Source organism: Notolepis coatsorum (assembly GCF_963971535.1).
Source record: "Notolepis coatsorum genome assembly, chromosome: 6".
NCBI lineage: Eukaryota > Metazoa > Chordata > Actinopteri > Aulopiformes > Paralepididae > Notolepis > Notolepis coatsorum.
Window position 1 is genome coordinate 127,533,217 of NC_140170.1, and position 128,139 is coordinate 127,661,355.

Here is a 128,139-nt window from a genome sequence, read left to right on the forward strand (position 1 = left end):
CATTTAGCTTTGGCAAAAGCTAAAGGCCTCTCCTCTGTCCTTATTCTCCTAGATCTATCTGCAGCCTTCGACACAGTCAACCATCAGATCCTCCTCGCGGCCCTCGCAGGAATGGAAGTGGCTGGATCTGCGCTGACATGGCTGACATCATACCTCAATGACGCTCCTACCAAGTGTCATGGAGAGGGACTCTGTCGGCCACCCGCTCCCTGCGGACGGGTGTCCCCCAGGGCTCGGTCCTAGGACCCCTTCTCTTCTCCCTCTACACTAGATCACTGGGTAACATTATCACGTCTCATGGCTTCTCATATCATTGTTATGCCGATGATACTCAACTCTTCCTCTCCTTCCCTCCCTCAGATATCCAAGTCTCTGAGCGGATCTCGGCCTGTCTGTCCGACATCTCCGCCTAGATGACAACCAACCACCTCAAACTGAACCTAAGCAAAACAGAATTGCTCCACCTGCCGGCCAAATCCTCCCCCCTGACCGACCTCTCCATCACAGTCGAGAATGCAGCTGTGGCCGCGTCCCCGACCGCCAAGAACCTTGGTGTTGTCCTCGACGACCAGTTGAACTTCTCTGCTCACATCGCAGCGACAACCAGAACCTGCAGATTCCTCCTGAGCAACGTCAGAAGGATCCGCCCCTTCCTAACAAAAGAAGCCACCCAACTCCTTGTCCAATCAACAGTCATCTCCCGCCTCGACTACTGTCTGCAACGCACTTCTAGCTGGCGTCCCGGCCACTGCCACCAAGCCTCTTCAACTCATTCAAAACGCAGCGGCCCGCCTGATCTCAAACCTACCGAAGTCGGCCCATGTCACCCCACTTCTTAGGGACCTGCACTGGCTCCCCATTGCTGCACGTATCCGCTTCAAGGCCCTCGACCTAGCATACCGTGCGGCAAAGGGAACCGCTCCCGCCTACCTCTGGTCAATGGTCTCTAACTACACACCCTCAAGACCCCTACGCTCTGCATCTTCTGGCCGCCTCAGACCTACTCCTATCCAAGCTCCGGGAGGGTCATCAAAGAGAAGCCGCCTATTCTCAGTCCTTGCCCCAAAATGGTGGAATGAACTACCCACCCCAGTTAGGACAGCCGAATCCCGTCCAATCTTTCGCCGTCGACTAAAGACGCACTTCTTCAACCATTATCTGAAATAATAAAAAGAATTATAATAATTAGCCCTAACTAACCTTACTGTCATGCACCTGTCCTAATAAACTAACCTACACTGTAACACGCAACACTTTGATGAATATTGTTACTCAGCTGATAGAGTTGTACCCTTCATGATGACCTGTCGTACAGAACTTGTAAGTCGCTTTGGATAAAAGCGTCAGCTAAATTACTAAATGTAAATGTAAATGTAAACCATACGTGTGTGTGTGTGTGTGTGTGTGTGTGTGTGTGTGTGTGTGTGTGTGTGTGTGTGTGTGTGTGTGTGTGTGTGTGTGTGTGTGCGTGCGTGCGTGCGTGCATGCCTGCAAGTGTGTGTGTGTGTGTGTGTGTGTGTGTGTGTGTGTGTGTGTGTGTGTGTGTGTGTGTGTGTGTGTGTGTGTGTGTGTGTGTGAGTGTGTGTTGTTGACATTCATACAGAGCCCGTGGACAAGCTGCTACCCGTCTTTCTATGCTGCTGGAAAGAAACACACTCACAGGTGATGACGAATACTACAGTCATTCTGGGAGTGGCACGCACACACACACACACACACACACACACCTACACACACACACACACACACACACACACACACACACACACACACACACACACACACACACACACACACACACACACACACACACACACACACACACACACACACAACACACCCCAATAAATCCTAGCACCTGGATGAGTACTGAAAGTTGGAAAATTGGACAGAGATCTCAGTGTGACTTTGAAGTCACTCAGAACAATGTAAGATACTCATACTCATAACCAGAGGGCCTGAAATTTACATTGGCCAAATACATTTACATTTAATAATTAGTTGACGCGTATATCCAAAGCGACTTAAAATTGGGAGAGCAAAACAAACTGCAAATAAATACACTCCGGCAGTCACAGTTTCAATAAGTATGTTTTAGTCTGCAGTGGAAGACTGAGTGGGTTTCAGCTGTCCTGACTCCTGAGTGACTGTGGTGGAAAGTGGGAAGTTCATTCAACCACCACGAAGGACAGGCCAGGAGGACAGAGAATAGCCTGCTTCATTCCACCACTGTGGGTCTCAGGCGCCCGGAGGAGGCAGAGCATAGGAATACAGTGTGTAGTTAGAGACCGTTGACTGATTGATATGGAATATCAGGTCTAAATCCTTAAAGCGGATTCCAGATGCCAGTGCAGCTCTCAGTGGGGTTACATGGACTGAATTCGGTAGGTTGGAAATAAGGTGGCCGCTGTTGGAGGGGCTTGGTAGACCAGCTAGCAGAGCATCGCAGTAGTCAAGGTGTGACATAACCGTCAATTACACAAGAAGTTGGGTGGCTTCTTTCATCACAAAAGGGTGCATTGTTCTTACATTTCTCACAAGGAACCTGCAGGTTCTGATTGTTGAGACAATGTGAGCAGAGAAGTCCAACCGGTCACCAAGGGCCACACTGAGGTTCCTGGGGTTCTGGGTCCAACCGGTCATCAAGGGCCACACTGAGGTTCCTTGGGTTCTGGGTCCAACCGGTCATCAAGGGCCACACTGAGGTTCCTGGGGTTCTGGGTCCAACCGGCCATCAAGGGCCACACTGAGGTTCCTGGGGTTCTGGGTCCAACCGGTCATCAAGGGCCACACTGAGGTTCCTGGGGTTCTGGGTCCAACCGGTCATCAAGGGCCACACTGAGGTTCCTGGGGTTCTGGGTCCAACCGGCCATCAAGGGCCACACTGAGGTTCCTGGGGTTCTGGGTTCAACCGGTCATCAAGGGCCACACTGAGGTTCCTGGGGTTCTGGGTCCAACCGGCCATCAAGGGCCACACTGAGGTTCCTGGGGTTCTGGGTCCAACCGGCCATCAAGGGCCACACTGAGGTTCCTGGGGTTCTGGGTCCAACCGGTCATCAAGGGCCACACTGAGGTTCCTGGGGTTCTGGGTCCAACCGGCCATCAAGGGCCACACTGAGGTTCCTGGGGTTCTGGGTCCAACCGGTCATCAAGGGCCACACTGAGGTTCCTGGGGTTCTGGGTCCAACCGGTCATCAAGGGCCACACTGAGGTTCCTGGGGTTCTGGGACGCACACACAGCTATGCTATTCTACTTGATTGAGGGGGCTTTCACACTAGCCATTCGGGGTCGAATCAGAGTGCGATCGCACCAAAAAAGGGTGTGATCGTCCCTGATGAGAACGCTCCCCTGCGTCACCGGGGACGCTGATTTGCTCCAAACCTGGACCACTGGAATAGGTGGTCTCGGGTGCGAACCAGCGTCCCCGACGACGGAGCGGGGGGCGTGGTGTACAAGCTTGTACCAAAACACGAAAGAGGCTTGCTGTATCAACTTGCTGACACACACAATGTCATTACATGCTTGCTTGAATTTTGGGCAGATACAGCAACAACTGGACAATACCCACAAAAACGATATTTATGGGCAATTTGGCGAGTTCAGACCTCAACCAAACAAGCATGTTGAGCCTCACGGCTCAGTGGATGAAAACATGAAGCCACGTTACAAGCCCAAGACCTGGCTCGCATTCAGTGGTGCAGTCCTAATATGGGAACTGGTAACACGCCACGCCACGTGCACGCGCACGCGCGGGTACGTGCATGCGCACAGAACTGATTTATACACACACACACGCACGCACACACACACGCACACACACACACAAGCGCATATACGCAAGTGCAATCTTTCTATCATACAAGCTCTTCTTGCTCTCTATTTGTGTGAATGTGCGCGTGGAAAGCTGGCGCGCAGCACAGACGCTTGATTCAATATCATAAGCAGGTAGACCCCCATCACGAATTCCGAGCCATTAGTATTCACATTAGTATTCACCTCCACTGCCTGTGTTGGGTCTCAATAATTAATATTAATTAATAATTAATAATCTGATAATTGAGTGGTGACATTTTCCCAGAAAGTTTTGACAGGAGGGCATTCCCAATACATATGCATATATGTACCACTAGCATCGCTTGAACACAAGGAGCATAGAGAGTCCGGTCTGAGACCCATTAAGTGCAATCGTCTAGGGGTCAGGTAAGTCCTATGAACAAAGTTAAGATTAATCTGTTGGTGATCTGGGTTGCGTGATGAAAGCCGAACATTTTCCCAGACTACATCCCAATCAAAATCTGCTTCCAGGTTTGGGATATCCTTCCTGCGTGTATCCTTTCCGCAACGGAATTCGGTTTCCGGGTTCCTCTGATTGGCCGCGACCCCCACGTGACCTGCCCCCCTATCCACCGCTCTGCTCTGCCGCTGCCGCGCGCGGCAGAGCGAGCGGCCGCGGACTCGCTCGCTTCCTCAATTTATACGCATGGAAGTATTGACTGAATGAATGAAAACTTTATTTAACAGATTGCAGAATGGGTACAATACAGTACGGCTCAATACACACAATTGTTAAGGGGATGCAGACCTGAGAAAGGCGTTTGTCTTGTTTACATCAGGGTCCCCCATTTTCAATTCATATAGAACGACTACGCCGTAACAAATCATTAAAAAAATATACCGTTAACTGGAATATGTTGTGCCTTTACACATATGTTGGATTATGTAATTGGTTTGTCATGACAAACAAATAAAAAAATCGCGATTTACCCGCTGGCTACAACAACACTCAGTGACTGCATGTAGTCAGAGCCAGAGCTCAGCGGAGGTGGCTACAACATGCAGTCACTGTGTGTTGTTGTAGCCAGCGGGTAAATCGCGATTTTTTAATTTTTTTGTCATGACAAACCAATTACATAATCCAACATATGTGTAAAGGCACAACATATTCCAGTTAACGGTATCTTTTTTTAATGATTTGTTATGGCGTAGTCGTTCTATATGAATTGAAAATGGGGGACCCTGATGTAAACAAGACAAGCGTCTTTCTCAGGTCTGCATCCCCTTAACAATTGTGTGTATTGAGCCGTACTGTATTGTACCCATTCTGCAATCTGTTAAATAAAGTTTTCATTCATTCATTCATTCATTCATTCAGTCAATACTTCCATGCGTATAAATTGAGGAAGCGCCGCTCGCTCTGCCGCGCGGCAGAGCAGAGCGGTGGATAGGGGGGCGGGTCACGTGGGGTGATACCCGATAAAACCAATCTCTTTAGCTGTGGATTTACTGCAAACTCAAAAACATCATTCAATAGTAATACAGAGGGGTGTACAGGTATATTCCAAGATACGAGTTTTGATATTTGTTGGGTCACATCTTTCCAGAATGTCTTAACTGGTGGGCAGTCCCAATACATGTGCATAAATGTCCCTTCGTCCCCGTTTGTACATTGGGAGCATTTGGAGTCTTGTTTAAGACCCATTCTGTTCAGTCTTATAGGAGTCAAGTATGTCCTGTGAATATAGTTAAGATTGATTTGTTGATGGTCCGGGTTCCTTGATGTAAGTCGGACATTTGCCCAGGCTCCTTGCCAATCAAAGTCACTTTCCAGGTCTGGTATATCCCTCCTCCAGACAGAGTCTAGTTGGAGGGTTTCATACGAGGACGTTAGTAATTGATGATAAAAATCTGAAACAAAACCTCTCGATGTCTCTCTTTCATACAAGAATTTGTGGTATCTGTGGTGTTCAATTGGTATGTCTAATGGAACACCGTGAGACTTCAAACATAGCCGTAACTGTATGTAAAAAAGCCATGTGGACATGGTGAGATGAAATTTTTTGCATATTTCTCCATAACTACAAAAACCCTGTTTGTTAAAAACATCCCCTAATGAGTGTATGCCTTGCTCTTCCCATATAGGGAATCTTATAGGTCGTTTTTCAATTAAGAGTGCATTGTTATTGAATAAGGGAGTATGATTGTGCCATTTTTGTGGGTTAGGATATTTTTTTTGTGTTTCACGTCATATCCGGATCGCATGGCTAATTATGGGGCCAAATTTCCGTTCACAGTGCTTGATTGGTAGTTTAGTGTATGCTATGTCCTTCAGTCTATGTTGGGCTACTATGTTTTCTTCTCATTTTCTCCAGGATACTAATGCTTGGGGGTCAAACCATGTTGTCAATGGTCTTAATGTGTACGCCTTAAAATAGTGGAAAAAATCTGGAAATGCCATGCCACCGTCTGCTTTATTTCTCTGTGCGGTGGATCTTTTTATACGTGGTGGTTTGTTATTCCAAATAAATTTGTATGTGGAGGAGTGTAATCTTTTCCAGTAACCCTCTGGAGGGGGTAACGGTACACTGTAAGAAAAAAAGCTGCAAGAAAACGGTAAATGTCTGGCATCAATGGTTGCCAAATACTTACTGTCAAATTACAGTAAAAGCAAATACATTTACAGATTACAACCTTCATTTAATGGTTAATATTTTGATAAAAGGTAATTTACTGTATTTGTATGGCATTTACACTTAAAGTAGAAAAACAAACGTAATCTGTAAAATAATACAGTGAATTTCCTCTGAAAAAACTTAAATTTTTTACAGTGTAGCATTGAACTGAAGAAGTTGATTCTAGGTAGTACATCCATCTTAACTATTGATATCCGTGCCTGTACTGAGTTTTTAAGTTTTGCCCACCTATCAAGGTCGTCTTTGATTTTGTTTTGGATTTTTGTGTAATTGTGCTTCACCGTTTGTCTTATGGTGGGGAATATTTCCACTCCCAAGCATCTAAAATGTTTTACCATAGGTATCTCACCTGGGAGGGTTATATCTTTTTTTGCAGGGGTGTTAAGTGGAAGGAAAGCCGACTTCGGCCAATTTATCTTAAATCCCGATAAATCACCAAAGTTCTCAATCAACTTGAGCAGATGAGGCAATGTGGTGTTGGGGTTTTGCATGAACAATATTACGTCGTCCGCATATAAAAAAATGTATGTTGTGTGCCCTTGATTACGATTGGTTCTATGGATTGGGATTGTCTTATATATTGTGCTAAAGGCTCTAATGATAGATCGAATAGTCCGGGACTAAGAGGGCAACCCTGTCTGGCTGAGCGTGATACCGGAAAGATTTTGGAGATGATTGTACCTGTTGTAATCATGGCCGATGGGTCTTTGTATAGTACTTTAATCATATCAATGAATCCTTTTCCTAATCCCATCCTTTCTAGTACTGCCCATAAATAAGACCATTCCAGCCTATCAAAGGCTTTCATCGCATCCAGGGACAACATCGCTATAGGTGGGGTGTCATCCTTGCTGGCATCTAACACGTGTAATAACCGTCTTATATTATCTGTGATCAAGCGGCCTCTTATGAAGCCAGTCTGATCAGGATGAACTAAAGACGTCATATGCTTTTGAAGTCTGATGGCTAATACCTTGGAATACAGCTTGATATCGGTTCCGAGGAGGCTCAAGGGTCTATAACTACCGCAGTCGGTGGGGTCTTTGTCTTTTTTAAGGAGGACTGTTATGAGTGCAATATTGTCGATCTTATGGAAATTCCCCTCCTTAATTGAGTATAAAATCATATTAAGTAATAGGGGTCCTATTACATCCCAGCATGAGAGGTACATTTCTGGTGGGATACCGTCCCTTCCAGGAGCCTTACCACTTTGCATTTCAGATATGGCCTCCCTAAGTTCATGAGTTGAATGAATGAATGAAAACTTTATTTAACAGATTGCAGAATGGGTACAATACAGTACGGCTCAATACACACAATTGTTAAGGGGATGCAGACCTGAGAAAGACGTTTGTCTTGTTTACATCAGGGTCCCCCATTTTCAATTCATATAGACATTTATGACATACACAACATACATGACATTTATGGCATAGGGACATGTAGGTATTTAGTACTGATACATTTGTGACATAAACGGTATTCAAATATACAGTACTGTTACCCCTAGATCCTGACAGAGTATATACATATGAGGGGTACTGTACATTAGGAAGGGGTGGGTGGGTGGGAGAGAAATATACATACGGCGGGGAGGGAATATATACATGCATCTAGTGTGATGGGTGTTTCTAACTGTTTAGCGTCATCCTCTGATAGTTTGGGAAGGTTAATTTGATTAAGATATATGTCCATTTTGTTTTGATCGAAGGCCATTTCTGATTTGTACAAGTTGAGTAAAATCTTTTGAATGTCTCGTTGATTTTTTTAGGGTCTGTAACAAGTCCTTGCTGTGCCTTAATAGTAGGGATATCTGCACATTTTGCGTTGGCTCGTATCTGCATAGCTAGTAGGTGACTTGGTTTAGAACCATGAAAGTAATACTGTTGTCTTGTGCTACGTATTTGAACTTCAGATTGTTGTTTTAAAATGGCATTAATCTCTTTTTTTAACACAGTAATTTGGGATTCCAATCGAACCGAGTAGTTGTATTGTAAAGAGGAAAATAACGTAGAGTAAAGCGTTTCCAGCTCTGCCAGTTTTGAACAACGATTCTTGCGTATTTTGGAGGAAAAGACCCCGGTAAAATCCTTGATAAATCCCTTTACCGACATCCATAATATTCTGGGGTCCTGTACCGATTGCGCATTCTCCAGCAGGAATACAACAAGAGCTTCTTTGAATTGTGTAATGAATTCCTTGTTTTTCAGCAATATCGAATTAAATCGCCATCTTAGGGCTCGGGATGACAATATACCAAATGATCCTTTTAAGAGTAAATAGCAGTGATCTGATTGGGTACCATTTCCACGTCATAGTTATCAAATAGTCTAGGGGATGCAAAAACATAATCTATTCTGGAAAATGTGTTGTGTCTTGCAGATCGACAAGAGTACTTTCGGGTCGTAGGGTTGAGTGATCGCCATAGGTCATTTACACCTATATTCTTAGACCAATCCTTTAATGCATTAGATGAATTTTTCTGATAATTGGAAAAGGTGGGATAAGATTTATCCATACCGGGATCCCAAATGGCATTAAAATCCACGCCAATTATAAATGAGTATTCACAAAAGTTTAACATTGTTCTGGTAAGTGTAGCGTAGAAATTAGCCTCGTAAAGATTTGGGGCATATGCCGCTTCCAGCGCTATTTTCCTGTTCCTGTATACAATTTTAGCTATGGTTATCCAACCATCTGTATCAGACCATACTTCCTGCAATTCAATATTCAACTTCCGTTTCACGACTATAGCAACTCCACAGGATCTCGTTCCAAAGGAAGAGTGACTAATGTTATGATATATTTGTCCGCTAGCGTTGCTTTGTCTTCCACTAAAAGGTGCGTTTTGCTTAGAAGAGCCACATCAACCTGTTTGTTTTTCATCAGTGTGAGCACACTTTTGCGTTTGTGTTGTTTATTTATTCCCCCAGTATTCCAGATCATTATATTTAAACTAGCCATAATCTATACATGTTGTTGTGTGCTTGTTAGTAATGCGTCTGGAGTACGAATTCACAATGGATATATATCCAATTATTGAGGTCCTGTTGAGAGCCGAGCTTAAAAACATACATATATACAAATAATCCCCTAAACCCCCCTCCCTCAAAGAGCTGTACAAGGCTGTGTTCCTTTGACACCACCTTCACGTACAACTCCCTCCCTTACACCACCGGTTAGCCCAGAGTGAGCCATTTATCCTTAACTTTCCTATGCCAATTGCCATAGGATCTAAAACTTTAATTCTAATTTAATAGAATGTCACTCGTGGCCTAGCCACTCTCCCTTTAATGTAATAAAAAATAAAATGTAAAATGAAAAATATGCCTCAATTAGTATACTCATTTGAGCCTTCTACTAACATGTATATATTGGAACCTTTCAGGAAACAGAGAAAAAGAAAGAAAGATGTTTAGAACTAAATTATAGAAATCCCTAAAGTTAGGGAACAATTGCTTAAATTTTTTTTAAAATAACTTTGCCAAGCTTACACCTTTAGATGAAAATGAGGTATGCAGTAAGGGTGGGCATTAAACCGTTATGAAGGTTTATTGATCTTCCATATCTGGTTCATGTGCAGGTACAGTACATACCGAATGTTATTGTTCCCAGGCCTTCATTGTAAAAGTCCAGTATATTCCAGAAAGTTAGCCACCGATCATGACTTGTATAAAACTGATGTTATGTTCCAGGGTATTCTTGCTGCCATAGAGTTATGTCATTCCAGTGTATTCCAATATGACACAAAGCGATCGAAAAAGAATCCAGAATGTTCCAGAATGTTCCAAAATGTCGACGTCAGATCCTTACCTGCACAAAACCATAAATCTATAAATATAGTGTCTAGCGTTTCGTATTAAACTATTTGTACCTCAATGTTGTCAAAAAGCTTGTTTGATGCCGTTTTTGATGTCCAAGCCATAGCAAATTTATGCAACATAGATAAAAAAATAAATAAAAAAATTTATAAACTTGTCATCCACGATGCGTTTCCTTCATGTACTCTTCGGCCGCTTCAGGCGAACGTAGCCTGATCCTTATTCCATTTCCCCCCACAATGGAAAGAATCGCTGGATAACGTAGGCTAGGATAGAGATTTTTCCCATAGAGCTGCTGCATCACTTCCTTGTAAGGGGCTCGTAGGTTTATAGCCTCCCTGCTCCTTGTAATTCAGTTTTCCCCATTGCTTACGTGCATCCCTGATGATCGTGTCTCTTATTGCAGTTTTACGCAGGGTAGCAATGATCACCCTCACTTTGTTACCGCTGTGATCTCGGGTGCCGATTCTGTTACAATGGTCCACTATCTGTGTACCTAGAATTTCAACGAACACTGACGGAATGAATGAATGAATGAATGAATGAATGAATGAATGAATGAATGAATGAATGAATGAATGAAAACTTTATTAACAGATTGCAGAATGGGTACAGTACAGTACAGCTCAATACATACAATTGTTAAGGGGATGCAGACCAGAGAAAGACTTTCGTCTTGTTTACATCAGGGTCCCCCATTTTCAATTCATCGTAACATATATGACATACATGACATACAGATAGACAGTACTGCTACATCTATACATTTATGACATACCAGATTTGCAATTACAGTACTGTTTGTGATACAAAAAGAGTCCAGAAAGAAAAGAGTATATACATTAGGCGTAGAAACTGTACATTGGATTGGGTAGGTGGGGGTGGGGGGGGACTGTACATTGGAGGTGGTTGGGTGGGTGGGGGGGGGGGGGGGGGGGGTAGGAGTGTGGGGGGGGGGGGGGGGGGGGGGTTGGGTAGGAGGGGTGGGTGGGGGACACTGTACAACTGTACAAACAACACTGTACATTGGATTATTGACAAGACCATACTTGGTAATTTACTGTACATTGGAGGGGGTTGTGTTCGGACATTTACAGGGGCCAGTTTCGAGTTGCAGTCTCCCTTAGGTGTTTTTTGAGAGTGTTTTTGAAAGTGGGTAGTGATTCACATTCCTTTACAGCTTTGGGTAGGGCGTTCCACATTGATGTGGCATAATTGCGAAACGTGTTTAGTCCCTTGTTTGAGCCGAATCTGGGTTTAACATGATTTGTGGAGCTCCCTCTGGTGTTGTGATCGTGGTATTCACTGACCTTTGGGAAGTATTTTGTCATGTACATGGGTACCTTGGTCGTGTAGTGTATCTTGTAGACCAGGCCCATTGCAAGTTGCTGTACTCTGTCGTCTACTCTAAGCCATCCTAGGTTGTCAAAGTGGGCAGGGGTGAGGTGGGTTCTAGGAGTAAGGTCAAGCAGTAGTCTGACCAGTTTGTTTTGAGATGTTTGTAATTTTGTTTTTAGCGCCTTTGAGGTGCTTTGGTACCATGAGGTGCAAGCATAGTCGTAGTACCCTTGAATGAGTGCTCCTGCTAGAGTCTTCAGGGTATTCTTGTTTACCAGTGAGGAGATCCGGTACAAGAATCGTGTTCGTTGGTTGACTTTTTTTATTACATTGGATGCCATTTTGTCACAGGAAAGATTTGCCTCTAGGATGGAACCCAGGTAGGTAATATCTTCTTTCCTTGTGACAATATTGTCACCCACTGTAACTGAGAAGCCGTCGGTCTTGCTGAGTTTGTTATTTGAACCGAAGAGAATGGACTCTGTTTTGCCCATGTGTAATGATAGTTTGTTATCAGCGAGCCATATGCAGATTTTGCCTAGTTCTGAGCTGAGGGTTTTTTCAACCTGTAACTTGTTCTTGTCAGAGACCAGCAGGGCTGAGTCGTCCGCAAACAGGAACAAGTTGCAGTCACAAGCTGACGACATGTCATTTGCATAAATTAGGAACAGTAGCGGACCTAGTATGCTTCCTTGTGGAACACCACAGTTTACTGTGAGGGGGGGGGATAGGGTACCGTTTACCTCCACCATCTGCTCTCTCCCCTCCAGGTAGGATTGCATCCAGCTCACTGATAGACTATCAAAACCAATTGCTTTTAGCTTGTCAATCAGAATGGTGTGATTGACAGTGTCGAAGGCCTTTTGTAGGTCCAGCATGACCATGCCGCAGTATTTGCCCGCGTCCACCTCTTGTTTGATGTGGTCGTTTAAATAGAGAAGGCATGTGTCAGTGGAGTGGGATTTTCTGAAGCCAGATTGGAATTCGTAGATTAGATTTTTTTCCGCAAGGTATTTTTCGACCTGTTCGTATACAATTTTTTCCATGACTTTCGAGATGGAGGTAAGGATAGAAAACGAGTCGTCTGTGCATTTGACTGATTCATCCAATCCCACTATACGGATATTAAATCTACGAGTAACGTTCGAAATCGAGCAACCTATCCATTGTTTTCTCATTGTTGTCATGTATCTTCTGCAAAAGCTCCTTGTCACCCTGTTGCATCTCCACCGCTAGCTCCACGATTTCATCCTGAAGAGCCTTATTGCCCTCATCGACTTTCAGTGTATATTCGCCCACGGTGTTTTCAACTGCAGTAATACGCTTGGTTTGTTTTGCAGCCGCTGTTTTAAAATCTTCGAATTTAGCCTCGATATATAACTTAAAAGCGTTAGCATTAGCTTCAGCCCTATCAGCAATATTACCAGCCTTGACGTCAGCTTTATCCACCTTGTCGGTCAAGTCCTTTATCAAGTCCTTTATCAGATTAGTCACCGCCTGGTCCGTTAGATTGTCTACTCCGCGTCTCTTTCCAGGTTCTTTCTTTGATCCCATGTTGATTCTTTCTGTTGATATAGTTAGTAGAAGGTCTTAGTTATTATATATGTCGAGGTTTAAACACATTAGTGTTGTACAAAGAGGGTTTTGAAGCGAAATTAACATTAACAGGAGCGGAAGTCATTGTTTGCGTGTTTATAGCACAAGTGCTGTTTTCAACACCAGTCCATTGAGGCTTTTCTAAAAGATAGAATAAAATGAACAGTATAATACAGAATTAAAATAAATCAGAACAAATAGTTACCAGAACAAGAGTCCATGATCAAAACAACAAAACCAGTCTGTGTCTACACATGTGAGCACTGCTGCTTTAATTTCAGCCATACTTTGAGTCCTCTGTTGAAGACGTTGACATTGGATTCCAGTTTTAAGCCTGTAGGCAGAGAGTTCCATAAGTTTGCCCCTTTAACGGAGAAGGCAGACTGTCCAAATGAACTCTTGCACATGGGAACAGTAGCCTATAGTCACCATTATTGGAAGCTTGTGTGTTTGCTCTGCTAGAGCTCCAACGTCTAACCACCAGTCCAGAAAATAAAGATGAGACATGATTGTGCAAACATTTAAAAAACGAGTCTAATATTACAGAAAATTACAAAATGTTCAAACGTGAAAAGATTGTGCTTACTCAAAACACTGCAGTGATGACGCAGACATTCTCTCTACAATAGAAATGGACCTCCAATTAATGGTCAATGACAGCAGACACATTTTAGCAGTGTTTGGCTGATGGCTTGGCTGTACAACTCCCCTACACTGTAATCATAGTCATCTTAACTACCTACCTCATACTAGTCTATATGCAAATCCAGAGCCTGCAGAATAATGAAAGACCCTCACCACCCCAACAACAGCCTGTTCAAGCTGCTGCAGTCGGGCAAGCACCTCCGTATATACGCAGCAAGAACAGAGAGACTAAGGCTCAGCTTCTTCCCTCAGACCATCAGAACATTGAACACTGATCTCTCCACACACAAACACAACATTCTGCACTCGCTCACACACAAACGCACCATAGGTCACTTTAAACACACAAGAAAAGGACACTTGAAAGGAAGGGGAAAAAGGACACTTTAAGAAAATAACTTGTTGTGATTATTGCATAGTATAGTAGTAACATCAAGTATAGCATATGGACATAGAAGTAAAACTGTATATTGTATAGGAGTGTACATAGGACGCAGTGCCTTGAAGTGATTTATTAACATGTCTATTTTATGTCTATTCTACTTATTTGTATTACTATTTACTATTGTATTCTTGCACAATCGAAGCGGGCATGGCCAACCGCATTTCACTGTATGCCCTTGCATGTATGTGATAAATAAACTCTTGAATCTATAACCCATATAACTCTGTATGATAGCATGTACAATAGTGCTGTATATAATATACATATTTATTCTTACCGTATATATAAATGTATCTATCCACATCTGTGTGTATATACCTGCAAATAATCCTTTTTACATATCTGTAGATACTATATCTATATCTGTATATATCCCTTACCTACTCTTACTACACAGTAAAATTCGCAGTGTCAAATATGCAGTGTCAAAGTACATTGACTCTTTCAGAGTTATTACAACAACAGTTTGAGTAAAATGCAGACAGTGTTGGTGAAATATTTCGTAGTTAATTGGCTGGTGTCATCACTACTCTGGGAAGCTCCGCCCATCTCCTTCTCTTGAAGAACGTCCAAGACACGCCATTTTCTTCACGTCGCGGCAGAGGTAACTCGGCAGGTAAGTTTCTCCTAATCACATATTAATTAATTAATTCGGTAGCTATTGGCTTCCAGCAACTTGCAAGAGGTAATGTTAATGTTGTTAAATACAATGTGGAGGGGTGATTGTGAATTGTATCGTTTGGAAAAAAAGATCGATAAAAACACATGGCGATACATTGGCTTATAGTAACAAACATTTGCACGCCATGTTCTGAGGTAAATGTGTGTACAGTATGAAATCAATTAACAGTTATTTGGCATTTGACCAACATTATTATTTTGTTAAGTCCACAGATTTCGGCGACAGCCAAGAAGAGTGCACGCACGTGCGCCATTTCACATTGAGTGAGGCCTTGAACGTGAGCCAGCCCTTAGTGAGTTTTTTCAAATGTGTCTTGCTAGCTAATGTTAATGCGGGGAAATACCCTTGAATGATATAAGTAATCTGTACTATGAAATGGTGTGTTATGAGAGTGAGTGCATTAGAATGCATACAATATGGTTGATTGAGTTTATTGGAAGAAACACAGGGCGATACATTGGCTTAACAAACATTTGCACGCCATGTTCTGAGGTAAATGTGTGTACAGTATGAAATCAATTAACAGTTATTTGGCATTTGACCAACATTATTATTTTGTTAAGTCCACAGATTTCGGCGACAGCCAAGAAGAGTGCACGCACGTGCGCCATTTCACATTGAGTGAGGCCTTGAACGTGAGCCAGCCCTTCGTGAGTTTTTTCAAATGTGTCTTGCTAGCTAATGTTAATGCGGGGAAATACCCTTGAATGATATAAGTAATCTGTACTATGAAATGGTGTGTTATGAGAGTGAGTGCATTAGAATGCATACAATATGGTTGATTGAGTTTATTGGAAGAAACACAGGGCGATACATTGGCTTAACAAACATTTGCACGCCATGTTCTGAGGTAAATGTGTGTACAGTATGAAATCAATTAACAGTTATTTGGCATTTGACCAACATTATTATTTTGTTAAGTCCACAGATTTCGGCGACAGCCAAGAAGAGTGCACGCACGTGCGCCATTTCACATTGAGTGAGGCCTTGAACGTGAGCCAGCCCTTCGTGAGTTTTTTCAAATGTGTCTTGCTAGCTAATGTTAATGCGGGGAAATACCCTTGAATGATATAAGTAATCTGTACTATGAAATGGTGTGTTATGAGAGTGAGTGCATTAGAATGCATACAATATGGTTGATTGAGTTTATTGGAAGAAACACAGGGCGATACATTGGCTTAACAAACATTTGCACGCCATGTTCTGAGGTAAATGTGTGTACAGTATGAAATCAATTAACAGTTATTTGGCATTTGACCAACATTATTATTTTGTTAAGTCCACAGATTTCGGCGACAGCCAAGAAGAGTGCACGCACGTGCGCCATTTCACATTGAGTGAGGCCTTGAACGTGAGCCAGCCCTTCGTGAGTTTTTTCAAATGTGTCTTGCTAGCTAATGTTAATGCGGGGAAATACCCTTGAATGATATAAGTAATCTGTACTATGAAATGGTGTGTTATGAGAGTGAGTGCATTAGAATGCATACAATATGGTTGATTGAGTTTAATGGAAGAAACACAGGGAAAATGCAAGGAAGGCCCTGTTACCAAGCTGCTAACATTGGCTTAGTAACAAACATTTGCATGCCATGTTCTGAGGTAAATGTGTCCTACAGTATGAAATCAAGTAACAGTTATTTGGCATTTGACCAATGTTATTATTTTGTTAAGTCCACAGATTTCGGCGACAGCCAAGAAGACTGCACGTGCGCCATTTCACGTTGAGGGAGGCCTTGAACGTGAGCCAGCCTATACCCTTCGTGAGTTTTTTCAAATGTGTCTTGCTAATGTTAATGCGGGGAAATACCCTTGAATGATATAAGTAATCTGTACTGTGAAATGGTGTGTTATGAGAGTGAGTGCATTAGAATGCATACAATATGGTTGATTGAGTTTAATGGAAGAAACACAGGGAAAATGCAAGGAAAAAACCCTGGGTTATATAGCTCTCCTTTTTTTGTCTGTTTGCATCTGTGGGAAATTAGTGTCAGGCTTGAATATTCAGTGACTTTGTACTTATTATTTACCTTATTGGGGACATTGATCTAAGTAAAACATTTAATAATAACTTAACTTAGATCAATGTCCCCAATAAGGTAAATAATAAGTACAAAGTCACTGAATATTCCAGCCTGACACTAATTTCCCACACTTCCCTGTGTTCAAGTTGCCCACTCGTTGGTAACTCTCTTGCAGGCTTGCTGCAAGCATGCTGTTGAAAGTCCAACTGGGAGATGTCCAAAAGTTTGTTCGGATTACAGAAATAAATCTGATCGAGTTTCTGAGTGCAGGTAAGAAATTGGGATCATTGGGAAATTGTCCTCAATGTGATACTCAATGGTTATCCACTGGGTGGATCTGTGGCTTCATCTATTGTATTGCAGACAGCAATTATTCAAGATTAAGTGAATATTTAGTGAGTAGATTTAGAAATCACTGGATACATCCAATGACATTTCTGTTTATGCTTTTGTGCCCGTTTCTAGCATTTGCAAAGTTTGGTGTCCCAGCTGTAACGGAAGGTGTGAAAGTTTTTGACAGTTCGGGGACCGAATTGGATGACGATGTTTTTGAGGAGGTAGCAAGAGATGCATCCACTGGGGTGCTAATCATCAAATATGACACAGGTTTGATTACATTTGTAATATATATTTAATGAATAAGTTATTTGTCATGTGAAGCTTACATTCGATTAGATAAGGGACATCTTTATGAGGAAACTGTGTATAATCTTTTTATTTATTTATCCTGTCTCCACGCTAGCCTCATCTGAGCAGTCTGTCTCCACGCTAGCCTCATCTGAGTGGTCCCAACCATCATCCCTGGATTCGTCAGGGTCACAGCCATCATCCCTGGATTCGTCAGGATCACAGGATACTGTCATCATTTCAGAGGACCCTTCACGAAAACGCCATAGGCTGGATACAGAGGCCAAGCAAGTAAGAGTTGACACACATGTAATATGTATGCATCACCCTGTGATTCACAACTCAGAAATGCATGTTTTTTACTGTCAATGTTATGCCCCCATCTTTTCCATTGTACTGGTCGCGTGCCTGTAAGAATATTGTAGCTCACTTGAGATTGGATGGATCTCTCAAATTATCATCTCCACGAGTCAGAAGCATGCTAGACAGACCTCAGATAGGGTTAAAACTGATATTAAGGATACTTATCCTTTACCTTAACTTTGAATTGCAGTCTACAGTATATTCCTAACACTGAATTGTTTTTTGTGCATGTGCTTTTGTGCTTCAAGTTGGTGGAATCCATTCTTCGTGAGAAATCTGGTGGAGAACGCATAATAAATGAATACAATCGAACCAAGTCCTTGCACGATGACAACAGAAGGAAAATGGTGAACCTATTGGCAGCTGACTTGACAGAGAAGAATGGGTAATTAGCTCCTTGTTTTTAGTTTGTTCTCAATCTAGCTTTCCGATTAATTTGAAATCTAAATGAAATCCAGGGAATATGACTGAGAAATACATTCTTCTTTAATCTTAATCTTCCAGTACTTCACCACCCAGACATCTGAAGGAAAAGTATGCCAGAGGGATCGTGACCTTATTCCCCTACCTCAGTGACCCACACTCTAAGAATGGCTATGTGAGTTGCACACAGTAATGGTTGTGGCAATATTGATACATTTTTAATCCTACCAGAGCATGCTGTTTTTCACTTTTAAATGTGAAGTGTCTGTTTTTATTCCACCCTCCAAGGAGCATTATTATGATGGCCAGAGTGGCAGTGGATACTTGGCCTGGAGGATTAAAACTATTCAGAGAACCGCTGCTAAAGACAAACGATCATCATTTGGAGGTAACACTAATAATGCATATCTTGAGTACAACGAGTTGATTAACAAAACAAGCAGCATTATTGATTACTGTATACAGGGCCGTAGCCAGGGTTTAGAAAGTAGGGAGGTAATTTTTTTTTTATACAAACTTTATTATCTAGAGATCAACTTAAGGTCAGTCACTCACAAAGTAATTTACAGGACGTGGGGGCACTTACAGGTGAGTGGCCTAAAGAGTGCACCAAAGCCCTGTGGTCTCTTATGCATTTATAATTTGGTGAATGGGCTAAATGCATACCAAAATGAGTTATACAACCCAACCTATTCATTCAAAATGCATTATCTATAATAAAGTCACCTGTTGTTGGTAAAAAAAATAATTTTACTGAAGTATTAATATATTTCTCCACTTCTTGGCTCACTGAAAGTACACAAAATAAGGACAGACAAAGACAGAGACACAAAAAGCTGTACAATTTAAACAATACCATACTGGTAATGAGCAAATATGCGCAATTAATGCATGGAGCTGTTCCATCTTATTTCATTTGATACTAACTACTCAGTTCATACAGATTTCAAGTATCCAAATATCCATGATGAATATTGCATAAGGTTTACACAGTAAATAGATCACCTGTTTTATATTCATGCTCAGAGAGGAGTAATAGTTAGATCTTTATGTGTGATTTATATGTCAATTAAATCAATGGTGTGCTTGTTTGGTTGGGGAGTTTGACCTCGGTGGCCTCATAGCTGGCTACGGCCATGACTGTGTACCTGCAGAACTCCATCAATCAGGCCTTTGGTAGATTCTTTTTTTTTGTGTTTTTCCCCATATTCTGTAGAATCCTGTGGAGAACCATCTTGTGGAGGAGGACCAACTGCCAGACGAGATTCCCATGTTGTTGCAGAGACTGCCCTGAGCGAAGAGGAGTGCAAGGAAGCGATCTCACTAATGAAACATTCAGCTGATGAGGACACAGTGAAGAACAAGATGAAACTGACATTTGACTATAGGCACAACAAGGTCCTCGACCCCCAGCAGTCAAGCAACATACTGTCTGACTTTCCACGTTTCCAAGACGTCAAGGGCTTGGTAATTATCTATAGTTAGTAGAAAAGACTCACGCACATCCCAAGTGTATAGTCACGGGTGCTAGACTCAAAATAGATCTGTAATGTTGTGGAAAAAAAGTCTGCACACCGTCTGTAGTGTTCCCAAGTTTTAATATACTTGAACACAACGTTTCGGCCTGTGGTAATTATCTGCCATTATTTTGACCATTTTGTGACACTTGAATGATAGACTGTAGATGTATTGTACCTCAACTAGCACCCACTAACTTTGGTTGGCTGTGAAATCCTGAAATTGTCCCCCAATCACCCCTCTACAGGTTGAACAGGATTTCGTTCTGATGTTTGGAGAAGGTGTATCGGGCAAGCTTCTGGAAAAGTGGCCGACCACATACAAGAAAAAGATCATCCAACAATGCAGACGGCTTCCATCCACCAGTGAGCTTCAAGAGCTCCTGCTGATAGCTGATCCTCCTGAGGATGACACTGAAGTGGATGCTGACGTTGGTAAGCTGCTTTTGAGCAAACCATTCTTGTTGTTTTTCACTGAACTTCTGTGAAAAATGTACGAGGCATTTTGTATTATCAACCAGTCAAAAGTGTCTTCCCATTCACTTGAATGAGTGCATCCAAGCTTTTTACTGGTACTGTATATTCATATTTTGAGTGGCAGAGCTTCTTGTGATGAACTGCTGTCTTTTATCTTATTTTGTAAAAATACTGCTAACATTGCAGATGGACTGAATTTTGTTTATGGTCTACATAATTCAAGTGTCTTAACATCCAACTTGTATCGTTACAGGTTGGGACAGTGACCTCTCATCGATTCTACTGCTGTTGCACTTGATCCCACCCTCTGCTCAGGGGCGGAAGAGACCAGGGAAGGTGTCGGCGTCCAACGCGGAGCAGCATCTTGTGATCTTCAAGAAGGTTGGTATTTTCTCCTAATGTACAAATTTATAATTATAATGCTACAATCATGTAATTATTATTATTATTATTTTTTATATTCCCCCCCTCCTTTTTCTCTGTTTTTCTCCCATTCCAATGTTAGTCGTTATGCCAATTCTTAGCCCCTTTCGTGACTGCTGCGCCACCCAGCCGCCACAATCATGTAATTCTAATTGTTTCTCCATGTGTGTTTGTCTTCTCAGACTGGAACAAGCATCCAAGAGCATCTTGATGCCATCACTACCAGCAATCAACCCTATCTCCTGGCTGTTGGAGTGAAGAAGAATGCGATCCACCGGTTCTACATCATTCTTGACAAGAAGGCCATACCTTGCAAGTCAATCTCTTCTCTTGGTGCTTTAGATGAACTCTTTAAGGCACATTATGTGTTTGGCACAGCATACAACACCATGCTGCGCAACATGTACACGTTCCTCCAGACCACTGTGTATAGTATTGATGTTGGGAAAGTCAAGGAGAGTCCTCGTGTTGCTGAAGTTAGGGCGAGGTTGCTTCATTAGTGCATGAGGCTTCTCCTCCGCCATGAAGTGTTTTGATTGTCGGAAGGAGTTAGGTTGTACAAATAGGCTTGTTAGGCATTTGCGAATAGTTCACGGTTACGTTCAAGGAAAAAAGCTTCGCCTTAAATGTGCTCAGACTGGATGTGGCTATAGGTTTGGTACGTTTTCAGGTTTTAGGAAACATTTAGACAACAAACACACTGAGTATATTGACCAAGAGGTTGACACTGATGTTAATGTAAACAGTGTAGGAGAGGCGGTGATCGCTAATGTAGATGAGACCGCCACAACATCTGATGTCGATGCGACGGCCACATGTGGACTGTTCAGAAACTCTAATAGGAGCACTCTCGATATGTGTGCAACTGCTGTTGCACAACTCAAGGCTGCTGGAACCAGTCAGTCTACTGTAAAAAGTTTTGTCTCAACCATGGAAGAAGTGATTTCTGAGATTCATAGTCACGCTAAAGATGCAGCTCTACAGTGCTTATCTCCACAGGACACAGAAAATAAGAACAGCTTAGAACAGTCATTCCAAAAGTTGGAAAACCCATTCACACACTTAAATTCTGAGGCAAAAATAAACAAACACTTCAAAGAGAAATGGGGAAAAGTTGAACCCGTTGAAAAGGTGCTTGGCACAAGATTTGACAGCAGAAGAAACAAAACTACTGGGACATATGACCAGGTCATTGTAACTGATAAGTTTGCATATGTTCCCATTTTGGAAACGCTGAAGAGCATTTTTAAAAACCCAGAACTTGCAGACATGTTAAAGCCCAGGCACATGACTAAGGAAGGTGTGTATGCAGACTTGAGAGATGCCACCTATTTGAAAGAAAGTCCCCTGTTTTCAGTAGAAAAAGATTCCTTTCAAATTCAACTTTTTTATGATGACTTTGAAACTGCAAATCCATTGGGCTCTAAAAAGGGTATACATAAATTAGGTGGTGTATACTTTACATTAAGAAATTTCCCCCCAATCTATAATTCCTCTTTGATTAATATTCATTTGTGTGCTCTTTTCCATGCACAGGACATTAAGCGTTATGATTTCAATTTGATACTTGAGCCACTTGTCAATGATCTGAAAGTACTGGAGACAGAGGGACTTAAAATTCCCATGTTTAGACACGTAATTTGTGGTACCATAGTTCAGGTCACTGGGGATAACCTTGGCTTGCATGGTCTGTTTGGGTTTGTGGAGTCATTTGGGGCTCGGTATTGCTGTCGTTTCTGTCTCCTTGAGAAAGCTCGTTTTCAGACTGTATTCTGTGAAGATGATCCGGCTGTTGTACTAAGAACTGTTGAGATGCACGCACAACACTGTCAAACTATACAGACAGATCCAACGCTACCTCATATATATGGCGTGAAACGCAGTTGTCTGTTGAATTCACTTGAGTATTTCAACACAGCCACAAACTTCTCTGTAGATATCATGCATGATATTTTAGAGGGGGTTGCTCAGTTTGAGGTGAAACTTATTCTCAAGTACATTCTTCAGGAGAAACTTCTAAATGCTGAACAACTGGCTGGCAGAATACATGCTTTTGACTATGGTTACAATCAGCAGCGAAACCGTCCGCCAAGAGTCAAGTTGTTGGATGAAAGTAAGGATTTGGGGTTGAATGCCACACAGTCTTGGTGCTTGTTGCGCAATATGCCTCTGATATTTGGTGATTTAATACAGACTGATGATAAGTACTGGCATCTTCTGCTTTTGCTTCTACAGATTGTTAACATTGTATTTTCACCAGTCCTGTCATATGGCATGACCATTTATCTCAAACATGTAATCACTGATCATCATCGGCTCTTCAAGCAGTTATTTCCTAGAAGCAACCTATTGCCAAAGCATCACTTCATGATACATTACCCTCGTAATATAAGGAACATTGGCCCAATTCTGCACATGTGGTGCATGCGTTATGAAGCTAAACATAACTTCTTTAAGAGACAATTAAAAAGCTTTAAAAACATTACAAAGACATTAGCCCAAAAGCACCAAAGTTGTATGGCAATGTATCGGGAGTCCTTTACCAAAGAAAGATTAACCATAGGTCCAGGAAAGATGGTGGCACTTGTTGAGCTCAAAGAAGGTCCAGAGATTGCTTCCTTATTTGGAGATGTAACCAGTGTTTTTTCTGCCAAGTGGATAAAACATCATGGTACAGAGTACCGCTGTGACTTGATTATCTGTACTGAGGTAGCATTTGAGATGCCTGTGTTTTGTAAGATCAAGACTATTGCTGTGAAAGATGACAGTGTATTGCTCTGTGGAAAACTGATGGAAACCATGTGTTTTGATGACCATTACCATGCCTTTAAGGTCAGACTGCATCCAGACGGAGTTGTAAAGGTCTTGGATATAAATCAGCTGTGTTACTTTAAACCATTTGATATTCAAATGAATTATCGAACGACAGATTGCTCAAAGTATATTGTTCCATATTGCCACTTTATGCAGACCTGCTAATGTGATTGTTTTATTACTGCATCCAGACGGAGTTGTAAATAGGGTTGGGTACCGAAAACCGGTTCTAATAGCAACCGGTTCCTAACATCCGGTTCTGGAACCGGAAGTAACATATTTGCATTTCGATTCTTAATTTTTTATTTTTTTTTACTTTGTTAATTAATACCATAGTTGCAGTACAGCAACCAAATTAAACTGTATCAAGTCAACTGAAAATGTGAATAGTATGAAAAAATGTACACATTTTCAAAAAAAATCTGAACCGGAATCGTTCAAATCCAAACGATGCCCAACCCTATATAGTTGTAAAGGTGTTGTATAAATCAGCTGTGAAGTATATTGTTCCATATTGCACTTTATGCAGACCTGCTGAGGTCAATGTATATTTATGTTTTATTTTTTTATAAGCCTGCCTGACCCTGCCTGACCTGACCAACAATAAAATTGTTGAAATCATTTTGTGGTAACTTGTGATTTTTTAATGTATATTGTATGTAAATGCAATTTCACAAGAGTAAATTAAGTGTAAAATTAACACCAGTGAGGTTTATTTTCACCAATATAGTGTCCGGTTTCATTGACACTGTGCAGTGTTAATGGGTGTTATTTGCAGAGCTGTTTTTTCACTACTAGTGAGTAAATTATCAACACAGTACTGTGTAATGGCAACACTTCAGCAGAGTTATTTGACCTCAGTGTTAACTTTTAATAACTCAATGCAGTGTTAATGAGCATTGGAATTCAACTCAATCAGAGTTAATTTGTTATCACATAAGAGTAAATTATCAACACTTCTGAGAATAATAATTACACTCTCAAGTGTTATTAAACCTATAGTGTTAAGTTTAAATAACACCATACAGTGTAAGCGAGTGTTAAATTTGTACTCTATTAGAGTTAATTTAACTCAAAAAATTTAACACAGGAGCAAGAGTCGATTTAAATAACACCATACAGTGTAAGCGAGTGTTAAATTTGTACTCTATTTAGAGTTAATTTAACTCAAAAAATGTAACACAGGAGCAAGAGTCGATTTAACACTATTCGTAGTTGGAGTCATATACACTCTGGAATAGTGTTAAATTCGACTCTTTAAGTGTTAATTTGACACTGCGAATTTTACTGTGTAGTTACGCTGCTGGCCAGTATGACTTACTAGTGTCTTAGTATATACCTACCATAGTGTATACCTGTATCACTGTACATATTAATACTACAACTCTGTACATACATCTGATTAGCACTATTATTCAGTAGTAGGAATTCAGATCATTTCTACCCAGTTTGATCACCTGTACATTACTATTGCACTTTACTGTTACATTTGCACTCTTTTCGTTGTACTACTTGCTGTATAATGACAATACATTTGAATGTAATCTAATCTTGTATTAATTTTATGTGTTTATTTCCCACCATTACTAAACCCAACCCTCCTTATAGAATATCTCATGCTCTACCTTTGTACCTGCAACAATGGACAGCGGAAAACAGCCACAGGTGAATGCCCTGCCTGAGCCACAATAGAGGAAACATGACACCCAGGCTGAAGGAGTCGTGGCCTCTCATGCACCAAACCAAGGCTTTTTATTTAGAGAAAGATTTTATGATCGTTTACTCTTAGAAATGTGCATAGGTAGAGATGTGCATCAATGCCAACATTGTCAATTTATAAATTTGATGCAAAATAAGGTCCAAGCACTACACCAGCAGTACACCCATCTCACATGTGTGACACATGCATGGAATAAAACTAGAATGGGTAATACATATTTCCCCCCCAATGAATGAAGGACGGATGTGAAGAATGTACACATACATTTCAGGTCATCCTTCTGTTGTGGCCAAGTTGTACACAAGTTGTTTCCAATAGAAGACGCTATGTCCCTGGATGGTCCACCTCTTTAAGAACCACTGGTTTTCCGATTATTCAAATGCAACATGTAGACTGTAGAGTCATGAGTGGAGCATACCAGCCTGCTATCTGTTGCGGGTAAGTGGAGCAGTGGAACAACATGTTCCGTTGCCTTCATCCTACAGAGCTTCAGTATTTGTTTTTGCCTTTGTGTGTGTGATGGCGACACGACGGACATACCTTCACTTCAACTATGAAAACATTCATCCACCATATTCAGAAAACAAGCAGCAGCATTCCATTCATGTCAAGCTCATAACTGAAATAATCCCACAATGAAACAGTTTAAAATGTTAATGTGCATAAAAATAGCTTTATTTCCAATAATAAAATCAGAACCTGCATGCAGAAACCAATGATTCATTGGCTTCTCCACTCCATTGGTGATTCACATGTGGTGTTTGTGACACATTAAGCAGCAGATCATATCATATCTCCCCATGCTAATTGACCAGACCTGGCTCCAATTACTATTTGAGATGCATTCAATTGGTCTTCTGGGATCGAATTATCTTGGCTGACGCATCAAAGCCAATCAGATTTCCCCCCCAAAGCGACAAGTGGATGAATGGATTCAATTACCATTCTGGGGTCGACTGATCTCGTCTTGTGCATCAGAACCACAAGCCATGACATCTTGCACTCCAGACGGATCAAAGCAATCGCTGAACATAATCGAAAGGATTTGAAATGATATTTGACAAGGATTAAATTACTATTCAGTGATCGATTGATGTTGTCTGGCACATCAGAATCATGGCCTGCTCCCATTTTCACTCTGGGCAATCACTGAAAATATGTTTTATTTTTTTGAGAATTGTTTCTTGGAAAGGCATCTGGAAACACATTTAGACCATCAGGGAAATGGTCAATCAAGACTTAAAGGTACAATCTGTAATGACATCAAACAGAGACCTCAAGGCAAAAGAGCACTGCTTGGTATTGTGCTCAGTTAACTTTTTGTTTTGGCCCAATGTGTGAGTTAGGTTTTAGTAACTTATTATACTGTGAATTTCTCCAGACCTCTCTTGGCAGAGCCTGATGTGTGGCCAACAGTAGCAACCCCTTCCCATATACCCACTGAAACCCAATCCACACATTAGACAAAAACGGTAAACAAAGTGCAGTACCATGTTGTCATCTTACCCTCAAGGCCGCTGTTTCACAATGTTACAGAATCTACCTTAAAGAAATTAAATTGTTTTAGGCTAGGTGACCACTCATCTAGGTGCAGTCACTTTAGGTTTATTTAATGGTAGGGAAACCAGAATTTTAAATGGACGCCAGCCAACAAGAAGATTCTGGTAAATTTTAGCTGTGGCTGGTTATTCAGTCCTGCCAATCTGCGTTTGATCAATATTATGTTGGAAAATCTACATGTTACAGCTACAAAACTAATCTTGCTTACATGGCTGTGTAGAGTCCTGTCAATATACTTGCGTAAGCCAGAGTAAAGAAACTGGCCAATTGACAAATAAAAGTAACTTTCCTGCATTAAGGCAAACACTGCAACTTCAGTAATGGAAAGGATTTCAATTAGTAATGGGCCGTGGTCTGCTACTGAAAACATGGCTCATCTTCACAACGTCCCCTGAACGATGAACAAACGATTAACACCGACCACATAAGCAATCCTTCTACAAAAAAACACATAAATACATACAGCTTCAAAAGAAAGTCTAAAAGATAATAGAAACTCTTACAAAAAAAAGAAAAACCTGTTTCAAAACTATTTGCTTCTGAAAATCTTGAACTAGTGTATATAAAACTTTTAAAATCACATATACAACAGCTTAAAATGGGGAAAACACCCCGACCTGAAAGAAGGCAATAAAATATTTTGACAGTTAAATTAATTTAAAAAAAAATGGAACAAGTTGATCTACTAAACAAAAAAAACCAAAAAAAAACACTGGAGATCAGTGACCAAGGAAGAGTTAGTATTAGCATTGGTAGTTTGAACATGTGGCTTGCACCAGTCTGAAGAAACCCCACTTTCATTCCAAGCATTTACAGTAAATCACATTAAGAATGAAACGTATCGGTGGCGAGGGAGGGGGTGATAAAAAAGAAAAAACTCAAACAAAAGAATAAGAAAACAATTTGGCATTTAAATATTTGGTAGATACAAAGATTTGCCAGGAAACGGCTAAGTACCAAGTTTAATGTTACTCATTCCGATGGCTATGTATTGATCCCTGGCAGAGTGAATATAGCAATCAAATACATTTATAGTGGATTGGGTGAGCATTGAACACATGACCTGCTGGTTAAGAGTATGCTCACAAAACCCATGATAAAAACGGGTAAAAAAAACAAATAACCTGTTGGTCTAGCTTATTAGACAAGCACTGAACCCATAAGTCTTGATAAAGACATACCGGAACCTACACTTGTACCGTGAAAAGATCCTAAAGCCTGTCTTTTTCTCATCAGGCATCGAGCCAATGTCTTGTTCATTGACGAGCACTAAGATGATGACATACAGCTGAACTCATTACTTGTTTTTCAAGAAGAGACTAGAACCTATATATATTGAAAAGCCTGAAACCAATGACTTGCTCATGTAGCTCAACAGTCAGGCATGGAATCAAAAACCTTACTGATATAGTAGGCCTGGCTGAGAGCACAAACTGCACTCTGAAAGAGGGTCGCAAGCTAAACATCTACCATGTTGTTGACATATCACTCCTTTCACATGATTGAGGAGCCTGTGTGTGTTTGTGTACGTGTGGGGAATGCGGGTGGTGTCATCCTGCAACAGCATGCTGGTTTGAGTCCAGTCCAAATCGCTGTGATAATAAAAACAAACCCAGAAGAAACGGTAATAATTTTGAATATGTGTGACACACGTACAAGGCTTTAAAAGTACCATGAACTGAAAACCAGAGACAATCCTTTGCTATTGAGTGTGAGTGTGTGTATTTGTGTGCGAGTGTGTATTTGTGTGTGCTTGAAATTAAGTTCTGTCGGATGAAGCGTGCCCTTAATAGTTTCACTACGATGACATAAATGTGATATTCTCCAAATCTATGTGGAAGCTCACTTCAACAGCACGCAACTTTCGTCCCCCCCCCCCCGCGAACATAAAAGAAGCTTTAATAGAAAAACTGTACTTTTTAAGATCTCACTTAACAAGGGTCTTTCTTTTTTCAAACAAAACACAAAAATAAGTTTTAACTAAAGAAGTAATTTGCTACAGTAATCTGGGGGTCTGTAGCGCCAGAGTTGAGTCCAAAAAAACAAGGTTCAGAGAAAAAAAACAAAAGAGGGAGGAGGAAACGGAGGAGAAAAAAAAGGACAAAAATAAATAACTGGACCGTTAATGTGTACCATGTTGAGAGAATGTCATTGCACAGTGTTAGTGTTACAAAATGGAGGCTAGAGGGCAGGGAAAGAGAGGAGGAGAGAGAGAGGTACAGCTCTCTTTTGCAAAGTCCACAATTGTCCTTTCAGTTGCCGTTTTCTTTGTAAATGGAGAAAGAGAAAAATAAAATAATCAAAAAGGTCATCTTGTACCGCACTGTTTCGGCAGTTGAAATACTCCTCTTTCCCGCCAATTGTCTTCCTTTAAAAAAAATTAAAACTAAGAAAATAAAAACAAAAAATAGGGAAATTAAAGGGACAGTCCAACGAAGCCTGTGATTGGATAGAAGAGCACCAATAGCGTGTACTGGATGTCGGTGGGAAGAGGGGAGAGGAATAGTCAAAAGTCATTGATTGGCTGGGAATCTCTCCTGGGTTCGCTTGTTGTGGAACATCATTTGTCGTCGACTGTCTGGCCAGACGAAAAAGAGGAGGAGAGGGGGAGGAAGAGGGTGAGGCACTGTCGGGGCCAGTGGCGGCCGCTGAGCAGAGGGGGGGGGGTTAATGGTGAGGTGAGCATCTACGCGTAGATCTCTGTGGTTGGGGCCTTCTTGTAGATGGGCTTCTTGCCCAGGTCATAGCTTCCCTCATCCTTCTTCTTCATGCGGTAGATGAGGAGAAGGATGAGGAGCACAGCGAACATGAGCCCCACCGCGCTGCCCGCAATCAGAGCTGGAACAGAAAGAAAAAACAAAACATAGATCATCATCATGTCATACGTTGGCTTTAAGAGACACATTAACTCTTAAGACGGACAAAAAAAAATCAACGAACGTAGTGACTGAGTAGCTTCGGCCCTATTGAAGGTGCTCTTTAACCTCTTAAGCCCTAGCCATATTTAAAAAGAAATTGCCTAAAAGTACATACCCAAGTAAATGGAAGATTGCTCCACTTCTACAAGGTCTATTTGCATGTTCTTGGTATCTAGAGACATCTATGGACCTCAGGGAATGTATTCCCAGTGTCAGAAATATTGTGTCTGTTACTATACTTGAGTAAATTGTAATGAACCAAAAAGGAGAATATCAATTATTATTAATTTATTTTCATCTTTGAAGGTGAAAACACCATGCTAACATTGACCAGACATGAAAAAGGGCAGATGATTTACAGGGTTTTTTGTAGATACAGTACTGAATTTTGCTATCCGGATACATGCCATTTGAAATATGAATATTGAATATCAGGCTAGGGCTGGGCGATAATCGATTTTATAGATTAATTCGAATGAATGGTTTAGGACGAAAAATTGTAATCGATTTTTCAAAAAAGAGTCACCTTTTATTTTACAAAAAGTGATGTTTGGTGAAAGTTAGATTTGCACTTTATTAATCCCAATAGGGAAATTCATTCTTGTTTGATCAAGAGTAACCTATATATATATTATTATTATACAAGTGAAGATTGGTGAAAGTTAGGTTTGCACTTCAATCCCAATAGGGAAATTCATCTTGGTTTGATTTTTTTTGTGTCAAATAAAAACAAAGGTTATTTGAATGATTTCTAGTTTTCAAGAGAAAAAAATCGATTAAAATCGAAAATCGGATTTAAAAAAATAGAATGAGATTTTATTTTTAGGCCATATCGCCCAGCCCTATATCAGGCCTATAAATAACCTTATTAAGTCATACATCTATGGATCGGGCCAAATCTCCTCTTTCCAATGGCAGAGTTCAATCTGGATTTAGTACCACCAGGCGTTCCTGACAGGGCAGCAAAGACCTTGCATGAAATCTACTGCAAGTAGAGTAACTTTTTTATAATGTCCATAGCTCCGCCATTTTCAATCAGGTTGGAGATGCAGTTTTTTTCCTAGACGTTCACAGAAAGGTAAAGAAACAATCTATGCTCTATTTTATGGCAATAACCTTCAGGTTTGTTCGACCCGTGAGATATAATCCCGAAAATAACATCTGCAGTTTTAGCAAAGAATATTTTCAGCAGCTTTCACAGAGGCTGGTGTGAGGTGGGTAGTGTAGTTTTATGAAATTACGATGTCCATCGAAAGCCCTGGGTCTCTGTTTTAGGACTACAATGGTTTCATGACACGTTATTTCCTCACGTCCAATTCATCCGGTTTCGGCAGAGATATTTATAAACTGATATTTCGCTAATAACACTTAAAATCATTGGTAAACAAACGTAGTGCTGAAAATATACACTTTGACTGCTGTTTAGGGTTAGGGTCTTTACTCTTGGCTACATTAATTAATACGAACTGAATTGATCCATTTATGGCATGAAATGTATCTCGTACCGGTACTGGAGCGCTCTGGCGTAAGGGGTTAACCTTCCACTTTTCAAAAACAAGATATTTGCATAAGTGGCCAAAACTATTCCGAGTTCTGGTCTCTTGGCGACTTAGGTACTGACCTGCGAGGACCTCGGTTTTGTTGAAGATGCTCTCGTCGCTGGCATGAGCCATGAGCACGTTGAACGGCTGCTCCTCATCAGGCTGAGCCTCGTTCCTCAGGTGGGGGATCTCGTTGCTGTTCTGGACGATCTCTACCTCGTTGACGGTGGGTCGCACTGGACTGTCCATCTCTGGGATCTTATTGTTGTTCACGTCAGGCTGAGGAGGAGAGGCACAAGGGGGAAATATATGAAATACTAATTTAAATCAATGGAGCAATTTAAAATACATATATACTGTGTCTCTACTGGCTTATAGCACTAGGTGGGTATATACTAGGGGTGGACGGTATAAACGGTATGAATTTGCTCTACGGTATGGATTTTGACTATACCTTGTAACCGGTAGAGCAGCTCTAAAATAGCAATGACGTCATGTAACCACAGTGCAACTATTTCACTCGCATTTGCCCCTAAAAATAGATAGAATTAGTCATAGATAATAGATATGTGCAAACTGGAAACATTTATTTAGGAGGATTCGCGCAGTGGGCATGTCAACACGCAATTGTCATTTCATAATAAACACATATCACCGCGGCGCACAGCAAGTTTCAATTTCAGTTCCTGGCATTTTTAACCAGTGGAGAAAGGTAAGATATTTCCCTATCGTTTTTCTTATATGAATTATTCTACGTTAATACCTGGTGATCAACTACAGTTTGCTGTGAACATTATGATGTGTAGTGTTCTGACGGCTGGGCAGCGCGAGCTGGATGTTGGATTTTGCGCGAAGCATATGCAGCTGCAGAGCCGCAGAATCCACCATAACCCACCCATCTGTACCAGCACCGTGCAGTACTCCAATTCAGCCATTGGCAATTCAGCTGTTGGGTGGGGGGCGCTGTTGAGCGGTCCCCAGATTAAAACAGCTGAATCTGCTGCTCTGCAGCGACACTCTTTGCAAATAAGTCGTTGCGAGGTGGAGAGAGTCATCACGCAAACCCACGATAATGTTGCCGTCTCTCTCTGCCAAATTTCTCAGTTCTTCGCTTGATATAATTAATACAAATGTCCAATATAACGGAATTCGTTAGCTCATAAAAATGTGATTATAACAGACTGCTGTTTATTAATGTTGGGCGACTGCCCACAGACACCCATTTGATTTAAAGTCGGCAGCAGCACGGAGTCTCGGGACTTATTTTATTTGGAATATAATATACTATACGCAAAAGTAGCCTAGTTTTAAGTTAAAATATTACAAATCTACATGCCTTGAGGATGTCATTATTTATATAGCCTGCCTATCAGGCAAAAAAAATTATTCTAACGGAAACACTGATACCGTGATATATACCGTTACCGTCTATGCTTCAAATTATACCGTGATATAAATTCTAGACCATACCGTCCACCCCTATTATACATATTGTGGCCCTACTGGCTTATAGCACTAGGTGGGTATATACTGTGGCCCTACTGGCTTATAGCACTAGGTGGGTATATACTGTGGCCCTACTGGCTTATAGCACTAGGTGGTAGGCTTGGGCGGTATGACGGTATTAAGGTATACCAGGGTATTTAGAAATACCTACGGTATTGATTTTCAATACTGTCCGTCACCGTCAAAATCACAGATGCGCTTCAGTTTCTATAACAGTGAAACGGAGTTTTGAGTGTAGTGCACACACTGAGTGTAGTGCACACACGCGCCAGCAGAGGGCGAGACCGCTCTAGTGGAGCGAGTGGGTCACAGCGGTGTTCACGTTTTACGGTAATGTTACGACAGTGCTGTGAAAATACCGTAAAGCGTTGTGACGAGAGCAGTGTTGTTGTGGGGCAATCCGTCTCTTATTATAATTATGTGAACTAAAGAGTACAAGGTTTACACAACAGCCCCCACCCGCCTTTTTATTGTATTTGTACCGTCCTGTACTATCCGCTGTCAGCTGTTTATCTCTCTCTGTGAGCTACTGAGCTTGAATAACTAGCGTTAGCTCACGTTTAAGTAGCGTTAGCTCTGCGGCTAATCTTAGATTACCCTGAACTAAATCAATGACTAGGTTATAAAGCATTCGAGTAGTTTTCACTGCACATAGAAGTAGCCAAACAACGGGAGCATTTCGGGAGCATATCACCAAAACCCAGGCAATTTCTAGCCCTTAAGGAATCAAATAGTCTGCCATGGCTATAGGCTAGATGCTAACGCTAAAACGGTGCAGGCTTCTACCGGTGCGGGACGGGACTACCATTCTGAGAGCTGACGATGATTTGTTTACTTGGTAACACGTAAACCCCCCCCCCCCCCCCCCCCCCCGCTGATGAAAATGAAAGTCATACCGTCAAATACCGTGCACCGGGGTATTATAACATAAAGGTTTGCCGGTTTGAAAATAAGGATACCGCCCAAGCCTACTAGGTGGATATATACTGTGGCCCTACTGGCTTATAGCACTAGGTGGGTATATACTGTGGCCCTACTGGCTTATAGCACTAGGTGGGTATATACTGTGGCCCTACTGGCTTATAGCACACTAGGTGGATATATATATATATATAGTGTGTGTGTGTGTGTGTGTGTGTGTGTGTGTGTGTGTGTGTGTGTGTGTGTGTGTGTGTGTGTGGTTGGGGGGGGTGTAATAGGCCATGTTAAGAGATCTTACCTTAGATGAAGGCTTGGTGTACTCCTTCCTGGTTGGGACAGCAGCTGTTGCTGTGTAGAGGGGGAGAGATAAGAAAAGTTAGTCTACTGCTGTTAATGCAAACACTGAAGAGACAGGGTGCTTAGTAAAGAACTGAAAGCTTAATAACGCCATCTCAATAGAATCCAAGACATCATGTGAGAACTTTATTGAGGTTAGAAAAAATTTAAAAGTTAGGACATAGGCAGCTGAAAGACATTTTGAGAATGAAATGTAGTTTGGTTTACAATCTGAAAACCAACCTCCGTCTCCGGAACCGGAGAAGTCCTCTTCGTCATCGTAGTCATCCTCATCATCACCGTAGGTGTCATAATTGTCCTCGTCGTCGTCGCCCTCGGTAAAGCCGAAGTCCTCGTTCTGGGAGTCGCCCGACGAGACCAGGTCACTGTGCGTCGACATGGCAACCACTTGTGTGGTCTTCATGGGCATCCATGTCTCAGTCTCCCTCACCTGCGGACACAGAGAGAAGGGTGGGGGTCAGGCAGGGTTCGAAATTAACGGGGGCTTGGGGCAAAATGCCCTCGAAAATTTACCAAATGCCCTCGAAAATCAGTTAAGGGGGGCAATAAAAGCCCCAGACAGTTTACTAATTATATATATAATTATATATATGCTCTACAGTGCGAGCATTTCCCCCGTATTTGCCCCTAATAATATGTGTGTGTGCGCGAACCGGAAAAATCATTTACTTGCAGAGTGAAGATTACAAAACAGCTCCGCTGTTAATAGTTAAGAAACTGGACTGAAATTCAGTTTTTGGGTGGAATGCAAAGAGGGAGGGAGGCGGGGCCCGCTGCGTGTTGGGTGCTTGAGAGGTGCTGCGAACACAGACAGACAGACAGACAGAGAGCTCTGCTCTGCTTTCACCAAGCATGCATAGTGCTGTGTAACATTAAGTTACACTGCTATCTTAACGTTAGCAAGCTAAGCATCTGCATAGCGCGACCTGTGTAACGTTAAGTAACTTGTGTTCGGCGGGGAAAGACCGTTCCATTTGTAACACAACTCCAAAGAATAACATCCAAATGATCCCGATGCGCATTTCCTTCATTCTACAGCGCTGAGCGCGCAACGTATTTCATTGATCGATCTGACGACAACACAACTTGCCCTCAGTGACAATCATATTTAATCTATTTAGATAGAGTATGTATGTATTATTTACAGATAATTGAAGGTACCTCAAAACATGAAACCAAGCCATGTCACACATCTTGTGTGTGTGTGTGTGTGTGTGTGTGTGTTACTTGAACAATTGTCACTCTGCTCCTAAATTTCTGTGTGCTCCTAAATTTGTGTTTAGATTTTATTTATTAACATTTTATTTAGGAGCACATGTGCTCCTTGGGAAAAAGGTTAGCGTAGAGCCCTATATATGGAGACATTAACATTACGTTATCAAACATAGGGATGAAGACTGTAAAAAAAAGTGTCAACAATGTTTTATAATCTTTATGTTAATTTTCATTCTAAAAATGTTGTGCCCCCGAAATACAAAAAAAAGCCCCTGAAAAAAAGTTAATTTCTAACCCTGGGGTCAGGGAAATACACGCACAGACCTCGGCTCAGGAAAGCGCCATAGGGAACTAGGGTGGGGAATATATTATATGTACAGTGGCAATACTGATGTCAAATGCACTGGTGTTGTATTATCCCCATCCCTGGCAAGGAAACAAGAAGGAAGAGTCATCAAGTCAGAACACCAGCGATATGGCCAAAAACGTTATTGCGATAAAATTATTTTCATATAACTCGATATCGATAATTATCGTCGATATAATGTCTGTCAAGTTTAATTAACTTCTTATGCCCGGCGCCGATGGACGGGCTATTAATAGAGTTGTTTTGCTGCTGGGAATGTCTTGAGTTGATGTCGTCATCAGTCCGCGCACGTTAGCAGTTAGCCAGAGCAAGCAGTGTATCCCATGACAATGTACTAAATATCCCTAAAATACTCCGTTCCGCCCCAATACATTGCAACGACGTCCACCGTATACCCCACACTACTATAACCGTGGCGTCAGAATTCACGGCACACACACACGGCACGTAAACTATAAAATAGCGCCGTGCAAGCTAATTATCCTAGCCAGCCAAACTATAAAATTGCGCCGTGCAAGCTAATTATCCTAGCCAGCCATGTTTCCAATGTATTAAATATCCCTAAAATACTCTGTTCCGCCCCAATACATTGCAACGACGTCCACCGTATACCCCACACTACTATAACCGTGAATTCACGCCACACACACACTCGGCACGTAAACTATAAAATAGCGCCGTGCAAGCTAATGATCCTAGCCAGCCTTGTTTACTACCCAGAGGTGCAGCGCGGGTCTCCTTCGCTCTCGGCCATCTCCTTCACCGATTGGTTGTTAGTGCGTGTGCTCATATCCAAGCTTGGAAAATCGATATATCGAAACTTTGCAACCACGTTTCATGTTTATTTCGAGGAAATAATTTATCGCGATAGTTATCGTTATCGGTTTTATCGCCCAGCCCTACGTTCTACACTCTTGCTTGGTTCCAGTTCTATTGAAGCCTATGGGAGCTGCATGGATAAGAAACATATACAAGCTATTTGAGGAAAAATACATCAACCAATATATCAAATGTAAATTAGTATGCAACAAATTGCAGATGATTCAGACATCCGAGGAAATAACCTGTTTAAATGAGGTCATAAACGAGGAGATGGCGATCCCATTCAACTCAATGTTGGCAGAACTGAACGCTTTCACAATTGGCACCAATGTGCGTTCACAGGCTACACCCTTCCTTCTTTTATAGTTTCCTTGATCCCTGGCTCCCCGTGATGACTCCATGTTCCCTCTTCCAGGTTTTCACAGCTTCTCCTCAGAAACCAGCCCTTGAAGGCATGACTCAAACGTACAGCCATTTCACACACACCGTTTCATACCTGGGGGCAGGGCTCTACGCTAACCTTTTTCCCAAGGAGCACATGTGCTCCTAAATGAAAAAATTTAGGAGCACACAAAGAAATTTAGGAGCACACAAAAATATATACTAGTTATCACCATACATAACGCTTATATTGAAACACGTTGAGATTAGGGCCGTTCTTTCAACCTGAAAGGGCACTTTCTTCAACCTCGAAGTAAACAAATCACAGAACGGTAGCCAGTTAGTAGGTATCAACGTGAGCTCCCGGGACGGTAGCTAGTTAGTTAGCACCATCCAGGTATCAACCTGAGCTCCCGGGACGGTAACTAGTTAGTTAGCACCATCCAGGTATCAACGTGAGCTCCCGGGACGGTAGCTAGTTAGTTAGCACCATCCAGGTATCAACGTTAGCTCCCGGGACGGTAGCTAGTTACCCCGCACCATCCAGGTATCAACGTGAGCTCCCGGAACGGTAGCCAGTTACCCCGCACCATCCAGGTACTACTATAACGTTAGCTCCCAGTCCCAGAATGGTAGCCAGTTACCCCGCACCATCCAGGTACTACTATGACGTTAGCTCCCAGTCCCAGAATGATAGCCACGTAACTAGGGATGGGTACCTTTCACATTTGAACCGATACCGGTACCTGTGAATCGATACCGGTACCCAACGGTACCTTTTTTCGGTACTTTAGTCTCAAGGAATTAAATTTACCTACCTCAGTCGTAAAAAAAAAATCCAAACTTCAAATAACTACAATTTCGACAGTTTTCGGCTTGTCATTGCTCCGACTGCTTTGTTGTTGAATGAAGTCAAATCCTAGGTAAGCATATATTGTGCGTGTGAACGTTGACATGAAAAGAAAAAAGTTAGTAAAACATTAGTATTTACAGAGCATATAGGACATGCTAGGTAGCTTTAGTAGTGCAACACACTGTTCCTGATGTTATACTACTCCAAGTGGCTAGTATTATGGATATTAAACATGCTGGCAGAGTACATGCATCCATGTTGTCGTGAACATTTTAATTAAAGAAATAAAGAAATTCCCTATCCATAGTCGCCGTGGGAAGAGATTAAATAAAAATAAAAAATAAAATAAATTTATTTTTTTGAAAGAGTTTTGCTGTCTCCTGGTGTAAATTAGCTCTTGCTACAACCCTGCATGTTTACATTTTGTATTTTGTACTATCAAATCAAACTACTGCTACAAAAGTAACAGTCACTTAACTTTAGCTTTTGCCCCTTTTATGCATACAATGCCAGGCTATGTTTTGGCTAGTGTTGCTCTTCTAGAAAAATAATCCTTTCAGGGTTGCCTATTGAAATACTGTACACCTCCAGTACAGAAACATTGTTGTTTATGAGTTTGACGGTCGATTACAGCCAACACAACGACATACGCTACTGCATCAACGTTATGATTAACAAAGCAAGGCATTCGTTTTGTTGCATTAACGTTATATTACTATTGCTATCGATAAATCTAGGTGTTCTAAAATCTATTGCTATTGGTAAGACTAGAATAAGTTAATTTAATGTTACTGTCTCGGGTAACTCTCGCATATCGCAATGGCAGACTTTCAGGAAGTAAACAAGCAAATGAGAGATTCCAATTGATAATTTCCTTTCTTTCCCTTGAAACCAGTCACATCACTCTACTGTGATTGGACCGTTGGCTTGAGTGCAATGTGGGACTTGTATTTTAACGATTTATGAGCGGAGAAAAAAAAAAGCACGACTGAGGCTGTAATCTTCACTCGCGAGTAATTGATTTTTACGATTCGCACACATATTTCTAGGGGCATATGCGAGCAATATGGTCGCACTGTAGAGCCCTGCCTGGGGGCAAGGCATGATGTACGTGACTCTCATCAACATATCACTGTTAAGTATTGTGGCATTCAAGGCCTATTTGTAGCATAGGATCAAGATGACAGCCAGCTTTGTGCTGCATTCATGCATTCAGAACAATTTGGATGTTTTCTGACTCAATTGGCCACAAAGTCTCTGAATTGGGCTACTTCCTAATGCATTAATAAACGATGCATGAACAGAAGCAAAGTGAAATCTGCTATAGCTTGTAGCATTGATACTGGCTATCATCTAACACATTAAAGCTAGTGAGAACCCATCACTTAGTTAGCTACCTAAGAGCCATGCCACTAGTGTTGTCAAAAAACTGTCTATATATTGTTACTGTACTTTGTTATTTATGCTGGAAATTAAGAGGGTTTTCAGATTTTTTTATACATTATTTTACTAGCTACTAAAATGTCTCAGCTTAGTTGTCACTAGGCAAATTTGAAGAGAGGGTAGCCTATCCCATATGAAGACAGAAGCCAAATAATCCCACAGAGTTAGCAGCACCCAGAATCCTTAAAGTCCATCCCTGGCAAGAGTCCAATATAGCATCTTATGGACAAAGAAGATGGTTCTTCTTGAAACCCCAATCTCCTCTCATAGTCCAACTAATCAGTCCTGGCGAGATGAGACACAAGATTGACAATTTCCCGTGTAGGGCTGCAACGATTAGTCGACATAATCGACGACGTCGATCATAAAAACTCGTCGACGCCGAATTTTTTCGTTGATGCGTCGTATTAAAATTTAATTTTATCTATTTTTTTTGCACTACCCATCTTTGTGAAAGTGGCTTCTCAGCTCTGGTCCAGCTGAAGACAAAGCAGAGGAACAGATTGGACATTGAGCATGACCTCAGTCCTCAGAGTTGCTTCGTCTACCATCACGCCAGACTTTGAGACTCTTGTCAGGAGCAAACAACATCCCCAGTTATCCCATTAGTTCCCTGGGATGTTAACACATTAACTGCCACGCAGTTTGCCCCTCTCATACCACTCTAAGCCTATGGAGATGTTCACCTTCTTTGCAGGGCTATAACTTTTTAAATTGTATTGCTAAATTGACATTACTATGGCCCATTCAACATCGATTAGCTATCGTTCAGGATGTAGGAACGTTATACTTTTTCATTCATATATTCATACGAAAATACAGTCTAGAATATAAGTGTTTTTATCATTTTCTGCAGTAATTCCTAGAACGCTAGTTATAGGCCTAAACGCATATAGATTATCGATTGCAGTTTATTCGAGATACACGCTATATAAAAAAATCCTAAACGTTATGACTCATCATGCGCGGATGAAAGGGGGGGGGGGGGGTCGTTTATAATTCCGTGATAGTCAGTAAATGCTTTATGTAGTATGGGTGATATATTGATCAGAGCGGTTTGCATTAATAATAATAAACAATCACGCTGAAAGTAACGTTACTGTCCTCTTACCGTTCGCCGATGAGACTGGAGGAAAAATATCCCACTTATTTGACGTCGATCGACTAGATCCATTTCCGGTTTGTATGGCGCAATAAACGGCCAAATGATATCGATTATTGAGTTATGGCAGCGATCCATATACACGGATGTGTGTCTAGAGTCCAGCAACAATATGCGACTGCCGGACGCATTTCCCAGATGCACGGAGATCACCAGAGATCAATTTCCGGTTGTAACTCGCCCGATCATCCACCAGGTGGCGGTATTGAAGCGTTGCACGGTTGTGCCGAGTCCCACTGTCTCAGCCGAGGCTGGGTGAGGGAATTATGAATACCATGGCTAAAAAATGAAATATGATCTCAATAACGTCGTACGCCGTGGAATGCCGGAATTCACATGACCTTGAAACCCGGCATAAGCCATTTTGGCGGTGGATGTGTTAAGCTAAGAAGTCTGAAGGATATTATTTATTATTATTTTATTTCATTGCGTTTTTAGCCCTAGTTGCACTTTTGTTGCAACCCCAGTTATCCCATTAGTTCCCCCCCAAACGTACTGTCGGTCTGTTATGTTAAGCTAAGAAGTCTGCTAAGAGCCCAGAAAAGGAGCCACGCCCACAGGAAGCAGAGATGGAGGGTGTGACAGAAATAATCGTTAGATTAGTCGTAGGGCTGGGCGATAAAACGCTAACGATAACTATCGCGATAAATTATTTTCTCGAAATAAACATGAAACGTGGTCGCAAAGTTTCGATATCGATTTTTCCAAGCTTGGCTCCGTTCAGCCTCGGCTCAGCACGCTCACTAACAACAACCAACCTTACGTGATGACGTGCTACGCACAACAGCGAACAGCTAACAACCAATCAGTGAAGGAGATGGCCGAGATCGACGGAGACCTGGAAGGAGACCCAGAGCGGTAGGACTCACTCAACAACAAGGCTTGCTAGGCTAATTAGCTTGCACGGCGTTGTTTTATATATTTACGTGCCGAGTATGTGTGTGTGGTGAATTCTGAGCCCACGTTTATAGTAGTGGGGGTATACAGTGGTAGTCGTTTCAATATATTGTGGCGGAAGAGAGTATTTTAGTGTGATATTTAGCACATTGTCATGGAATACACCGCGTAGAAGCAACAGGCTGGCTAGGTTAACTAGCTTGCACGGCACTGTTTTATATATTTACGTGCCGAGTATGTGTGTGTTTTGAATTCTGAGGCCACGTTTATAATAGTGTGGGAGTGGACGTCGTTTCAATATATTGTGGCGGAAGAGAGTATTTTAGTGTCATATTTATTGTCATGAGATACTCCGCTTGTCGGCTAACTGCTAACGTGCGAGGACTGATGACGACATCGACTTGAGACATTCGCAGCAGCATATTAGAAGTTAATTAAATTTGACAGACATTATATCGACGATAATTATCGATATCGAATTATATGAAAATAATTTTATAATTTTATCGCGATAACGTTTTTGGTCATATCGCCCAGCCCTAATTAGTCGACTACCAAAATAATCGTTAGTTGCAGCCCTAGTCCTGTGTAAAAACAGTTTGACCTCCTATCTAACTACCAACCAATCACTTTCACTTTCATGTAACCCAACAGATCAAGAACATTTAATTAAAAGTAAACAGCATATTACAGTAGGCTAATGATGGGGACCTTCAGTAGGCTAGTAGTAGGTTATTATAGGTTCTTAAAAGCAGCACTAGCCCAAGCAATACTTAGACAATAACATGTAGTGATAAACTCTGAAAGCAGCCAGGTAAGATGCTTAATACAGTAGTCATTGTGGAAATCCTCCATCGTGGGCACATCTATGGGTTAATTACCCAGAAAGGTTGCCAACATACCACTATTACGCAATTTTGAAAAGTACAATCACACAGCAGGACACCATTAATAGCTGTATCCATACCTACCAGCATATGGGCCTCACCGGGCCCCAAAGCTATCCTTGCCCCCATTGGTCCACTAATGACTAGGAAGCTTAACATAATAGAGGGACATCAACCTCTCTTAATCACATTAGCACACTTAAATTTCATTGACCATTTGCCCAGTAAGCAGCGTGAATGGGATTAAAGCACAGGGCTATAGAATAACGAGTTCTCCCTCACACACATGCATGCTCACACACACCCCTAGCAATCTAATTAGCATTACAGCTGAGTGTGCACACACACACACCTCTAATTAGAACTATAAGGCTACATCAAACAGAAGGATAGTAGTGAGGTAAAGGGTACAAAGTCAAGGAGTTTGACGGTTGAAATCACAGGATCCATGGAGGCTGCATACCCAAATTAGATACGATTTTGTCTCTGGGCAGTGGGACCACTGTCTAGGATTGGGCGATATGGCCAAAATAGATAATTTTTACAACATGTAGGCTAGGCTATCATGATCTTTTTAACTTGGCTTTTCTGTGGCTATATTTAGGGTTTGGCATAATTTCAAAATATACTATTTTTTCTCTCCAATTTTTGTTTTACCTTAGAGCTGTATGTTTTCATAATAATAAACAATATGTTATTAATAGGCTAATAACGTGACTGTTCTGATGGAGGGTATTGGCTTGAATCTTCGCATTTGACAGTAATAGCATAAAGGTTTAGTATGCAGATTCTGCTTTTCCAAAGTAGGCACAAAATTTGTAACATATTGGCCAACATCTTTATTTACTAGGTTATCTGGTGAATTTCCTTCCAGTTCCTGACGGCTACCATAGAAGTAGGAAGGAGTTGGGTACTTGTACAGACAAACACACCTGGCTGGTCAAATACTGTATGTGCCCCGTCTGTGACTCAAGAGACCGTCATGTAGGGGTGGACGGTATAAACGGTATACGGTATAAACGGTATGAATTTGCTCTACGGTATGGATTTTGACTATACCGTGTAACCGGTAGTGCAGCTCTAAAATAGCAATGACGTCATGTAACCACAGCGCGACTATTTCACTCGCATTTGCCCCTAAAAATAGATAGAATTAGTCATAGATAATAGATATGTGCTTACTGGAAAAAGTTATTTAGGAGGCTTCGCGCAGTGGGCGTGCCAGCCCCTACCGCACGCATGTAAACACGGGTCTAGTAGTCTAGTGGGACGGGACACGGGAGCTGTCGGGAGGACGGCGGCGTCTCCCTGAGCTAACGTTAGCTTAGCTACCGTTACAAAATGACCCAGTCAACTATTCACTTTTAGTTTAATACATGATGGGGCATTGTCTAACCGAACGGTATCTAGTCGGCCAGCTACCGATAGCTCCTGACATCAACAAACGCTCCACAAAGTCTAGTACTAGAGACGTGTGTGCTACCTGTTAGCTCACGTTAACGCAAGTTAGTTCACCGTTCAAAACGAAATGTCCCATTGAACTAAATAATTCACTGAGGCGTTGTATTAACGTTATATATCCGGCTACAGATAGCTCCTGATATCAATGTCTTATAACACTGATTCGATGCGTATTCGAGCTGAGGGCTTGCTAACGTTATACCAATACAATAGGGTCCAGGTGCAGCGCCGGAGAATCCTGGCCGTAGCTCTGCTCGAGGCTACTCGAGTCGAGTATAGGTCCAGGTGCAGCTCCGGAGAATCCTGGCCGTAGCTGGAGGCTACTAGAGTACACACAGACAGTGGAGCTTGTTGCGTGGTGGCGATGTCTCGCAGATAATACAAGTACAAGTCTAATTACATAATATATATATTTTATAAAAAAAATAAAATAAAAAATTATATAAAATAAAAAAAAAATTTATCAAAAACGATGATACCGTGATATATACCGTTACCGTCTATGCTTCAAATTATACCGTGATATAAATTTTAGACCATACCGTCCACCCCTACCGTCATGCATTATGCATTGAACAGCAGCCAAGGAAGAGTGGAGTGGGGAGAGAGACACTGCATCAAGTAGCCTAAGTAGAGCAAAGACAGAGAGAGACACTGCATCAAGTAGCCCAAGTAGAGCAAAGACAGAGAGACACTGCATCAAGTAGCCTAAGTAGAGCAAAGACGGAGAGAGAAAGAGAGACACAGCATCAAGTAGCCTAAGGAGATCAAAGAGATCATTCTGTGTTTCAAATCAGACCCCCCACCACCACCTGGATAGGGTACCACACTACATTCCGACACACTAACTTTCAGTGTGACATCATGAGCACCCCCCCCCCCCCACAATGACTTCCATCTGAGTCTTTTAAGGGATCTTAATTTTATGAGTTTGCTACTACTACTAAGGTAACCAAGCCTGCAGGGCCCCCAGTGATGTGTGCTTGAGAGAGAGCTTGTGTGTGTGTGTTTAAAAAAAAAAGTTAATCCTCTCTTTAAAAACAGCCTGTATGACCAGAGGGAGGGGAGGGAAGGCCCATTGTTTTCCAACATAGAGGCTTCAAACAACGGCAGCCATTTTAGAAGTCACTCCTGGTGGCTACGAGGTGGGTCCCTCCCTCGCTGAGCCCTCTTCTCTTTCTGACCCAGTCTTGCCCTCATCTTTGCAGCTATCCCTCCATAATTTTCTCTCCCTTTCTGGCCCTCTCATTGTACCCCAGTATTTTCTTCTGGTGCCGTCTGTCCGAGTGTCTGTCTGTCTCTCGCTTGTCTTTTATCTCTGATTATGATAATGTCTTTATTTATTGTTCCCCTTTTCCTGTGTGTGTGTGTGTGTTTCTGTCCTGCTCTCCCATTCTCAGTGCTCAAGGCTGACAAAGAAACACTGTTTCAGAAATAAATCCAACGACCCAAAGTAGCCTTCAGACCTCTGCTCTGTCCTCATGTAAACCAGGGGGGCTGTGTGTGTCTAATCCTAAGCTGTAAAATGGTGACTACCACTTCCTCCCCTGCCATTCAGGTCTCTGCAGCATGCTGGGACAGGCCCGCTGAGTCATAATATAGGAATCATCCCGCTTTACAACTATTTTGGATACGTATGAGTCAAACTCACTCAACCAAGTAAGGCTCTGTAGCACTGATCCATCCCATGGTGATTCATACAAGGCAGAGCCCAACATGTTAAAAAACAAAACAAAAAAAAGGTTACTCATTTACAACTCAAAGATTTGTCGTACAACTCCATGGAAGTGACTGTCTCCGGGCCCATCCTTCTCCCATGTATCACTTTAGTGTCTCCGGGCCATCCTTCTCCCATGTGTCACATTTAGGTCTGCATTGTAGAGAAAGGCTGGGATCCAAGTGTATTTCCTGTCAGCTATCGATATTAGCAAACACTGCAATAGGAAATATTGCATGTTGAAACCATCTATAGGCAGAGTCAACTGGACATACAGTATGTCAGTTTGACTATTATTTATAAGCTAGGCTACACAGTGTAAAAAAAGTAATTTCGGCTACCCTGCAGACAATGATTTCAAACCAGTTTTGGTGAGGTTTCTCAGTGTTGCATCATGGTCATGCTGTAGAAGGAGTGGTTCAACTCTGCCTTAGAGTTCATTGCTGGGGGAAAAACACTGCCTGCAGTTAGGCCTACCTCCTACTGACAAAACACAGGCCTATGCAGACTATTCTAGCAGTAACACACTATGCTTAGGGCTACCTGGTTCAACAACAACACACTGTAGCCTGACTGAATAACTGAGACGTGTCCCTACAGGATGACTCTTTAAAAAAAAAAAAAAAAAAAAAAAAAAGATGAAAGATGAGATTCTAGGCGTTATAATGATGTCAGGGTTTATTATCAGATCTGGGGGATATTCTAAACCTACTGTACATTTCCAGGAAGGCAAAAGCCAACTGTAATGTCTGGCAAAAACCAGGTCTTTCTGGATGAAAATATTCTCGACTTAGGCCATGTTTAGACGGAGAGTCTGAACAGAAACCGCAAAAGTCGTCTTGCTGTCTCACTTTTAATGTTGCATTTAGACTAGTGTTTTGGGATGGAATTCTGTGTGCAGACGAGGCTGTAAAGACTCGAGACGACGGAGCCCCGCTGTCACACGATTGGCGCAGATGTCACATGACCAGAAACGTCAGTGGCCAATCAGATTGCGCAAACCGAACGCGGAAGTGCAACTCAGTTAGGGCGGTAGCCTGCACAAATGAGGACTCCGTTAGGGAAAATATTCACGCAACCCATACGCTACACTGCCTCAGGTTGTTGAGACAACCAGACGTGCTGTGAAGACCCGCCCTACTCTGCCTCTGATTCGCAGACTGTGGGTGGGGGAATGTGATTGGACCAAAGCAGAGTCACTCACAGACAGTGGCTCCAGTCACTAATAGTTGCGATAGCCGCGGGACTGATTCTTGTGTATTTAAAAGTACTGCCAATGTAGCCTTCAGGTGATCGCCATGGATAGAATCAGACATGCTTTGTTTACGCTTCTAGGCTACTGGCGCATGCCTGTGATGTAAGCAGTACGCGACGAAAGCCTTGAGAACCCTTTCGTCATAGTTTTATGCGGTTTGACTGTTCAGATGATAGCGCGAAGGTTTATCGTTTCTAGCATTTCCACCCAGGAAGGTGGTCTCACTTTTTTGCGGATTCTCCCCGCAAAAACGCTGTTGCCGTATAAACAAAAGGCACATTCGAAGAAATATTTTGCCGGTTTCACCCGCGAGCGTTCCCGTCTAAACATGGCCTCAGTCGCCATCAGCGCAACATGAAGGCAACAAAAAGGAATATCCTACAAAGAAAGATAATTCACGTCACGTAACAAGGCATAGCCTAACTCACTTTAGAATTAGGGATGCAACAATCAGACTTTTTCAATCCCGATACCTGGCTTTGGGTATGGGCGGATACAGAGTATCCCATTATCTGAAATGAAAAAATCAAAATCAAAATAAATCTAACACTAACTAACCTTACTGTCATGCATATATATAGAGCCATATGAAATCAGTTTTATTATTTTCCAAATTCCATTAAATGTTTTCCCAAATTCCATTTTTTCCGTTTTAATATTTCAGAATTCTGTATTTTGCCTTTTATGCTCATTTTACCATCAGAAATAGTGTCTAATAAGTGGGAATGAATAAATGTCCACAATTGAATAAGATATAACAGTCCATTTAATGTTTTTAAGTGCTGCAACTCAGAAATACAGTTCAATTTTACACAATATTTTTCAATTAATATTGTGACAAAATAAAAACACATATTTCAAGTGTAAACAATAGATACAGCTAGCTACTACTGACATTATCACAATGACAATGTCAGTAACCTAGCTATATCTATTATATTGTGATGAAATATAGTAATGCATAATTTAGGCACCTTTAGTTTAGTTTATTTCGTTTATAAAGGACAGTGTATAATGGCAATCGTTTGCATTAAACAAATGGATGGGTGCACTAGATTTAGCAAGAAGCTATCATTTCCATCTATAGTCCTATGTACTGTAACGTTTCATAGCTATTTAAGTTTATTTAGATTATAAAGGGCAGTGTATAATGACAATCGTTTGCATTAAACAAATGGATGGGTGCACCAGATTTAGCTAGAACTTCTAGAAGCTATCATTTCCATAGATAGTCCTATAACGTTACATAGCTATTTAAGTGTATTTAGTTTATAAAGGGCAGTGTATAATGACAATCGTTTGCATTAAACAAATGGATGGGTGCACTAGATTTAGCTAGAAGCTAAACGTCCTAACGTTATAGCTATTTAATCACAATAGTGTCGCAAGTGTTTTTGCGGGTCCAGTCCACGGAACGTTGACAGAATTAGCAAAACACCTTATCACCGGAGGCATAAAAGTCATTAGGATACTGTTCTGCTCTGAATTGAGGGCTTATTGTGGAATTGTTTAGCTTCTTGACAATGTTAACGCTGAAGCAGCCAGACGCTTGAGCACCGCGGCTGTGTTGTGTGTAACACGCTGTAGAGTCCCCGCCTCCCCGGTCGTGTGTGCACCAAACGTTCCACCCAAAAACGAAATTTCAGTCCAGATTAGGCCAAATTCTGCAATATTCCACGTTTTGCAGTTGATTCCATTTTTATTGGTTAATTCCGCGATTCCGTCCGCGATTCCGTGAACGCGGATTTCATATGGCTCTACATATATATACTAACCTACACTGTAGCACTCAACACTTGAACATTGTTACTCAGCTGATTTGATCCTTCAGCTGAGTTGTGCCCTTCCTGATGACTTGTCATACAGAACTTGTAAGTTGCTTTGGATAAAAGCGTCAGCTAAATGTAAATACCCATTGTTCACTTAATAAACTGTATGCCTCACTGTGTGGAAGAGACTGGGATCATTCTTTTGTGCAAGAAAACATCAGGCTCGACTTAAAACATTACTTTCCTAACTTAGTGAAACTAAATGTAACAAATTAATACAGATATAAATGTTCTGAATTGTTATTTATTATAATATATATAAAAAAAAATAAGATATATACCTATATATATTTATTTTTTACAGATACCTGATCCAGCTATTTTAGTGATATCGGGCCGATATCCGATATCAATATCGGTGCATCCCTAATTAGAATGCAGATAAACTACGCTAAGTATCAAGACCCTTTAGGCAACGGTCTTGTATGTATGAGGTAATGCAAAGTTCACACTACACAATTTTAGCCCAGATTTGCACTCGCCAACAGCTTTTTGGAGATCACCGACAAAATGCACATCAGCGCTCAAATGCCATGTGTGATTGTTCCTAGACACGACCCGAGTAACTCGCAGATGTGTCGCAGATGGGACAAGCAATTAGCTGCAGCTAATAAGAGCGCAAGACATGAGAGAGAGAGAGACCATTCTGCTGTGGTCGAGTTACATCGACTTTGAACTAGTGAAGGACCACAAACCGAATGAAGAAACTCTTGAAAAGCTGTCCATTTAAAAGCAGTCTTGTCTGAATCAGAACAAGAAAATGATTAAACTGTTCCACCTATTGCAATGTTCGATGACCATGCAGTGTTATTATTAGTGTTATTAGTTGTCAATTCATTCATGATTTTTAGGGACATTTTAAAAATGGGGGGGATGGGCGGAGATCTGGGAAATAACCAGCGCATTAACCAGTGAGGTTGACAAGGTTGCCTTGTGCTTTTCTCCAGGGTATTCCTGACAAAAACAAATACCTCCATGACCAAAACCTGTGTCACCTCTCTCGCGTGTTTATGCCAAAACGTAGCTTGGACACCAGACACGTGTCTGGGATTCCTCCTGGTGAAAGGTCATGTAGTGTGAAACCACAAGGACAAGATCGCTGATTGAATTGTGTAGTGTGAACAGCACAGTGCACTGACGATTTGTAAAGTCGTGTGTGTAGGCTGATGTAGACGTAGCCATCCCCGCTTAGAACCAACTTAAAAATTGTATTTCCAAAATACACTACTAATTAGGGCTGTCCCCGACTAAGGATTTGGATGGTCGACTATGATTGGCCAAAATTTGTCGTTGGTCCACAAAAAAAAAAAAAACAGTCTTAATATATATATATATATTTTTTAAATTTGTATCATTCCATTTGGGCTGTGGGGGGTGCTTAATGTCTGAAGGAGTCGACTGAAGGCTTCTTGTCCTCTGCAAAAGCATGCAAATGGTCCACTGGTGATGGATACATCTTGATATTAGTCTAGTCTAGTGTGTTCATTAGATGGGTGAAATCCTCTTTCAGTGCCTCTGTGCCTGTTTTCGTAGGCAGTTAGCCGCTGGTATGCGTGCCATTTAGGGATGGGTACCTTTCACATTTGAACCGATACGGTACCGGTACCTGTGAATCGATACCGGTACCCAACGGTACCTTTTTTCGGTACTTTAGTCTCAAGAAATTTAATTTACCTACATCAGTCGTGAAAAAAATAATCCAAACTTCAAATAACTACAATTGACAGTTTTCGGCTTGCCATTGCTCAAGTCAAATCAAGTCAAATCCTAGGTAAGCATTATTGTGCATGTGAACGTTGACATGAAAAGAAAAAAAAAGGTAAAAAAAAGAAAAAAAGGTAAAAAAAAATAAAAAAAAAATAAACGGTATCTCACTTGAATCGATACTCGGTAGTACCAACGTGTTTCGGTTCGGTACCTCAAAAGTACCGAATTCGGTACCTCAAAAGTAACGAATTCGGTACCCATCCCTAGTGCCATTAGCGTTAGCCACGCTTCTAGGCCTCTTTTCTTTTGGAAAGAATAATAAAAATGTAATTATAAATATTTTTTTTAATATTAGACTTAAGAGGTTGGCCAGTCGACTACGGCTCCTTTCGACCGATTAGTCGACTAATAGGGGTCAGCCCTACTACTAATCAATCATAATCCAGAGCCTAAAATTTAATTTGATCAACCAGGTGCTTCAATCATTTTAAAGCCATGCGACAGTCGAACACGAACACCATGTTGCTACATCCCCTCAGTGACACTGCCTAATGTTCAGCAGCTGATAGGGGGTAGGCTGGTAGACTGGTAGAGACTACAGCCAAAACAGTCTGTCAAAACAGTTCTTTTACACAGAGGTGAAAAACAACATGCTTTGTTGTTGGTGGTTGTCACTAAAGTTGAAGTTTGAACGCATTCTATTGAATCTGAAAATCTGCTTATGGAATCCAAAATCGTTCAAATCCCCTTTCGTAGGGCCCTACTAAACATTGCTTACATTTTTTAAATGTTCAATTACGGTTTTCATATAAATCAATCTTCACTACAACTTTAAACGGTGATGCGGCACGGTCTTATGGAGACGTGCGGAAATCTACCAAATCCATTCCGAGGCAACGGACCCAGTGGGGTACTTTGTTGGCGGTGTGAAAATATGACGAGAAACCTCTCGATCTCGTAGCAAACGTTACACTAGGGCTGGGCGATATGACGATATTATATAAATATCGGGTACAGTTCATTAACGATACACTTTTTAAACGTATCGTGGATATCGTGATGTTTTGACCAAGAGGATTGTGTCGCGTCAATCTGGTCCACACGTTGAAACTTTTGAACAGCGCCGCCCCACACACACTACTGCATCAAAGTTACTACTTATGATAACAAAGGCATTCGTTTTGTGGCATTAACGTTATATAGTTACATGTTCAATAACATCAGCGTATTTACATAGCAACGTCCGAGGTCGACCTAGATATAGCAAGCATTAGTCGTTCATATCTCAGCCCGTGCTGACTCAGTTGTGCCCATTCTGCGGTCTGTTAATAAAGTTTTCAATCAGACAGATTTATGGAAAGGCTTTTATTATAACATCCGTTGCAGTAAAATCATTATGCCTCCAGTCGTTTAGTCTTCCTGCGGAGCTAAAAGCTAAACGTCGGCCGCGGGGAGCTATTGTTGTTGTCATTGAGCTCTCCAATGGCGGAAGTAAAAAATGTATACGCGCTTGCCGATTGGTGCTAAGAACAGCAGTGCGGGTGCAAGCGGTGTGACATAATTGGCAGACTCGACTGTCAATCAAAATGATTCTGTTTGCCGTCTGAATGAATTAAAACGTTATTAACAGATTGCAGCATGGGTACAATACAGTACAGCTCAATACAACAACAGTGGACTGGAGGATGCAGACCAGAGAAAGACTTTAGTCTTGTTTACATCAGGGTCCCCCATTTTCAATTCATCATATTTCATATCTAAATCATATAATATCTCATTGCTAAATATATGCAATATATAATCTAATAATCCAATAATCTAAATCTAATATATAATATAAAAATGCTAAATGCATGGGTATTTTATTTTGTCTTTAATGTTAGCTTGCAAACTCAAATACTGTCTTTGTAAGCCTCATAATGAATTGTTTGGGAAAAAAGAAAAACATCGTGATGCGTATCGCCGAAAGGTCAGAAAATATCGTGATATCATATTTAGGCCATATCGCCTAGCCCTACGTTACACTATAAAAACGAACTGGAGCGGCCGGGTAGCGCAGCGGACTAAGCGCCTGTCTACCACCGCAGAGACACTGGTATCGAATCCAGCTGTCAGCGGTGCCTCCGGCATGGCCGGTCGTCATACTGACACAATTGGCAGTGTCAGCGGGAGGGAAGCCGGTGGGTGGTAATCTGGTCGTTGTAAAGAGCGACTCCTACAGGTCGGTCAGGGGGCGCCTGCACAGCGAGGAAGGGATCTGGGTGAGGTAGTGTGCCCTCCCACGCGTTACACCTCGTCAATGAGAGTTCTCGCTGCCAGGTGAAAAGAGGCTGCTGGCTGTCTCCTATGTATCGGCGGAAGCATGTGATAGACTTCAGGGCTCCCTAGACCGGTTCCTAATTGGCCGATGCCTGGAACCGTGTGGCTCCCGTGACTTTCGATTCCCTTATCGCTGCCAGGTTTTTCCTACAGTTGCGCAATAACGTTAGCATGTAGCCATGGCAGACTCTATTTGATTCCTTAAGGGCTCGAAATTGCCTGGGTTTTGGTAATATATGCTCCCGAAATGCTCCCGCTGTTTGGCTACTTCTATGTGCAGTGAAAACTACTTGAATGCTTTAGAACCTAGTCATTGATTTAGTTCAGGGTGAGCTAAAATTTGCCGCGGAGCTAACGCTAGCTAACGCTAGCTAACGTGAGCTAACGCTATTTAATCAAGCTCACAAAGAGAGATAAACAGCTGACAGCGGATAGTACAGGTACAAATACAATAAAACAGCAGGTGGGGGCTGTTGTGTAAACCTTGTACTCTTTAGTTCACATATAATAAGAGACGGAGTGTTTGTTTACTAGTCTGTACACTGTAAGCCAGGAAGTACGTGGTGGTGCAACATACAAATGTGTCCGTGTAGCAACACAAGCCAATACCTTATAGGACAGGGGCCCGGGGAGGGAGCTCTGTGTGTGTGTGTGAGACAGAAGTCAGAGGAATAACAACCTGTTATTCAATAGATTCAATTAGTTTAAGAATAAAAAAATAAATACATTTTAAGAGAATCTCAAATACATTATTTTATTTAAGTGTAGGCTATAGTTAATGTTTTATTTTTTACAGTTTTTGTATTTTTCTGACATGGGGGCTCAACAATAAATGACAATCAGAAATGTCAAGTTGCATGTTGTTATTCTAACCAGCTTAGACCCCTACGCTCTGCATCTTCTGGCCGCCTCAGACCTACTCCTATCCAAGCTCCGGGAGGGTCATCAAAGAGAAGTCGCCTATTCTCAGTCCTTGCCCCACAATGGTGGAATGAACTACCCACCCCAGTTAGGACAGCCGAATCACGTCCAATCTTTCGCCGTCGACTAAAGACGCACTTCAACCATTACCTGAATAAAAAAAAATATCTAACCCTAACTAACCGTACTGTCATGCACTTGTCCTAATAAACTAACCTACACTGTAGCACTCAACACTTTGATGAACACTGTTGCTCAGCTGATAGAGTTGTGCCCTTCCTGATGGCTTGTCGTACAGAACTTGTAAGTCGCTTTGGATAAAAGCGTCAGCTAAATGACTAAATGTAAATGTAGTTCTGTTGCATTTCCAATGTATTTATGTAAATTATAAATTGACCAGATGAGGTCAGAGGAGTTTGATAGCATTTACTGAGGATGGCCTGATAATGTTGATATTTAAAAACGTACAAGTACAATCTCGCAAGTACAAAAGTCAGAGTCTATAAAAAGAACAAAGAAACATCTGCATTCCAGATGCTCTGTGCTAGTACTAGGGGTGGGAATCACCAGTTTCATCACGATACAATATCGATTATTTGGACAACGATACGATATTTGCCGATATCACAAAGTCTGCCACGATATGATACGATTCGATTCAGGTGCCTGCGATCGATATTATGTGCCCATTTAACACAATCAGTCACATTTAGATAAACTAAAAAAAGGCTACGGAAATATCAATTGATGTTTTTATTTTTGAGCTCTTCCAGACATTTAAATGAAAAACAATCTATTTTTTTTTTTTAAACTTTGGCCATTCCCCTGGCTCTTTTTTGCGTTTATCGCATTTATTCTGGTCAAGGATGACCGACAGAAACAGGCTGAAGGGGTTCAGATGGGGGGGGGAAGACACTCTGGGAAAGGCACGGCTGCAGTCCGGGATTCGAACTCGCTAAACCCCAGATCCGTGACGAGCACGGTTGTCCCCGGCGCCGAAATAGCGCTCGAGGTACGTGGTGAGCTACTGGAGCTCCCCAACAATCTATTGTTTTTAATACAAATAGACCTCCTGTTCACTTTTATATATTGAGCTTTAAACTTTAAGTAAAATGTTTTGGAACTCACAAGACGCAAGCTAAAACCCCTTCCTCTCCCAAACTTCCTACAATTGTTTTATGTTGCATGATGATCATGAATAAATTTATTATGTATTCATATTTAAATTAGTGATGCACGATATATCGGCCGCCGATATAATATCGGCCGATATGGCAGTTTTTTTACACATCGGTATCGGTCCGATATCAAGATAGGGCCGATATTAAAAAAAAAAAAAAAATTATCTTTTTTTTCTTCTTTTTACATGTTTTGTCCTTAAATAGTTTCAAAATATCAGTCATTTCTGATAATAAGTTACAAAAGTAAAAAAAATTTATGCGTTTTGGAAAATAGCTCTTTATTTGATTATCATAAAAAAGTGTTTTCTATACAGAGATATCGACATCGGTAAATATCGGTATCGGCCAGAACAGCAATATTAATATCGGTTATCGGTATCGGCCACAATTTTCACATCGGTGCATCACTAATTTAAATATCAACATTATCTGTCCATCCTCAGTAACACACACACAGAATGTAGAGCCATATGAAATCCGTTAAATTTTTTTCCAAATTCCATTTAATTTTTTTCCAAATTCCGTTTTTTCCGTTTTAATATTTCAGAATTCTGTATTTTGCTTTGTACGCTCATTTTACCATCAGAAATAGTGTCTAATAAGTGGGAATGAATAAATGTCCACAATTTAATAAGATATAACAGTCCATTTAATAGGGCCGTCTTAAATACTTTGAAGCTTCGTTCGATGGGCATGGGATTCGAATATGAAAATAAAATTTGATTATTTAAAAAAAAAAAAAAAAATTATATATATTTTTGCAAAATCAACTCTGCCTCTCTTTGTTAACTACAACAAGCAATGCTGTTTGTTATTTAAGATGAGGTCGGACTCGGCACTGACAGATTTGTGTTCATTGTGCTGCTTTTATAAAGCCTCAAATGACGGCTTACAATATTTCATGAAAGCAAAGTGTTTTGTTTGTCTAAGATTTTAAAAGGTTTAAACTTTACAGCACTGACAAAGTTGAACAAAGTGCTGTACAAGTCCCACAACATAAAAAAAAAAATGTATTAATTTTTTTTTATAGTGGATTCCATTTTTATTGCTCAATTCCGCGATTCCGTCCGCGATTCCGTGATCGCGGATTCCATATGGCTCTAACAGAATGCCCCTCCCCCAGTCCCACACAGAAAGGTAGACTGCCCAGTGCCCCCACCCCTTCCCAAGTCCCCTCTCCTCCCTCCTCTCCTCTCCTCTCACGGTTAGCTGCTTAGCTTAGTTAGCTCACGCTAACGCAACGTTAATTTCAGTATTTAACGCGACGTGGGCATAAAGGAATGGCGAGGATGGAAAGCATGTTAGATGCATTTGACCCCTTGTGGGGAAAAAAACAGGCACTTATTTCGGGCAAAATAGGCGGACTCTGAAGCAATGTTGTCTAACGTCTACACACGCTGAGCTGCACTGAGCTACTGTTGTTGTTCCGGCGGAAATGCTCACGAGGGGATTTTCAAAATAAGAGTATCGCAATATGAACGATCTTTTTACGTTGCATCGATCCTATTTGATTATTGATAATAGATCGATATATCGATCTGGATCGATGTATCGTCCCACCCCTAGCTAGTACTAGCGCATGTGCTTGACAAAACGTCCCTGCCATATCGCATGTGAGCGAGCGAGTGGCTGGGTGAGAGTGATCCATGCAATGGCCGTCCTGTGTGCCGTGGGAGAAAAATGGTCAGCATCTGTTGGTCTCCTTTTGATGTGAACCAGAATATTGTGTCTAAAATAGGACTTGGTGCTAAAGAACGAAACATATGTAAAGAGATTACAATGCAACACAAATCTAAAACAGTGTCCAACGTTACCCAACTTGAAAATATGTCTCTTTTGTTCCCATTTTATCTTATCTTCTGTTTGAACAAGGCGCAGTTACCTCTCATGGCCACTAGGGATGGGTACCGAATTCGGTACTTTTGAGGTACCGAACCGAAACACGTCAGTACTACCGAGTATCGAATCAAGTGAGAAACCGGAGAAAGAAAAAAAAAAAAAAAAAAAATTATAATTTTTTTTTTTTTTTACTTTTTTCTTTTCATGTCAACGTTCACACGCACAATATATGCTTACCTAGGATTTGACTTGATTCAACAACAAAGCAGTCGGAGCAATGACAAGCCGAAAACTGTCGAAATTGTAGTTATTTGAAGTTTGGATTTTTTTTTTTCGACTGAGGTAGGTAAATAAAATTTCTTGAGACTAAAGTACCGAAAAAAGGTACCGTTGGGTACAGGTATCGATTCACAGGTACCGGTATCGGTTCAAATGTGAAAGGTACCCATCCCTAATGGCCACAGGGTGCCAATCTTCCATAGCGCAGCTTTAACAATAATTTAGGCTCATATTCCCAACACCCTACTTCAAGCTCTGATAACATCATCTTTCCAGTCAGAAAATTCCCTGGCTTTTAGAGACTTAAGCTGCTAGTTGAGTGAGTTGTGTGCAGCGATATGGGATCCGCTCTATACACACTGTTGAAGAGCACACAACAGCCTTTATGGGACAAATTAGGGCTATTGGAACCCATTCAAAGGCTTTATTATAAAAGAAAAACACCAGCAGAAGCCATACAAACATATTACATGACATTGTAATGTTCTAATGTTCCTTCAGCTGGGTTGAAAGAAACGCATGTAGCTGCCACTAAGACTTGCATTATGCTTGAAGGGGAAAACCCTGTGTCTTGATTGTAGTGAAAAGCAGCCAGTTAAGTCACGTTCATTCATTCAGCCACCCAACCAGTCAGCCAGCCACCCTGTAGACTCGCTCCCCTATAGACATCCAACAATGCCAGTGGATGCCTCAAGAGCATATCAATGACCAAGGTAGCGAAGGGCCAAGGCTAAGCCTTCTGTATCAGCCACCACCCCCTCCCCTTGGCTAGCTAACCCAGGGACACAATCTCCCCATCTGCCAACACAGAGAGAGGCATCTGTTCCTTTCACACCAGCAAGTGGAAGAAACTCTGAAAAGAAAGAAAAGAAATACCAGCATGCAGGAATGCGCTTCCTTATTCATTGTGATGTCCAAATGTCTTTTGACGATTCCATGTTTTAGTTTTTTTTTCATGTCACATTAAAATGAGAAGCGTTGGCCTGAGAGCAGCCTGATCAGGTGAAACAGGAATGCTTGTATGATGGAGCCAAACAAATATGGAACATTTAGCCAAGGAACCATCTGAATATCTTATGGAAGAAAAGGTTATCTAATGTCTTGGGTTAGGACAATTAGAGAGCGCAGCAGTACCCCCAGTCCTCTTCCAGGTCAGACCGGGTTAGGATACGTCCTCCTCAAGGCCAGACCGGGTTAGGAGACGCCCTCCAGGCCAGACCGGGTTAGGAGACGCCCTCCAGGCCAGACTGTGTTAGGAGACGCCCTCCAGGCCAGACCGGGTTAGGAGACGACGATGTCCTCCTCCTCCATGTTCGCTCGCACGTAGGCCGCTTGATTGCCATGTGTGAATTGTTCAAAGACGTGATCCTAAATATCAAAATATCTTTCAACTGTTGGAGAGTACAACAGCCAATGAGAGCACAAGACATGGGGTGAGGGGAGGCATAAACATGCACCACAAAGCAATGTCGTAAATACACAGGCCACACGGCAACCTCAAAACACTTCAGTTCAGGGTTCTGCTTGAACCCAAGACATGGAGTAAAAGTTAGTTGAAAGCTGGCAGGAGCACACATGCATTTTCAACGTTTCCAACAAGCTGTGCCACAATCGGATTGAGAAAGAGTTGGGAGAAATGACTGATTCTTTATAACAGCCAGGTGAGCAAAATAGGTCGTTTCTCCAGTAGGAGCTTTATCAGGGTGTAACTTCTAATGACCACCGATAAGATAACATGACGCCGTCATAACAAGGCAGTTGGAAACATACTCATCATATTCTGGGAAGCACAACAGCAGAGGCCTTGCACAGAATAGTCGTGTGGTTCTCATAGTCTTCTAAAAGAAAAATGTTGTACAGTGTAGTACTTGGAACAAAAAGAGCCTCCGCCACACGACAGAGCTATATTTATATGTAGCTTGTGAACCTCAGAAACGGGCATAGGTGGGGGTACCAAAAACGGATCAGTTATTTAGGCTGTTATTTTCATAAGCCATAGTTAAGCCAATAACATCAAGTTTAATCCAGGCTCTTGGAAACCTTGAAGCGGTCATGCCTCGAAGACTTTCATGCACAGCCAGCTGAATGCAAGATGGGCCCAGTTCTGCTACTAGGGCTGACCTTCGATTTTTTTTTGGCAATCGAAGCTTCGGGGCCGAGCTTCGATTTTAATTCGAAGCTTCGAATTAAAAAAAAAATTAATTAACTAACATTAAATTTTTTTTTTTTTTATAATTTTTTTTATCTTATGTTGTGGGACTTGTACATGGTAAACTTTGTTTTTAAATGCGCTCTATAAATAAAGTGGATTGGATTAATGAATTAAGTAGCCCCTTTCGTGACTGTGACACAGCCAACACGGCTGTGTGATTTAATTCAAGGTGGATCGCTGTTGTCGTTTGAACTTCAGATTTCATGGGAACTACCAATCCCCCAAATCAAGAATGTTTAAGATGAATGAAGTAAGATTTTGATTATTTGAAATATGGCCTGTGTAGACTAAACTATGCACAGAATTATGTCAGTCTACAAGGTCCGGCAATGTAGACCTTGTAGACTCCACTACAGACATTTTTAAGAAGGGCTACTTCCACAAAAAAACAAAGAACTCACCAAAACATCTCAGTAGCACCTTATCTAAATGTTCTATTTCATATATGGAGATTCATTTTTATTTATGTATTGCATGCATTTCTACATTTTATTTCCTATTTTGTTTATTCATCCCAGTATCTTTCTTTCTTATGTGTGGAATTCCACAAGGCATTTACATTCACATTTACATTTAGTCATTTTAGCTGACGCTTTTATCCAAAGCGACTTACAAGTTCTGTACGACAGGTCATCGGGAAGGATACAACTCTATCAGCTGAGTAACAATATTCATCAAAGTGTTGCGTGTTACAGTGTAGGTTAGTTTATTAGGACAAGTGCATGACAGTAAGGTTAGTTAGGGTTAGATTTTTTTTATTTTATTTTTTTTCAGATAATGGTTGAAGAAGTGAGTCTTTAGTCGACGGCGAAAGATTGGACGGGATTCGGCTGTCCTAACTGGGGTGGGTAGCTCATTCCACCATTGTGGGGCAAGGACTGAGAATAGGCGTGTAGGTGGTGTATGTGTTTGAGGATGATATCCTTCAAACAGGCAATAGTGATGATATAATTTGGGCAGTGCTGAGCTGGGTTACTTTCCTCCAGTGTATTTGTCCCCCGGCCCCACCCAATGGCCCCATGCACACACACACACCGAAGTATTAAAAAAAAAAAAAAAAAAAAAAATGTTTGATTTTTTTTTAACTTCGATTTTTTTTTTAATGTTCGAAGCTTGTGCCATCGAACGAAGCTTCGAAGTATTTAAGACAGCCCTATCTGCTACCACACAGAAACCTACAACTGGCTTGGCTAATGACCAGGACCTCCTTGACCCTCAGTATATTAGGGCTGTCCCCGACTAAGGATTTGGATGGTCGACTAGGATTGGCCAAAATTTGCCGTTAGTCGACTATCGGTCGACAAAAAGACAAAAAAAAAAAAAAAAAAAAAGTATAATATTTTAAAACTTTTTTGTTATCATTCCATTTGGGCTGTGGGGGGTGCTTAATGTCTGAAGGAGTCGACTGAAGGCTTCTTGTCCTCTCTGATGGATACATCTTGATATTTGTCTAGTCTACTGTGTTCATTAGATGGGTGAAATCCTCTTTCAGTGCCTCTGTGCCTGTTTTCATAGGCAGTTAGCATCTGGTATGCGTGCCATTAGCGTTAGCCACGCTTCTAGGCCTCTTTTCTTTTGGAAAGAATGATACAAAAAAAAGAAATTAAATTATTTTTTAATTATTATATTCGACTAAGAGGTTGGCCAGTCGACTACGGCTCCTTTCGACTGATTAGTCGACTAATCGATTAATAGGGGTCAGCCTAATATGCTAATAGACTGCTATTTTATAGTCACTGGGAAATAGGCTATTCAAATACTAATCAAACATCCACTCCCGCCAAGTCGTAAAAAGGCCTGGATCCAATGGGGACATAGGTGAGCCACATAGTATAATAGCTGCTGGCCTAGGCTGTATGCTGTGCTATGCATATACAGCATGTCATCTGGCCAGCTACAAAGTAAGAAAAACTGAATCAATGCTGGCTTTATCGCTTCGGCTGTTCAGCATAAGTCAGTAAATGACATTAAGCATATCAACTTTAACATGAAACAGACAGGAACTGTTCCATTCTATCCATATCCTACCAGGACAGGCACCCACTATACAAGCCTGTGTGACAACACTGTTGATTCTGTCTCCTCCACTGATAAGGCAAATTGAGTTCTGATGACTACTTCCTGGGAGAATGTCCCCTTATCATAAATAATTGCCTTGTTGGCTACTTCCTGCCGGGTGCAGCCAGGACATGCCTGCAGATGACTCGCATCATTACAACTCCACGACCGATGGATGGATTAAGCAAGCCTGCGGCAAGACCTACAAATCCTTTTATGGCTTTTTCCTCTCTAAAATAGTTTCTCTTTTAGGTCTTTGATGGAATTCCCTGAAGAGCATTGCCATCTTTTGATCAAAGACATTAAAAGCCACACACTAGGTTTAGGGACGACACACCGGGTATAGTCTCATGAAAGAACAAGACATTCCAAAAGAGATTTAGAAATCTTGTGTCAATAAACCTTGAACCCATCTGAAAAATGAAATAATTGGTAATAATGCGAGTGACCTTTATCATAGGGCCTAACAAAATTAATAGTTGGTTTCAGGTTGCCGACCGACCCTGCCGATTTAGTTGCGACCCAATATATTTTATGAGTTTAAAAAAAAAAAAAAATTATAAAAAAAAAAAAAAAAAAAAAAAAAATCAGATTTTTTTTTTTTTTTTTTTTGAGAATGACGTTTCATAGAAATCTTAGTCAAACATTTAGTATTATGGATATTAAACATGCTGGCAGAGTACATGCATCCATGTTGTTGTGAACATTTTAATTAAATAAAGAAATTCCCTATCCATAGTCGCCGTGGGAAAGAATAAAATAAAAAAATAAAATAAAATAAATTCCCTACCTACCCATGGCCAAACTGACAACCAACCTGAAACCAACTATTAATTTTGTTAGGCCTAGTAGTCATTATAGAGAATTGGAGGTCAGCTCTATATCAAGTTCATTAGTTGAAGTAGAGTAGCCTGGCTTTTATTAAGGCCAATTCATTCACTTACCTAATCTCAAGGTCTTTCAGAGTGCTTCAGCTTCAGTCTTGAACAACGTCAGACACTCAGTGAGTTGCAGAAGTCAGATATCTCCGATCAAGCTGAACGCAGGGTCCATGGTATGTTCCATTACTAGGCCTGTTTCATTCCTGGACAGAACCTGACAGGTACAGGATGGATGGGTGCTGTTAAGTGTTTGGCCTAGTTAAACTGTTGTTTCTACAATATTGTGCAGCCTTCAAGTCCCTTACGTGTATAAGTTTGACGTCAATATATTTTCAATTAAAATGTCCATAGCTTGACCGGATTACAACTATTAAACATGATGACCACCAGAGTTGGGTTCCCTTCCACCCTGGGTCGAAGAGACCGTGATCTGTACCTGCTATGAAGCATGTCCTTCTAGTACACTGATTAACAAGCAACACAGACCTCCTGGAGGGAAAGACGTGACATAATGTTAACCCACTTTTCTGTGACCGATTAATCCACTATAACTAAGTTCACGTTGGGACTGAGTCAATCGCTATGACTACACATTTCAAATAGTCCCTAGTCTCTTTCCAAGCCGATATATTCAATATATTAAAGATATATATCCAGAAACATTCCCTCCTTAAAAAGGGTCATTTTTAACCTGAATCCCATCGTTCCGTTGTGAGGACGATGTGTGATAAGTAGGCCTGCCACGATAACACATTTTGCTGGGCGATTAATTGCCCCCGAAAATATCGCGATAAGCGATATTATTGCGACCGGTTAGAGAATTTTTTTTTGGAGAAATTTATTTCCCAAAACTTTTATTTTGAAACCCACCGCTCCGTCTTTTCCGGTGTTTTAGACTTTTATTTTGAAGCCCACCGACCGGACCGGAAGTATTGTTGCGATTATCAGGTACTTTGGGTACCAGAAAAGTCACGTGAAACACTGCAGACCACTGATTGGTCAGAATAGAGACGCATCTCTAGGATTTCATAAGCATTATGTTTGCAGCAGGCACAAGTGCAATAAACAAAGGATACAGTCACTGTGTATTCTGCCTCATTTATTGATTAAACAAAACCGACATCAACACAATTTGCCACCGAGCGGAGAGTTTAGTCTCGCAAAAAGATCGCTGACTTGTTAAGGCTTGTTGTTAGGTTAGGTGCTAATGTTGTGCTAGCGTTTTAGCATGGCTATCGTACATAGCGTGATCAATATAACTCGCTATTGATTGTTTGTATGAGTAACGTTAATGCTAGTAGAATAGACACAACGTGAGGTAATCACCATCCATTTTAAACCGGTTATTACCTAATGCTAACGTTAGCAAATAGACGCGACTGGTAACGTTACAGCTAACGTTAACGCTTGTAGAATAGACACAATGAGAGGTAACGTTAGCGTTAGCAGAATAGACACAACGAGGGTCTCGTTAATGTTGTTATTGATTGATTGATTGATTGAAAACTGTGTTTACTCTGTTTGTATGAGTAACGTTAATGCTAGTAGAATAGACACAATGAGGGGTAACGTTAGCCCCACGGAGCTCCTGTGCTGTGCTGTGCTCTGTAGTAAAGCCAGCGGCCCGCCTCCCAACACGGACAGTGACTGACAAGGGGCACTGGGTCCGCCTCATTAAAACAAACGCGCAAATAGCAATTAATCGCGCCCGTCAAAATCATTGCATTCATTTTAATTATCGCGGCAATTAATCGATTTATTGCGGCAGGCCTAGTGATAAGACATAAAACTTGCGTCTCAAGAGCTCTGCCGCATCAGCCCCCTCGAGAGACTGCACCAGATGACGTCACCCAACAGAGCAGACATCTAGTGAACTTTTCCCATTGTGATATTTGATGCAATGTACTTAATCTCGATACATTGTAGGTCTTATTTTTTATAATACAAATTAAAGAAAGCCAGGAATGTAACAGCTCTACCCAGGGCACGAAATTAGAGCCCGCCACCCGCCATTTGCGGGCAGATTTTACGTTTGGCGAGTGAGACTGAGAGGTCTGTCCGCCACATGGCGGACAATCAAATAGTAATGTGAAAACCGATCGAAAAACATGATCCAATTCTTAGCGGAGTTCTCACTCGCTGTCTCAAGCACACAGACATGCAGCGCACTGCTCCTCCTACTCCTCCTGCCCCTCCCGCACCCGTGTAAACACAGAGGCTATTGCCTCGGGCAGTCACCGTGACGTTAGTCTAGTTAGTGGGACCTCCGTGAGCTAACGTTAGCTACCGTTACAAAATGACCCAGTCAATTATTCACTTTTAGTTTAATACATGAGGCATTGTGTAACGTTATCTAGCCGGCTAGCTACCGATAGCTCCTGATATCAACAAATGCTCCAGCAATAGTCTAGTGCATAATACCTCCGTTGGCTAGGTAGCTCATGTTAGCTCACTACGAAATGTCCCAGTAAACTAAATAGTTCACTGAGGCGTTGTCTTAACGTTATCTAGCCGGCTAGCAGTAGCTACAGATAGCTCCTGATATCAATGTCTTATAACATTTATTCGATGCGTATTCGAGCCCCTGGCTTCCATCGCATGAGGGCATGTTGAATAGGGTCCAGCTGCAGCGCCGGAGAATCCTTGCATGCTGAATGTAGAGTATAGGGGTCCAGCTGCAGCGCCAGAGAATCCTTGCTGGAGCTGGAGGCTATTCGAGTATACACACAGACAGTGGAGCCGTTTGCAGATAGCGAGCATTTTGACTTGTTGCGTGGTGGCGATGTCTCGCAGATAATACAACTACAAGTATGATTATATAATATATATTTTATTTAAAAAAAAATTAAAAAATGTGGCTGGTAAGAAATATGCTTGGCGGGTAGATTTTTCCCATCTACCCGCCACTGACCGGTGAGTCAAAAAGTTAATTTCGTGCCCCGATCATAGCTGTGTCTGACCTTTAGCTCATGGAAGGTTGACCAAAGTAATATTTGTTGCACAGGCAAAAATAATAGTTAGGCTATATTAGGGCTGGGCGATAAAACGATAATGATAACCATCGCGATAAATTATTTCCTCGAAATAAACATGAAACGTGGTCACAAAGTTTCGCTATATCGATTTTCCAAGCTTGGATATGAGTAGAGCTGCCGCGGTATTGATGTTTTCCTTACCGCACAAATTTGCTAAATATTTCCTACCGCCGCGGTATTACCGCACACAAAAAAAAAAAAAAAAAATGTGAATGCATTTTTTTTTGTAGTCTACTCTTTATAGCATATAGCCTGCCTCTAGTCTAAATGTCTATCTTTTAGAGGATGACTTTGCAGCATGAATATTGTTTGGGATTCGGCATGCACGCATTCGCTATTAAAAGTGAAACACGGATTCGAAGTCTCCCCTCTGTGTCGCGGGCAGGTGTGGTAGCGGCGCGCCCGCCGGTTACCCCCCCGACCCTTTCTTATTATTATTATTATTATTATAACGTTACTACTTATGATTACAAAGGCATTCGTTTTGTGGCATTGACGTTATATAGTTACACGTTCGTATTTACCGGACCATAGCAAGGCAAGCGTTACTCAATTCATATCTTAGTTCCTTTCTTTGCTCAGAGCGTGCCGAGTTGTACCCATTCTGCGGTCTGTTAATAAAGTTTTCAATCAGACAAGTGTATAGAACGAAGGGCTTTTATTATAACATTTCGTTGCAGTAAAATCATTATGCCTCGTTCCCTGAGGAGCGACGGTAATCGACTCCGGACTCCGGTCTCCGGTGGGAGCTAACGTACTATTAGCCGTGTTGTGACTGAGCTCTGATCAATGGCTGAGATTCAGGAAGTAAAAGCACTGCAAGATGCTCCAAAGTGTGACGCGTCTCTCTTCTGACCAATCAGTGGTCTGCAATGTTTCACGTGACTTTTCTGGTACCCAATAGGGTCGCTTGGAACCTCGATAGAGGAGTAGGGTATATCTGCAGAGCCGCAAGCCCAACGAGAGGAGAAACTTTATTTATTATTATAAAAAAACAGCGGTGATGCGGTATTCAGCCTACACTTGCGGTGGACGTGATGTAACAGCGATACCGCGGTAATCGCGGCAGCTCTAGATATGAGCACTGGTAATATTATGTATTTGTGTTAACTTCTGAATAAAACAACTTATTAAACACAAGTACATCTTATTGAACATTATTTTGATATTTCATTACCAATTATCATAGCAAAACAGCTTGTTTTTTGAAACAGTCTGTAATGCATTTTGGAAACGGGAGATGGGTTCATGGTGTAATGGGCCACCTGGCCTGAGAAACATGAGGAAAGAAAAAGTAAGGACTTACTTCTGGTCATTATTTGGGTAGAACACATATTTTGAATGCCTTCGGCAGGTTTTTTTTTTTTTTTTTTTTTTGAGCCATTTTAATCTAGATTAAATCCAGGATTGCAGATAGATTAATCTAGATTAAAAAAAATTATCTATGCCCAACTCTAATATATATATATATGATTTTCCTCAAATCAATGTACAACAAATTAACATTAATTTAACTACATGTTCTGAATTGATCAGTTTAGTGTAATGCTGGCATCAAGGAGCCCATCTCTTTGGCTCTGATATAGGCCTGGGCCCTGGGGTACTAGACTCTTTTAGGTAACATTTCTGAGCAGTAAATAACAGGGTGTGTTGTGTGTATGTCGTGTCCTGCTTATCAAGTCAGCCTCGACACAGAATGCTGCGAACCGCTGCAGTACATTGACATTCTATTAATTCTAATTATTTGGATAGTACACAGCTTGATGTTGTTATGGTTGAGGGAGTGAGGAATGCGTCTCTCTGTAGGTTAGTTAAGTAGCTAAGACCTTGGCTACACAGTCAGCCGCCGCATTCCAGTGTTCTCTACGCTGAAGCCAAGGCATTCCACACACACGTTTCTCAAAGACTGGGTTAAGGACCCAGGAAGGGTCATCTCATCAACTCAGCTGGTCCAAAGCTAAATACAAATAAAAGGTTCCAAGACCCTGGGGATCATGGGGTTGACTCAGGTGATCAGATTATAAAGAAACAAGAATGGAAGCCATGTAGCACTACACTGCAGCAGAAAGGCCCACTGTGGATGACATTAGGCTATATTACATTCCCGTCTGATAATCAAATATAATCTCAAACTAGGGATTTGACAAAATATATCAAACAAAGATGAATGTCCATATTGGGATTGAAGTGCAAACCTAACTTTCACCAATCTTCACTTAAAATAATTATAATATATATATATATATATATAATATAAAAAGGTTACTCAAACAAAGATGAATGTCCCTATTGGGATTAATAGTGCAATAACTAGCTTTTTCACCATACGTCACTTAAAACAAATAAAGGTGCCTCTTGATCAAACAAGAATGAATTTCCCTATTGGGATTAATAAAGTGCAAATCACCAAACATCACTTTTTGTAAAATAAAAGGAGACTCTTAAAAAGATTTTTATTTTTTGAAGCTATTTAAATTTTTCAAAATAGTCCTAAATCATTCATTTGAATTAATCGATAATATCGATTAATCGCCCAGCCCTATCTCAAACTAAAAGTTCTCTTAATGCCTAGATGGATGGACGCCACTCCCAAATGAGTCAATATGATTAATAGCAGGGTTGAGGCCTATGCTACTGTAAAACAAATAACCAAGCATGTGCCACAAGTTAATAACCTACTTATGCAAGTTTAGAACAGACAAGGCAGACTCAGTTTTCCACAATAGTTATTGGCTGCGTTGCCCACATTGGTTGACTGATTAAGACATCAGCAGCGTCTGTAGAAGTTGACTTAGACCCCACACACTGAAGCTATACATACACCACACACTGAAACTACACACAGACACACCACATCAAAGAGTTACTGTATTAGTGAGAAGCATTTGTTCACGGGCAGGAGGGCTCAATAAGGGAAACCCCTCATAACACCCAACAGCAGACTCTCTGATCTCTACTGTGTGACGTGTGTGTTTAGGCTAATTCAGTTTCATTCAAGAAGTGTGCTTTCTTAAAAAATAAACAGGACTAAAAGGAATGACTTCACAGTTAACACTCTTTAAACCGTAATGAGACAGCATTGGTCTAAATTGAGAATGAGGGTGCTTTCACACCAGAGCCGTTTGGTCCGGACTATCGGACCAGAGTTTGTTTTCTCGGATAATCCGCTTTTTTGGGGTGGTGTGTTAGGCTTGGGCGGTATGACGGTATACCAGGATATTTCGAGATCCCGCCGGTATGATTCTCAATACCGTGACGTCACAGACTGCTATTACACTGACATGGAGTCGATTGTAGTGCACAGCACGCACCAGCAGAGGGTTATGTGCAGGGCTCGAGACTAACGATGTCCCGTCGTCCCAGGGACGATCAAATATTGATTTGGGACGAACAGAAATCTTTGCTGGGACGCATCCGGGACGGAGAGGATTTTTTTTCACAGGAAATGTCAATTGCTTCTATCCCCAGGCCATCAGGCTGCTAAACGAACAATGAACACTACACAACAACAACCACCAAACGCACATAGCACACACATCCACAAGCACACACTCACTTTAAACAAACACACAGTAGCACCCACTCCACACACTTTATAGCACACACCCACTTTAAACAAACACACTGTAGCACCCACTCCCCACACTTTATATTTATTGATGAAGGATTGCACTACAACTCGTACACCTTACTGTAAATTGTACCTCATCCCATTTCTGCTTTGCACTATATAGTACTGTACATTAGTACACTGCATAGTATTGTATATTATTATATGGTAACTCAGAACATTGTACATATGTCTATACCGAACACTGACCTCATTTTCTTCTTCTAAATTACATGCTATACTATGTTATTTGATACTATCTTGTCTAGCACAGTCTCTGGAGCGTAACAGTAAGAAGCATTTTGTATGAAAGTATTCTGTACTTCTGTATGACAACTATTAAAGAAACTTGAAACTTGAAACTTGGCCGACTGTCAGTGCGCGCATATATAGCTGTCAAATGGTGAATGTCTCGTGCTGACTAAGTTCACTGAAGTCTAAACGTAGCGTGATTTGCCAAATCCAATGACTATCTCCGCCTCCCAACGCAGCAATACGCTCATCCAGCATCAAGTTCCTACCCACCTCTCCTCCGGTACAGTACGCGCTGTGCACCGTACGATTGCAACGGTGCGGAACCTTTTTTTGCTGAACTTAAATCCCCACGTAATTTATCAACAACACTGCGGTCTGCTGTGAGCATTATAAAACAAACGTGTGTTTAACCGACCGTGAATTAAAGTGTCAATGCTGTTTGTCATTTTAACAGCAGATACTTTCTTAAATGCCATCCTCCCGACAGAGCAGTGTGACGGGGAGCTCTGATGGGTTCGATTGCTGGTGTTAGCATTAGCTGAAGAGCTAGTTTTAGCTTAACGTTACCTTGGCTAAAGTTGGGACTATTCATAATCCAGCAATAATGGCTGCAGACCTGCAAGCAAAGTACAGCAAGTTGGCAAAGGAGTATTCCAACGTAAATCACATTTTCACCAGTAAAGTTAGTCTTTCCATCTGCAGCTACATGCTAACTAACCTAGCTCATGTTAGCGTCGTCACTGAACCACCTCGCGTACACAATTAATGACATGTTGCGGACAGCCATATCGGTGACAATGTTTAGCTTTTAGTGCCAAATGATAAGAGTCTGAGGCGGAGTCTCAAAAGAGAATGTTGAATATTTATTGTGCAAAAATCACAACAGATCCTCTCCAACGGAGCCTTGTAGCTGAGTAGGGTATATCTGCAGAGCCACTTGGTAACGAGTGCAACACCGTGTAATGTCCGTGTGGATCGTTGGAGTAGGGTATATCTGCAGTGCTGCAGCCCCATACTCAGTGTATAGATTTGTATTAGTATCATAATCAATCACCTGTTGAATAAATACCATTACTTTCTAGTTATTACTAAAAAACAGTATATAAAACAGTAGCTGTATAAAAAAAAAAAGAAAAAAAAAGTATAATTTATATAATTTAATTAAAAAAAATTAATGTATGCACTGGTATTTGATCTTTATTTATCTCTAACATTTTCAACCATAAACACACATTTGTAATAACAAAAAAAAAATAAAACGAAATAAAATACATTTAAATATATTTTCCTATGGAAGGAATAATCAACATGGCTCCAATTGGTTGACTATAACAGCACCGTGACCAAATATCCCTATACTAGCACCTTGTTAAACACTTTTTTTTTTATATTTATTTTTAATCATAATTATTCTTGTGAAATCTTTCCACCATGGGAGCCTTTTGACTAAATCAATTTATTCTCCCCTTCTCTGAAAGGTGTTTCTTATGGCAATAACAACTATAGACAACAAAACCAAAGTAAAGAAACTACATTTGGTTACATTCACTTTGGGACGGTTAAAATTGTATTTCGGGACGGTTCTGGGACGGTGGTGAAAAAAGTTAGTCTGGAGCCCTGGTTATGTGGCTATCGTTCCAGGAGCTAACATACATTTTTATATCGGTGCATCCCTAGTTGTTACCATGGTAAAGTGACAGCCTGTTTGTGCGACTCCAGCGGCAGAGCAAGCAAATACTTCCTAGCAACTCAAATAGATGTAGTGAGTGAAAGCAAAATAGACTAGCTCTATCCAGGCTAGATTAGTAGGGAGGGGGACTCAACATGGCCTGCCTCTGCTGGATCCCTGCATGACAAGAGTACATTATGAGCCTGGATTCCAGTTACACATCGCTTCATATGGTGCCCTGTTGAGACTGTGATTGGCTCTAGGCCTCCAATTTTAAGACTTCATACTAGGTCATAGTGCTATCAATTAAACAGAGTGGGCTAGTTCACAGTAGATTTATTAGTGTTAAAAAAGTTAAAAGACAAGTGATTAATTAGTCTAAATTCAACCAGAAAATGCTGGTCTCGTCACAGTCAGGCCTAGAACAACAACGTCAGAGAATGACTGAGCAGCCGAGGTCAGAGAAGACCAAAGCTTTAGCCTCATAGGACCAGCATCAAAAGCAAAAGCCCTTGAGGGCTCAACGTTAGCCTACCTCAACACTTTGCAGGCTTACGTTCCATGTTCAATTCATGCCACACACACACCACTGCTGTGCTATTCTGTCCAAGTCCATTTTTTTTTAAATGTTCTTCCTTGAATTGAATGATTGCACAGTGAGAGATGTGGATTGTATTTAACAATATATTTCAACTATCTCACCACAAAGCCACAGCAGCTCCTTTCCGAGAAGTCCAAAGTGTATACAATCATGGCACTATAAGTAGTCACGTTCAGATTTAAGCATTGTAGTGACATGCCACTTTTATATAGGCTACCTACTCAGGCACCACATAGGCTTATATTTGTGCAGTATTTTCGACCACCAGAATATCTAGCAGTTAGGAGAGTTTGGGGAGGGATGAATACAATTCTTAACAGCAGCACAAGCACAGGACAAAAACCTCCTCTCCCTGAGCCAACATTCCATGGTCCAAAGAGATTTTATAGACCAGCGGACAGCAATGCAGGGACCATTATTACATCCTATGTAGTGACACCATTTATCATGCTCGCTCTCCCTCCCTCTTTCTCCAGTCTTTCACCACACAGGCATTCAATTCACCCCATCTTGCAATAAGAAAAAAAATTATCTAGAAAAATAAATAAATAACAGGCTCATTCTCGTGCAAATGATCTGGGACTACATTCAAACCCGGTAACATTCCAATAGGGGCCAAAGGAAACACAATGGGGTTTGGTGGTAGAACACGGATTAGCCAAAAGGGCAAACTTGCACAACATGATTATTGGGACCTGATAAAAGCAATCCAATCGCTGTCAGTCACACACATTTTCTACATTGGCCTGCTCAAGGGGGACGTCTGTCAAAGATGTTTGCCAAACCTATGATTAAGGTGGCCTGAATTTAGACAGAACCTTAAATAAACCGGGGGGCATGTCTGAACATAAAAATACTAGGGCTGTCAAAATTAATGCTTTAACTTGAGATTAATTTAAAGCATTAAAATAAATTAATCTAGATGAATCTATGGAGTGAAAAATCTTCAACGTTCTGAACTTTCAGCAGTATATGCTTGTTCGGATATAAGAAAGCGGTCTAGCTAAGGTTTTGTTGAACATTTGACAGGAGAGAAACTGAATTCAAAGAAAGCTATTAAAATAGTCTTTGAATCTAAATATACTTTCTTTGTGTTGATTTTACATTAATTCCATGATTTTACTCCGTTACAAGCTTCGATTTTAAGTAGAAAAATGCAATTTTTAATCTAGATTACAGAAATTTGAGATTAATTAGTAAAAAAAAATTATCTATTGACAGCACTAAAAAATACATAATAATAATAATAATAATAATAATAATAATAATAATAATAATAATAATAATAATAATAATAGACAGCAGCAGGAACATTTTATGTTCATTTGAAATTGATGAGCCCAATTGTGTTAAAATGCTGAGAGAAAAGAACAGCTGAAGTCATGTCCCAGCAAGGTCAGATCTGTAGACCTGCTCACAATCAGGTCAGTTCTAGGGGTGCACCGCTGTATCGGTCGGGTATCGGTATCGGCCGATAAGTGCCTTGTTGACTGCAATCGGCCTATCGGCCGATAAACTCAAATGTGCAGATGGCAGTAGCCGATAAATATCCATCAATTTGTGTCGTGTCAAAAGGCAAACAAATTTAAAGGTTCAGTCAAGCGACCTGCTGCACAACGCCGCCCCCACACACAAGCTACTGCATCAAAGTTACTACTTATGATTAACAAAGGCATTCGTTTTGTGGCATTAACGTTATATAGTTAGTGTTACACGTTCAATAACATCAGCATATTATTTACCCGAACATAGCAAGTAGCAAGCATTACTCAATTCATAGCTCAGTTCCTTCCGTTGTTCAGAGCCCGTACTGAGTTGTACCTAGAGCTGCCGCGATTACCGCGGTATCGCTGTTACATCACGGCCACCGCAGAGTAGGCTGAATACCGCGTCACCGCTGTTTTTTATAATAATAATAATAAATTACCCTCCTCTCGTTGGGCTTGCGGCTCTGCAGATATACCCTACTCCTCCATCGAGGTTCCAAGCGACCCTATTGGGTACCAGAAAAGTCACGTGAAACATTGCAGACCACTGATTGGTCAGAAGAGAGACGCGTCACACGTTTTTTTACGTCCTGAATGTCAGCTCATCACAACACGGCTAATAACGTTAGCTTTAACTCTCCGCCGGAGTGGACTACCATCGCTCTTCAGGAGTACTAAACGAGACATAATGATTTTACTGTCTGCAACGAATGTTATAATAAAAGCCCTTCGTTCTATACACTTGTCTGATTGAAAACTTTATTAACAGACCGCAGAATGGGACAACTCAGCACGCTCTGAGCAAAGAAAGGAACTGAGATATGAATAGAGTATTGCTTGCCTTGATATGGTCCGGTAAATACGCTGATGTTATTGAACGTATAACTATATAATGTTAATGCCACCAAACGAATGCCTTTATTATAAAGTAGTAACTTTATAGTAATAATAAGAAAGGGTCGGGGGGGTTAGGGGTAACCACCACTGCCCGCGACACCGAGTGAACTGCGCACGACCAGAGGGGAAACTTCGAATCCGTGTTTCACTTTCAATAACTAATGCGTGCTTGCCGAATCCCAAACAATATTCATGCTGCAAAGTCATCCTCTAAAGATAGACATTTAGACTAGAGGCAGGCTATATGCTATAAAGAGTAGACTACTACTAAAAAAAAAATGCATTCAAACTTTTTTTTTATTTTTTTGTGCGTAATAACCGCGGCGGTAGGAAATATTTTGCAAATGTGTGCGGTAAGGAAAACATCAATACCGCGGCAGCTCTAGTTGTACCCATTCTGCAATCTGTTAAAAGTTTTCAATCAGACAAATGTATAGAAAGGCTTTGTTTTATTATAACATTCGTTGCAATAAAATCATTATGCCTCGTTTGGTCATCCTGCGGAGCGCTGGTAATCTACTCGTGGCCGGCAGGGAGCTAACGTTATTAGCGCGTTGGTTTGTTGTTGTTCTCGCTGCAGATTAATGGCGACATCCAGGAAGTAAAAAACAAATACGCGCTTGCCGATTTGTGGTAACAGCAGAGGCTGGTGCAAGCGGTGTGACGTAATTGGCAGAAGCGCTTGTCAATCAAAATTGTTCTGTTGCTTTGCTTTGGTTGAGAGCTCCTGGTTGAGACAATAGTATCCAGCTGCAGCCCGGCAGACCATACTGGGAGATGTTTCCTTTTTTTAAGTAAGTAAAGAGGCCTATGTTCATATCGGTGAGCACAATTTGTAACACAAAAAGAGAGACGTGTAGCCCATTTATTTAATATTTTATTTATTCATTTTATTATTAGTATTTTATTTGTTGCCATGGCTAAAATAATAGTCAAGCATAGGGCTAAAACATTTTCATAAACAATATAATTTTTTGGTTATAATAAGGTTTTTTTTTTTTTTTTTTTTCCCTCCATTTTCCTCCGATTTTCTCCCATCCCAATGTTAGTCGTATGCCAATTCCCAGTCCCTTCCTGGTCGCTGCGCACTTACCCCCCACAGTCAGATCATCTGGGAGAGTGGAGGCTACCACGTGCTTCCTCCGACACACGTCCAGCCAATCACCGCTTCTTTTCACCTGGCAGCGCGGATTCTCATCGAGAGGGCGTAGCGTGTGGGAGGACCACACTATCCCCCTCGAGTCCTATCCGCGCTTAGCAGGCGCCCCGACCGAACTGTAGGAGTCGCTGTTTACAACGACCCGGACCCACCCCGCCAGCTTCTCCCACCCTCTAATACAGCCAATTGTATTAGTGCAGACGGCCAGCCAAGCTGGTGACAACCCCGGAGCTGTGAGCTGGATTCGAACAGGCGAATCCAGCTCACAGCTCCGGGGCTGGTGACGAACGCAATCTCCGCTCGGCCACCTAACCGTCTATATAATAAGGGCTTTTCTATGCATTTGTCTGATTGAAAGCTTTATTGACAGATTGCAGAGTGGGTACAAATACAATACAGTACAGCTCAGTGGACTGGAGGATGAAGACCAGAAAAAGACTTTCGGCTTTTTTACATAAGGGTCCTCCCATTTTCAATTCATCAAAACAAATACAGTAGTTTCATAAAAAAAAATTAAAAAAAAAATTAAAACAAAAAAATTTGTCACAGATATCGGTATCGGGCGATTGTGTTAGTTGAACAATCGGTATCGGTGGCAAATTTTCATATCGGTGCTTCAGTGACATCCCAGCAGGGCCAGATCTGTAGACATGCTCACAATCAGGTCAGTTCAGTCACATACCAGCAGGGCCAGATCTGTAGACATGCTCACAATCAGGTCAGTTCAGTCATCATGCCCAGCAGGACCAGATCTGTAGACCTGCTCACAATCAGGTCAGTTCAGTCACATACAGCAGGGCCATAGCATCCAATATATCTTACACACAGCAAACTCATCATATGTGCAGCCATAGATGAACATACAATGCTGATAAAAAATGTAAATACAGATATGGCTGTTTTAGGTACTGGGCTAAGCTGTTTTCATAAATCGCCATATAATCCATCCTATCACACAAAGTCGATGCTGAATGGAACAATTGAACTATTCGCTTAACTAGAAACTGTTTAAGTATTTGACTTGCTCTCCCTGACTCTTTGACCAGGCCAGGTCATTGTAATGAATAAGCCTCTACAATGACTTAATTTGTGATAAATAAATGAAAGGATGAAAGGTTACTAGCAACCAGGCTGGCGGACAACATAGCCTAGGCCTCAAATCAAGATCCAATCACAATAACTTCTAATGTCTGTTGACATAAAGTCAAGATCCAATCATATTAACTTCTAATGGTGTCTGACTGTACACCTAAATAGTCCTGCTACATTTCACATGTGTTCCGGTTGTTAAATATTATAACACTGTAGCCTAAAGAGACCTGGATCCAAATAAATAGTTTGGTTTAAGCTGCTTGGTAGGGCTGGCCTTCCGATTTATTTTGGAATTCGAAGCTTCGGGGCCGAGATTCGATTTTAATTCATTTAATTCTAAATGTATTTTTTATTTTTTTATGTTGTGGGACTTGTACAGCACTTTGTTCAACTTTGTCAGTGCTGTAAAGTTTAACTTTTTAAATCTTGGACAAACGAAACACTTTGCTTTCATTAAATATTGTAAGCCGTCATTCGAGGCTTTATAAAAGCAGCACAATAAACACAAATCTGTCAGTGCCGAGTCCGACCTCATCTTAAATAACAAACAGCATTGCTTGTTGTAGTTACAGGGCTGTACACTGCAACAAGATTATCGCAAATTGCCCTTTAATTTGGCCCGTGCGAGTGGAAAATAATATTTGGGGGCAACTTTGCGAGTAGTGATTTCAAACCTTCATTCGCATTTCACTCCTAAATTAATCCATACAAATTGGGGGGAAACAATTGTAAAACATTAGCCTACAACCAGGGCTGTACAGTGCGACATAATGTCGCGGTGCTATGAAAAAATCTATCGGCAATGAATGAATTTACTGCCATAGCCTGTGTGAAGAAAAGATTTGCGTGTGAAGTGAATCTGGGCCACGCAACTTGGTAGTTGTAGTCTTATCGTGCGATTAAATACCATGTCCCGTCTGCGTAGAGTCCATACATCCAACACCAAATCTCATAATTCCTAGCGAACCGAAACTGAATGTTGCATTGCCAAAGAAGAACTTCATTTCAATAAGTTTAAGCCGCTAATTTCTAGGTTCAGCCATGTATTAGGTGAGTCGCCCACTATTAGGACAGGGCTGTACGTTAACTTTTTTTGCACATAGCACTGGTGCTACAGAGGTTGATAGTTTTGTAGCACAGGCCAAAATCTTGTAGCACAAGTATAAAAGGTGTTATATTTGTAACAGTCACAAATGTGCCTATTGTATTTGTGTTATTTAGTTGCAGTGCCATGTTTGGCTGTCATTTAGTATATCGCCATGTGTTATTATTACTATAATACTCTCATATGCTATTTTCAATTAATATCATAAACAACATAAGGAATATTAGCATAATTTTGAGTGGACTGAAGGAATGAGTCAGCGTTAATAGTTTTAAATGCAAATAATTTATTGAAACATAGAAGTGGGGTCGGTTGGGACACACACAATGGGGGACCCTGATGTAAACAAGACAAACATCTTTCTCTGGTCTGCATCCCCTTGCCTTAACAATTGTGTGTATTGAGCCGTACTGTACTGTACCCATTCTGCAATCTGTTAAATAAAGTTTTCCATTAATTCACACACTGTTTCAACTCACCACCCCCGCATCATATTGTAGTCTTCTAGTCTGTCTTCAAACTTCCACTCCTCTCGAAATTTTTATATTTGAATATCAACATTATCTGTCCATCCTCAGTTTACTATATATACTCCTGTCCTGAGTCCTGACTAGTGACTTCATCGTCTTTCCAAACGCACGCACGCACAAACACAGGGAAGGGGAGAGAGTGCCCCCCCATTTCCCTTTCCCCAGTCCACACTGCGTCTGCTGGCTCTGCGCCTCTGCCTCTGATCAGGATTAGCTTGTTAGCTTGCTAACGTTGTAGTGATTGTAATGGTACATAAACGTTAATTTCTGGCGATGTGCGCATAAAGGAATGGCGACGGTGCAAAGCATGTAGATGCATTTGACCCGTTGCGAGAGAGAGAAAAAAACACCACAGACTTATTTCGGGACGTGTAGGCGCACTGCTGTGTTAACTAGGGCTGCAACGATTAGTCGACATAATCGACGATGTCGATTATAAAAAATCGTCGACGAGAAATTGTTGCGTCGATTAGTCATTAAAAAAAAAAAAAAAAAAAAAACTTTATTTAATTTTTTTTTTCTTTTTTCTTTTTGTGCACTACCTATCTTTGTGAGAGTGGCTTCTCAGGGTTCCAGACAACATCATAACATGCTGATCCCATAGCAAATTTTGGACATTGAAAACATTGTTCCCCTGCAGGAGATGATGATCAGACTAGACACACAATACATTACACACGCACTCCTCTCACTCACACACAGCGATCAGAGTAAGACACACACATACACACTCCTCTCACTCACACACAGCGATCAGAGTAAGACACACACACATACACACTCCTCTCACTCACACACAGCGATCAGAGTAAGACACACACACATTCACACTCCTCTCTCTCACACACAGCGATCAGAGTAAGACACACGCATTCACACTCCTCTCACTCACACACAGCGATCAGAGTAAGACACACACACATACACAAATTACACAGTACACACCTCTCACTCACACAGCGATCAGAGTAAGACACACACACAAATTACACAGTACACACACTCCTCTCACTCACACAGCGATCAGAGTAAGACACACACATACACACGGACTCCTCTCACACACAGCAAACAAAAGTTATTTAAAGTACACTTCCACTTTAATTTGTATTATATAATTTATTTATCTTGTTATGAGTGATTGCTGTATTGTTCTTCAAATACATTTTCATTTAAAGTGGCTTACAGATCCAAATTCAAATGTTTCATGAGTCATTATTTTAATTTGCTATGGGATCATCATGTTATGATTAGAGTTGTTCCGATACCGATACCAGTATCGGAAAAGCCGCCGATACTGGCTAAAATGCTGGTATCGGTATCGGCGAGTACCCTCTAATGCTGCGCTCCGATACCATATGACGTAATTTATCAACAACACTGTGGTCTGTTGAGTAAGCATTATAAAACAAACGTGTGCTTAATCGATTAAAGTGTCAATGCCATTTGTCATTTTAACAGCAGATACTTTCTTAAATGTCATCGTCCCGACAGAGCGGTGTTGGATGTATTGCAAGTTGTTGCCCTTTTCCCTCCTTGTGGAACTTCTGCATTGCATTTATTACAAATAGCAAGCAAACTTTTTCCTCTGAAAATCCGAGTACCGACGCGGCCATCTTTGTTGTTAAAACGTCCGTGCTGCTTCCAGAAACTGCGTGGTTACGTCACAGCCAAGAAAGGGAGCGCTGGATTTGTGTAAAACGCCCTGTTCCTAAACCACACGCTGTCAGTCGTACCACAGTACTGACACAACGGGAGGAGCCTACAGTCAAAACAAACGCACTTCATTCCAATTCACCCACACCGCATTTTTTTTTTACCAAAAAATATATTATATTATCGGAGCTATTAATAACGTTATCGGGTTTATCGGGATGACGTCATAATTGCTGATATCGGCCCGATAATTATCGTGCATCCCTAGTTGGTTCATTATAAAAGATACAAACCTGGAAACAAACGCACTTAAATGTTAAATAAAAGGACCACAGTAATGAGGCAGGAGAAACATATTTTTTTGCGCTATAATGGTAAATTGTTATTTAGAAATGTGCCCCTAAAAAATATTCTGTGCCCCTAAATGAGATTTAGGGGCAAGTGTGCCCCTAGTGAAAAAGATTAGCGTACAGCCCTGAGTTAACAAAGAGGCAGAGTTTTTTTTAATAATCTGATTTTATTTTCATATTCGAATCCCATGCCCATCGAACAAAGCTTCGAAGTATTTAAGACAGCCCTACTGCTTGGAGTACCAGTTGGGTGGAGTTACCCAATAAAAACAATGCAATGTGTGTCAATGTTTAGACAATCACAGAGGAGGGATCTGGAAATCTATTTAGCACACATTTCTGTGATGGGTACCATCCCTGATACCATCTGAATTGTCCCGATGCTGTAACCCCCACCCATCTAATGGCATGTGGAAAAACAGACAATAAGAGTCATTTGCCATTAACCCAGGCCTGGTTTGTATCGATTAGCCAGGAAATGAATTCCCATGGCACATTCCAATAATGACCTCAGTGGGCAGAGAGATTAAAGAGAGAAAGAAAGAGGCAGCATTGTCATAGTTAGGAGCCATATAGCCATCAAAGGAATTCTAAGCAAAGTAGAGCAGGGCTGTACGCTGCGATGATATCGTCGCGAATTGCCCCTTTAATTGGCCGTTGCGATTGGTAAATATTATCTGGGGGCGGGCTTGCGAGTAGTGCTTTCAAGCCTTGGATTCGCATTTCACTCCTAAATTATCCAAGGCGTGTGATGACGCGATGACGTCACTCACGCGAGCTGAGCAGTGAGCACTCAGCAGGTATGATCAGCGGGAACAATCGACTGAGCACTCACTCTGATAGACTGGCTGACTGTCTGATTTAGCTATGAAGAAAAGTAAAGTTAGTATTGCTTCATATTTTCGACGCGTTGTTCGACCTCCTATAGTGAGCCGAACTGAACTGAACTCAGACACACGGAGAGAGATGTGGCATCTGCTTCTCCTCCAGCCCTCTCGCACCCGTGGCTGTTGTAAACACTGGGACCTCGGTGAGCCTGCCAGCCGGCTAGCTACTGATAGCTATCAACAAATGCTCCAGTAAGTCTAGTAGTGCATGATAGCTTGCGTTAGCTTACTGTTCAAAACGAAACGTCCCATTAACCTGTTCCACCCCACGGCCACGGTACCGACCCCTTTTTGACATTATTATCATATATTAGTATTTTTATGAGTGCTGCAATAATTTAACGTTTTTAAAATCAAACGTTTTCAAGTATTATTATCACTACTATGTCACAAATACATGTAGAATGTAAAACGTTAGGTTGGCAATAGTTTAGCAATAGGTTAAAAGTGAGTTTATATCATTTTAAGTTTTTATTTTTCACTCGCGTTTTTGACGCTGAAGCGTAAATGGAAATGTTGAACCATGGGAATTGTAGTTTTTTTGCGGCCATTTTGAAGAGCGCATCGCCAGCTATCTGCCAGCGTCGGAATTTCTCAAAACTACACTTCCCATGGTCCGCTATGGTCGTTCAAAGTTAGGCATTCTGAATGAATCATATCAATAATTGTTATGATTCGCGATAATAAGCTACAAAAGGTAACGTTTTTGACAAATATTGAAACGCAGTCAGTTTCTCCACACTATTGTAATCATGTAGGAATAATTAGATCTGAAATTAGTTACAAAATGATTACACTGTGGGAGAAATAAAAAAGTAGTCGATTACATTAAATATCTGTATATGTTATTATACATGCCTGGTGATACTATATCCAAATTGAACTCGGCCATTTGAAAGATACTATATGTATATATATATAAATGTGCGAATTGGCTATAATAAGGTAATGTATAAGCATATATTCTATATTCTATAATAATATTTCAAATTGCATTGGTCCGGATGGGAGAATTCAGTACTGTATATACAAAACCTTCAATTTTATCATCTTCCCTTTATTAATTTCCTTAGATCTTTTGTACACATGATCTCAAGAGGGTACTGAATTAGCTCAGTGGCAGTTTTTTAAGTTTGGTCATTATTATCATGGTTTTATTCACTGTCAAAGATGAAAAGAAAAATCATAATTCATATTTTCCTTTGTTTCATCAGAATTTAAGCAAGCCTAGTAATAGACACAATATTTCTGACACTGAGAATACATTCATTGAGGTCCATAGATGTTCCTAGATACCAAGAATATGCAAATAGCCCTTGTAGAAGTGGAGCAATATTCCATTTACCATAGGTATACATTTTATGCAGATTTCACCTGGGGTGGAACAGGTTTTAAACTAAATAGTTCAGATAGCTCCGTCCTGATATCAATGTCTTATAACACTGAGTCGATGCGTATTCGAGCTGAGGGCACGCTGAATATAGTCAATAGGGAGCAGCTGCAGCGCCGGAGAATCCTGGCCGTAGCTGGAGGCTACAGTATAGGGCCCAGCTGCAGCTCCGGAGAATCCTGGCCGTAGCTGGAGGCTACTCAGTACACACAGACAGTGGAGCTGGTTGCATATAGCGAGCATTTAGACTTGTTGCGTGGTGGCGATGTCTCGCAGATAATACAACTACAAGTATGATTATATAATATATATATTTTATTAAAAAAAAATTATATAAAAACAATCGATATAAATAATGGTAAAATTGTTATTTAAAAATTTGCCCCTAAAAAATATTTTTTGCCCCTAAATTTCTCATTTAGGGGCAAGTGTGCCCCTAGTGAAAAAGCTTAGCGTACAGCCCTGTAGAGTAGCCCAAAGAAAGGTGAACAAGAGAAAAGATGCCAGAGCTTCTACTAGTACATGTTTGGCTGCCAATGTGGCTGATGATTATAAATAGCTGGCCAGATATCAAATTTAACAGCCATATCATGCAATACATGTGTGGTGACTGTGGTCATAAAGAAATGCATTACAACTTTAACGATAAATGGTCCATTTTGTGAATCAATTAATTCTCTGGTGTGACTTTGTAACAGACGCCATGTACTTTTTTCCCCAGGCACAATGGCAGTCGACATTTATATTTGCCTGCCAGTTGAAAATCTAGGCGAACATTGGTCTGTAAATAACAGCCAAAGGAAACCCAGTGCCAAGTCCCTGCCTAAGAGCAACAATTGATCAAAGAGAGAGAAAGACAGACTCTTGGTCATCCAGTGGTTATTGACGCAGAAGTTGAAGTATTAACTATTAAGTAGAGGACAGTGCACAGAGGGAGAGCGAGAGAGATCAGAACTTATTTGGTTAGGAAACAAATCTCTGTGCGTGTTGTCCCAGTCTGTGCTAGGCTAGCTTCCCCATTGGCCTACACAGGGAAGGCAGTGGCCGTAATGAAAGGGACCCTGGGCCTATTGAGATTCCTCCAAGTGTGCAAAATCCCCCAGAGGGCTAGTCAAGGTCACCAGGGGTCACATTCCACAGGGGGAATGCCAAGAGAATGAAGAGATGAGGAGAAGAGAAGGAGGGAGAGCAAGCAGAAGCTACACGGCTTTGAGGAATGTAACAGATTCAGGATGGGAACATGGTGCGTGTGTCCGTGGACAGTGTCTACTCTACTAGTAGTCTCTACGGCACCAACACCTGTTACGAGGCAGCCTGAGGGTAAACCAAAGAACACAACATGAACAACCGCTGGAACAGCAGGATCACGCCAGAGATACACCAGACGCCGAAGCACGGACAGTTTCCTTTTGGCGCCCTTGTTAACCGATTGGACCGTACACCCTGGCCGTGCCGGCTCGCGATCTTCTGCGTTAGTTTCGGCATCTGGTCCATTTCCTCCACGAGTGCCTCTACGTCTGATTGGAGCAGAAGCTCTCGTTGATCGGTGTGGAGAAATAGCTTCTGGTGTGAACAGACAGGCTCCTGCTCGCTCCAGAATTGATATTTTCCTGCGCTTTGGCGTCCTGCGTGTCCCCGGTCTTATGACAGTCACATAGTGTGGCAGTGTGTCCCCTCTCTATTCATTCAGCATTGAGGGGCCAACACGGCAAACATAACCAACACTGCTAGAGAAAAGCTGCAGGTCTATCAATGCAATTTCAATCAGGACCTGAAAGGGGTGTGTTGTGGTCGTCGGTTTCATTGTTAAGCAACAAAATAAAAAAAATTGTTCTAGAGCTTAAGAACCAGAACTGCAACAAACACAGGAAAGATGTGGAACAAACAAGACAGACTAAAAATGTCAACTTCTATTAGGCAGCAGGCAATCAAATGTAATGAAGCAGCTAACATCAACTGCCACATATTACAGGGAAGACTGTTGTATCGTAGCTCAATAACCAGCAGGGATGTGACCAACACAACACAAAGCAGGGTTTGCCATAACAACAAACATCCCGACAATACCTGAAAAATAGATCACATGTCTGAAGAAATATGTGTAATATAGCATTATTTGTGTAACAAGATACATAATACTGCTTCTTTACTTTGACTGACAATACAGTGAAAGCGTAACAAGGAACTGCTTGGTCAACAGTACTAACCAATGGGCAACAATGGAGTCCCACGATATTTTTATAGGTTTTTTAACCATTAGGCCTAGTTCTTTGTGTGATACATCAAATTTGGACATTAACAGTCATACCATGTGGCAGCACGGTACTTTATTACCCACAATGGCGTGTTAAATGTCACATGTTAAATCATGTCGAAAACCAGGACTATAACAAAAATCTGGATAGTGTTTTAACCTAATTCAATTGGATACCCAAGGGGGAGAAAAGCCACATCTTTGCCCATCTCGCTCTGGATGAGAGAGCCAACCAAATGCAGAGCCTCTGTCTATACATCCAAACCTGAAGGTCATCCAGTGCACCTAGGAAAGTCAGTATTTAGCCTAAAACTATCCAAGCCTACCAGCAGATTAACACACACACACCATCTGCACTGACTGCCCCCCCCCCCCCCCCCTGCTACCTCAAAAGGGTAGTGTGTGTGTCACTGGGTGGGTGGTATCGGGATAGCCCCATTACCATTCCACACACACGGCCACTCAATCATTCCAATTAACCACCATAGAAAATGGGACACAATAAGTGTTGGCATGACTTTCTCAGGTGTTTGAACACCACTCTCTTAAATAGTTCATGAACGAACCGCTCAGCTTTAGAGAACACAGCACTGAGACGAGAAAGGCCTTGAAACAGTGACAACAGTCACTAGATGTGATGAACAACCAAAAAACAGGCCTATTTTTGACAATGTTAAAACGTTATAGCATAGGCCCTATTCTATAATGCCAACAAAAAGTTAACCTGTTTATTGAAATAAGCCATTGTTCAGTGCCAGTGGCAATGCTCACCACTCAAAACTCTTGGATCCCTCTCCCGTTTATGTAAGAAGAGATACTATCAATTGATCAACAGGGTTCATTCACAAAAAAGAGCAGCCAGAGAGCCTGGGCCCCGGGGCCAGTGATAGGGCCACATCACAAGGCATGCAGACTGACTGGCAGGCAGACCAGCCAGCTACCCCCACTTGGGCCCCATACAGGATAATGAATGGCAGCAAGCAAGATGCCTCTCTCAACTGTGTCCCTCTCTCACCAACAACGACCACACTTCTCGACCCAAGCTAGCATTGATGCTAGCAGACTAACAACACATACCAGCAACAACTGTCCCAACATGTACCCAAAACAACTAGCATTGAGAGGGTTTCCAGATCAAATCTGAGAGGAGACGCGTTGGTTCCAATGAGGTGGTTAACGTAAAAAGCAGATGAGAGATGGAAGCAGCTAGCGTAGCCAACAACTAGGTAACTTGAACGGTAACGCGTTACGTTACCATCTCACATTACTTGCTGGAGCCCGAGGTTAACGCTCGTTTTTTAGAAGTGAAACAATTGAAATGTGTGCGGTACAACAGTCACTTCAAACTAAAACAACGTATAGTAAAAATATGAATTGTTTAATGAACTTACCGACTCTGAATAAGCGGACGCAAATAAAACCAACACGAGGCACACTTTGAACATGGTTCTTCTGCAGCAGAAATGTCTTTACAATTACAAAGAAAATGTAGAATGGAGTCTGTGTAACGTTGAGGACGTTCGAATTTAAAATGAACAGCCTAAAGTTCTTCCGTGGATTCTTCTTGTTCACAAAGTCCACGCAAATAGTTCCATAAAAAGTTGTTGCTTGCACCGTAGAACGTTAACTATCGCCTTAAATGTCCTTTACGTAACGTGGTTGTATCCTCGTCTTGGGTTACTGATCAACTAAAGCGAGATTGATCAGCTCTATATTGTGGACGTCACTCTCCACCCCGTAGAGCAGGGCGACCAATGGCGTGGCTCGACAGAACAGCGCCCACCCTCCTTCACCATCATTTACGGTCAATCTAGTCCTCTCACTCAACAGCAAGGCCCGCCCCTCTTTCGCTTTCTACACACACTTTAGTTGCTCCTGTTCATATTTGTTACTATGGCCTAAATGTTTGTCATCCCAAACAAATGATGAACAACGAATTGAATTGAAAATGGGGGACCCTGATGTAAACAAGACAAACGTCTTGCTCTGGTCTGCATCCCCTTAACAATTGTGTGTATTGAGCCGTACTGTATTGTACCCTGATGAATTGAAAATGGGGGACCCTGATGTAAACAAGACGAAAGTCTTTCTCTGGTCTGCATCCCCTTAACAATTGTGTGTATTGAGCTGTACTGTATTGTACCCATTCTACAATCTGTTAATAAAGTTTTCAATCAATCAATCAATCAAACCCATTATGCAATCTGTTAAATAAAGTTTTCATTCATTCATCGCTCATACAGTAACAGGAATGGGTAGGCTTAAGACTGTGAGGATGATGATAACAATAACAACAGTGCTACGATTAATACTAGTACTAATAATAACAAGAAGACGATGTGTAAAATGTAATATGTTAAGCAAAACATTGGTTTTCATAGGCTATACGACGTTAAAACTAAATCGACGGATATGTCATAAACAATAAGATCAAATTACTAAAATAAAGATGACTATAAGTGTATATTAATTAGAAGCTAGACGTTCCCCTTATGTACTATGTTTCGCCTTTCTTCCTTGGCGTTTAGAAAACGGTTGATTCTAAACCAGAGTAGTTTTGGTTGCTATAACGCTGTCGGTCTCTGGAAACTTTTCACCGACTGACGTCATCTTCCGGGAAGTTTCTTTCTGTTCTTTAGTGGAACCGAGTGGGGAGGAACTGTGGACACACAACGTGATTCCTCCCTTGGGGTATTTTGCTTTCCAGAATTCGCTTTCCAGATAGATTTCACAACAAGATTATTTTGTTTTCTCTTCTGTCTCTGCTGTCCCTGTCCCATCGTCGAATTTCCCACTTTTGATTGATTGATTGATTGAAAAGTTTATTAACAGATTGCAGAATGGGTACAGTACAGTACAGCTCAATACATACAATTGTTAAGGGGATGCTTACCCGTTGTTGTGTTGCTATTGTCATAATAAAGCTACTGTACAATTGCACGTGAACTCCTTCTAAGAAAACACACTTGTAGATAATAAAAAAAAATGAAATGATAGGAGGTAGCCCAATATTTTGCTGTGTGTGTATGTTGATGTGGGGAGTCTTTACCTCCCAAGTTACCTTGTGGACATGTGATTACCATGTGGGAGTTTGATTGATTGATTGAAAACTTTATTAACAGATTGCAGAATGGGTACAGCTCAATACATACAATTGTTAAGGGGATGCAGACCAGAGAAAGACTTTCGTCTTGTTTACATCAGGGTCCCCCATTTTCAATTAATCATAATATATGACATACACGACATACAGATAGACAGTACTGCTACATTTATGACATATCAGATTTGCAAATACAGTACTGTTTGTGATACAAAAAGAGTCCAGAAAAGAGAGTATAATACATTTGACGTAGAAACTGTACATTGGAGGGTAGGGGGGGGGGGCACTGTACAACTGTACAAGCAAAACTGTACATTGGAATATTGACAAAACCATACTTGGACATTTCTGTACATTGGGTTGGGTTAGGACATTTACAGGGGCCAGTTTCGAATTGCAGTCTCCCGTAGGTGTTCTTTGAGAGTGGTTTTGAAAGTGGGTAGTGATTCACATTCCTTTACAGCTTTGGGTAGGGCGTTCCACATTGATGTGGCATAATTGCGAAACGTGTTTAGTCCCTTGTTTGAGCCGAATCTGGGTTTAACATGATTTGTGGAGCTCCCTCTGGTGTTGTGATCGTGGTATTCACTGACCTTTGGGAAGTATTTTGACATGCACATGGGTACCTTGGTCGTGTAGTGTATCTTGTAGACCAGGCCCATTGCAAGTTGCTGTACTCTGTCGTCTACTCTAAGCCATCCTAGTTTGTCAAAATGGGCAGGGGTGAGGTGGGTTCTAGGAGTAAGGTCAAGCAGTAGTCTGACCAGTTTGTTTTGAGATGTTTGTAATCTTGTTTTTCGCGCCTTTGAGGTGCTTTGGTACCATGAGGTGCAAGCATAGTCGTAGTACCCTTGAATGAGTGCTCCTGCCAGAGTCTTCAGGGTATTCTTGTTTACCAGTGAGGAGATCCGGTACAAGAATCAAGTTCGTTGGTTGACTTTTTTTTATTACATTAGATGCCATTTTGCCACAGGAAAGATTTGCCTCTAGGATGTAGCCCAGGTAGGTAATTTCTTCTTTCCTTGTGACAATATTGTCACCCACTGTAACTGAGAAGCCGTCGGTCTTGCTGAGTTTGTTATTTGAACCGAAGAGAATGGACTCTGTTTTGCCCATGTGTAATGATAGTTTGTTATCAGCGAGCCATATGCAGATTTTGCCTATATTAGCCATCAAAATATGCGCCATTACAGAAATTGAGCCTACCACAGAAATTTCCCCTCAAAACAGGACACAAACAATGACACTTTACAAAGATGTTGCAGATACAATAGATTTGTTTACACACACAAACACACCCCTGGGCCTACGCACATGACATCAGCATATTACATCATAATCTAAATTTAGCCTGCCAATTGCAGTTTAGGTGAGGCAATTAAATCATGCAGGCACAGAGGCTGGCATGCTACATTTTGATAGGGAAATGTATCCAGGCACTGGGTTTGTGTGGGGGCTATACCTGATCACTACACCTGCCCGCCTAGAAAGAGGAAGTGGGAACTTCCAGCTCCTCTCTCCCCTTGAGACCATTGGTCAGACTCAAAGAATGAAAGCAGACAAAAAGGATTTTCCTATTCAAACCAGTTGAACAGTTGAATAACTATTCAACATCCTTGAATGGTCATTTAGCCAATAACGCAAAAGGACAGAAGAACCATTCATTTTTAACAGTTATTTAGTTGGTACAGAGCTGGCAGGTTTTGGGATATTGCAGTTGTCAGTGGCAGCCACAATACTACTTCATCATCATTGCTTAGTAGCCTACCTGTTGATTTTATACAGGGTGATCTTCACTGCCATTGTAGACTACATGTATAATGTGTGTGTGACAAATAAACGTTGATATTATGGAGGTCACACATTCACAGCCAACATGCTTTCGGTCTCTGCAGCAACATGGCTGCCATACCATAGTCCAACCTGGCGACTAGCCCTCTCTATCAATGGCGCTGGCCTGGTCACTTGTGATGGCAGTCATATCACTTTTGATATAACCATCTGCTCGACCATGTGTTACCAACCCTTCTATATAATTCTATGATTATTATTTCTTAAACTCATTATTTCACTGAATATTTAAGTTGAATATTGCATCATTCTGGCTCTCACTCACCCAAACCATGCTAGTTTTTATGGCAGTTGTATCAACATTTTGGGACAACAACCTTAGTTGTACCAAAGGAGTTACAATGATATGATATCAGGATAATGCCTATTCTATATCCATTCTGATTTTATGCTCAGATTAGATCAGTAGCTGCTAGGGCTGACCCCTATTAGTCGAATGGTCGACTATTCGGTCGAAAGGAGCCGTAGTCGACTGCCAACCTCTTAGTCAAAATTATTATTATTATTTTTTTATTTTAATTTTTTTTAATAATTTCTTTTTATCATTCTTTCCAAAAGAAAAGAGGCCTAGAAGCGTGGCTTTCGCTAATGGCACACATACCAGAGGCTAACTGCCTAAGAAAACAGGCACAGAGGCACTGAAAGAGGATTTCACCCATCTAATGCAGGGGTTCCCAAACTTTTCAAGCAGCGACCCCCAAATAACGGTGTCAGAGAGCCACGACCCCCACTATTATAGGAGGTAATAATTTTTTTTTTATAAATGGAAATGTATGGTTGAAACGCACACACACTAATAAGCATTGGAGGCTTTTAAGGGGAGACACTGCAGGTGAATAGGGTAAAAAAATTAACTAATAGATATCACAATGAAACTTCCCCAGTTGATTACTTATATTAAGACAAGACTTTTTTGTATTACAAGTTTTCTGAAATTGTATGTTTAAATATGCAAATGAGGCATGATCTACTTAAATATGCACTAATTTGCATATAATTCCAGGACAGAAATCTGAACATTGGATAAAGCAATTTTCAAAATTATAGTTTCATTTTGTTGACATATTAGAGCCAAAGGTTATTACAGAGGGGATTTTGGATATCTCTTTTTATCACTCCATAAATCAGAAAATACTCCATTCAGTCCATTTTTATGGTAAAATTCCATATTTCGCCATGTTTTTAGGAATAAAATGTGATATAAATCAGGGTATGAATGCGATATCAACAAACCCTTCTGTAAATACCTTCAGAACATAGATATGAATAGAACTGGAAGGTTTGGTGTATGTGAGTGCTACTGAAGTGGAGATTTCTGGCTCAGAGTATGAGGAAAAACTCTTAAAACTAATTTTTGGGAAAACGCATTCAAAGTTCTGTATTGTAAAATGCCATACTTTTTTTTTTAAACAGATATTTACAAACACAAAACCTAATCAAACCATTAGTAATAGACAACCTAAACACATGCCTGATAACTGAATAATAATAATAATGATGTTATTGAACTTAACAGAACTACACACAGGCTACAAACAGTGTAGTACAGTGTAGTTAGAGCTGCCGCGGTATTGATATTTTCCTTACCGCACGAATTTGCGAAATATTTCCTACCGCCGCGGTTATTACCGCACAAAAAAAAAAAAAGTTTGAATGCATTTTTTTTTTTTTAGTAGTCTACTCTTATAGCCTGCCTCTAGTCTAATGGCGCTTTTCCACTGCATAGTACCTACTCGACTCGACCCGCTTTAGGCACCTGGTACTTCGTTCCTTTTCCACTGCAGCCAGGTACTACTCCGCTTGTCTCTGTGTGGGGATGCAGGCGGTGCCGCTCGCTTGTGTACACTGAAAGCTCCGTGGGCATAGATGTCCGAGGGCTTGCAGCAAGCCAGAGTTTAACACAGTTTCAATCAATCAATAACAACATTAACCAGACTCTCGTTGCGTCTATTCTGCCAAAGCTAACGTTACCTCTCATTGTGTATTCTACCAAGCAAACCCGGGTTTAACGTTACCTCTCGTGTATATCGGCGGACGGTAGTATTAGGCTAATAACAACAACAAACTTAACACATCAGCGATCTTGTTGTGACACTAAACTCTCCGCTCGGTGGTAAATTGGGTTGATGTCGGTTTTGTTTCATCAATAAATAAGGCAGAATACACAGTGAATCCATTCTTTTTTGTTTATTGCACTTGGTTCTGTCGCAAACAAATCCTGAATGAAATGCATCCTTAGCGAGGCAGTAAAGATGGCGGCGCCGGCGTTCTGTTTTTGTTCAGAGGCTACAAAGTGTGACGCGTCTCTCTTCTGACCAGTCAGTGGTCTGCAATGTTTCACATGACTTTTCTGGTACCACTTCTACCCAATAGGGTCGCTTGGAACCGAGTAGGGTATATCTGCAGAGCCGCAAGCCGCAAGCCAACTTTATTATTATGATAAAAAACAGCGGTGACGCGGTATTCAGCCTAACTCTGCGGTGAGCGTGATGCAACAGCGATACCGTGGTAATGCGGTTATCGCGGCAGCTCTAAGTGTAGTACCCCCTAATAGGCAAAACATATTTGAATAGATATCACTATGAAACTTTCCCAATTTGTTATGTACATATAAACTAAGAAAAAATATATTGCAAGTTTTCTGAAATTTATGTTTATATATGCAAATGAGGCACTTCCCCATTAAATATGTGCACAATTATGGATGCAATAAGGCAAAATGATGTAAAATAAACAACTAAATGTATGTTATTGACGTTTTATTGTCACTAGTTTCATAGAAGACATGTTTAGGAAGCAAAATATAACAAAATCTCAAAATCAACAAAAAAAGTATATTTGACTATTCACCTGCAGTGTCTCGCCTTAACCAGGGCCGGACTGGGGAAATCATTCAGGCCAGGAAATATAGTGCAAAATATAGCCCCAGTCAGGCCACATTTTAAGCAGGGGGTCCCCCACCAGGAATTTTTTGTTACAAAGACTTAATTTCCTGCATTCTGGTGCAGGATTTTTTTTATTTGTACCCTTTAAATGCCAGTGTTTGTGATGGCGTCACAAATTATTGTTAAAAAACAGGCTAGCATATGTATGATAACAAGAACACTGATTTTGATGGATTTTCAGTTTTTTTGTAATGTCAGATTGAAAAAAATACAATCTTTTATTCAACTTCAGCCCTGATCATAAAACCACATATTAATTTTATAATTCTAACCCTTTAAATGCCAGTGTTTGTGATGGCATATATTTGCAATATATCAAATGCAAAGTAGATTTTTATGGGGGGGATTATTACAGGCATGCATCAATGATTAGCAACAACAGTTTTTTGTAAGGGTCCCGCCTCCACCAATCACATGCGGCTCCCTTTGTGTGTGTGTGAGAGCAAGAGAGAGACAGAGAGATAGTTCTCCAACTTGTGTGAGTTGCAGTGATCTCCTGGTTGTTCCCCATCTAGGTTATATAACTATTCTGCTGCTGCAACTAGAAACACTGGCCTGCTTCTAAATTCAGTGGCCTGACTGCATAAAAAAATCATCTGGCGACCCCCACTTTGGGAACCCCTGATCTGATGAACACACTAGACAAATATCAAGTTGTATCCATCAGTGGACCAATTGCATGCTTTTGCAGAGGACAAGAAGCCTTCCGTCGACTCCTTCAGACATTAAGCATCACCACAGTCCAAGTGGAATGATAAAAAAAAAAATATATATATATAATTTCTTTTTTCCAATTTCGTTCTTAGTCGACTAATAGTCGACTATCGGAAAATTTCGGCCAATCATAGTCGACTATCCAAATCCTTAGTCGGGGACAGCCCTAGTAGCTGCCTAAACAATGATAACATGATGAGGGAAACAACGTTGTAAATTCCCCTTTCAGACTGGGAACAACCAACTGCCTGGAGCGTGTCTGTGTACAATGAGTTATTCCGATTGTCAATAAATTCCCTGTCAGTCTTAGTTAGGAATGGAAAGAGGGTGTGTGTGTGTGTGTGTGTGGGTGTATGCGTATATGTGTGTGTGTGTGTGTGTGTGTGAGTGTGTGTGTGTGTGTGTGTGTGTGTGTGTGTGTGTGTGTGTGTGTGTGTGTGTGTGCGTGCGTGCGTGTGTGTGTGTGTGTGAAAAGTCTGAAGTACAAGGGAAAGGCAAGGCAAAGATTGTCACTCAGCTGACGGCATTGATTGATTGATTGATTGAAAACTTTATTAACAGATTGAAGAATGGGTACAATACAGTACGGCTCAATACACACAATTGTTAAGGGGATGCAGACCAGAGAAAAACTTTCGTCTTGTTTACATCAGGGTCCCCCATTTTCAATTCATCGTAACATTTATGACATACACGACATACAGATAAACAGTACTGTTACATCCAGACATTTATGACATAGAAGATATACAAATAAACAGTACTGTTTAACACATTCAGGGCCATTGGGATTAGACAGGGCCCACTCTATACGGCCAGCATATCATAACAACCTTTCATTGTGCGTGAGGCTGTTTGTAGAGCTAAATCTATACTTTATATTATTGCTATCTGTCCATTCTCATTGTCAATTGACACTATAAACCGTACCTTCAATATGCTTTAAATAAATAATGTTTTCATCAATACGTTCCCATTTTATAGCGTCTTGAATATGAACGTTATAGCAGAATGTTCTGGGGTATTTACTGGAACGCGAGATATAGGGTGCTAAGCTAATAACGTTTAATCAAATGGCTTTTTGGGCTATAGACAAGCTAGAGTTAAAACTCAAAATGCATATTGTCGGTATTGTGGGATATTTGTGGATATCCTGAAGAAGAATGTTCTCAGTCAACGAGGTTCAGTTAATAACAAAGGTTTATTAACCAAACAGATAGAAACATACACATAGTATTTAGAGAGAGAGAGCATGGCTGAGGCTCTTCGCCCCAGGTGATCAGCTGAAATGACCCAGGTAAAGAGACCTGGAATGTTGTTGGGAGGAGCATTATATAGTTAAAAGGGGGGGAGGTGGGCCCATTTGTAGGTCAAATGGGGGGGGGGGGGGGGGGAGACACAGGATTGGGGAGAAAGGGGAGGGGAATGTCTTTACATGAGGGAGTTGGGGAATCATATTATTCCACAGTTACTCACTTTTCACTTCATAATGTGGGTGAGATTAATGTATTGGGGGATGTCTTTACATGAGAGAGTTGGGGAATCATTATATTATTCCACAGTTACTCACTTTTCTCTTCATAATGTGGGTGAGATTAATGTATAATACACCAGGATTATTTGGAACAGGTAAAATATTGAAAAGTGAATATATATGGTAAAAGAATGGGAGAGATGTAATCCATCGGTTATCAGATAATGAATGAAATAGAAAACAATTAAAATAATGAAAATTTTGGCCAATGTGATCTGTTGGTTGGCATAACAGTTTAAAATAGAACTATTTACATACATGATTCATGACATGATTGACTGGACTAAAGTCTGTGTTATTTTGATATCAGAGATGTGGGATGTGGGAATATCACCCTTTTCTTTTATTAATAATGGTCTGATTTAGCCACTCAAATACCTATATCAATGAGTGGTCCTCAACTCTGATATCAAACAACAATTAACATATTCATTAGAAGCTATAGCTGTGCACATATCTGGCATACCTCCAGTCGCTCATGTCGTGACTCAGACATTTAAGTGGTAACTATGTGTCTTCATGATAATATCTATGGGAGTTAAGATCATTAATACTCAACCATTTAACCACATAATATCATGGTCGCACACATACATATTAATAAACTAATTGAACACATGTGGACCCTGTCTCTGTGTGGTCAGAGTGCACAGGGTGAAAACACAAAATCGTGTGCATAATTATCAGGAATAGGATTTACAAATAGGCATTAACCTAGTGGCTAATGTATAAAAACCATTTAAAAACCGTTAACCTAGTGGTTTGTATAAAAAAACTGATATAAAAGGTGATTATGATAATCGTTATGCATTGTTCTAGTATTTTGCTGTGGTGCATACTATCAATGGTCAAAACAAAACTTGGTGTCTTGGAACAAACCAACTGGTTCTGTCCATATTCTTAGTTAATAATTTTCCAGATACATATGAACTTTGTGAAACAGTTCTGTTCCGTATACGCTCTCGCTCGGCATCACTCTCTGCACTATCTCGCATATGTGCACGCGCACTGAATAAAGACCACAATGTACCTTTAATCCCAATATTCGTCTGACCACACCCCTATCAGCTTACCCATATAAGCAGGGGTGGGGCCACCCACTCGCCTCCTTCTCGCTTTCACCACAAGGAAGAAGTGCCTCGGTAGATCCCCACACTTGACACCATGATGGAAAGGATTAGGAGCAGCTTTGGGAAACAAGGATACGTTGACATCATATCTTTATTTTCTCTCTCACTATTTTCGAGAAAATACGGCGATATTGTCTTCGTACTGGAGTGTCTAGAAGATGATGATCATTCTAAAAACCCTCCACCGGTTTTCGTATTGGGAGCACGCCGCTGCATGCTTCTCAACTGCAGTTCCTTGCTGTGTTTGTTGGGGTGAAACCTGTCAGGCCACAGCTGAACTGTCGGACACGCTGCTGTTGTGAGAAGCGGTGGGTTTCAGGTTGGGTGAGTACTGTTGCTGGCGGGCTTCACTTGTCTGTTAGTGCTATGGGGGCTACTTGACAATGTTTATGGAAACCGGCCCCAGGCTAGGGTCCTTTGTTCAGCCACCTAGGCGACAGAAGGCCTTGGTCTGAAGACCATTGTAGTTTTAACTAGTGGGCCGCGACCATTAACACTGGTGATCCCTGTGTGTTCTGGACGAGTGGATTTCTCTCTGTCCCGTGTTAAGCCCCTTCTTTCATATCCAAATGAGAGTGTTCCTTCACGAGGAGATATGTGCATGGATGTGCGATAGCGGCAGATCCATGTTCAAGTCAGCTACACAGGCCAGTTTGGTATTGTGCTGATTCCGTCGGGTGTTGGTAAAATCACCGTTGTAAAGCAGTGTTGACATCTTGTTTCTCTTTTCTCTTAAAAAGTGAGGAGAGGTTCAGAACGGCGGCCTGTCTGGGTGAGTGTTATGTCATTGTATACATGTTCAGGTATAGCTGCTTAGCTTACGGTTAGCCAGTCAGCTGTTAGCTGCTGCGTTAGCCTGCTGGGATCGCTGCATGGCCTACTTACGTTGGGCCTACTGTTAGCCAGTCAGCTGTTAGCTGCGGCGCTAGCATGTCGTGATCACTAGGTAACGTTAGCTTGCTGCTATAGGCCAAGGCCTGGCGCGGGGAGCTTCAGCTCCTCGCGCGCCGCGCAAGCTCGCTTCTGGTCGCGTGCGCCGTTAGCTCGGCGTCTCGCGAGCAGGGGCAGTAGCGCCCGAACGGTTGGAGCGGCCGTTAGCTTAATGCTACTCTGTTGAACGTGCTTTGATTGTAACATGTTTTACACTCTTGACTACGACGTCATCCTTGACAGGGGATGTTTCGTCGACCCTGCCCTGAGCCAGGACGGCAAGGTTGCGTCAACAAAGAGGACTGTAGTGCGGGTTGGAGCGGCGACGCTGCTCAGTTCGAACAACACAGGAGCGGCTGTGTTCCTACGGTGTCTGTGACTGCACTTCGCTGATCTACGTTCCGGGTAGGACAAGGTTTGACCAGACCTTATAACACGTCTTCTGGTTTTACTTTTCTAAATGTGTTGTGAATAACGATGTTTTCCCAAACGTGTGTTGCTGCAATGCATTTAGGATACGACGCGAGTTATGTGTGTACTGTTTTTGTCACTGGCAGTTAGCTTCTCCGTGCAAATCGGATGTGATCTGGTTGTTGTGTGAGAAACATCATGGTGTTTATATGTACCGTGTACTCACAACTAAGGTAACTAACCTATGAAGCTATGCTTAGTGGCAAGTGAGTAAAAGAATGTTCTTTTCTCAGCCTGTGATGACAATGAACAGTGTGTTCACATATTAACAGGTTTTCCTGTTTTGACTGGCCGTATTGAGGGTAAAATAAGAGGATTGTGTTTCCCCCCGGTTCCCTGGGGACTTTTTCATCCTCCTATCAGACATGTTGTGCACTCTTGTGTCTTTTGTGTGGTAGGGATGCGATGTAACCCTTAGCTTGATTGCTGAGGTTGTGCTAAAACTGCTGGAGAAACTTTATTTTCCTAAAAGAAAGGAGGGTTTAGTCGCTGTCGTGTGTGCTTAGCAAGGCCTGTGGCCGATACTAATCGAGAATTATGTATTCTCTCATTGTGAAAAACGGCGTTCCTCTGTTGAGTGTTTTTGCCATTTTTTGTAGGTGATGATGGGTTGTGTGTGTCATGTGACTTACAACTGGGTTGGACTGGCCACAGAAGCACATGTGTATGTTGGACCGGGGCTCTTAGGGCCCTCTCTATTCTGTGTTTTTTCCTTAGTAAAAAGCAGGTTAGCTCATGCGCTGTGTGGAGCTGTCAAACGCTTCATAGAGCTGACTATGACTGTGTCATATTCTCTTTTTGTCATTACATCGTATCATGGGTGTGGGGTCGTAAAGGGGTGAACTGGTAACCTTTCCTCTTCCCCTTGTTTCTGTCGGTCAGGGGTACACCCCCTGTCCTTCAAGGTTCCCGGGGGGGGGGGGGGGAGGGAGTTTCCTGGTCCCACGGCCTGGTATATTGGGCGTGTGCACCGCAGGAATTCCCCCACCATAGAGTACGTCACCGTGCGCGTCTCTGTTGGTAGGACTTCCGTGTGCTGTTCAGGTCCATGTGATGGATCTGTTTCAGGGGGGTGGTCAGGGCTCCTCCTCACCAAGCGCCTATTCGGGCCTTCTGTGAGTTCGGACTCCTTCTTCCATGTGAGGGAGCCTCCATCAGAGTACAGAGCCTTCCTCCTCAGATTGTCAAAGTGAGTGGACCCTCTAGTAGGTGTCCTGTTCTATTGTATATGTATTCGATTCAATTCGATTGTTGAGTGTGTATGGGTTCAGTGCCTCTTCCCCGGAGAGCCCTAAAACCAATTTTTTACATGGCTCAAGGTGCAATATATTCTTTTCAATCTGTACAGCTCGCGTGGGAAGTCTCTCTAGGGATCCCCGTCTCCTTCCTATGGGAGGGTGGTGGGATGTAAAAATGTGAATTTTTTTTACCCCTGGCTGTGTAGACTGGGATACATACTGTTGATGCTTCCTTCTTTTCTATTCAAAAAGTGTTGGAGTTAGGAAGTGTCACACCCCTCTTGTCGTTCCCCTGGGCGCCTTGGGGATTCAATGACAGGTCTAAATAGCCTGTTCATTGATGGGGGTGTGTCCCGACGCACGTATAGTGCTAGCTCGCTGTAAACAGGCGACTGACTGGCACGCCTTGGTTGCTTGTGGTTGAAACGGCGTTTTTATAAAGCAACTGAGATGGGGTTTTTCCTCTTCCGACGACCAAATCCCACGACCTGGGTTGGTTTTTCGACGGATTCTCGTTCATGTCTGGGGGATGATGACGGAATGGATCTGAACATATGTAGAGGGGTCTCACGCCCTTGGGGTGGGCCACCAGGCGCGGTTCGCCCGAACGTCTGGGTGGCGCCTTCTTTTCATGTTAAGATCGACACGCATATCTGCCCTTCTCCTGGAGTAGGCATGTCGGCATGGTTAGGGCACGGGACTGGTTCTGGTCACGCTGGTCCGGATCAGTTGAACCCGTTGTCCGCCGGGGATGCAGATCTGCTGTTCTGGTACCCTGAGGGACTTGGGCATTTTTCAGGGGGAAAAATGCCAGGTCGGTCCGGGTGTCACAGGGTTAAGCGCTATGGAGACCCTGGTTGGGTACGTTTTTACTCAGCACTGTCGTAATGGCTTACAGCCATGCCATTCTGTACACGCTCGATCTCGTCGGATCTCGGCCGCTACACAGGTTGGTCCTGGTTGGTACTTGGTTGGGTGACCGCCTGGGAATGCCAGGTGCGGTGTGCTTAGGGGCTGGTTCTCCATTCTTTTTCGCTCCTCTCTCGCGCATGGCGAAGAGGGGCCTGTTGGGGTGGTCTTTGACCTCCTCTGGTGACCCTGTGCTTCCCGTATCGCCAGGCCCGGTCCGAGGTAATGTTCGTCGACCCGTAGGCCTGGGTTAACCCTTTTTTGAAAACTGAGACACTTGTACTGCGGTATAGCCGGTGTATACCCGCAGGTGTGTTTTGGCATTTTTTCTTGAGGGGTTATAGGAACAACCACCGCATTGGGTAACGCCAAGGTGGTTGATTCCCTGGTGTGTTGGAGCAGTGTCAACTCTCGGGTTCACCGGTTGAGGGTGCCCCTGCACGTTCATGACGTCTGCCAATCGTGTCAGCCTTCTCTGCCTCAACCCCTCTGGGTGGAGGTTTTTAAATGGAGGCTTGGTCATGCAACAACGCCAGCATACGCCCCTTCCGCCAGGGCGCCTGTCTCGTCCGCAGTCTCCAGGCTAGGGTTAACAGCCTGTTGCCTGGTTTTTCCCCGGTGCGCTGCCTGCTTCCGTTGGTTAACCTTTTTTGTGTGCTTACGGCCATGCTGACTGCCTGTTCTGCAGGGTCAGTGTGCCAGGCGGTGTACTATTGGGGGGACAGGGCCCGCTCGGCTTACGGCCATACCAACCTGAACACGCCCGATCTCTTCCGATCTCGGAAGCTAAGCAGGTTCTGGCCTGGTTAGTACTTGGATGGGATACCGCCTGGGAATACCAGGTGCAGTAACTGAGGGGCCTTTGTCCGAATACGCTGGCGATGTGGGGGGCGGGGCACTACGTGCCCACCTGGTGGGGTCTTGATGCTGGCATCATGGACTTCTCCGGGCCCCCATTCCAGGGAGTCCAGTCCTTTTGGTGGGTCTGGGTCTTCCTTCGCGCTCCGCTGCTACGGCCTTGCCACGGGGTTGGGTTTGCCCTTGACCCCGTGATTCTGGGGGCAGTAACGAGGTTGTTCCTCCGTTCGTTCCCGGGTGGCATGCGGGTTGTGCGTGTGTGTAGTCGTGGGGTCAAGCCACGGTCTGCTCACCCTGTGCGTTGAGTTGCTTGAGTGCCTCTTCGCATGGTCGGGTCCGTCGCCCTCCCGTGAAGCCCCTAATAGGGGGGGTGCCCTCCATTAGGGTGGGTCGGGGGGGCTCGGCCCTCCCTGTTCTGATGGTTGTGGGGGGCTGTCAGCGGGGTGTATTTGTCGGCCGTTGGCTCTCGCTCGGCCTCCCTTGTGCAGAGAGCGATGCCGAGCGAGAGCGTATACGGAACAGAACGTTAGGTTATGACTATAACCAAGTTCTGTTAGTATAGCGACGCTCGGCATCCGACGCCGCTGCAGCCTTTGACCTCACCTTGTGGCGAAAGCTTGGGAAGGAGGCGAGTGGGTGGCCCCACCCCTGCTTATATGGGTAAGCTGATAGGGGTGTGGTCAGACGAATATTGGGATTAAAGGTACATTGTGGTCTTTATTCAGTGCGCGTGCACATATGCGAGATAGTGCAGAGAGCGATGCCGAGCGTCGCTATACTAACAGAACTTGGTTATAGTCATAACCTAACGTTCTTGTTTGTGAAGGCATGAATCTGACAGATGTTGCTTCGCTGTTGACAAGCTGTTCTCTGCCAGGGGTGCGTCCTTCTGTGGTGGTCTTGATGTGTGTTGAATGTATCGTACATTCAGTTGATGTTTCTGTGAGTCTGTCGTGTGGCAGCGCCAGACAGTAAGACAGTAATCTAAAAAAAATAACAATGTGAACAATATGTGCTAGGCCTGTTTTACTGCAAGTGTTTAGGCGTTTCTCGTGTGTTCAGGTCCCCCTCCACTCCTTGTGTATCTCGTCAAAGGTCACAGGGTTATTGGGAGTGGTGGGGTGGTGTTACGACCCTGGCTCATGGGTACGCAACCTATGTGTAACCAACACCAAAACCCCGTGCTCTAACTCAAAATGCTACTAAATCAAGGAACTATTAATGTAAATGTAAACTAAAGTACTAAGGTAAACCCAACGGACACGGACTGGAAGAATGTGACAGCTCTTCCTCTAAGCACCGACTCTGCATGTGTGTTACTAGGGCTGACTTTAAAGCTCCCAGCAGGTAACCAATCAGCACTAATTGGCTAATTGGCAGCCCTCACCTGCATGCCCCGTGACACAGGAGTAATCAGGTCCTGGTACATAACACCTCCCCCACCAAACTTGTTGCCCCAGAGGCAACCACCACACAACAACCCATAAAAAAAAAAAAAAAAAACAACGGTGACCCATTAGTTGTCAGGGCCACTACCACAACAGCCATAGAGGGTCGGCCCCTGTCGAACACGACCACCAACCGTGTTGTATGCTCCCCTTCAACAGGCCCCTCCACTGATACCGATCTGTCAAAAATAGACTGCAAACCAAAATCAACCTGAGAACTGCGCTCAACAGAACAGAACACAGCACAACAAAAACCATAGATCACTGATACCACCACCGCGCCCATATCCACCCCACCTGGCACTGGCAGTTCAGGATACTGCAAACCGTGAACATCCAGAGTAGGATGTACCGCCTCAGGTACAGCCCCAGCGTACTGGGAACATGGCAGTATGACAGTCACAAAAACGTCTGGAACACCATCTAAAATGGCGTCACCCAAAATAACATTGTCCTGATCAAAATCAAAATGGCTGCCACTCAACAGACCAGGTCGCGAAGGCGGCTCCTGCTCCACAGGACACAGGTAACTAGGTTGACCATCACACCTAGTGCATGGCAGAGAATCAGTGTGGACATGTGGATCAATGTCAGAATCATCAACTGACATACTGGGACCATCCCTGCCCACAAGTGAAACATTAAGGACAATAGAGCTACTGTGGGAAGGCTGGCAGCCTAAGTCAGGCTTAGTAGCCTCTCCAACTAGAACGGTGTCACATGAAACAACAGCACCTCTCATAGCATCCTTCCCACACTCATCCTCCAATTCGTTCGTGGCCTCAGCCACCGTACAGGCTGGGAAGACCTTGAGACACTGCGCTGCCATATCATCTCCTGTCACATGCTTCTCCGGCACGCATGTCAACTCTGGTTTCACCACCGGGCCTAACACAAAGCCACAATCAAGAGAATCATTATGCAGAGGTACATCCACAGTGTGCTTTCCAAAATTCTCAACAGGTACACATTTTAATTCAACAAAGAATGTGTCACTAAGTGTAATGTCCCAAGTCGAAGTATCAACAACATCACTTTTGTCCTTTGACATTTCCCGTGCCACAGCACACACAGGGAACACTCCGGGATGTTTCTGTGCCAGCTCATTAGGGACCTCAGAAACCACAGGAATGGGAGTTACAACCGGAGTAGCCAACACTTTGTCCCCAGCCAAATCATTCCCTAGAATGAAGGAGACCCCCTTTATGGGAATGTGAGAACATACCCCCACAACAACATTGCTTGATACTAAGGGAGAATTGAGCGTGACCTCATGCAAAGGTGCATCCACAAATCCACCCCCAAAGCCCCGAACTATGACACCGGAATGCAAAGAAGAGTTTTCTGAAAACGGCAAAACCCCCTCCAGAATGAGGGACTGAAAAGCACCGGTATCTCTCCAAATTGTTATAGCCTGTTTGGACTCTAGTGCATTAGTCAGGGAAACAAATCCATCCATCATAAATCTTGAGGAACCCTCGAGCTCTTTGTCCACCCTTTTGATACTTCCCCCATCACCACCTAACGTTGGCATAGGCGTTCTGCATATGGTTTCTACCAGAGCCACGGTTCTGAAATTTTTCTGCTCAAGCACCGGGCACCCAGCAACGATATGACCAGGTTCTTTACAGTAGAAACAGATAATCCCTTCTGGGAATGCACCAGCAGAACCACCCCGCCTAGGAGGTAAAGTTAACTGACCGGGAAACGGTCCCCCTGAACAGGACGCCTATCCCCGGACTCAACACGGTAGTCCTCCAAAAACACAGACTTGTGTGTCAACACAAACTCATCAGCGAAGACAACGGCGTATCTTCGATACCTTACGCTCATTTAGATGTGTGGAAACGGTATCAGGAACACATCTTTTAAACTCCTCTAGGAGAATCAACTGCCTAAGCTGCTCTCTTGACTCTGCCTTCTGAGAAGTGCACCACCTGTCAAACAGGTTCTCCTTCTCCCTTCCAAATTCAACATAAGACTGCCCCTCCGACCTGCGATTTACCTCTAAAACGCTGACGATAGGCCTCTGGGACCAACTCATAAGCCCTCAATATGGAAGCTTTAACAAGCTCATAATCAGCGCTTTGTTCAAGGGACAGAGCAGTATAGGCTTCCTGTGCCCTACCAACTAAAACACATTGCAGCAGCAGTGTCCAGGCGGTATCAGGCCACTTCAATGTGGTTGCCACCCGTTCAAAAAGGGGAAAATATCTTTCCACGTCTTTCTCAAAAAATGGTGGCACCATCCTAATATTCCTGCCTACATCAAAACCGGAACGTGACTCTGGATGCAGAGCACCCGCCTGCAAGACAGCGTGCTTATAATCAAGCTCCTTTTGCGCATGCTCGTGCTCTAAGTCCTTCAAGTAACGCTCTTGTTGTAGCTGCCTCTCCTTAAGCTCACGCTCCTCTCTCCTCTCTCTCTCCTTAAGTTCACGCTCCTCTCTCATCTCCTCACGCTCCCGCTCTAGCTGCCTTTCCTTAAACTCCATCTCCCTAATCCTCCACTCACCCTCTGCACCAGATAATAGCGGAGACACGTCAGACAAAGGAGGCTCCTCCACCCTCTCCTCAAGCACCTGTTCCCTAACGAGCAAAACCCTCAAAGCACCCAAGGCAGTTGGTTTCAAACGTTTCTCACTGGGAGTAAGCTCTACCTTGTAGTGCACAGCAAGCTCGAGAAGCTGTTCTTTTGAAAACCTCTCCAACATGTCATGTGAAGGGTGATCCACAAAATCCCTAATGGAAGCCATCTTTTCTGCACCAGCGCCACAACCCGTTCACTTTAGAGTCACCAAAAAGCTGCCAAAAGCACCCTAGTACACACACAATCTACCCAAAGAACCACCAAAGAGCCAATAAAGAACCACTGAAGACACACTACAGAACCACTGAAGAACCACTGAAGAATGCTAATGCCAATAACAACAACCAGAAGGGAACGCGGTGGAAATGTGAGCTCTACGGAGCGCACCTTTCTAGGTTGCAAAAGAAAAAAAAAGAAAAAAATAAATAAAACACACCCACCCTAAATAGACGTGTCATACACGCAGGGTGTTAGGTGCTACCAGGTATGCTCACCAAACACTCAAACAAACAAAATAAATCCAACAAACAATTCCAAACAGGTGCGCCTTCTAACCTGATGTGACTACATATGCTTCTACGTCTAAACTGCAGTCAAAACCGGCCCACCACATGTCTACCCTAAGAAACACTAAATCAAGCCCTACCACACTACCTGTGTTTTCTGGCCGCCCTAATCTACCTACCCTTAAACCAATGCCCTGTAGACCTAACCATCTTCAACCACACCTGCTACCAGTCAAAGATCATACTTGACCATCCACCCGTCCAGTACATGATACGGTACCAGACAAGCAGATGGTGCTAATCCCTTCTCTGACTGCCCCAGGAGTACGTGGTGCACAGGACGCTAACCAACAACCAGAAAATAATGTCCCTATCTACATGTGGTGCCCACTAAACTATATATTTTAACAGCATAAGTAGTCACATCAAATTACAAACAAATACGGCATACTCACCTGTTTGATGAAATGGCTCAAGCCCTCACGCTACACCATATGTAACGAACACCACCCAAACCATAATACCATGACACCCCGTGTAACACAAAAAAAAACCACCAAACAAAGTTCTAGGGGTAAAATATCCCGGACGAGCCCCCAACTGTTACGACCCTGGCTCATGGGTACGCAACCTATGTGTAACCAACACCAAAACCCCGTGCTCTAACTCAAAATGCTACTAAATCAAGGAACTATTAATGTAAATGTAAACTAAAGTACTAAGGTAAACCCAACGGACACGGACTGGAAGAATGTGACAGCTCTTCCTCTAAGCACCGACTCTGCATGTGTGTTACTAGGGCTGACTTTAAAGCTCCCAGCAGGTAACCAATCAGCACTAATTGGCTAATTGGCAGCCCTCACCTGCATGCCCCGTGACACAGGAGTAATCAGGTCCTGGTACATAACAGGTGGTCATCCACGGGGACACTGTAGATTCCCCTCCCGGAGCCTGTGTTGCTCTTCATCTGCTGCTGTGCTCACGCTTGGCCTTTATCAGGCCCAGAGACATGGCAATAGGGTGGTCTTAAACGTGCTGTGTGGTGGTTGGTCCCCCGCTCCCCGTCATCGCGGTACCAGAGGGGCGAGGGTTTGCCAGTGTAGCGGCTAGTCAGTAGGACGTTCTTTCTCACACGGATGACAATCTTATCATCTGAATCCACCTTGATGGTCGGGGCTCTAGTTCTCTTCTGCAGGTGATGGGTTTGGTCTGCCGTGGGCCGCCGGGGTGGGACCGCATGTCGTCCTTCCTGTCTGTGCTCCCCTTCCTTGGGGACGTCTGTGTCGTGTGGGCTGGGTTGAATGGTGGCTCTCCCACGGTTGTTGTCGTCGCCCTGTTGTGCTCCCCTTCGTTTGGTCTGCCGTGGGCCGCATGTCGTTCGTGGTTCAGGTCAATCACGAGTCACTCCTTCTCACTCGTCGTGTCCTCTCACCAATATGATCTGAGGATGATAAAATTGCCTTAGAAAACTCCTCACATAAATGATTCAACGCCTTTCTTCTAAAGAGGAAAATCATTTTGGGGTTAATTCAATTCATTGTAAATAAAATCACTTTATTGAAAATAGGAAATGCAAGCCAATTGCATTAGCAGTGAGTCCTTATTTCAAGAAGGTCACATTCACTACAATCTAACTAGATCTTACAGCATTAGGCTTTAAATAAAATTGTAAATGAATGGCCAAAGTCTTGAATCAGACAAAATAGCTCTTTATCTTTATAGTCTGTGATGTTAAATTGAAGTTGAACTTACCTCAGGCCGCGTACGTTGGTGTGCTTCAGGATACTTACCTCGCCATGACTTCTCTGGCGTTCTTCACATCTCAGTGTGGCTCATCATATTAGCATGGGGAAAAAAACATAAATCTAGGCAGCCAGTTATTTTGTATGAAAAACAATCATTCGTTTTCTCATTTACTCTTAAGTAGCATTAATTCAATTATCCTATAATACATCTTGTGCATTTTGATAATCATTGTGTAAATGATTATATTGATGTTCCAACTGGTGTTTCTTGATATTTGCAGTCATAGAAATGTATTAAAAAGAAGAGTCATGCATGTTATTAGTTAGTGGAAAAATAGAATTGTGAGTAATTTCCTGACTGCATTCATCAAGTACCAGTGAATCATGGTGTTCGCTATGGCAAGCTGATCTCCAGACATTGCATTCAATGCGTTTTGTGGTTCCCTGTTGTTATCCATTGTCAGGTGAGTCTCGGTGGTAACAAAGAGAAAATCTGCATCTAAAGCGATACTTCCTACTATACTAAGTATAGTGGAGATACTAAGTTGAGTCCCTAGGTGTGGTCAGAGTCCTCTCTAGGCATTTGCATTGTCTTTCAGCTCCACATCGTCCTCAGCTGATTTTCGTGTTCAAATGTAGATTATTTTGGGGTCTCAATTTACATGACTGCAGCAGGTATTTCAATGGTTCTGTGTCCTGTCTGTGTTAATGTGCAAATCACTGGAGTTTCAATGTAGTATGTCTTTTGTGATACGAGTGAGTGTTTAAACACTGCTCTGTAATTTGGTTTAGAGTTAAATCAGTCTGCCTCTCCTGTAAACACAAAAAACATGTTAATTTCCCACTCCTCTAAGATCATTCATAATTGTAAAAGCTTATAAAGTCTAATCGCATATACTGGGAGTAAGTGTGTTACTCATAAATTGTGATAGAAATGATTAGTTGAATAAACATAGCATGTTTGCCTTATCACTAGCCTTGTGCACATTCTAAGATATAGAAACCTATTTATGAGGAGCGAGCCTACCGGCGCGCCCACAGATACATTACAAATTTGAAACAGGCATTGAGGTTAGCTTTATGTGACTTATAACGTGTACAGTAATGAAAAACAATCACTCAAGCGATATGGGATAGCTGTAATTCACTGCAAATGAGAAGATAGTTATGTCATGCAGCTACATTAGGACTTCATACTCACCGGAAAAAGTTTTTATTTTTTTTGTGTGTGCTGAAGTCGTCTTCATAGTTCAGTTCAGTTATTAAATAACCTTTATTAATAACAGATACTACACGTGGATTTCATATACCCTCGGCCTCGGGCATATTAAACTTTACGTTCGCCCATGGATAGTTTCATATCAAAATCATAACTTCATGGCGCACATCGTATGACGTCATCGCTCCAAGCGACGTTCATGCGTTCCCATTCACCTCGGAAATAACGCTTTGCAATCCATGAAGTACTTTTCCGCGAGCTCTCAATAGCCTGGAATTCACCTAAAACCAGCGTTTTGTAACCGAATGAACGAGCCTGTGCATATGTGAAACGTAAAAACAAACAGAAACGATAAAACTATACTTCCCAAATGGTCGTTCACGTGGGCCGGTTTTGTTGGTTCCGGAAATCACTATCCTAGTTTGTCGCGTGAGTTGCACCCCAATGTTATTCTCTGTATAACATTAACTCGTCGCCCAATGCTCTGCGCGCTATCAGACGGTTCTTGACTCAATAAAGCAACGCGACGGGTCCTATAATATTGTGCACATACAAACGAGACTTAAACAGACAAACAAACAATAATACATACAAGATAACGTGTTTGTATACCTGATCTGTATCGGATCGCTGTTTGTTTAATCGACCAGCACCTGCTGCGATAAGGCTTGATTACCCTCGGTTTAACTATACACCGTTATTAACGCATAACGACCGAACCTGAACTTCGAAATTTAACAGCGCTATATTAGATTTGAATATACCGTTTAATCACACTCACGGCCCCTTCAACCCGTGACTAATGTCCCGTTTAATGTAGTATATACTACCGGGACGTCCCGTAGTCAGCTTCCCGCTATCTGTATGATCAATTGGTTAACCTAATCCGAATACATCATTTTCAGGAATGGAAGAGGTCGTGGGCTTAGTTTGAGGTTGAAACTATGAATATTATGACGTTACTCTGGTAAATCTAATTATGATTTTATCAGCTCTCGGTCCTACTTCCCGCCTTTTTGCAGAAGAATCACAGAACAGTTTCTAACAGAGTAGCGTTTTCCAAGGATATCACGTCTAATAAGCCCACGTATCTTACTTTGTTGCCTATATTTCAGTCTGCATCAGCTAGACTAGGGATAGCAATCCAACAACCTTATGTTGTGCCCTAACTTTCGGTTGGCAACAGCTCAATCCGGGAATAGCACCACAACCCAGCAAATCCTTTCAGAACATCTGTCCTGATAAGGACCCGGGTACACGCGTTACCCCGGTAACGATTCTCAATACAGATCAGATATATTAATACACGCTATTCTTTGTATTTTATTTTTTTATTATTTTTTAAACAAACATATAAACAAACATGACAACACACGATAAGATATACAAGCATTAATTGTCAGGGCACATCCAATGAGATCACCTTTTAGTTAGTTGTCTTATATAAGATATACCCATAATACCTGTTATCTAAAAAAAAAAAAACTACACACATATGCTCAGCTCGAACCCCCCCCTCCCGGACCCCACCTTGAGAAGTACCTCCACTATCCCTCGCACCTAACCAGACACTACCATTATAAGCTAGCTTTTATTCTCTCCACCACTTCTAACCACATTGACATTTTGGATTCATTGAGACCCAGAATTCTTGCTGTAGATATTTCATGGTAAATTACATCGAGATATGTAAGAAACCAAACTTTACGGCAAATTTTTTCCGGTTGAAACCAGCGTGATGCGATCAGCTTTTTGGCTACTGTGATACCCGATAAAACCAATCTCTTTAGCTGTGGATTCACTGCAAACTCAAAAACATCATTCAACAGCAATACCGAGGGGTGTACAGGTATATTCCAAGATACGAGTTTTGATATTTGTTGGGTCACATCTTTCCAGAATGCCTTAACTGGTGAGCAGTCCCAATACATGTGCATAAATGTCCCTTCGTCCCCATTTGTACATTGGGTGCATTTGGAATCTTGTTTGAGCCCCATTCGGCACAGTCTTATAGGAGTCAAGTATGTCCTGTGAATATAGTTAAGATTGATTTGTTGATGATCCGGGTTCCTTGATGTAAGTCGGACATTTGCCCAGGCTCCTTGCCAATCAAAGTCATTTTCCAGGTCTGGTATATCCCTCCTCCAGACAGAGTCAAGTTGGAGGGTTTCATACGAGGACGTTAGTAATTGATGATAAAATTCTGAAACAAAACCTCTCGATGTGTCTCTTGAGTAGAAGAATTTGTGGTATCTGTGGTGTTCAATTGGTCTGTCTAATGGAACACTGTGAGACTTCAAACATAGCTCTAACTGTTTGTGAAAAAGCCATGTGGACTTGGTGAGATTAATTTTTTTGCGTATTTCTTTATCACTACAAAAACCCTGTTTGTTAAAAACATCCCCTAATGAGTGTATGCCTTGCTCTTCCCATATAGGGAATCTTATAGGTCGTTTTCCAATTAAGAGAGCATTGTTATTGAATAAGGGAGTATGATTGTGCCATTCTTGTGGGTTAGGATTTTTTTTTTGTGATTCACGCCATATCCGGATCGCATGAGTAATTATGGGGCCAAATTTTCGTTCACAGTGCTTGATTGGGAGTTTAGTGTATGCTATGTCCTTCAGTCTATGTGGGGCTACTATGTTTTCTTCTATTTTTCTCCAAGATGCTAATGCTTGGGAGTCAAACCATGTTGTCAATGGACTTAATGAGTACGCCTTAAAATATAGGAAAAAATCTGGAAATGCCATGCCACCATCTGCTTTATTTCTCTGTGCGGTGGATCTTTTTATACGTGGTGGTTTGTTATTCCAAATAAATTTGTATGTGGAGGAGTGTAATCTTTTCCAGTAACCCTCTGGAGGGGGTAACGGTAGCATTGAACAGAAGAAGTTGATTTTAGGTAGTACATACATCTTAACTATTGATATCCGTGCTTGTACTGTGTTTTTAAGTTTTGCCCATCTATTCTTACTCAGCCATGATCTCAATATTTGACAACATTCCGTAACATTCACCTGGCACAGAGAAAAGCGGGAAGGTTTTAATTCCTTGCCATACATTTTGGTCGACCATTCTATATACTCACTTTTCTCTGTATAGATGAAACAATACAGCACGCCGGGAGGACGCAAAGAGTCCGTCACAAGTTCATAGACGCCAATTGTGGGATATTTGTGGATATCCTGAAGAAGAATGTTCTCAGTCAACCGAGGTTCAGTTAATAACAAAGGTTTATTAACCAAACTGAGGCTCTCGCCCCAGGTGATCAGCTGAAATGACCCAGGTAAAGAGACCTGGAATGTTGTTGGGAGGAGCATTATATAGTTAAAAGGGGGGGAGGTGGTCCCATTTGATAGGTCAAATGGGGGGGGGAACACAGGATTGGGGAGAAAGGGGAGGGGAATGTCGTTTCATGAGGGAGTTGGGGAATCATTATATTATTCCACAGTATCATGGTCCACCATGAATCCATGAAAGGGGGGGGGGGGCGGGGGACGTCGTTTCTGATTATTGATTACCAATAACGGCATTAGCCTCAGTAGCTTCATTCGCTGATCGACTGGTTGGGTATCAAAGCAAGGCCCGACCAGGCTGAAATTGACGTCAAATCGCTCTTACCTGTGGCCGGTTGGACTGCAAAAAGGATTTCCCAGTTATCGATCGCCATCTGGTAGATCCATAATGTCCATTGGCTGATGATATATTCCTTTACTGCATACTGAATTCAGCGTCCCAAAAAATATTTCAGGCGATCGGCTACACGCATAGCTTTAGGCTAACAGAAAAGTCCATTCATAATAATTTTTTTTAAAACACCGGTCTGTAACAGGGAACACTGCATTATCGAGACAGCGCCCCTACGAGGATCTGGCCGGTAATGCACTTTTCCGAATTCCAAGAGTAAGGTAAATCTGCAGTGCCGCTCTGTGACATTGAGTAGGATATAACAATGGAATAAAAGCCAAAACAACCTTGCCACATATATATATATACGTGGTTGGCCCAGGCCACGTGAGCGGATCGGCGCGGCCGAGAAATCCGCTCTTCGCTCTTTAAAGCTTGGTCCGCTCCGCTAATCGATCATGTTGACCCCGCCCCCAAGTCGCTCTCCGCTCGCTCCCCGCTCACCTTGAATCGAGCCCCGCGCCAGATCGCTCGGCAGATTTTTTTTTTTTTTTTGGAGCATGGTGTAAATTAGCTCAAACTACAAGCCCCTTAACAATTGTTTGTATTGAGCCGCATTGTAATTGTACCCATTCTGCAATGTTAAATAACGTTGTTTATCCATTCACTAGCCCTATTAAGCGATGATAGGCTAGCCGAGCCACAATGCTATGGTCGCTGCCATTAACGTTAGCATGTAAGCTAACGTCAACAACAATGGCGTCGATACTTTTTCTAACAGGAGTGAGTGTGGGCGTCTCTACAGTGACAAAGCCTGAACCGGATATCACAGGTTCACCCTTCTCATTGGTTGAAAATGGCCTTCATGTTTGTACATGGCCATCTGTTGCTTTGGCATTGTACTGCATGTATATTACATCAACAGTGTTAAACCACTGTGAGCGACCTGGAGTGGATTGGAGCGGAGGAGAACTCTCGCTCCGGACGTCGCGCCGACCCATTTTAAAACCCACTCCTCGCTCACGTCAAAACCGCCCGCTCCGCGCCCCGCGCCGCTCACGCTCCGATCCGCTCACATGGCCTGGGTTGGCCCTTTAAGCATGGCGCCGAAACACGTATATACAGTATAACGAATGTGTTAAGAGACAGATTTTCTAAAGAAGAGTATACATTTGAGGGGGAGAATAAACTGTACATTGGAGGGGGTTGGGTGGAGGGGGGTGGGGGGGTTGGATATTTACAGGGGCCAGTTTCGAATTGCAGCCTCCCGTAGGTGCTCTTTGAGAGCGGTTTTGAAGGTGGGTAGGGATTAGGTCAAAGGGGAAGTTAGTTGTTCAGTTGCGTTTGTTTGTATGTACAGAATGTGTGTGTGCACACATGTGCATGTGTGCGTGCATGTGTTAAATGACATTTGGGAAGTTCTATTGTTCTGTCATGAGTTATGATACACTAGCATTTAGCATTTGGGAACTACATAGATTGACACAGTATGAGGGACTACTATTCAAAAGGGAACCAAGAACTTCCGTTTCAAAACCTGACACCCAGTCAACAAAACTGACATTTAAATAAAACTAATACAACTCACTTTACAATTAAATTCAATATAGAGACATTTCTGGGGATACATAAACTCACGCCAGTTCTGGCTATTAGTGTAGATATGGCATAAGAACCTCCAAATATCAGACACAAATATAAATAAATAAATAAATAAATACTGGGCATCTGGGTAGTGTAAAGGTCTAAGCACTCAGATACCATCACAGGTGTAGTACATCGGTCAGACGCTGGCAGTGTTCGTGAAGCCAGTGGGGTCTGAGTCTTGTTCCTTGTTCCTTGTTCCTGTTCGCGGACGACTCAGCCCTGCTGGTCTCTGACAAGAACAAGTTACAGGTTGAAAAAACCCTCAGCTCTGAACTCGGCCATGGTCGTAGCCAGCTATGAGGTCATCGAGGTCTGGACCTCTGTAACTATTTGTAACTATAAAAAAATATAAGAAAATTATATAATTTTTTATTTTATTTTTTTAAGTTTGGTCAACGACCGGCCCACTACTAGGCTGGGACAGCGGCCCATTGGTACTGACTGACACTGGGCTGGCCCAATCACATCTCTTACTAAGCACCCCCCCACCAGTCGTGCAGGTACATGACTGAGAGGGGGGCTGGTACATGACTGAGATGGGGCTGTGGTACATGACTGAGAGGGGGCTGTGGTACATGACTGAGAGGGGGCTGTGGTACATGACTGAGAGGGGGGCTGTGGTACATGACTGAGAGGGGGCTGTAGTACATGACTGAGAGTGGGCTGGTACATGACTGAGAGGGGGGCTGGTACATGACTGCGAGGGGGCTGGTACATGACAGACATGGGGCTGTGGTACATGACTGAGAGGGGGCTGGTAGATGACTGAGATGGGGCTGTGGTACATTACTGAGAGGCGGCTGGTAGATGACTGAGAGGGGGCAGGTACATGACTGAGAGGGGGCTGGTATACATGACTGAGAGGGGGCTGGTACATGACTGAGAGGGGGCTGGTATACATGACTGAGACGGGGCTGGTACATGACTGAGAGGGGGCTGGTATACATGACTGAGAGGAGGCTGGTACATGACTGAGAGGGGGCTGGTATACAGGACTGAGAGGGGGCTGGTATACATGACTGAGAGGAGGCTGGTACATGACTGAGAGGGAGCTGGCTGGTACATGACTGAGAGGGGCTGGCTGGTACATGACTGATAGGGGGCTGGTACATGACTGAGAGGGGGCTGGTACCATGTATTGTGCATCATTGTAGGTCAAACCATTAAAAAGTTAACTTCCACGGCAGCCATTTTGGATTTTGGTCTCTCACAAATTGTCCCCGCCTTTAAAAAAAAATACACCTGGGATAAATTTGTTTATTAACCCTCCTAGATGACAAATCCATTGAGAAACGAAGTGCAACAGATGACCCAACTACTAGGTCCTTATCGTATCATCATAATATTATTTAAAAAATCATTAGGATAAGGGTTCCTGTGAGGTTTTGCCCGCTGCTCACTACCTTTTCTCTGTTCTTTAAGCCTATACTGTTTATTTTCCCTTCTCACTCACTCTCTCTAGCCCCCACCCTCTCGTTCCTTACCCTTAGTGGCCACACCTGTTCGATATTCTATTATCTCTCGCACCTGTGGTGGCAGGCTAATTAGTCCCCCTGTGGGCTTTAAATACCAGGGCGCTTCCCCTCGTTTTGGCGTGGGGTCGTGTTGTATACTTGCCGAGTCATATTCTCTAAACATCTAGACTCTTTCGGGAGATCCTCTGTCTGCCTATGCTGTTCCATTCTCCGGCGTCGAGATGTTTGCTCCAGCCTTCGCCAGCTGTCGCCGTTGCCTGTGGGGGAGACTGGTCTGCGCTCCCTGTACTTCCACGGGAGGCACCCCAGCGTTCCACTGCAGACCCCCGCGCAGCTGTTCGTCCTGACGCACATCCAGACCAGCGCAGACGCTCTCCAGTCCTCAGCGCGCAACGCGCATCTTCCAAGGACGCTCGAGCTTGGCACGCTCTCCAGACCAGCGCGCAACGCGCATCTTCCAAGAACCCTCGAGCTTGGCACGCTCTCCAGACCAGCGCGCAACGCGCATCTTCCAAGGACGCTCGAGCTTGGCACGCTCTCCAGACCAGCGCGCAACGCGCATCTTCCAAGAACCCTCGAGCTTGGCACGCTCTCCAGACCAGCGCGCAACGCGCATCTTCCAAGGACGCTCGAGCTTGGCACGCTCTCCAGACCAGCGCGCAACGCGCATCTTCCAAGAACCCTCGAGCTTGGCACGCTCTCCAGACCAGCGCGCAACGCGCATCTTCTAGACCTTCGTGCTTGGCACACTCCTCCCCGCAGACGCACCCCGACGCGTCCCTCGGTTCCGATGCGCACTCAAGCAGTGGCGCACCACTCTGTTCCTCGGCTCCGACAGTCGGCTACCCGGTGACGACACCTTCGCCACCGCCGCCTGTTCCAGCACCACTCTGTCCTCGGCTCCGACAGTCGGCTACCCGGTGACGACACCTTCGCCACCGCCGCCTGTTCCAGCACCACTCTGTCCTCGGCTCGGACAGCCGGCGCCCCGGTGGCGACGCTCTCGCCCCGCTGCCTGTTCCTGCACCACTCTATCCTCGGCTCGGACAGCCGGCACCCCGCCGCTGCTGTTCCTGTACCATTACGCATACGCCTGGGTGAGTTTGATTGTGATGTCACTCACCCAGCGTAGTGCCCTTGCCCCCGTTCCCGCTGCTGTTCCTGTACCTTTACGCATACGCCTGGAGCGGCCCAGATGTTTTCCCACCAGTCCCCAGTTCCTCCCTGTACCCCAGCCCGCCTCCGCGGGCCTCAGTCCCCTCTGTTCCACCTAGTTCCTGTTCCCTAGTTCTCCCCTTTCTAGTTCCACCTAGTTCCTGTTCCCTAGTTCTCCCCTTTCTAGTTCCACCTAGTTCCTTGTCCCTAGTTCCCCTAGTCCCCGTTTCTCCTGTTCCCTAGCTCTCCTAGTCCCTAGTCCTTTCTCCCTAGTTCTCCTTGTCCCTGGTTTACCTAGTCTCTAGTTCCTCTGTCCCATGGCGTTCCCTTAACCTTCCCTTAGGCGTTCCCTTACTTTCCCTTAGTGTTTCCCTTTTCCTGCCCGCCTCTTAAAGGCACCTTTCCTTCCCCTCATATTATATTCCTGTATTTGTGATTTCTCCCTTAAAGGGACAGTGCCCTTTTCCCTGTATTTCCCTGTTGTTCAATAAATATCTGTTTCTTGGCAAACCATCATACCTGTCTTGTGTTGTGCGATTGGGGTCGGTTACAAACCATAACAGTACGACCCCACCAAGTCTACGACCCCAGCCAGCACAGACTGTGTATGTTGAGTTTGCCTTTTTTTTTCTTGTTAGCCCTGTTAGCTCCCCTGTTAGCTTGTTAGTCTCCCCTCTAGCTCCCCTGTTAGCCCTGTTAGCTTCCCTGTTTGCCCAGTTTAGCTTCCCTGTTAGTCCTGTTTAGCTCCCTTGTTAGCCTGTTACTCCCCTGTTTAGCTTGTTAGTCTCCCCGGTTAGCTCCCCTGTTTGCTTCCCGTTTGCCCTGTTTGACCCCCCTGTAGCTAGCCATGCCCTGGCAGCTAACCCAGTCCCTCAGCAGAGCCCCTGTCTGCTAGCTTAGCCCCGGCTGCTAGCACAGCCTCTATGTTTATGCAGCCCTTGCTGCTGGCATAGGCCCTGTAGCTAGCCATGCCCTGGCGGCTAACCCAGTTTCCCTCTGCATGGCCCCGGTCTGCTAGCTTGGCCCCGGCTGTTAGCACAGCCTCTATGTTAATGCAGCCTTGCAGCTGGCATAGGCCCTGTAGCTAGCCAGGCCCAAGCAGCTAACCCGGTCCCTCTGCATGGCCTCCACTTTTTTGTGTAGTTTCTCCCACTGCTAGGACTGCCCTTCAGCTAGCAAGGTCAGTATTCCCACAGCTAGGACTGTCCTTCCAGCTAGCTTGTTCTCTCATGCTGGTCCAGCCCTGTCTGCCAGCCTAGCTCCGGCAGCTAGCGCAGCCTCTATGTAGATGTAGCAGTACAGCTAGCATAGGCCCTGTAGCTATCAGTGCCTTGGCAGCTACCCTTTCCCTCTGCTAGCCTAGCTCGGCAGCTAGCGCAGCCTCTATGTTGATGTAGCAGTACAGCTAGCATAGGCCCTGTAGCTATCAGTGCCCTGGCAGCAACCTTCCCTCTGCTAGCCCTTTCCCGGTGCTACCATGGTTACCCCTTTGCTACCCTGCTTGCCCCTCAGTTCCTCTAGACCAGTTCCTCTAGACCAGTTCTCTAGACCAGTTCTCTAACCAGTTCTCTAAACCAGTTCTCTAGACCAGTTCTCTAGCCCAGTTCTCTAGACCAGTTCTCTAGACCAGTTCTCTAGACCAGTTCCTCTAGACTAGTTCTCTAGACCCAGTTCCTCTAGACCAGTTCCTCTAGACCAGTTCCCCCAGTTACCCCTCGGCGACCCTGTTTCTTTTGCTAGCCCCACTCTTGTGGTGGCTTCCCCTGCTGGCTTGGCCAGTACCTCTTGTTTTGCCCCCTGCCACTCTGTCTGTATTTGTTTTGGGTCGCCGGGTGGCTCCCGTTGGAGGGGGGGATACTGTGAGGTTTTGCCCGCTGCTCACTACCTTTTCTCTGTTCTTTAAGCCTATACTGTTTATTTTCCCTTCTCACTCACTCTCTCTAGCCCCCACCCTCTCGTTCCTTACCCTTAGTGGCCACACCTGTTCGATATTCTATTATCTCTCGCACCTGTGGTGGCAGGCTAATTAGTCCCCCTGTGGGCTTTAAATACCAGGGCGCTTCCCCTCGTTTTGGCGTGGGGTCGTGTTGTATACTTGCCGAGTCATATTCTCTAAACATCTAGACTCTTTCGGGAGATCCTCTGTCTGCCTATGCTGTTCCATTCTCCGGCGTCGAGATGTTTGCTCCAGCCTTCGCCAGCTGTCGCCGTTGCCTGTGGGGGAGACTGGTCTGCGCTCCCTGTACTTCCACGGGAGGCACCCCAGCGTTCCACTGCAGACCCCCGCGCAGCTGTTCGTCCTGACGCACATCCAGACCAGCGCAGACGCTCTCCAGTCCTCAGCGCGCAACGCGCATCTTCCAAGGACGCTCGAGCTTGGCACGCTCTCCAGACCAGCGCGCAACGCGCATCTTCCAAGAACCCTCGAGCTTGGCACGCTCTCCAGACCAGCGCGCAACGCGCATCTTCCAAGGACGCTCGAGCTTGGCACGCTCTCCAGACCAGCGCGCAACGCGCATCTTCCAAGAACCCTCGAGCTTGGCACGCTCTCCAGACCAGCGCGCAACGCGCATCTTCCAAGGACGCTCGAGCTTGGCACGCTCTCCAGACCAGCGCGCAACGCGCATCTTCCAAGAACCCTCGAGCTTGGCACGCTCTCCAGACCAGCGCGCAACGCGCATCTTCTAGACCTTCGTGCTTGGCACACTCCTCCTCGCAGACGCACCCCGACGCGTCCCTCGGTTCCGATGCGCACTCAAGCAGTGGCGCACCACTCTGTTCCTCGGCTCCGACAGTCGGCTACCCGGTGACGACACCTTCGCCACCGCCGCCTGTTCCAGCACCACTCTGTCCTCGGCTCCGACAGTCGGCTACCCGGTGACGACACCTTCGCCACCGCCGCCTGTTCCAGCACCACTCTGTCCTCGGCTCGGACAGCCGGCGCCCCGGTGGCGACGCTCTCGCCCCGCTGCCTGTTCCTGCACCACTCTATCCTCGGCTCGGACAGCCGGCACCCCGCCGCTGCTGTTCCTGTACCATTACGCATACGCCTGGGTGAGTTTGATTGTGATGTCACTCACCCAGCGTAGTGCCCTTGCCCCCGTTCCCGCTGCTGTTCCTGTACCTTTACGCATACGCCTGGAGCGGCCCAGATGTTTTCCCACCAGTCCCCAGTTCCTCCCTGTACCCCAGCCCGCCTCCGCGGGCCTCAGTCCCCTCTGTTCCACCTAGTTCCTGTTCCCTAGTTCTCCCCTTTCTAGTTCCACCTAGTTCCTGTTCCCTAGTTCTCCCCTTTCTAGTTCCACCTAGTTCCTTGTCCCTAGTTCCCCTAGTCCCCGTTTCTCCTGTTCCCTAGCTCTCCTAGTCCCTAGTCCTTTCTCCCTAGTTCTCCTTGTCCCTGGTTTACCTAGTCTCTAGTTCCTCTGTCCCATGGCGTTCCCTTAACCTTCCCTTAGGCGTTCCCTTACTTTCCCTTAGTGTTTCCCTTTTCCTGCCCGCCTCTTAAAGGCACCTTTCCTTCCCCTCATATTATATTCCTGTATTTGTGATTTCTCCCTTAAAGGGACAGTGCCCTTTTCCCTGTATTTCCCTGTTGTTCAATAAATATCTGTTTCTTGGCAAACCATCATACCTGTCTTGTGTTGTGCGATTGGGGTCGGTTACAAACCATAACAGTTCCCTTGATAAAGATGCATGAAAACTGCTCAACTGCTAATTTTTGCTCAACTGCAAAAATGTATGCCTACTTATGTATTAGCCTACAGGGAAAAACACATTCACAACAGGCAGCAAAGTTTATTTTCAGCCAAGTATGGTAATAAGGTAACTATTAGGATATATATGGTATGGATTACTTACTCTTATAACTTATTACTATCTGTGGTAGCTCTAGTCTCCACCTACACAAATAGTTTTTGTGCTGTCCATTGAGCATGCACCTTCACGTGGTAGGCACATTAACTGTAGGTCAAACTCCCCAAACAAACAAGCACACCATTGATTTAATTGCTATATAAATCACACATACAAAGATCTAACTATTACTCCTCTCTGAACATGAATATAAAACAAAAAGGTGATCTATTAACTGTGTAAACCTTATGCAATATTCATCATTGATATTTGGATACTTGAAATCTGTATGAACTGAGTAGTTAGTATCAAATGAAATAAGATGGAACAGCATTAATTGAATAAACAACTATTTGCTCATTACCAGTATGGTATTGCTTAAATTGTACAGCTTTTTGCACATCTTTATCAGGGAATTCCAACAATTCTGGACCTGAATGTACCAGTTAATTGTAATCATCTCTCTCTCTCTCCTTATGTCTAGTCAAGCCAGGTTGTGGAGGAGAGAGACAGGGATGAACAGGCTATAGACTACTTTGCCCATCCTGAGCCTACTATGATGCAGGTGTTTTTACATCACCACCCAAAAGAAGATTCAGCCAAGAGCTCCATGGTACTTACTACCCAGCTTTGTAGTGGTTTGGGGGAATAGTACAGTAGGTACGCATATTTAAGGGGACCGCAAGGATGGTGTACTGGTGGTGGGTGGTGTCCGACCGATTATGGTGGGCCGGTCTGGGCCAAAAAAATAAATGGACCTCCCTAATTTCTAAACCCTGGCTACGGCCCTGAACTCGGCAGAATCTGCACCTGGCTCGCTATCATAAACTATCATTACACCTGGGTAAAACAGAGTCCATTCTCTTCGGATCAAATAACAAACTCAGCAAGACCGACGGCTTCTCTGTTACAGTGGGTGACAATATTGTCACAAGGAAAGATGAAATTACATACCTGGGTTCCATCCTAGAGGCAACTCTTTCCTGTGACAAAATGGCATCCAATGTAATAAAAAAAGTCAACCAACGAACAAGATTCTTGTACCGGATCTCCTCTCTGGTAAACAAGAATACCCTGAAGACTCTAACAGGAGCACTCATTCAAGGGTACTACAACTATGCTTGCACCTCATGGTACCAAAGCACCTCAAAGGCACTAAAACAAGATTACAAACATCACAAAACAAACTGGTCAGACTACTGCTTGACCTTACTCCTAGAACCCACCTCACCCCTGCCCATTTTGACCACCTAGGATGGCTTAGAGTAGATGACAGAGTACAGCAACTTGCAATGGGCCTGGTCTACAAGATACACTACACCACTAAAGGTACCCATGTACATATCGAAATACTTCCCAAAGGTCAGTGAATACCACGACCATAACACCAGAGGGAGTTCCACAAATCATGTTCAACCCAGATTCGTCTCAAACAAGGGACTAAACACTTTTCAAGTTTCAAGTTTCAAGTTTCAAGTTTCTTTAATAGTTGTCATACAGAAGTACAGAATACTTTTGTACAAAATGCTTCTTACTGTTGCGCTCCAGAGACTGTGCATGACAAGATAAGTATGAAATAAAAACATAGTAAAAATTAGAAGTAAAAAAAGAGGTCACAGTGTTCAGTTTAGACATATGTACAATGTTCGTAGACGTAGTTACCATACAATATACAATACTGTGCAGTGTACTAATATACAATACTATATAGTGCAAGGCATAAATGGACGAGGTGCAGTTTAGGTACAATTCACAGTAGGTGTACGAGTTGTAGTGCAAATCCTTTATCAATAAATATAAAGTGTAAGTGTGTTTGTGTGATCTAAAGTGTGGAGAGTGGGTGCTGCAGTGTGTTGTTTGTTTGAGTGAGTGTGTGCGTGTGGGTGTGTGTGCTGTGTGCATTTGATGGTTGTTGCATAGTGATTATTGTTCGTTTAGCGATTATTGTTCGTTTAGCAGCCTGATGGCCTGGGGATAGAAGCTCCTTCTGAGTCTTTCTGTGCTCGCCATAAGACTCCGGTATCGCTTGCCTGACGGCAGCAGTTCAAAGAGGCAGTTGTTCGGGTGGCTCGAGTCCTTAATAATTCTCTTAGCCTTCCCCTTGCACCGCTTGTTGTAAATGTTCTGGAGGGTGGGAAGCCCCCCTCTAATTGTGCGTTCGGCTGAACGTGTCACTCTTTGTAGTCTGCTACGGTCTTTTGCAGTGCTATTCCCAAACCAGGAGGTGATGTTGCCGGTCAGGATGCTCTCTATTGTACATGAGTAGAAGTTCCTAAGGATCTTCTGACTGACTTGGAACTTCCTTAGGCGCCTGAGGAAGTAGAGGCGTTGTCGTGCCTTCTTCACAACACTGTCAATGTGTGTGGTCCATGTCAAGTCCTCGGATATGTGGGCTCCGAGGTACTTGAAACTGTTCACTCTCTCAACTGGTGCCCCGTCGATGCTGAGGGGGCTGTAGTCCTTGACCCCCGACCTCCTGAAGTCCACAATCATCTCTTTTGTTTTGCTGACGTTCAGGGAGAGGCAGTTCTCCTGACACCACTGTGACAGGTTCTCTACCTCTTCCAGGTAGGCCCTTTCGTCGTTGGCAGAGATCAGGCCCACCACTACTGTGTCATCAGCAAATTTGATGATGGTGTTGTTGTTCCGCTGTGCTATGCAGTCATGTGTGTACAGGGAGTAGAGGAGGGGGCTCAGAACACAGCCCTGGGGGGCCCCTATGTTGAGCGTGATGGATGAGGAGGTGCAGTTGCCGGCTCTTACCACCTGGGGTCTGCCCGTCAGGAAGTCCAGGACCCACTGGCACAGGTCATAGTTCAAGCCCAGGTCCCTGAGCTTGGCTATGAGTTTGGAGGGGACTATGGTATTGAATGCTGAGCTGTAGTCGATGAACAGCATTCTCACATAGTTCCCCTGCCTCTTGTCCAGATGTGATGCTGCTGTGTGCAGCACATGGGCTATGGCGTCCTCCGTGGACCTGTTGGGGCGATATGCAAATTGCAGAGGGTCCAGGTTGATGGGGAGGGAGGAACAGATGTAGCCCTTCACTAGCTTCTCAAAGCACTTCATGGCTATGGAGGTGAGGGCTACAGGGCGGTAGTCGTTGAGGCAAGTGGGCGTAGATTTTTTGGGTACAGGGATGATGGTGGACTTCTTCAGACAGGTGGGGATGACGGCCTGTTCCAAGGACAGGTTGAAGATGTCAGTGAATACCGGGGCCAGTTGGTCGGCACAGACTTTTAGGACGCGGCCGGGGATGCCGTCCGGTCCTGCTGCCTTCCTGATATCCACTTTTTTAAAGATCCGTCTCACCTCATGCTCTGTTACCCTGAACACTGAGTCTCCATCAGCAGACCCCCCCCCCCCCCATTGCCGTGGTTTGTAGGCTGGTGTTGTTGTTCACAGCCTCAAACCTCGCATAGAAGGAGTTGAGATCATTTGCTAAGGAGATGTCACTGTTCAGTTTGAGGGGGGTTCCTTTGTAGTCTGTCATTGTTCTGAGGCCCTGCCACATGCCTCTAGAGTCAGCCTGTTCAAACTGAAGTTCAACTTTATCCCTGTAACGCCGTTTTGCCTCTATTACTGCTCTCCTGACGTTGTATCTTGCCATCTTGTGTTCTTCCATGTTGCCTGTCACCAGCCCGGTGTTGTATGCTGATGTGCGCACTTTCAGAGCCTCACGGACGGATTTGTCTACCCAGGGCTTTTGATTTGGGTAGATATTAATTTTGGTGGTGGGGATTATTACTTCTACCTGAGTACAGACATAGTCAATCACTTTTCGCAATTATGCCACATCAATGTGGAACGCCCTACCCACAGCTGTAAAAAAAATGTGAATCCCTACCCGTCTTCAAAACCACTCCCAAAGAACACCTACGGGAGGCTGCAATTAGAAACTGGCCCCCGTAAATGTCCTTAAGTAACACCCCCTCCCACCCACCCCCTCCTAATGTACAGTTTCCTCCCCCTCGTATGTATATATTTTCTGTTAGGATCTCTGTTTAACAGTACTGTATATTTGCATATCTTGTATGTCACAAATGTAACAGTACTGTATACCTGCTGTATGTCATGTCAGAAATGTCAAGATATATATCTGTATGTTGTGTATGTCATACATGTCACTATGAATTGAAAATGGGGGACCCTGATGTAAACAAGACAAAAGTCTTTCTCTGGTCTGCATCCCCTTAACAATTGTGTGTATTGAGCCGTACTGTATTGTACCCATTCTGCAATCTGTTAATAAAGTTTTCAATCAATCAATCAATTAATCAAGTCCTGGTCATTGCGCTCTCCTAGTGAAAAAAGTAAAAAAGCTCTCCTAGTGAAGTAGTGGCTGGCGACTCCACATGTATCAGAGAAGGGGGGAATTGGCATAACGACTAAATTGGGAGAAAAGGGATACCCGTGGGCCAAGTCAAATCTTAATTTTTTATTAGTAATTTATCATACATTTTTTTAAACAGATTATGGTGTGATATTCAGGACATTCAGAGTAAATTATTCCTTATATATAAAGAAAGTTGATCTGTTAACATGGTATGAACCAAAATTAATAACATTATTGTCTCAATAAGAATTACTATATTTCAGAACCATTATGTTCTGAAATATAGTATGCAAAATCTATCCAAAAGTCAGATATACCATTAGCCATAGAAACAAGTTTTCTGGGATTCAATTGTGTCCCAGATGAGGACAGATTTTGTTAATGTGATTTGGGAGAAACTGAAAACAAAAACTATTTTATGTTTTACTGTCCTTTATATTATGAAATAATAAGTGTAGTCTTTGGTTAAATGTAATTTATCTTTGATCGTTTATTTTGGCTAGATGATTATGAAAGACTTGAGTTGTGATTCAAGAAAGGTACTTTCTTTGTGGCAAACCATGATGGGGGAAAAGACATACAGTAACACTTTGTATATGTGAAATGGAGTTTTATTGTCATGCCTCATTGCATTGTCTGTCTTTTACTATCATGCACTTTCCCACTAAATAATCTTCCTTGCCTATATTACTCCCTACTATACTAATATGTCTTTACTAAATTACTACTATGCACTCAACACTGCAGCACCCACGTTTCAACACTGTTTGATGAGCATTGTTACTCAGCTAAATGAGTTGTACCCTTCCTGCTGACTTGTTGTACAGAACTTGTAAGTCGCTTTGGATAAATGTAAATGTAAATGTCTTGTAATTACGTCCTTGTGGGCTGGGAACCCAGGGTGCATGACATTATAATACAAATAAAAGAATCAAATCAAATGGTAAATGGTGCATTTATATAGCACTTTTATCCAAAGCGCTTTACAATTTTGTTCCTCACATTCACCCATTCACACACCAATGGCGGAGGCAACCATGCAAGGTGCCAACCTGCTCATCGGGAGCAATAAGGGGTTAAGTGTCTTGCTCAAGGACACTTCGACACACTGCCCGGGAGGAGTGGGAATCGAACCGGGAACCTTCAGACTACCAGACGACTGCTCTACCTCCTGAGCCAAAAAGTTGTTACAAATAATGAAGTATAACCGATAGGAACTACTGAGGGACTATGTTCAAGGTAGAATCTGTAATTGTCAGCTGTCAAACAGTGACCTCTATGCAAAAGAGCCCTGCTTTGCACTTTGTTGACATGTTTTGTCTTGGTCTGATGTGGGGGTTGGAGTTGAGTGAGGATAAGGGAGGGGTTGCTATTGCTGGTCACACTTCAGGCTCTGCCATTAATCTGTAGACCGTTTTCGCCTAAAGGTACATGCCTAAGTAAATGGAAGATTGCTCCACTTCTGCAAGGTCAATTTGCATGTTCTTGGTATCTAGGAACATCTAGGGACCTGGGGGTATGTATTTCCAGTGTCAGAAATATTGTGTCTGTTACTAGGCTGAGTAAATTGTAATGAATAAATTAATTATGATTATTACATGGCGTTTTCACATTCGCCGAAATGCTTGCTTGTGATTGGTCAATAGCCCCCCGACAGCGGTCATTATTTTTCAATAATGACAGCTGTTTTTTCAATAATGACCGCAGTGCGCAGCTGTTCGCAATCAAGCCCACTGACACACACTGTTTCAGTGCAATTAGACACTCGGTGTTCTGCTGCCGGCGATGACAGGGGGCGGAGCGACGAGCGGAGCCAGAACGCAGCCAGAAGTTAACCAGTGTTGCGAGTCGATGTAAAATGAATTAGGTATATTGTTAGTAAGTTAGCCATGTAATACTCCACACACTTTATAGCACACACCCACTTTAAACAAACACACTGTAGCACCCACTCCCCACACTTTATATTTATGGATGAAGGATTGCACTACAACTCGTACACCTTACTGTAAATTGTACCTAAAATTGTACCTCATCCCATTTCTGCTTTGCACTAGATAGTACTGTACATTAGTACACTGCATAGTATTGTGTATTGTATATTATATGGTAACTCAGAACATTGTACATATGTCTATACCGAACACTGTGACCTCATTTTCTTCTTCTAAATTCATGCTATATTATGTTATTATGTTATTTGATACTATCTTGTCTACAGTCTCTGGAGCGTAACAGTAAGAAGCATTTTGTATGAAAGTATTCTGTACTTCTGTATGACAACTATTAAAGAACTTGAACTTGAACTTGAACTAATAAGCGGGATAATGTATAGCCTACTCGGTCATTGTCGCAAAATAATTGACCTTCACTACGTTTAAAACACCTCGGCGCGGCGCCTCGGTATTTTAAACTCTGTGTCTGTCAATTATTTTGCGACAATGACCTCGTAGCCATACATTATCCCTTACTTAATTATGATTTATGATTTTGATGATGATGATCAAAAATTGCAAAAGAAATCTGAAAAATGCTCACTGAGCTCATTCACCACCTTATTGAGATCATGTGTACAAAAAATCTAAGCAAATGAACCGCGGGAAGATGATTAAACAGAAGGATTTGTAGATACAGTAATTAATGATAATCGACTTTAATTATAAATTCATATTTGACCTTGAACTTGACCTTGACCTTATTATGGCCAAATCATACATCTATGGATAGGGAAAATGCTCCTCTTTCCAATGGCAGGGTTGAATCTGGATTTAGTCATTTCTTGCGGTTTTTATGATAATTAGCATTTTCCGATAAATTTGTATTTCCGATAAAACATATAAAACATCGGTAAAAATGAAAATATACATGTTGACTACTGTTTTTGATAGGGTTATGGTATTTACTCTTGGCTAATTTCTTTTTTGAAAAACATTAACCTCTTAACATCCAAGGGCCCACATGTGGACGATTCTTTGCCGACCTCTAGTGGCTCGGGTGTGCATTTATTTTAATACAATATATAGGTAGAATTAAAGCCCTATTTGTTGCCTGTCGATTGCCCTTTCAGGTAACAAAATCCGTTCAGCGGTTCTCGAGTTACATGCCGATATGTGAGGCGTGCCCCAAAGTACACAAAAGTACACATTACCACCCCCGACTCCCGGGGCTCTACCTCCGTCAATCATTTGGCGATCTCGAAAATCTTTGCACAGGGTTGTAGCCAATGAGTGTGGCTTTCCAATGATACCCCATGATATGATAATCGGGGATCTAATACGGTCTCTATTGATCGATTTATGATAAAGGGAAAAAAAGTCCCCTATAGGGGGACCTTAAGGCTTAACATTAAGAGCAGTTAATTCCTTCCTGAATGTGTCATTGGGAAGTATAAAGTAGAAGCCTGTATAAAATAATTTCCCTGAGACATCAGGTCTAATAATTGAGTAACGGTTTCCTCATTAATGCAAATGTTTTGGTTTCAAAATCCTGCAGCTACTCTTATAAAACAACAAACTAAACCTTTGCTCACAAATTAGAATTTTAGAACATAATAATTATATTATTAATAATAATATTAATAATAAAATAAAACATAATAAAATATTGAGCCACAAACAAGTAACAATGCATTTCAGAAATGCATGGAACTCTTAAAGTGCAATGTAGACTCTACATTGCACTTTAAGAGTTCCATGCATTTCTGAAATGCATTGTTATTGTAGAGAAAACAACAATGATAAAGTTGAAATACATTACATTGCATTTAGTCATTTAGCTGACGCTTTTATCCAAAGCGACTTACAAGTTCTGTACCACAAGTCATCAGGAAGGGTACAACTCTATCAGCTGAGTAACAAGTGTTGAGTGCTACAGTATAGTTTAGTTTAGTATATTAAGACAAGTGCATGACAGTAAGGTTAGTTAGGGTTAGAATATTATTATTATTATTATTTATTTTTTCCCCTTTCATTTCAGATAATGGTTGAAGAAGTGCGTCTTTAGTCGACGGCGAAAGATTGGACGGGTTTCGGCTGTCCTAACTATGGTGGGCAGTTTGTTCCCATTGTGGGGCAATGGGCAAGGACTGAGAATAGGCGGCTTCTCCTTGATGACCCTCCCGGAGCTCGGATAGGAGTGGGTCTCAGACGGCCAGAAGATGCAGAGCGTAGGGGTCTTGAGGTTGTGTAGTTAGAGACCATTGACCCAGTGGCGGCCGGTACATTCTTCTCAATGGGGGGCGCTATACCAAACATTTTGCAAACATGTACCACGCATTGGCATGTCACTGGCAGCGGACATCAACACTGACTCCCCACAACACTACCAAACCACCAACAACACACAACCAGTCAAATAAAGTACAGTCTAATTCACAACTTGAAACACAATATATAAATAGAAAAGTTAGAAACAAACTCGCTCCGTCTCCAAACACACGCAGAGAGAGAGAGAGAGAGAGAGAGAGAGAGAGAGAGAGAGAGAGAGAGATAGAGAATCACGTTAGTTAGTTAGAGAGAGAGAGAGAGAGAGAGAGAGAGAGAGAGAGAGAGAGAGAGAGAGAGAGAGAGGAGAGAGAGGGAGAGAGAGAGAGAGAATCACGTTAGTTAGTTAGAGAGAGAGAGAGAGAGAGAGAGAGAGAGAGAGAGAGAGAGAGAGAGAGAGAGAGAGAGAGAGAGAGAGAGAGAGAGAGAGAGAGAGAGAAGGTTTTATGTACTGTAGAGCAATACACTCTGTACCGATCACAATACCACCAACCTGGTTGTGTGGCAATAAAGGAATCTTGAATCTTGGCAATGGTAATCATACAGTACATGTCAACAGTAAAGAACCTGAGGGCAGAGTGATAGACTACAGTCTAGTGGCTGAGAGAGAGAGAGAGAGAGAGAGAGAGAGAGAGAGAGAGAGAGAGAGAGAGAGAGAGAGAGAGAGAGAGAGAGAGAGAGAGAGAGAGAGAGAGAGAGAGAGAGAGAGAGAAGCGTTAACTGAGTGGCTAACAGCGGCTAG

General features: G+C 42.7%; 1 protein-coding gene across 1 annotated transcript; it reads right to left on the reverse strand.

Moving 5' to 3' along the window:
* Positions 1–26,027: 26,027 nt before the first annotated feature.
* Positions 26,028–85,519, reverse strand: sdc4 (syndecan 4). Its single transcript, XM_084317741.1, has 5 exons — positions 85,241–85,519; positions 34,409–34,616; positions 34,128–34,177; positions 31,483–31,681; positions 26,028–29,781 (listed from the first exon to the last, which is right to left on the reverse strand). Exons 1-5 carry the CDS (start codon positions 85,292–85,294, stop codon positions 29,630–29,632), a joined length of 663 nt encoding a protein of 220 aa, XP_084173867.1. The 5' UTR covers positions 85,295–85,519; the 3' UTR covers positions 26,028–29,629.
* Positions 85,520–128,139: the final 42,620 nt, after the last annotated feature.

Bases quoted from the DNA above. Each gene is read 5' to 3' on its own strand.
- sdc4 (XM_084317741.1), bottom strand. From the start codon at position 85,294: ATGTTCAAAGTGTGCCTCGTGTTGGTTTTATTTGCGTCCGCTTATTCA. The intron at 34,178-34,408 runs GTTGGTTTTCAG...CCCTCTACACAG, and splicing joins CTCCGGTTCCGGAGACGGAG to CAACAGCTGCTGTCCCAACC. The intron at 31,682-34,127 runs GTAAGATCTCTT...TCTCCTCCTCAG, and splicing joins ACACCAAGCCTTCATCTAAG to CCTGACGTGAACAACAATAA.